Here is a 144,179-nt window from a genome sequence, read left to right as displayed (position 1 = left end):
GGAAAGCTGGAGCCCATCCCCTCCGAGGGGCCCTGGGGAAGACAGCCAGGCATGCGGGCAAGAGACTCTATGCAAATAAACTAACTTAAATCAAAATTTGTTTTGAGGTTTTCTTCTGACAGAAAATAAACTGAGTAAGTCAAACTATTGATCATGCATATATAGGTTTTGGCACTTCCTGCCATTAATCAAAGCAAATTTGAAGTTCACTTGAAAAATGTTCTATTTTGATAATGGTAATAATCACATTTTCATGAGAATTATTTAGTAGTTACTCTGCTTGCAATAGCAACTTGTATCATGGTGGATTTGCACGTGTCATATGAGTGAACATAATGAGTAAATGTTCTACAGAAGAAGTAGAAATCTAAGACTGGAACAATAGTACAGTGGTTAGGACACTTGCCTGGCACACAGCTAACCCAGGTTCCATCCTCAACACTCCATATAGTGCCATGAGCCTTCCAGGAATGATCCCTGAGTATAAAGTCAGGAGTAAGCCCTGAGCACCACCTGGTGGACCCCAAAACAAATAAATTAATGAATAAATAAAACTTTAAAAGAAGTATAAGTATGTTGAATGAGGGAGATATATCCAGGCTTAGCCACTCTGAGTGTCAACATCCAATGTAAAAATGTCCAGTAGACTGATGTATTGTTTCAGAAATCCAAGCTCAGATTCAGTCTGAAGATTTGTCATAATGTCCCGGTTTGCTCAACCTTTTTATCACCACTTTTATGTCTTTGTTTCTTAGTGTATAGATAACAGGATTTAAGGCCGGGGTGATAGCAAAGTCCACAACGAACAAGTACTTATCGATTGATGATGTGGGGAAAGGCCAAATGTAGATTAATAGGCATGGTGTGAAAAAAAGAAACACTACACTGATATGAGCTGATAACGTGGCGAATGCCTTGGATAAATCTGAACAACGTTTCCACGCAGTTACCAAAATGAAGGCATAGGAAAGGATCAGCAGGAAGAAGGTGGCCATAGTCAGGAAGCCACTGTTGGCAGCAATAATAAATTCAAACTTGGTTCCGTCTGTGCATGCAAGTTTTATGATCCTGGGAAAGTCACAGCAAAAGCTGTCTACTTTATTAGGACCACAAAAGGGCAAATTTATTACAAAGGAAAACTGAAGCATAGCATGGATCACCCCAAGTACCCAAGCGGCAATTACTAATGAAATGCATACTTTAGGGCTCATGATCTTCAAGTAGTGGAGAGGCTTGCAGATTGCGGTGTACCTGTCAAAGGCCATGGCTATAAGTAACACCATCTCGGCTCCTCCCACGAGGTGGATGAAGTATGCCTGTGCCATACAGCTTTGGAAAGAAATTACTTTGGAATCATCTAAAAGGTCTGTAATCATTCTGGGCATGGTGGTAGAGGAAATACCCACGTCACTGAGGGACAGGTTGGCCAGCAGGAAGTACATAGGAGAATGTAAGTGGGAATCAAAAATGGCCAAAATCACAATGAAGAGATTTCCCAGAATGATCCCTATATAGAGTAAGGAGAATACCAGCGTGAGGAAAACTTTAGTTTCCCAAGAGCCAGAGAATCCTGTCAACACAAATTCAAACACCACAGAAGTATTTAGTCCATCCATTGACTTAAATGGAAGAGCTGATTTCAGATCACCTGAGGGTAGAAAACGTGAGAAGTTTGAATCAGGTTTTTAAAAATGTATTTCTTAGTTATAGTGAAAATTTTGTTTTGAGCTAATATTTAAGATATATAAATGATTCAATTAGATGAGAAAAATAAAATGGAATTATCTGATCACGTAAGTGAAAAAAGTTTTAAATATCTTATATAGAGGGGAGTGGGACTACTTTTCTTATTCTATTATTAGACTTTAAAAAATTTTTTCGCTTGTCAATTGTACCTAGATGTGTTCTCTGAGCACTTTTCCAGATGTTCTCCCAAGCAAATAACCTCAAATATTTTCTTTTTCCATCACTTGGACAAGATTATTCTCATTCCCTCATTCAAAAACTGAAACTAGTGTCCAGAGGTTTCTTATTATTAGAGAATCTGGTTTAAATAACTCATATAATAGTTACTATAATAGTTATAATAGTTATTACACACACACACACATATATATATATATATATAGCACAGTTATAATAGTTACTACACAAACACAAGGCAAGGTGTTTGCTTTGCATATGGCTGACCCAAGTTTGATTCCTCTGCCCCTCTCGGAGAGCCCGGAAAGCTGTCAAGAGTATCTTGCCGGCATGTCAGAGCGTGGCAAGCTTCCTGTGGTGTACTCGATATGCCAAAAACAGTAATAACAAGTCTGACAATGGAGATGTTACTGGTGCCCGCTCGAGCAAATCATTGAGCAACGGGATGGCAGTGATACAGTGATACAGTGATAATAGTTACTCTATTTATTTATTTATTTATTTATTTATTTATTTGCTTTTTCCCACCAAATATTGCCAACCACTATTATTTTCAGTGATGTGAGCCAAGGCAAAGGGTTTGTCATCTGGGATAACAAACAATTACCTGGGATAAATGATGTTTTAAAGAGTAACTATTGGGGGCTGGAGTGATAGCACAGCGGGTAGGGTGTTTGCCTTGCAAGCGGCCAACCCGGGTTCAAATCCCAGCATCCCATATGATCCCTTGAGCATCGCCAGGAGTAATTCCTGAGTGTATGAGCCAGGAGTTACCCCTGTGCACTGCTGGTTATGACCCCAAAAACAAACAAACAAACAAAAAAGTGAAAAAGTGATCTTTGAGCACTACTGAGTGTGGACTCCAAACAACACCCCGCCATAAACATTAATACTGTTTAAATTACATTGTTCAATGCTATCACTGTATCACTGTCATCCTGTTGTTCATTGATTTCCTCAAGCGGGCATTGCTAACGTCTCCATTCGTCCCAGCCCTGAGATTTTAGCAGCCTCTCCTAACTTTTTTTTTCACAACAATTGGAGGCTTTCTTCAGGGTCAGGGGAATGGGACCTGTTATTTGGTACTGTATTTGGCATATCGAATATGCCACGGGGAGCTCTTGCCAGGATCTTCTGGAATTAAAATGATAAAAATTTAGTTCATAAAATAAGTAAAACCATAATTTATCTTTATATTACTATAAAAATTCATCTATTTATAACATTCTTGTTTCAGCAGCTCTGTCATTGGCTTCTTGACTCCTGTAGAGCCATTTCCCTTCTTTCTTCTTACCAGTTAAAAATTCATCTATTTCAGATAGTGGGATAAGATTCTAAATTTTGTGAGAAAGCTGCATCCCATCTTGAGAAACACATGACTTTTTTTTTTTGCTTTTTGGGTCACACCTGGTGATGCACAGGGGTTACTCCTGGCTTTGCACTCAGGAATTACCCCTGGCCGTGCTCAGGGAACCATATGGGATGCTGGGATTTGAACCCGGGTCGGCCGTGTGCAAGCCAAACGCCCTACCCACTGTGCTATCTCTCCAGCCCAAGAAACACATGACTTTTCTAAGATTATTACTTTATTAATTTTCTTTTGGACCTGGAGTAGCTAAAGATGGTGCAGGTAGTCAAAGATAGTGAAGAGTTTAGTATGATATAAATCAATCTCACTTGTGGTTGCATTTATTTGAAGAAATAAAAGGACAAATATTCATGTATATGTAATTTTTCCTGCTTCATTCTTTTTCCTACATTTAATGCTAATCTTATGCCTAAAGATAAAGGAAACATGGAATCCAAAGCATATATACTAAATAGTTAAATATTAGAAATGTTTTAGTACCTCAAATTTATTGACTAACTTAACCAAACCAAAGTTTACCATCTTGTGGTGTCATCTCGTATTCCAAATACATAAACTACATTTTATTGTAATATATTTCCTCAACAGAATGAGTAGGCTTGTGTTTTCTGTGGGATTGGGAAGCAGGTAATTCAGTTGTGACGTGGTAAGATATTTTGATTATTATACCATACTCATATTAGAATTTTTTTATAATTTTGATCTCTTGGTTGTAATTTTTTGGAAAGGAAATGAGTGAATACATAACATGCATTTCCCTTATACTGCTCTTTACTTATGACATTTTGGATAATAAGATCAAATGAAAACATGTAAGGGGCTTTGGATTAAGGGACTGATTTTATAAGTGAATACAGCTATGTACTGTGGGTTTAAAAAGAAATAATTCTAAAAAATCAGTAGATCTACATGAAACGAGATGAAAATACATAAATAAGTGAAGGAAATCTCTACAAAGATAAAATTCTCTTCTTGGAAGTTGCATGATGATTCATGGGTAAATGTTTTAGGATTTGTCCTTAGTTTATTCAGTTGACAGGATTTTCAGATGTGTGGTTATTTGTTTTTCTTTTATATATTGTTATACTTTCAGAGGTTATATTTATGATTGATGATTTAAAACTAACTATATTAATATTTAGAAATAGGAATGTTATTGAGTCATTTCTAACATATATAATTTATTATATCATATGCACTGTAGCACTGTTGTTCCGTTGTTCATCGATTTGCTTGAGTAGGCACAAGTAAAGTCTCCATTGTGAAACTTGTTACTGTTTTTAGCATATCGAATACACCATGGGTAGTTTGCCAGGCTCTGCTGTGAAAATATTATATGCAATATAATGTATTTGAAAGCACAGGCACAAGGATAAGTCTATTTGCTTTCTCAGATCTTCCTTTTAAATGCGATGTTTCTTGAGTTACTGAACTGCCTGGTGTATCAGTCTCCTTACATCAACCTCAAATATAAGAGGAAATTCCTCATATGATTACATGGAGAGGAAAGGAATTGAAACATGGAAGCATTAAAAAATGCAGTGGTAAATATTAGCATTAAGTAAAAGTTGTAATGTGGTTCTTCAAATGTCTTTTCAGGAAAGAGTTTTAGAAATTTCACATTGCTAAAAATAGTTGAGTAATCTGGCAAAAGGGAAGCTAGCATGGTATTTTAAGTTGTGCCAGTAGAAATAAAATATACAGCAGAAGATGATAATTTAAATCTTGCTTTAAATTTTATGCTGCTTTTAGAGAAATGAAAGATCCAATGTATTAACAACTGACTTTAACAGATATTAGGCAATTGGAAAATAATTTTAATTTTTTCTGTCACATGATATTACTTGAGCATAAAACTGGAAGGATACTGAGCAACATAATTTAAAACCACTCAAATCAATTGAGTTAAGAGAGCAACAGGTTGATAGAGAATTAAATTCTGAATCTAGGAATGAAATAATAATGAAGGATCTAGATGCCAAAGAAGCAAAGATTGTTTTTTACCTACCTGGAGAACAGGTTTCACTCTCAGCAGCTTCAAGAGATTAGAGATCAAGATGTTATATCCTTAAATTTATTTTTGTTATTTAAAACTTATTACAAATAGTTGTTATCATCAGGGATGAAAACAATTAGCAGGCTGGGTATTAGTGACTAATATCTACTTTGTTGCTGACTTTTTATAGAAATTAGGCCCTTTATTAACACTGGCTTTCCCCCAGGGTCATTATTATGGGATATGGAATGACAGGGAAATGAACAATTCAGTGTGATAAGTAGTAATTATATAGCTCTGACCATATTATTTTAAAAGTTGAGATTCTAAATGTTCATAGTTTCACTGGTAGGTATCAGAAACACTGATTTCATCTGTCTGTCATCAATGCCATGTTAAGGACCAAATAGAACTGATTATCTTTAAATGCTAACATTGTTTACAAATTTGGAAAATAATGCATGGGTATTTGAAAAATTGTGAACTTCCAGAACGGAGAAAAAAATTTTTTTCCTTGGATTGTTAAAACTTAAAATCATGCCCTGTGGAATTCTAGAAACAGAAATTTTTATTCTTTAGAAGGCAACCTATATTCATTTATTAAACATGCTAATTGGTGGTTTTCAGGCTTCACAAACCATTTAATATACATTATCCTGTGTAGGCATTATTAAAGGCTTTCTTTAAATTTCATCTGTATGGTTCTTGCTTGGGATCTCTTTTGTGGACATCCCAAGCTAGGTATAAAGTGATAGCTGTCTCCTCTCTGTTCTGTAACATCACTTGTCTTTGAGGTTCTAGTGATCTTATACTTTCTGACCCTGTGCTTTCTAAATGGTAAATCTTATTTTTGGATATTTTGTCATTATTGAACTGGAGCAATAGTACAATAGGTAGGGCATTTGCCTTGCATGCGGCCGACCTGGGTTCGATTCCTCCATCCCTCTCGGAGAGCCTGGCAAGCTAAGGAGAGTATCCTGCCCTCAAGGCAGAGCCTGACAAGCTCCCTGTGGTGTATTCGATATGCCTAAAACAGTAACAACAAGTCTCACAATGGAGACTTTACTGGTGCCCGCTTGAGCAAATCAATGGACAACTGGACGACAGTACTACAGTACAGTGTCATTATTAGTACTGTTAGTACCTCCTGAAGTCTTTCCTCCATAGAGTATGTCGTTATGTTTTCCTTTGTAAGTTTTTAAATTGTTGCATGAAATTATTGTGCTGTTTATTTTTTTCTCCTTGGCATTCTTCTCATCACTCTAAAGTTTCTTTTGCTTTGAAGACAGCATTTTCTTGCATTTCCTTCTATTCACAGCTCCTTTCTAATATTTCTTTAATAAAAGGTAAAACTATAATCACAGTCATATTATCTTCAGAAAGTTAATGTTTTAAGGGATTACAAATACTTATTTTTATGTATTTATGAGAAAATTGTCAAAGGATACTTTACCATAAAATCTTCAATTAAGGGGCTGCAGTGGTAGCACAGTGGGTAGGACGTTTGCTTGACATGCGGCCAACCAGGTTCAATCCCTGGCATCCCATATGGTCCTCTCAGCAGTGCCAGAAGTAATTCCTGAGTGCAGAGCCAGGAGTAACCCCTGAGCATCGCTGGTTGTGATCGAAAAAAGAAAAAAATACAACTAAGATGTGAACATGTGGATTTTTCTGTAAAATATGAAGAGGAAAGTATACGACTTGATTTAATTATTTATTTCAAAAGTTACACAGATAGCCCAAGTATCTATAGCTAAATAAAATTCTTGGTGGATAAATGATGCCATTTCAGAAATTAAAACAATGGTTCCTCCAGCCATCATTTTCCTAGTGATCCCTTCTCTATTCCATCTGCCTTCTCCCCTCCGCTCATAAAGCAGTCTTCCAGCTATGGGGCAATCCCCCTGGCCCTTGTATCTACTGTCCTTGGGTGTCAGCCTTATATGATGTTATTTTATACTCCACAAATGAGTGCAGTCCCTCTATGTCTGTCCCTCTCTGACTCATTTTACTTAGCATGATACTCTCCATGTCTATCTATTTATAAGCAAATTTCATGACTTTATCTCTCCTAACAACTGCATAGTATTCCATTGTATAGATGTACCAAAGTTTCTTTAACCAGTCATCTCTTTTAGGGCACTCAGGTTGCTTCCATATTTTGGCTATTGTGAACAGTGCTGCAATGAATATGTAGGTACAGATGTCATTTCTACCGTGCTCTTTTGCATCCTCGGAATATATTCGCAGAAGTGGTATTGCAGAGTCATATGAAAGCTCAATTTCTAAGTTTTTGAGAATCGTCCATATTGTTTTTCAAAAGGGCTGAACCAGTCGGCATTCTCATCAACAGTGAAGGAGCGTCCCTTTTCCCCCACAGCCACTCCAGCACTGGTTGCTTTTGTTCTTTTGAATGTGTGCCAGTCTCTGTGGTGTGAGATGATATCTCATTGGGATGGAAGATGCATGTCGAAAGTAGATAATGGACCAGACATGATGACCTCTCAGTGTCTGTGTTGCAAGCTATAATGCCCAAAAGTAGAGAGAGAGTATGGGAAATATTGTCTGCCTTAGAGGCAGGGGGAGGGCGGGAAAGTGGGGGTATACCTGGGATATCGGTGGTGGGGAATGTGCACTGGTAGAGGGATGGGTGTTTGATCATTGTAAGATTGTAACCTAAACATGAAAGCTTGTAACTATCTCATGGTTATTCAATAAATTTAAAAAAATTAATAAAATCAAAAAATAAAATTATAGGATGAGATGAAAAAAATGATTGCTGGAGGAATCAGTCTGAATGGGAGATGTGTGCTGAAAGTAGATAATGGACTAAACATGATGAGCTCTCAGTGTCTGTGTTGCAAGCTATAATGCCCAAAAGTAGAGAGAGAGTATGGGGAATATTGTCTGACATGGAAGCAGGGGAGGGTGGGAAAGGGGGAGTATATTGAGGATATAGGTGGCAGGGAGTGTGCACTAGTGGAGGGATGGGTGTTTGATCATTGTGTGATTGTAACCCAAACATAAAAGCTTGAAACTACCTCACGGTGATCCACTAATTTTTTAAAATAAATAAATAAAAATATAAAAAATCATGGTTACTACTTCAAAGTAATTTTGTTAGTGGTACTTAAATTAGGAAAATGTTTAGAACCATACTGTGAACAGAGGTGTGTTTAACAGATGGTAGCTATCTTCTTTATAATGTTTATTATAGTTAATGATATAATATAAATTCTGAACATATGCTAATCAATATTTGTGCAATTATTCTTATCTCTAAGTGCTAACATATTAGATTTTTAAACATCTTTTAATGATGTAATAAGCACAGTAATACATCTGAGAATACTTCTAGCTTACAAATATGAGTTATAAAATTGTAAAGTTATATGAATTTTAAATTTTTCAGTTTTTTGCAAGTCCAAATGTTGTCTGCACTTTTTTTCTGCGTACAATGTACATTTTCTGATTACATTACATTTAGACATAGATGTCTAAAGTTTATCTTTTGAGTGCAGGTGCTGAGCTATCAGTCTCTTTATGGCATTCTTAATCTCTTTATTTCTCAATGTATAAATGGCTGGATTCAGGAGAGGTGTGATTACTGTGTAAAATACAGCCAGAAACTTGTCTACCCAGGTGATGTTAAGTGGCCACAGATAGATGAAGATGCAGGGTCCAAAGAACAGCACCACCACTGTGATGTGAGAAGTACAGGTGGAGAGTGCCTTAGAGGCCCCATCCTTGGAGCGGAGGCGGACGGTGACTAGGATGTAGGTGTAGGAGAGCATCAGGAGGATGAAACAAGTTGTTGCCAAGACCCCACTGTCAGCATTTATTAATGTTCCTATGGTCTGAGTATTCATGCAGGCTAGTTTGATGACCAACGGGATATCACAGAAAAAACTGTCCACTATTCTGGGTCCACAGAAGGGCAGATCTAAAATCATGAGCAGTTGGCTCATGGCATGCACAAAGCCAATGATCCATGATATCAAAACTAGCCAGATACACTTTTGTCTGTCCATGATGCTGGAGTAATGGAGTGGCTTACAGATGGCCACATACCTGTCATATGCCATTGTCACAAGCAGGACCATCTCACCCCCTCCGAAGAAATGCACACAGAGAATCTGTGTCATACATCCCCCAAAGGAAATAGTCTTGTTTTCCTTTAGAAGATCTGTGGTCAATTTAGGGGTAGTTATTGAGGAAAGGCAGCAGTCAACAAATGACAGGTTGGCCAATAGGAAGTACATTGGGGAATGGAGATGTGGGTCAGTGATAATTAAGAACACTACTAGGAGATTTCCCACAACCGTCATCAGGTAAAGTATAGAAAACGGTAGTAGGAGGAAGGTCTGGATTCCTTTTGAATTACAAAGTCCACGAAAAATAAATTCAGACACCACAGACTGATTTGCTTCTTCCATTTGGTTCAGTATGTTCTTGTGTGACCTACAGAAAGAGAAAAAACCAAGAGCTTTTAGAGTAGAAAAGAGAACTTAACATTTGGGTTTCAAATAAGCCTTCACATATATTCTCATTTATCTCATATTGTCATATGTTATTATATAGAAGTATTTTCAAATAAGTCCCAAAGTACTGACATTTCTAAAACCGATATGTCAGAATTGCATAAAAAATTTGAAAATAAATGTTCCTGGTGTTTCTAATTGGGAACAGCCTTATCGCTTAAGGAGAGCTAACTTAATGTAGAAAGGCAAGTCTAAAAGCTTTGGCATCAGAAGTAAATTTCTTATGGTTGAAAAAGTACCTGCTTAGAAAATGTTATAGTAAATGTATTTCATAGTCAATTTCCTCGTGCTCTATAGAACCTGTTTCTTCTGTAGAAAGAATGTGTCACTCAACTACTCCCAGGTTTTTTATTTTAGAGTTACCATCAAATGTTACATTCTGTAGCATTGCAGAATTATGTAATAAAGTCTGTAGCATTACAAGTATGTAACAAAATATTCTTCTCAGATATAAATATATGACTAAGTGGAAATTTATGAGCAGAGTGAGTTGAATCAAAGTCTTACAAACTCTGGGGAAAGTGCTTCATCAAATAAATAATTTTAGAAAATACGTTCATTTTTATTTTCAAAAATAAGCCCAGATGCAACAAACTCATTTCTCGTATCACACATTTTCTTGCATTTTAGATTTCCTGATAAGAAGTCATTTGTAGCACATATATTCCTTCTGAACAATGCCACTTTAAAACATATAGTAACTTGTTCTTGGGTCTTACTGGTAATAGAGATTTCTTTAATTTGAGACAGGGTTTCTCTTTTATCTTAGGCTTTTCTTTAAATAGGATAGAAATATAAATTTTAATTTTGTTTGTGATTAAACTATTTAATTATATTTTTATTGTGTGAAATACATATATTTTTCAGTATTTCACTAATTTCTGCCTCTTTCCCTCTTCCTCTCCCTCTCTCCCACCTTTCCCTCTCTTTCCTTCCTTTGGTCATTTTTTGTTATCATATTCTTTTAGTTTTGAAAATGAAAGATTATAATGTTGACTAACTAGTGCTTGATATCTATAAATATGTATTAGTTCTGTATTAACCACTTTTGAAACATTTTCCTATGTTGTTAAGCATTTTCTTTAGGGTTAAATAATTATTTTGCATTTCCTCCATTAGTGTGTGAATTATCAGCTTCCCACTATTCTATCCAAAAAAATGTTGCAATGTGAAATTAAATCTAAATGCAGTTTTGAGTTCTTATTGTGAGGTTAAGCATTGACTTTCTTTTTTTTGTACTGATTACTTTCTTTTTTGTACAATTTTTCTTTTGTCATTTCCTCTTTATTTCAGTATTTTTTTCTTATAAAAGATAAATTTTGGGGTGTGTTCTCAAGCATTATTTAGAGTTCCAGAGTCGACTTCTGGTGATATTTGATCAACTGGGTGGAAAAGTCACTAGTTGTCCAGTGGTGCCAGAACCACATCTGATGATGTTTTGGTGATTCATACATTGCTGGGGATCAAACTGAGGCCTTTGTACATGTAAGGTATTTACTGTAATCATTTAGCTCTCTCATCAGCTAAGAGTATTGTTTTAAATTAATTGCAATATCTGATATATCCTGATGGCAATGATCTCTGCTTATTTTATTATTTTATATGTTAGTTAGAATGGGCCTGATCAAACTACACATATTTAAAATTTTAATATTCACATCATTTAGTTTTTAAGATAGGGAAGTTTGATTTTTCCAATTCACAAATTAGAAAATAATAGAACTGAAATATAAACTGAGTTCTGTCAGCTCCAAAGCCTTCATGATAATTGATCTACTGAATTGACTTCTGCTAGTTTTCTTGATTTTTGACAAGACTAATAAAAATAAGTTCTTGAAATAAGACATTTTATTCTATTCTGAAGCAATTAAGGGTGACAAGTATAAATAACCATTAACATTATAAGAGATGTGAAGGTTTATATAAAATAATATGCGTTTCATTTTCTATCTTTAAAACGATTGATAGTTTGCTTATTAATTTTTACTGAGTTTTTTCTCCATTTAATTCTTTGAGCAAATGATAGAAAAAGTAAAAACAAATAGAAAACAAGACATACAGGCTAAGTTGGAGAGTCTGTCAGGATCCATATTTCCTATTGGGGATCTGAGATCTTCTAAGGTTGTAAAAGGGCAAGGCTTACTGTGAGTATATGAAACAGCTATTTGGAAACCCAAAGTCCCAGTGACTTGTTGTCAGGGAATACCAAAATCTTTGCTATAAGCACAGTGATAACATATATGGAACCCAAGGCTCTGTGGGTTGATGTGAAGCAAAGCTAGCAGGAAGAAAATTAATTTGGTCTTAAAAGGGGAGAGATAATAGAAGCAAAGCTAGCAGGAAGAAAATTAATTTGGTCTTAAAAGGGGAGAGATAATAGAAGCAAAGCTAGCAGGAAGAAAATTAATTTGGTCTTAAAAGGGGAGAGATAGTAAAAGGAAAAGTTAAAAAATCAGGTTCTTGGGATATACTTACCTTACATGGGTCACCTCTGAGGCCAGATTCCTCTTTCTTCCCTGAGTGGATTAACTCGAGGTTTTACCTATGGTCAGAAAAGATGTATAATTAATTTTCTATCTTGATCGGTGTTATCGGAGAAGGTATTTCTTCTGTGTAGTGTGTATTAACTGTAAAATAACTTGTGGGATTGAAAACTTTCCATCAGTATGCTTTAAATAGAGCCGAGTATTTGGAAACATTTTTTTCTGTCATGCTCCTGTGGGACTCTTAGCTTCTTATTTTCTCTCAGGAAGAGTTCAGCATTGAGGGTAATGATGTACGCCTTTCCAAGGTGATTTCAAGTTAGGTCAGTTTAAACTAAAGATCACATACAAATAAAAATATAAAATAAGGTCATTTAAAATATGTTATTATTTTTCTTGTTAAGAAGGATGTAAATTGCTTTTACTTAGTATCTTCCATGTCCCAAACTGAATGACGGTGTTAGTACTAGCATCATAAGTTTTTAGATGAATTATTAGAAGGGTATCTGACAGACCACATTGTTCTTTCCCAACTATCTCCTGATTAAAAAAAAATTTATTAGTGAATCACCATGAGATAAAGTTACAGACTTACAGGTTTTCATGCTTATGTTTCAGTCATACAATGATCAAGTGTTCATCCCTCCACCACCCCCACCCTGTCCCCTTCACCCCACCCTGCCTCTGTGGCAGGGCATTCCCATTTGCTCACTCTCTTTTTGGGTGTTGTGGTTTGCTACAGAGGTATTAAATAGGCATCTTGTTCTGTCTATAGTCTATTTTCAGTCTGTATATCCCATACCTAGTGGGCCGACCTAGCACCCTTTGCTTGGTAATCCCTTCTCTATCAGAGCTGCTTCCTCACCTAGCATGCGAGGTCAGCTTCCAAGCTGTGGAGTACTCCTCTTGATACTTATCTCTACTATTCTTGGGTGTTAGTCTCCCATTCTGTTACTTTATATTCCACAAATGAGTGCAATCTTTCTATGTCTGTCCCTCTCTTTCTGACTCATTCCACTTAACATGATACTTTCCATGTTGATCCACCTATATGCAAATTTCATGACTTCATCTTTTCTAACAGCGGAATAGTATTCCATTGTGTAGATGTACCAAAGTTTCTTTAGCCAGTCATCTGTTCTCGGGCACTCGGGTTTTTTCCAGATTCTGGCTATTGTGAACAGTGCTGCAATGAACATATAGGTGCAGATGTCACTTTTACTGTACTTTTTTGCATCTCTGGGATATAATACACCCAGAAGTGGTATTTCTGGGTCAAATGGGAGCTCAATTTATAATTTTTTGAGGAGCCTCCATGCTGTTTTCCAAAGGGGCTGAACCAGTTGGCATTCCCACCAGCAGTGAAGGAGAGTCCCTTTCTCTCCACATCTGCACCAATACTGGCCACTTTTGTTCTTTTGGATGTGGGCCAGTCTCTATGGTGTGAGATGGTATCTCATTGTTGTTTTGATCTGCATATCGCTGATGATTAATGATGAGGAGCATTTTTTCATGTGTCTCTTAGCCATTTGGATTTCTTCCTTGAGAAATTTTCTGTTCATTTCATCTCCCCATTTTCTGATGGGGTTGAGTGTATTCTTCTTGTGAAGTTTAACCAGTGCCTTGTAAATCTTTGATATCAACATCTTACCTGATGGGTATTGGGTGAATATCCTTTCCCATTCTGTACACTGTCTTTGTATTTTGGTCGCTGTATCTTTTGAGGTACAGAAGCTTCTCAGTTTAAGATAGTCCCATTTGTTTATCTCTGTTCCCATTTGGTTGATCAGTTGCGTGTCATCTTTGAAGATACCATTAGCTTCAATATCGTGGAGGGTTTTGCCGAATTTGTCTTCAATGTACTTTATGGATTCTGGTCCAATGTTGAGGTCTTTAATCCATTTTGATCTGACTTTTGTGCATGGTGTTAGGCATAAGTCTAGCCCATTTTTTTGCATATAGCTGTCCAGTGTTGCCAACACCATTTGTTAAAGAGGCTTTCTTTGCTTCACTTTACATTTCTTGATCCCTTATCAAAAATTAGATGATCATATATTTGAGGTTCTGTGTAAGGGTATTCTAACCTGTTCCATTGGTCTAGTGCTCTGCCTTTGTTCCAGTACCATGCAGTTTTAATTATTACCGCTTTGTAGTAGAGCTTGAGGTTGGGGAAGGTGATGCCTCCCATCTTCATTTTTCCCAAAATTGCTTTAGCTATTCATGGGGGTTTGTTGTTCCATATGAATTTTAGGAGTGTTTGGTCCACTTCCTTGAAAAATGTCATGGGTATCCTTACTCTGTAAGGATACACATTTACTCTGTATAATGCTTTGGGAAGTATTGCCATTTTGACAATGTTAATTCTCCCAATCCATGAACAGGGGATGTGCTTCCATTTCCTCGTGTCCTCTTTTATTTCGTGAAGTAATGTTTTGTAATTTTCTCTGTACAGGTCTTTCACCTCCTTAGTTAAGCTGACTCCGAGGTACTTGATTTTCTGAGGCATGATTGTGAACAGGGTTGCTTTTTTCATATCTCTTTCTTCTCGCTCATTAGTTGCATATAGGAAAGCCATGGACTTTTGGGTATTTATTTTACAGCCTGCAACTTTACTATACGAGTGTATTGTTTCAAGGAGTTTCTTGGTAGAGGCTTTGGGGTTCTCTAAATATAATATCATATCATCTTCGAATAGTGAGAACTCGATTTCTTCCTTTCCTATCTGGATGCCCTTAATGTCTTTTTCTTGCCTAATAGCTATTACAAGTACTTCCAGTACTATATGAACAGAAGTGGTGAGATTGGGCATCCTTGTCTTGTCCCTGATCTTAGAGGGAAGGCCCTTAGTTTTATTCCAGTGAGGATAATGCTTGCTTAGGCTTGTGGTAGATGGCTTTGACTATATTAGGAAGTTCCCTTCTATGCCCTTTTTGGTGAGGGTTTTCATCATTAATGGGTGATGGATCTTGTCAAATGCTTTCTCTGTATCTATTGCTATGACCATATAGTTTTTATATTTTCTTTTGTTGATATGGTGGGTTATGTTGATTGACTTCCAAATGTTGAACCATCCTTGCATCCCCGGGATGAATCCCACTTGGTTGTGGTATATGATTTTTTTTTGTAATTTATTTATTTTTAATTAGTGAATCACCGTGAGGGTACAGTTACAGATTTATGCATTTTTGTGCTCATGTTTCCCTCATACAAAGTTCGAGAACCCATCCCTTCACCAGTGCCCATTCTCCACCACCAGTAAACCCAGCATCCCTCAAACCCTCCCCAATCCCATCTCCCCCCACCCCACCCCGCCACCATGGCAGGGTATTCCCATTTGTTCTCTCTCTCTAATTAGGTGTTGTGGTTCGCAATAGAGGTGTTGAGTGGCCACTGTGTTCAGTCTCTAGTCTACATTCAGCCCACATCACCCTTCCCCCGCATGGCCTCCGACCGCATTATACTTAGTGATCCCTTCTCTGAGTTGCCCTCTCCCCAGAATGTGAGGTCACCCTCCAAACCATGGAGTCAAACTCCTGGTACTTATTTCTACTACTCTTCTATTCTTGGGTGTTAGTATCCACTCTGTTATTCTATATTCCACAGATGAGTGTAATCTTTCTATGTCTGTCTTTCTCTTTCTGACTCATTTCACTTAGCATGATACTTTCCATGCCAATCCACTTATATGCAAAATTCATGACCTCCTTTTTTCTAACAGCTACATAGTATCCCATTGTATAGATGTACCAAAGTTTCTTCAACCAGTCATCTGTTCTAGGGCACTTGGTTTTTTTCCAGATTCTGGCTATTGTAAACAGTGCTGCAATGAATATATAAGTGCAGATGTCATTTCAACTATACTTTTTTGCTTCTCTGGGATATATTCCCAGCAGTGGTATTGCTGGGTCAAATGGGAACTCAATATCTAATATTTTGAGATCGTCCATATTGTTTTCCAAAAGGGCTGAACCAATCGGCATTCCCACCAGCAGTGTAGAAGGGTCCCTTTCTCCCCACATCCTCTCCAACAACGGTTGCTTTTGTTCTTTTGGATGTGTGCTAGTCTCTTTGGCGTGAGGTGGTATCTCGTGGTTGTTTTGATCTGCATCTCCCTGATGACTAGTGATGTAGAGCTCTTTTTGATGTGCCTTTTGGCCATTCATACCTCTTCCTTGGGAAAGTTTCTGTTCATATCTTCGCCCCATTTTCTGATGGGATTGGATGTTTTCTTTTTGTAGAGTTCAACCAGTGCTTTATATACCATTGATATCAACACCTTATCTGATGGGTATTGTGTAAATATCCTTTCCCATTCTGTAGATAGTCTTTGTATTCAGGTCACTGTATCTTTTGTGGTGCAGAAGCTTTTTAGTTTAATGTAGTCCCATTTGTTGATCTCCGTTTCTACTAGATTGCTTAGTTCCGTGTCATCTTTGAAGATACCTTTATCTTTAATATCGTGGAGGGTTTTGCCGGCCTGTCTTCAATGTACCTTATGGTTTGTGGTCTGATGTTGAGGTCTTTAATCCATTTTGATCTGACTTTTGTGCATGGTGTCAGGTCGAGGTCTAAGCCCATTCTTTTGCATGTGGTTGTCCAGTTGTGCCAGCACCATTTGTAAAAGAGGCTCTCCTTGCTCCACTTCACATCTCTTGCTCCCTTATTAAAGATTACATGATCATACATTTGAGGCTGTGTGTAGGGATATTCCACCCTGTTCCATTGGTCTGCGGCTCTGCCTTTGTTCCAGTACCATGCTGTTTTAATTGTTACTGCTTTGTAATAAAGTTTGAGGTTGGGGAGGGTGCTGCCTGCCATCGTCTTTTTCCCAAGAATTATTTTAGCTATTCGTGTGTGTTTGTTGTTCCATATGAATTTTAGGATTGCTTGATCCGTTTCTTTGAAGAATGTCATGGGTATCCTTATAGGGATCACATTGAATCTGTATAATGTTTTGGGGAGTATTGCCATTTTGAAACATTGATTCTTCCTATCAACGAGCAGAATATATGTTTCCATTTCCTCATGTCCTCTTTTATTTCATGGAGTAGCGTTTTATAATTTTCTTTGTAGAGGTCTTTTACTTCCTTGGTTAAGCTAATTCTGAGGTACTTGATTTTCTGGGGTACAATTGTGAATGGGATTGCTTTTTTCATGTCCCTTTCCTCTGCCTCATTGTTTGTATATAGGAAGGCCATGCATTTTTGGGTATTGATTTTGTAGCCTGCAACTTTACTGTATAAGTCTATTGTTTCTAAGAGTTTCTTAGTAGAGGCTTTGGGCTTCTCTAGATATAGTATCATATCATCTGCAAATAGTGAGAGTTTGATTTCTTCCTTCCCTATCTGGATAGCCTTAATCTCTTTTTCTTGTCTAACAGCTATCGCAAGTACTTCCAGTACTATATTGAAGAGAAGTGGTGAGAGTGGGCATCCTTGTCTTGTGCCTGATCTTAGAGGAAAGGCCCTTAGTTTTTCTCCATTGTGGATAATGCTTGCCGTAGGTTGTGGTAGATGGCTTCGACTATCTTGAGGAAAGTTCCTCCAAAACTCATTTTGGTGAGGATTTTCATCATGAAAGGATGTTGGATCTTGTCAAATGCTTTCTCTGCATCTATTGATATCATCATATGGTTTTTATCTTTACTTTTGTTGATATGATGGATTATGTTGATTGATTTCCGAATGTTAAACCATTCTTGCATCCCCGGGATGAATCCCACTTGGTCATGGTGTATGATCTTCTTGATGAGTTGTTGGATCCTATTTGCTAATATTTTGTTGAGGATCTTCGCATTGGTGTTCATCAGGGATATTGGTCTATAATTTTCTTTCTTAGTGGTGTCTCTGTTTTCTTTTGGTATTAGGGAGATGTGTGCTTCATAGAAACTGTTTGGGAGAGTTCTGTTTTTTCAATTTCCTGGAAAAGCTTGAGGAGAACTGGCAACACTTCTTCTTTGAATGTTTGGAAGAATTTGCCATTGAGTCCATCTGGGCCTGGGCTTTTGTTTTTGGGGAGATTTTTGATTACAGTTTCAATTTCCTTAACATTAATGGGTCTATTTAGATATTCCAAGTCTTCTTTGTTCAGTCTTGGGAGATTGTAGGAATCAAGGAATTCATCGATTTCTTTTAGATTCTCTTGTTTTGTGGCGTATAGACCTTCCAAGTAGTCTCTAATGACCTTTTGAATTTCACTGGTTTCTGTTGTGATGTCCCCCTTTTCATTTCTGATTTGATTTATTAGGGTTCTCTCTCTCTCTTTCTTTGTGAGTCTTGCTAGCGGTTTATCAATCTTATTTATTTTCTCGAAGAACCAGCTCTCTATTTCATTGATCTTTCGGATTGTTTTTTGGTTTCTATGTCATTAATTTCTGCTCTAATTTTTATTATTTCTTTCCTTTGGTCTGGTTTGGGTTCCTTTTTCTGGTCCTTTTCTAAGGTCTTAAGCTGTGAAGTCAAGTTCTCTATGTGGGCCCTTTCTTCCTTCCTGAGGAATGCTTGGAGAGCTATAAATTTTCCCCTTAACACAGCTTTTGCTGCGTCCCATATGTTTTCGTAGCTCGTGTCCTCATTTTCATTTGTTTCTAAGTATTTTTTGATTTCTTCTTTGATTTCCTTCCTGACCCACTCATTGTTCAACATTGAGTTGTTTAATTTCCAGGTGTTTGATTTGGTTCTCCGTGTCGGTGTGTGGTTAGCTTCTATCTTCAGCGCATCGTGGTCTGAAAAGATGGTTGATACAATTTCTATTTTTCCGATTCTGTTGAGGTATATTCTCGGGCCCAGTACATGGTCTATTTTGGAAAATGTTCCATGTGCACTGGAAAAGAATGTGTATTCTTTGTTTTGGGGGTGTAAAGCCCTGTATAGGACTATTAGGCCTCTCTCTTCCATTTCTTCTTTCAGAGTCAGTGTTTCCTTGCTGAGTTTTGTTCTTGTTGATCTCTCCAGTGGTGATAAGGGGGCATTGAAGTCTCGACTACTACTGTGCTGTTAGTGATGTCCTCTTTGATGTCTGTTAGGAGTTGTTTTAAGTATTTAGCCTGTCGTTCATTGGGTGCATATGCGTTTAAGAGTGTGATTTCCTCCTGTTCTACATATTTCTTGATGAATAGAAAGTGGCCTTCACTGTCCCTTCTAATCTTTTTTTAACCTGAAATCTATGTTTTCGGATAGTAGGATGGCCACTCCAGCTCTTTTTTAAGGGAGTTGTTTGCTTGCAGGACTGTTTTCCATCTTTTGACTTTGAGTCTGTGTTTACTCTGTTTGTTCAGGTGTGTTTCTTGCAAACAGCTGAATGTTGGGTTTAATTTCCGGATCCATTTGTGTCTCTTGATAGGTGCATTTAGGCCGTTGTCATTGAGAGAGATTATTGTGTTGGGGTTTTGTGTCATCTTTCTGTGGGGTTTGTTGTTCTTATGGGGTTCCTCCTTGTCTTACAGTAGCCCTTTAGACCATCTTTTAAGTTTGGTTTTGAGTCTATGAAGTTCCTGACAGCTCAGGATTCTTGAGGGTATACCGTTCTAAATACTCATATGGTGATGAACTTAATCCCTGGTGTTGCCATGTGTGCTGAGGGCATTTCCGACAGCATTGTTTGACTTGGTCTCTCTGCTGTCTGTGATCTTCAGCACAACAAGTGATTTCTGGATGCATCATAGCCAACTGTGTGTCTAAATACCTCAAAAGGGTGCAACACCCTGGGAAGAAACTGCAAGTGAAAGGTTGGGTGAGGGCCAAAATCACAGAGAAAGGTGCCCTGTGAATTGTACCAGGTTGAAAAAAACAGAAAAAAATAGAAATAACCTCGGATTATACGAGTTGTTCCCTGGATGTACTGCAGCAGTGAACAGCAAACAGCTCTGAGAGAGTATTTGGGTAAAGGGTGGCAAGGAGGAAGCAAACTATGGGGCACAACTCTGGGAGCTGGGTGAGGGGCAGAGAGATCAAACTAATCAACGCCATGTCAGACAAAAATTTCTGGCTGTGAATTCACTCAGTGACTTGGAGTCTTCATCCCCAGAAGACCTGATGAGAGGGGAAGTAGAATCTGTGGTGGAAAGATGCTGACTCTTTGTAATGGGTGTGGTCTAGCACCACTGCATGCCTGAAACGTTATATTAACAGAATTCATATTAACAGAATTATAAATTAGGGTGCCTGAAAGTAAAAATGTGTAAGATCCATATCCAGGCCTGTGTGACTCCCTTAATAGGCAATGGCTATTATCAACAAAAGGGCCCCCCGAGACCCTCCAGCCGCCCCAGCCCGTGTCCTCCACGCCCCGGCTCCTGACCTGGCCCCCTAACTGCGGCCCGCCCTCGCAGGAAGACACTGGGGGCATGTCCCGTATCTTAGTGGGCGTGGTCTAAAAGTGGGCGTAGCTTCCTCTCAGAGCAGAGGCCGCTAACGCGGCTATAGTTATTCTTTGTTACCTCAGCTCAATCGGTACTTGTATTTCTTTGAAAATTCACTTTTGCGATCTCAAACACGCAAAATAGCCATTAGCTTAGTCTGACACTATAAAAGCTGTCAGTTAATAAGGGAAGTTTAGCACGATCAGAGCCCCTTCTTTCCATAAGAAGAAAAAGGAATAAATAACTACAAAGTTCCAACTCTATACTTCCGTAACAATATGAGGGAAGCAGCGAAAATCCCCTCCACCAAGAGAGGGAGAAGAAAAAATTCCAGAAACATCAATGGGGGCTACTCACATCTACGACCTCTCAGACATCCAATAAACTAAGGGAGGAGATGAATGAAGCACTGGAACGGTCCACCAAGAAAATACAGGAAGAAATGAGAACAGAAATCTCAAACCTGCGAACGGAAGTCACACAAATAAAGGAATCGGTAGACGAATTAAAAATCTCACTAGATGCCCTCAACAGTAGAATGACTGCAGCTGAAGACAGAATCAGCGACCTGGAAGATGAGCTGCAGAAATCTTATAGACAACAACAAATCATGGCCAAAGACCTCAAAATGGCTATAGAGAGAATCAGAGCCCTGGGGGATGACTTCAAGAGGAACAACATAAGAATCATTGGAGTACCAGAACCACAGGGAAGTAACCCCAATGAAAAAAACACAGTCAAAGACATCATTGCTAAGAAATTCCCAGAGCTGGAGAAGGCAGGCATCCAGATACAAGGAGTCCGAAGAGTACCAGCAAAAAGAGACCCGAATAAAAAGACTCCAAGGCATATCATAGTCAGAATGACGGATGCTATGGATAGAGACACAATTCTGCAAGCAGCAAGGTCAAAGAAGGAAATCACATACAAAGGAGCACCCCTCAGATTTACAGCAGACCTGTCAGAGGAAACCCTCCGAGCCCGAAGACAATGGTGGGACATAGTGAAAAGACTCAACAAAATGAATGCCTCACCAAGAATACTTTATCCGGCTAAACTCTCACTCAAACTCGAAGGAACCATACACTACTTCTCGGATAAACAACAGCTCAGGTACTTCATAGACTCAAAACCAAACTTACAAGAAGGTCTAAAGGGGCTACTGTAAGACAAGGTGGAGCCACATAAAAACAACAAATACCACAGAAATATGACACAAAATTCTATCACAATAATCTCTCTCAATGTCAACGGCCTAAATGCACCCATCAAGAGACACAGAGTGGCAAAATCGATCCAGAAATTAAACCCAACATTCTGCTGCCTGCAAGAAACACACCTGAACAAACAGAGTAAACATAGACTCAAAGTCAAAGGATGGAAAACAATCCTGCAAGCAAACAATCCCCGTAAAAAAGCTGGAGTGGTCATCCTAATATCCGACAACATAGATTTCAGGTTGAAAAAGATTAAAAGGGACAGCGAAGGTCATTTTCTATTTATCAAGGGATATGTACAACAGGAAGAAATCACACTCTTAAACATATATGCACCCAATGAGCGACCAGCTAAATATTTAAAACAACTCCGAGCAGACTTCAAAGAGGACATCACTAACAGCCCAATAGTAGTCGGAGACTTCAATATGGCCTTATCACCTCTAGATAGATCGACAAGAACAAAACTCAACAAGGAAACACTGACTCTGAAAGAAGAAATTGAAGAGAGAGGCCTAATAGACCTATACAGGGCCTTACACCCCCAAAAGAAAGAATACACATTCTTTTCCAGTGCACACGGAACATTTTCCAAAATAGACCATGTACTGGGCCCCAGAACATACCTCAATAGAATCGGAAAAATAGAAATTGTATCAACCATCTTTTCAGACCACGATGCGCTGAAGATAGAAGCTAACCACTCACTGACACGGAGAATCAAGTCAAACACTTGGAAATTAAACAATTCAATGTTGAACAATGAGTGGGTCAGGAAGGAAATCAAGGAAGAAATCAAAAAATACTTAGAAACAAATGAGAATGAAGACACGAGCTGCCAAAACCTATGGGACGCAGCTAAAGCCGTGCTAAGGGGAAAATTTATAGCTCTCCAAGCATTCCTCAGGAAGGAAGAAAGGGCCCACATAGACAGCCTGACTTCACGACTCAAGACCTTAGAAAAGGACCAGAAAAAGGAACCCAAACCAGATCGAAGGAAAGAAATAATAAAAATTAGAGCAGAAATTAATGACATGGAAACCAAAAATACAATCCGAAAGATCAATGAAGCAAAGAGCTGGTTCTTCGAGAAAATAAACAAGATTGATAAACCGCTAGCAAGACTCACAAAGAAAGAAAGAGAAAGAACCCTAATAAATCAAATCAGAAATGAAAAGGGGGGCATCATAACAGAAACCAGTGAGATTCAAAAGATCATTAGAGACTACTTCGAAAGTCTATATGCCACAAAACAGGAGAACCTAAAAGAAATGGATGGATTCCTTGATTCCTACAATCTCCCAAGACTGAACAAAGAAGACTTGGAATACCTGAATAGACCCATAAATGTTAAGGAAATTGAAACTGTGATCAAAAACCTCCCCAAAAACAAAAGCCCAGGCCCAGATGGTTTCACTGGCGAATTCTTGCAAACATTTAAAGAAGACCTGCTGCCTGTTTTCCTCAAACTTTTCCAGGAAATTGAAAAAACAGGAACTCTCCCAAACAGTTTCTATGAAGCACACATCTCCCTAATACCAAAAGCAAACAAAGACACCACTAAGAAAGAAAATTACAGACCAATATCCTTGATGAACACCGATGCTAAGATCCTCAACAAAATACTGGCAAATAGGATCCAACAACTCATCAAAAAGATCATACATCACGACCAAGTGGGATTCATCCCGGGGATGCAAGAATGGTTTAACATTTGGAAATCAATCAACATAATCCACCATATCAATAAAAGCAAAGATAAAAACCATATGATCATATCAATAGATGCAGAGAAAGCATTTGACAAGATCCAACATCCTTTCATGATGAAAACCCTCGCCAAAATGGGGTTTGGAGGAACTTTCCTCAAGATAGTCGAAGCCATCTATCACAAGCCTATGGCAAGCATTATCCTCAACGGGGAAAAATTAAGGGCCTTTCCTCTGAGATCAGGCACAAGACAAGGATGCCCACTCTCACCACTCCTCTTCAATATAGTACTGGAAGTACTACATCACGAATCATCAGGGAGATGCAGATCAAAACAACCATGAGATACCACCTCACACCACAGAGACTAGCGCACATCCAAAAGAACAAAAGCAACCGCTGTTGGAGAGGATGTGGGGAGAAAGGGACCCTTCTACACTGCTGGTGGGAATGCCGACTGGTTCAGCCCTTCTGGAAAACAATATGGACGATTCTCAAAAAATTAGAAATTGAGCTCCCATTTGACCCAGCAATACCACTGCTGGAAATATATCCCAGAGAGGCAAAAAAGTATAATTGAAATGGCATCTGCACATGTATGTTCATCGCAGCACTGTTTACAATAGCCAGAATCTGGAAAAAACCCGAATGCCCTAGAACAGATGACTGGTTGAGGAAACTTTGGTACATCTATACAATGGAATACTATGCAGCTGTTAGAAAAAAAGAGGTCACAAATTTTTTATTTAAGTGGATCGGCATGAAAAGTTTCATGCTAAGTGAAATGAGTCAGAAAGAGAGAGACAGACATAGAAATATTGCACTCATCTATGGCATATAGAATAACAGAGTGGGAGACTAATACCCAAGAATTGTAGAAACAACTACCAGGAGGTTGACTCCATGGCTTGGAGGCTGGCCTCACATTCTGGGGAGAGGGCAACTCAGAGAAGGGATCACCAACTATAATGTAGTCGAAGGCCATGTGGGAGAAGGGAGTTGCGGGCTGAATGAGGGCTAGAGACTGAGCACAGTGGCCACTCAACACCTTTATTGCAAACCACAACAGCTAATTAGAGGGAGAGAACAGAAGGGCATGCCCTGCCACAGTGACAGGTGGGGTGGGGGGAGATGGCATTGGGGAGGATGGGAGGGATGCTGGGTTTACTGGTGGTGGAGTATGGGCACTGGTGAAGGGATGGGTTCCCGAACTTTGTATGAGGGAAGCATAAGCACAATAGTGTATAAATCCGTAACTGTACCCTCATGGTGATTCATTAATTAAAAATAAATAAATTAAAAAAAACAAAAAACAAAAGGGGGAGGGGTATGGGAAGGGAAAAAAGAAAACAGTAAACTATAGATGAAAATATCGGAAGATCTACCTAGAAATAACACTTCTAGCCATTAGAATCTTAATTTGAGAGATCATAAGCACCCATATGTTTAGAGCACCATTTTTTTTCACAGTAAATAAAACTAAAAAATGTGCACTCGCTGAGGCCAGGAGTGTGACCCTGGTGAGCACAGCTGTGAATCCTACCACGCTGACTGCCAGTGAGCTGTAAAACCAGAATGTGTGTGAACTCCACAACCAGATGAGCAACCCCTGGTGAGAATGACCAAATGTGTGTGATCCCAGTCTTTGCAACCTGCCCAATGAAGAGGAAGGTGATGGGGGTAAATCTGTAGTTTCATACACACAAACATGCTCCTAGTCTCCCCTTCTTCTACCTCTCAAATGACCCATTACTAGATTTTCCCTTTGGTTGCTTGGCCAAATTTTTATGGTCTAGGAAACAATTCCCTTGGCTCATTGTATTCAAGATGGTAATCCCAGGTCCCTACAGTGTTATAGTAACTTTCTAGTGTTTCTAATGAGCAGTTCCCCCTCCCCCGCTACAAATGGACTACATATAACTATTCACAAGGATCCATTAACATTTGAAAGGTAAGAGCTCTGCATTTTGCAGTTCTTTGATACCAAGCTAATTTCAGCATTGTAGGTAGATCAGATGGATAGAAATGGTCTTTGGTGGAAGTGGGAAGCTCAAAGTGAATGCACAGAGCAGTGATTGAGGGTATATGAACAACCAGAAGGAACAAACCATTTGTTATTCAACAGGGAAATTGCACCAGGTAAATTTAACAACCAAAGTAAGAGCAGGAGAAAGTCAAATCGTAACTTCATGTTCTATATTGGAGAAGTTATGCAAGTGATATTTGCACAGATCTCTTGAGTGCTAGTCTTCAGGTGAAGAGTAAAGCAGGAGTAGCAGTTTTCCATGTAGTCTGAATAAACTGAGAATAATTTTGGGCTACGTTGAAGGAGCTGTGTTATGACATTCTGGGCATCTAACTGGGTGCAAAGTTGGAACTACTGCAGCAAAAGAAGCAGGTAGAGCGGAACTAAATTGATTGTTGGAAAGCTGTGGTCAGATAGAATAATCATGGTTTGACACCTAGCTGTTTCTTAGCTTCAGCACAGCGATTGTCCCTGTATCTTTTTTTTTTTTTTTGGTTTTTGGGTCACACCCGGCGATGCACAGGGGTTATTCCTGGCTCTTCACTCAGGAATTACCCCTGGCGGTGCTCAGGGGACCATATGGGATGCTGGGATTAGAACACGGGTTGGCCGCGTGCAAGGCAAACGCCCTACCCGCTGTGCTATCGCTCCTGTCCCTGTATCTTGGCTTACCATTCTTCGGGGAGAAGCTAACCCATTGGTGCCCAGAGTCACTCTCAAGGGCACCTGCAGGCAAGTCATGCACTCCAGTTCTCTGAGCTACCTCCCTGGTTCTCTTGTTTTCCCTCATGTAGAAGAAAAGGATTTTACAGTTACTAGCAAATTCCAGTCAGGTCCTAGTAACAATCACCTTCTATAAGGCTTGCTGTGCTGATAGGAGTAAAAATCTTTTTGGGAGTGCCTGGCTCCAGGTTCCAGTACATTTGTCCAAAGGTAGTAATGACTACTCTTTCCTAAGCTCTTTATATCTCAGGAAGAGCAAGATAGTAAGGAAAACTTGAGGTTGGTTAGATTGAGGTGTGTCTGTGAATTTTATCATTTGCCCATCAATTTTAAATTAAATGCAAACCTGTCAGTCAGTTGAGACCTAGAAAATATTGAATTATAATTTTTTATCAGAAAGCCTCCAAACTATAATCTTAGTTTTTAAAAGTGAACCTTGATTGGATTGGAGAAAAACCAAATTATATATCATGTGTTTCCGTTTTTTTTCATCTTTACAAGGCGTAAAGATTTGAGGAGCCAAGAGATTCAACTGGTCATAAGATCATCTCTGAGGTATTTATCACTTTTTGTATTTTATGCTTATTGGTGGATGTGAGGGCAGAAGTCACTGAGATGCTACTTAAAATCACTGGATTTCTGGGACATGCAATAGTACTGTGGGTAGGGCACTTGCCCTGCATGTGGCTGACTCGGGTTCTAATATGGCGTTCCATATGGTCAAGAGACACCCTTATGTACAGTGCCAGTAATAAACCCTGAATTTCACTGGATGCGGTCCCCAAACAAACAAAAATTGGATATCAGGGGCTGGAGTGATAGCACAGCAGGCAGGGTGTTTGCCTTGCACGAGGCTGATCCAGGTTCGATTCCCAGCATCCCATATGGTCCCCCAAGCACCACCAGGAGTAATTCCTGAGTGCAGAGCCAGGAGTAACCCCTCAGCATTGCCAGGAGTGACCCAAAAAGCAAAAAAAAAAAACATTGAATATCTTATTGTAATTCAACTTCTGATTAGGGATCTGGTGAGATAGTGCAGGAGATAGGGCCTTGAATGTGGCTGCTTTGCTAAAACCTAGCTTAATGCCAGGCACTACTTATGGTCTCCTGATCCTGGTCAGGAGTTGTCCCTCCTGAGCACAGAGACAGAAATTTCCCCTGAGCATGAATACGTATGATCTTTCCCTGTGGCCTGACATTCCTCCTCCCTCCCCCAAACAAAACAAAACAAAGGAAAACTATTAAGTGGAAATGGAAAAAAAGGTATGGCATGTAGAGACCTCAGGTGTTCCAGTGTAGAGACAAAATGAAAACTGAATACCAGCGGTGCCACCAATAAATGAGTGCAAAATTCTGTTTTCTAATATTTTACCTATAGTAGAAACTGTACACTTTTAATTTTATTTAACATTTGTTTTGGGGCCACATCCTATTGTGCTAAGGCTTACTCCTGGTTCTGTGCTCAAGGATTATTCCTGGCAGTGCTTGAGGTGGGGATTATGGGATTCTGGGGATCAAACCCAGTTTGGCAGCATGCAAGGCAAGTGCCTTACCTTCTGTACTATCTTTCTGGTCTATTGTACAATTTTAAAATCTTTGCTAAATTGATATATAAAAAAATTCTCCACTTTAGGGAAGATAAAATGAGGTCCTGTGGAAAAAGTGAAGAGAGTTGGGTGTATGTCCAGATATTTCCCTAGTAGTATAATAGCTGATTCAAAGTGTATGAGCATTGTTACTATATCAACAATGTTATTATCTCTCCCACTATAGTTTCATTTTGTGTGGGGAGGTCACATCTGGCAATACTCAGGGCTTAATTCTGGTGAGCTTGGAGGACCATATAAGGTGCTGGGGGTCAAATCCAGGCCGCCTTCATACAAGACAAGTGCCTTGCCTGCTGTACTATAGCTAACTTAAAAATAGAAATCCCATATGATCAGTGAGCCCATTCTGCTTATCTAGCTAAAGAGTACAAAGACACTAATTACAGGAGACAATTGTACTTTGATATTTATTAAAGCATTATTTACAATAGCCAAGAATTGGAAACAACCTAAGTATCCATTGAGTGAAGAATAGGTTAAGAATATGTAGTACATAATTTGATATATATTTGATATATTTGATATATATTTGATAGCATCAAATACACAATTTGATACTATCTGGCCATAAAAATATGAAATGCTGCCATTTAAAATGACATGTGAAATACATCCTTGGTAAAATAAGCACTGTAACACTGTCGTCCCCTTCATCGATTTGCTTGAGCGGGCACCAGTAACATCTCCATTTGAGACTTGTTACTGTTTTTGGCATATCGAATACGCCACGGGTAGCGGATACTCTTGGAAGCTTGCCAGGATCTCTGAGAGGGACGGAAGAATCGAAGCTGGGTCAGCCGCATGCAAGGCAAATGCCCTACATACCGCGCTATTGCTCCAGTCTGTAGTGAAATAAGTAGTTCGAGAAAAACTGTGTTATTTGACTCAAATGTCTATAGAGAAAACAAACACATGAGCTAAATAAAGCAAAGATACAGCTCAATGGGACTGGAGTCCATGCTTTACATTTAGAACCTGGGCTTTGAGCATGGGCCGTAGTACTTCTGGAGTGACCCTGAGCACAGAGCCAGGAGTTGCATCTGAGCACTGCCAGGTGTGGCCTAAAAACAACAGAAGCATCAATACCATTTCTCCTAAGTCAGAGTAATTGTTCTGTACTGTCTTCTTTCAGGTAGCATGAGTATTGGCACTACTGACAGACAATGGATAAAGTCAATAACTCTGTGGTGTCTGAGTTTGTGTTCCTGGGGCTTTCCAATTCCTGGGAGATACAGCTGCTCCTCTTTTTCTTTTCCTCTGTCTTCTATGTGGCGAGCCTGATGGGGAATCTCCTCATTGTGCTAGCAGTGACCTCGGATTCTCATTTACAGACTCCCATGTACTTCCTGCTGGCAAATCTTTCCATCATTGACTTGATATTTTGCTCTTCTACAGCTCCCAAGATGATTTATGATCTTTTAAGAAAGCACAAAGTTATTTCTTTTGGGGGGTGTCTAGTCCAAATCTTCTTTATTCATGCAATTGGGGGCACTGAAATGGTGTTACTCATTGCCATGGCATTTGACAGATATGTTGCCATCTGCAAACCTCTCCACTATCTGACCATCATGAACCCCCGAAGATGCATTTTATTTTTAATCACTTCCTGGATTATTGGACTTATTCATTCAGTGACCCAGTTGGCTTTTGTTATAGACTTGCCTTTCTGTGGCCCTAATGAATTAGACAGCTTCTTTTGTGATCTTCCTCGATTTATCAAACTTGCTTGCACAGACACTTACAAATTGGGATTCATGGTTACTACCAATAGTGGCTTTATTTCTGTGTTCGGCTTTTTAATTCTGATGATCTCTTATATTTTTATTTTGGTCACTGTACAGAAAAAATCTTCTGGTAGCATATCTAAGGCTCTTTCTACTCTGTCAGCTCACGTCACAGTGGTGGTTTTGTTCTTTGGGCCATTAATCTTTTTCTACATCTGGCCATTTCCCATATCACATCTGGATAAATTTCTTGGCATCTTTGATGCTGTTATCACTCCTTCTCTAAATCCAGTTATTTACACTTTTAGAAATAAGGAGATGAAGGGAGCAATAAAGAGATTATGCACTCAATTTATGAATTACAGTAAATTTTAAATAAACTAAAGCCACGGTCTGGGGAAAAAAACTCAAGTGGTAGAACACATACCTATATGTGTGAGGTCCTGAGCTGGATCCTGGGTTCACATAGACCCCTGCGCACTGCTAGACGTAGCTTATTACTGGATCAGAGCATCTTCAGAAGGGACCTCCTGAGCACTGTTTGGGTGGTCCCCCTTTAAGGTATGTACTAGTTATATGTGAAAAAAGAAAAGTTTACTAAAATTTGAATATGACCAATTCAATTAGAATCACTATCTGCTACTTAGTTTTGTGTTCCGTCTTTTGTTAATTCTGTCTTTTGTTAACAAATTGAATTGGGCTCTGTTTAGGGAAAAGAATTGAAGTCTAAAAGTCATGGCTCTTATCACCAATGGTCTTACCTCTGTATAGTGCCAAATAGAATCCATCTAAATGTTTAATAAACCGTTTTGATAGTTAACATGCAGCTTATTATTCATTTTCTATTTTTACATGAGTAAAGTGTCACATTTGAAAGATAAGTATTAATTTAAAATTTCTCTAATTTTTCTTTCTCTACAGCTAATCTGTTTTTAATCTTTCCACCTCTTATCTGCTAGCTTTGATTATCGTTTTGTTGCTAATGTGGCTTTTTTCAGTTTAATAAGGAGATAAGCCATGCCATTTGTTGTTGTTGTTGTTTGTGTGTTTTTGGGCCAGTGGTTCTCAGGGCTTATTCTTGGAGCTGTGCTCAGGGATCACTACTGATGGGATCTGGGGGACAATATGTATGGGGTTCTGGGTTGACTGCATGTCAGGTAAGTGTCCTGTCCTCTCGCTATTTCTCCAGCCCCATACCAGGTTTTTTTGAATTGAAAATGTTTGTGACAGAGAATTGTTAACTTTGTGAACTAATTACTAAAAAAGAGTGAACTCTTAAGATATTGCAAATGGAACATTTTTAGGAAGCATTTATTTATTTATTTATTTATTTATTTATTTTTTTACAAGTGATAGATATATTTATTTTAGTCCTAGCAGTTTGATGTTTCTTTTCACATATTAAGTGACGCTCACTCATATTTTTGTTTAAGTCCTTGACCCTACTTAAAATAGCTATTCTAAACATCTTTATGTATAAATATATTTAAAAATTATTTCCTGTTATAAATGCATGTTTTTTTGGGTATACTAGATATTTATCACTGGATATATACTATATATATGATATATGTTGAGGGATTATAATATGTTTTCCATTTAGAGGATGTTGAATCTTGTTATAGGGAAGCAGATAATGTGTAGTTTAGCTTAATGTAGTTTTTTTTTTAATTTAAATTTTATTGAATCACCATGTGGAGGGTTACAAAGTTCTCATGATTATGTCAGTTATACAGTACTCAAACACCCTTCCCTTCACCCGTGCCCATATTTCATCACCAACCACCCCATTATACCTCCCGCCCCCTCCCACCCCCCCAGTCCCCGCCCTTATAAGTGATAAGTTTCACTTCGTTTACGCTTTATCTTGGTTACAGTCCATGTTTCAACACATAATTCACTATTGTTGCTAGCATTTTTTTAAATGGGATAAGAAATAATGGAAGAGGTTAAATTATTAAACATTAAAAATAAACAAAAAATACTTAAAACCTTGCAGAAGGGTGTGCGAGGTTAAAACTCAGGCACCTGAGGAGGGAATTCCTTATGACTGATGTGTCTTATGCCTGGAGAAGAGTCCACTAGCAGGGACTAAACCTTCTGGGGAAGGGCTTCTGTTGGCTAGTATAGTCACTGTTGATAAGACAGGAAAACAGCTGGTACTTTGGAAAACAGCCTAGGTTGATGCAGAGAAGAGTGTATTTGGCAGATGGTCAGAGGTATATAGCAGGCAGCAAATTTGAAGAAATTTTCTTTTCTATCCTCACAACCTCCTAGTATCTTCGAAAAGCAAAGTTAGCAAAGAAAGAAAGAAAGAAAGAAAAAAAGAAAGAAAGACAGAAAGAAAGAGAGAAAGAAAGAAAGAAAGAAAGGAAGGAAGGAAGGAAGGAAGGAAGGAAGGAAGGAAGGAAGGAAGGGAGAGAGAAAGAAAGAGAGGAAGGAAGGAAGGGAGAGAGAAAGAAAGAGAGGAAGGAAGGAAGGAAGAAAGAAAGAAAGGAAAGAAGGAAGGAAGGAAGGAAGAAAGAAATGCAAATTTGCTCCTGCAAGCCCGCATTCTCACTTGAACAAATATCTCACTTGTTTCACTGTCTCTTTTCTTGTTCACTCTCAAGTTTGTGTTATCACTTGAACATGTATTCCTTCCTTTTCCTCACCCACATCTTTCTATGTAAGTTTTGTTTAACAAAAACTATCTTGTTTCAAACTAATAGAATCTTAAAACCTATTGTATTGTGAAATATTAATTGTATCAGCTGTCAGTTTTCCAATGCTGCTCTCATATAAAAAGAATTTTGAATTTTATTGGATCTGTGTATGTGTATACTATATTTTTAAGATTAACTTGTGAATATCACTATTGCTATCCCAGTTAGAGTTCTATGTGGTGTTTAGTCCAAATTGCAAATTAACCCAATGAAAACTTTTAATTAAATAGATTAAAAAATAGAAAAAAAAACTATCTTGTTTCACACACAAAAAAGAAAAAAAAACAGAAATGTGACTACAAAAATATGAATGAGTATCTCAGCTCCTACATTTTATAGAGTGTAGATAGGTATCTTAGAACCCCAAACAATAGCTTATATGGCACATACAGAAATTTATAAAAGTTAAGCTTCAATTAGTATATAGTGTTTTTTAAATTTAAAATTAAAATTAATGTCGCTTTGAATGACCTCATTTTAGAAAGCTAACTATTTATGAGACAAAGGTCATAAAAGAAATCTACGAAAGGCCAGAGAGATAGTATGAAGGGTTGGGTGCTTGCCTTGCACAGAGCTGACTTGGGTTGGATTCCAGTAATACATATAGTCCTTTAAACTCAGATAGCTGTGATCCCTGAGACCACGAGGGTGGTACAAAATAGCAAAGCAAAACAAGGAATGCCTAGAAAAATCTAAATATGAAATGTATTCTTTGTTGTCTTCTGTTATTTTAGATCTAGTTTCATTGGTAGTGAGTTATCATGTCTCTATAGGACTGTTCATTAATTGTTCACTGATATGCACCATCATCATATTTGGAACATCTATCTATCAAAAAGAGTTTCAACACTGGAGCATTACTATCAAGGCAATACAGCACTGGACTTTATTCAGATTCTACAAGTATTCCCATTAATGTTCTTTTTCTAGTGCTAAGGACAATACAGGTCATGACATTACATTGAGTTATCTTGTCTTGGCATTTCTTCTGGCTTGCAAGTTTTTGAGTCTTGTGTATCATGGTTGCAACAGTGCTGACAGTATTATACATTTATAGATTTGTAGATTGTTTCTCAGTGTGGCTTGGTAGGAAAATATTTCTCCTAATAAGGCTGAATTTCTGGGATTTTGTATATATTATAGCAGTAAAGTAACTTAAAAATATTACATTATATTCGGGGATATGGTTCTGCCAGCTAGTCAAACTCTACCAGTGCGGCGAGTGCATCAGCAGCCTGATGGTGCCTTCAGACTTCCAGATACCCCAAAATTGCTGCTATGCCTTTGGCCAGACCCCAACAACTTGGGGCCAAGTTTATCAAGAGCCAGAGACTATAAACTAAAGCTCCTGGAAGAGAGCCCCACAGACTGCCCTGCCCCCGTGCCAGGCTATCTTCACCAGGGCACCTCGGAGGGGGGTGGGTTGAATGTCCCTCCCTGCCCCAAGCAGAACCCCAGCAGCCAAAACCCTCCAGAACCCAACCACTTCCATGTGCAAGGCCACTCTTTGTATGCTTGAACGATCCTCACTCAAGAGAGGAAGAGCCTCACCCAAGACGGGGATGAATCTCACCAGAGAGCAGACTGGCAGGAAAACCCAGGTATGCAGGAACCTATGATTGAGATCTCCAATCCCACTTGGATCAGGACTGGGCCTCCTCCCCCCATGTCCCCAGGTTTCCAGAAGCTTGGCAGTCACACTCACAAACTTCCCCTGGCACCATGTAATCTCATCGATGGACAAGACTGAGAGACTATAAACTAAAGCTCCCGGAAGAGAATGACACAGAATTTTCTGGACACTGTATTCTATCCATAACAAGCAACACAAAACAAATCATCTATTGTGTAGTCACAAAAAAAGAAAGAAATGATCCTCTGGTGGCTGCTGCTGGACAGGTGTGTCCTTTCGGTATCCCTGAGCCACCTCCCCACCTCCCCACCTCCCCAGGGCCCCCCAACATAGACACAGAGAGACAGGGAGATGGGGAGGCTGGGCACCACAGTCTGACGGTGAAAATGGCTTTTTAAATGCAGAGTTGCCAGCATACTTATAGAACATCTGAAGTGGGGTTGAGGTAAGGGCAGGTGTGCTGGTCATTTACATAGATAAACATTTGGCAGAGGGAATTCTTTTAGGGAGATCAACCCAAGGAGACACTCTGGGTCCCAGGGACAACTACATTGTTTTTATGTTTCCCTCTAATTATATAAGTTACCAATACCTGCAGTTTTTTTGATAAACACAGTAAGAGACAAAGATTCCAACACTGAGTTCTCTGGGCTGAGAGTAAACAAGGCTTTAAGCACTTGGTTGTCTGGGCTCTGAGGGCAAGCAAGATTTTTTACCGTAAATCCCAGACTAAGTCCTCAGGCCAATTCAGCTAGTCCTTCCCCAGGCTGGTCCTGTCTCTAAAGTTGTAAGAGTTTGCATGAAAACCATGCAGTTATGCTTTCTAGAATGCCCCATTTCAATGCCGGGTAGTTTTGCCACTCGCCCTGGGTCCATCCCAGTCCCTTTGCGGGACCTTCCCTTTGGAGTGTCAGGAACTACAGAAACTGAAGCCTGAGTCAAATAGTTATGATCAAGTAATTATGTCCAGGAGCAGATATATTTCAGAGCCAATCAACTCTTAAATATTATTAGCATAGCATTTATGGTCTTTCTGTGTTTAACCAAAGAACACTGCTCTATGGTAACATATAAAAAGGCTATAGGGGAAACAGGAAAGCAAGTACAAATATACAGCACTTCAAATACAAAGCAGTATCAATACAAGTTCAGGATTACCAGAAATTTTTGTTTTACAAGCAATCTAGATTGACATGGGGGACTGTGACAATGAGAGGTAAAATACAAGGGAAAGGTTACAGATAAGCTTTACTAAGTTAGGGATGCTAGCAAGGGTAATATAAATTCCTCAAGGAGGAGGAAAAGAGACAATACACTGATAAAGCCTAAAGCACTTAGGGTTGATATCCAACAATCTATCATTTCCTTTTCAGCAGATTTGAGTAGTGGTGAGACTAGTGTCAAAATATTGAATGTAACCAAACTAGAGTATTGGGGAAATTGTCTGCCACACATTCCAAGGGGTGGAATGGGGGTGGGATGGGGGCTGTGGGAATTTTGGTGGTGGAAAATGGGCACTGGTGAAGGGATAGGTGTTTGATGATTGTATGACCAAAGCTCAAACATGAACACTTTGTGACTGTATCTCACGGTGAATCAAAAAAAAAAGTGGGGGTGGAATAATAATAAAATAATAAAATAAAATTAACATTCAGAATAGAATTAAAAAGTAATGTGGAGTTTATGCCGAATTCAATCAGCTTAATCAATGGCTGAATAAATAGCAGTACTCTTACATTATTTTAAAAAATTACATTACATTTAGGGCTATGTAGGATAACATTGGTTTTGTCCTTTCAGCCTTGCCAGCAGGGAACTTAGGTTTATCAGCTTACACTCATCACAGTGCTCCCCAGTCACTCTCATTCCTTTGTTTATCTGTAAACTCTTCTCTGTGCCCTCCTACCCAACCAGTTAATCACCTTTTTCCCTAATCAGATTCTGTTAACTTGTAAGATCAGATCCTTCTAAGGACACTGAACTTTTATTGTAAGTTATGTCTTTTGCAAAGTTTACCTTAAAACAATGTCCTTTCTGTACGACACAGGAAGATAGTTAATAACATATTTTCTCCTGGGCATCTGCTTTCTTGACTCAGCTGCCCTTAGTTCCTAGCACCCCAAAAGCAGGGTCCTGAAGAGGGACTGAATGGACTTAGGACAATCTGTGAGCTACCCTGACATCGAAATAGGCCAGGCCAAAGTGCCACAATACTCAACTATAAGTTGAGAGCATGTTCATGAACAAATGCTGTCATGATCCAAAAGTAACGATGACAAGATTAGGACCCTGCTGGGGTTAGGAAGACTAACCTGGCCTGAGGACTGTGGTCTGGAATATATAGTGAGATGTCCTCAGGAAAAACCAAACTTTAAGTTTGATATATCTCTTACTGTGCTCATACAGAATGACATTGCTAGAAGTATTAGAAGTAGATTTACTTAAATAGGTCCACTATTTAAGTGGATTTCTAACTGAGGAAAGAAGAGACACACTCTGGATGGGATCCTGCCCTTAAGTGGATCTCCTCGTAATCTGGAGTAATCTCCTTAGATGAGATTTTATCCTTGAGTTAATGTCCTGGAGGAGTGGCCTTACCTCTCTTTGTTGATTCGTTAATGTTCAACCCCACCTTTGTATCACCACCCTACAGTGATTGCGATATAAACTAAGACTGTAAGGGGGTGAGGGGCAGAGTCAGGTCAGAATCCAGAAAGTCATATTCAGAATTCGGGGATCTAGGATCTAGGAATGAGGGGTTAGGAAGGAAGAGTGTGTGAGGTGGGAGATATGAGAGATTGAATAAATGGCAACTAATCAGCAACTTTCTTGGTTTTTCCTTCACCTGCCCATCACCAACAATCGACCAGACCTGGTCCATACACAGTGGCTGGAGAACACTGAACGTGGGTGGCGAGAGTGAGCCACCCGGAAAGCCTGTGAACACACACCCTTCCACGCGTGTGTATATTTTTTACAGGGGTACATAATAATTACTTACATATCATTGCTAGTGACTCTAAACTGGCTTAGTTGTTTTGTTATCTGGTCCCAATTAAAAACAAGTGATTTATTAGAGCTGATTGCTATTTGTGTTCTTTTACTGAGTAGTCATTTCCTAACCTCAAGTTTTCTATGGACTTGATGATGATAAATTTTATTTTATGTAATATATTTCTTGGGAGTGTAAATAGGAATTTCTTTCAACTTTATTTCTTTAGGCTAGATTACAAAATAGTCTGTACATGATTGCTTATGACCTGCTTACCTTGCTCTTTAGATTCAGTTTGTCTGTCTTTTTTTCAGGCATCAAAAATCAGATGGGCTGGTCATGTAATGCGATTCAGAGATGACCGCTGGACAAGAGCTGTTACCGAGTGGATTACGCGGGATGTCAGAAGACCTCACAGCCCTCCACCAACTAGATGGTCAGATTTCTTCATCAAATCACTGACTGAACAATTTGAGGCTCTTTCTGTTCCTAAAGCATCAGATATCATTGGGCTGCACTAGCTTGCAACAGGGATAAATGGAGACATTACTGGTGCCCTTTCGAGCAAATCAAAGATCAAGGGGACGACAAGTGATACAACAGATACAAGTGAACACAGCTTTAGCTCTATCCCACAGGTTCTGGTAGCTCGTTGTGGAGTTTTGTGCCATCTTTCTGTAGGAGTTTGTTGTACTTGTAGGTATTTTTCTTTTCTTACAGGAGCCCCTTTAGTCCTTCTTTTAAGTTTTGTTTTGGGTCTATGAAGTTCCTTAGTTGTTGTTTATCCATGAAATTGTGTATGGTTCCTTCGAGTTTGAGTGAGAGCTTAGCTGGATAAAGTATTCATGGTGAGGCATTCATTTCATTGAGTTTTTTCACTATCTCCCACCATTGTCTTCTGGCTTGAAGGGTTTCCTCTAATAAGTCTGCTTTGAATCTAAGGGGTTCTCCTTTGTATGTGATTTCTTTTTTTGACCTTGCTGCTTGCAGGATTGTGTTCCTATCCGTGACATCCATCATTCTGACTATGATATGTCTTGGGGTCTTTTTATTAGGGTCTCTTCTAGCTGGCACCCTTCGGGCTTCTAGGATCTGAACATCTGCATTGTCCCGCTCTGGGAAATTTTCAGCAATGATTTCTTTAACTGTGGCTTTTTCATTAGGGTTGCCTCCCTGTCCTTGTGGAACTCCAATGATTCTTATGTTATTTTTCTTGGCATCATTCCCTAGGTCTCTGATTTGCCCTAGAGCTATTTTAAGTTCTTTTCTAATTGTTTGCTGTATCCTGTGGGATTTCTGTTGCTCATCTTCAAGTTCACTAATTCTATCTTCAGCTGTAGTCATTCTACTGTTGAGGGTTCCCACTGTGTTTTTTATTTTGTCTACAGTGTCTTTTATTCGTGACATTTCTGAATGTAGCTTTCCTATTTCTGCTCTCATTTCTTCCCATAACTTCTTCACCGACTTCTCCACTGTTTCTTTAAGTTCGATGCACATTTTCAGAATTTCTTCTCTGAATTCTTTATCAGAGAGATCATATTTGTGGGAAAGCCCTGCTGTGGCTTCTGGACTCTTTTCTTCGTCCTCTCTGTGCTGTGTGGATTTGCGCTGTTTTTTCATGCTGTCATAGTTGTATGGAGGTAGAACCTTCCAGTTTACTAGAGCTAATCTCTCTTTTTGTGAGTTTTCAATATTTTGGTGAAATTGGAGTAGGCTAGTGGTTAATTTACCCTTGTGTGTTTGAGGTAGCTGGGGAGATCTCCAAAAAATTAGTTAATGGGGATTGAGATGTCTGTCGAGTATACTAGAACAGGGGAAAATAACTGCAGCTGTGTAAGGGCCCGCAGCCTCCCGAGACCATGCCCACTGAAGCGGGGCCACGCCCACTACCAAAGAGGCCACACCCCTTCTGGCCTGGCGTACTTGGATGAGAAAGCAGGAAGTGCAGGGTCAGCAGCAGCGAGGTGAGGGGGTTCCTGCCCATTGGACGCTGGCTGGAGTTTGGGACCGGGGGCTGGTATACTCAGTGAGGGGCCTATCTGCTGATTTAAGGACTGAGTGGAACTGTTCTTCCTTGAAATTCTTTTTTTTTTATTATTATCATTTTTTTTGCTTTTATTTATTTTTTATCTTTTATTTTTAAAAATTTTTTAAATTTTATTGAATAACCGTGAGTTAGTTACAAGCTTTCATGTTTGGGTTACAATCTCAAAATGATCAAACACCCATCCCTCCACCAGTGCACATTCCCCACCACTGATATCCCGGGTATACCCCCCCTTTACCACCCTCCCCCTGCCTCTATAGCAGACAATATTCCCCATACTCTGTCTCTATTTTTGGACATTATGGCTTGCAACATAGACACTGAGAGGTCATCATGTTTGGTCGATTATCTACTTTCGGCATGCATCTTCCATCCCAACTGATTCCTCCAGCCATCATTTTCTTAGTGATCCCTTCTCTATTCGATTTGCCTCCTCCCCTCCACTTATGAAGCAGTCTTCCAGCTATGGGGCAATCCCCCTGGCTCTGTATTTGCTGTCCTTGGGTGTCAGCCTCATGTGATGTTATTTTATACTCGACAAATGAGTGCAGTCCCTCTATGTCTGTCCCTCTCTTTCTGACTCATTTCACTTAGCGTGATACTCTTTCTATCTATCCATTTATAAGCAAATTTCATGACTTTATCTCTCCTAACAGCTGCATAGTATTCCATTGTGTAGATGTACCAAAGTTTTTTTAACCAGTCATCCCTTTTAGGGCTCTTGGGTTGTTTCCATATTTTGGCTATTGTGAACAGTGCTGCAATGAATATATAGGTACAGACGTCATTTCTACTGTGCTTTTTTGCATCCTCAAGATATATTCCCAGAAGTGGTATTGCGGGGTCATACGGAAGCTCAATTTCTAGGTTTTGAAGAACTGTCCATATTGTTTTCCAGAAAGACTGGACCAGTCGGCATTCCCACCAACAGTGAAGGAGCATCCCTTTTTCCCCACGTCCATGCCAGCACTGGTTGTTTTTCTTCTTTTGAATGTGTGCCAGTCTCTGTGGTGTGAGATGATATCTCATTGTTGTTTAGATTTGCATCTCCCTGATGATTAGCAATGTGGAGCATTTTTTTCATGTGCCTTTCGGCTATTTGTATTTCTTTTTTGAGAAAACTTCTGTTCATTTCTTCTCCCCATTTTTTGATGGGGTTGGAGGTTTTTTCATTATAAAATTCTACTCATGTCTTGTATATCCTTGATATTAATCCCTTATCAGATGGGTATTGGGTAAATAATCTTTTCCATTCTGTGGGCTCTTTCTGTATTTTCGTCACTGTTTCTTTTGAAGTGCAGAAGCTTCTTAGTTTGATGTAGTCTCATTTGTTTATGTTTGCTTCCACTTGCATGGTCAGTGCTGTTTCGTTCGTAAAGATGCTTTTAGCTTCAATGTCACTGAGAGTTCTGCCTACATTTCTTCTATGAACCTTATAGATTCATGTCTGATATTGAGGTCTTTATTCCACTTTGATCTGACTTTTGTGCCTGGCATTAGACAGAGGTCAGAGAATATAGTTGATACAATCTCTATCTTCTTAATTTTATGGAGGTATGTTTTGTGGCTCAGCATTGGTCTATCTTGGAGAATGTTCCATGCACACTTGAGAAGAATGTATATTCAGCTTTTTAAGGATGAAGTGTCCTGTATATATCTGCTAAATCCCTTTCTTCCATTTCTTCCTTCAAATGCTGCATGTCCTTGCTAAGCTTGAGTCTGGTTGATCTATCAAGAGGTGATAAATCTCCCACTAGTATTGTGTTGCTATCAATGTCTTTCTTCAAGACAATGAGTAGTTCTTTTAAGTATTTTGCTGGTACTTCATTAGGTGCATATATATTTGGTATTGTTAGTTCTTCCTATTGTACAGATCCCTTTATCAATAAGAAATGACCTTCACTGTCTCTTGTGACCTTCTTCAGTCTGAAATCAATGTGGTCTGATACTAAGATGGCTACCCCAGCTTTTTTTATGGGAGTTGTTCACCTTTAGGATTGTTTTCCAGCCTTTGACTTTGCTATGACTGTTGAGATGTGTTTCTTGCAGGCAGCAGAATGTTGGGTTCAATTTTCTAATCCATCCTACCACTCTGTGTTTTTTAATTGGTACGTTTAACCCATTGACGTTGAGAGAGATTATTGATATGGGGTTTTGTCCCATTTTTCTGCTGAAGTTTGGTGTATTTGAGGGTCCTGACTTGTTTTAAAGTAGGCCATTCAGTTGTTCTTGTAACCATGGTTTTGAGTCTATGAAGTTCCTGAGCTGTTGTTTATCTGTGAAGCTGTGTGCTGTTACTTCTGTGTAAAGTATTTTACACAGCTGGGTAAAATATTTTTGGTGAGGCATTTATTTCATTGAGTTTTTTCACTATATCCCACCACTGTCTTCAGGCCATGAGGGTTTCATCAGACATGTCGGCTGTAAATCTTAAGGATGCTTTTTATAGGCAATTTCTTTCTTTGATCTTGCTGCTTTTAGGATTTTGTCTCTATCTAGGTTTTGGTCATTTTATCTTCCTTGAAATTCTGATTGTTGCAGACCTGGCATGCTTGATGTTTCCTTGAACAAAGTCCCCACATTCAATTTAGTATCAGTCAAATTAGAGATATTTTTCTAATTAATGAAAACTGAAGTCTTCTTTTCAATGTGTTTTATTTCATTAAGGAAATTTCATAAAGAAATAAGATGGAGTTATAGTCAAATTTAAGTTAAGCAATTCATTACATGTATTTGGATAAATATTGAAAACATTTCTTTATTATATTTTTCTCAATTATCCAAACTTGAAGGTAACAGCTCTCATTTGTATAGGATATTTTGGAGCATTTCTTTGATCTTCCAAATATTTTCTGCCATGAAGACTAGATTCAATGGCCCATCCTAGTCTGTTGAAACTCTATACAGTTTTAAGGCATGTTCAATAAAACTTTCATGACACTTAGATTCATTTACACTGGAGATAGCAGGTTAAAAATAGAGATAGAGTGACTTTTATATGTTATAATTCTTTTTTTGCCTTTGTAAAGTAAGTTTTATGTTTTTCACTTTTCAGAGTTTATTTTACTAAAGTACCATGATTTACAAAATTATTCACAGTTGGGTTTGACATACAATGTTCCATCACCAATCCTGCCATGAGTGTCAGCTTCCCTCTAGCAGTGTTCCCAGATTCCCTCTCCCACACCTACTCTGCCTGCCCTCAACATACAGACACACACACACACACACACACACACACACCAACCTCAGCCTGGCATCTTAATAGGTGCTTTTTAAGTTTGGTTATTAAATTTTCTGTCTCATGATTGCAGTATTGTTGACTCTGTGGTTTGGATAGTTAGCTCTATCATTTCTTAACACCCCCAATGCACCTGGATCCCCTTGATCCCTACACCTGTTGCTTTTCATCTATCTCTTTTCCTTTTCCTCCTATTTCTTTCCCTCTTCTCTCTATATTCTGGGGCTGAGAGTGACCTAGACATTCCCACTTAAACCATTGCATTTCCTCATCCAACTACTCTAAATACCACATATAAGGGATATCATCCTGTGTTTGTCCTCCTTCTGGCTCACTTCATTTAACATGATATCTTCTGGTTCTATCCATGTTGCAGCAAATTGCATGCTTTCATCTTTCTTAATAGCTGTGTAGTATTCCATTGTGTATGTACATCATATTTTCAGGATCCACTGATCTGTAGTTGAACATCTAGATTGATTCCAAATCTTAGCTATTGTACTGAGTGCTGCAATTAGTAATGGTGTGAAGATAACTTTTTGAATGAATATTTTTCTGTCTTGGGGGTAAATACCCAAAAGTGGAATTGCTCGGTTAAAGGATAGTTCAATTTTAAGTTTACTGAGACCTCTTCTTACTGTTTCTTTTCCACGGTGGTTGAATTGGATTACATTCCCACCAGCAGTGGATGAGAGCTCCTTTTCACCACAACTTTGCCAGTATAGATGGTTTCCATTATTTTTGATATGTGCCATTCTCACGGTGTGAGATAGTATTTCATTGTAATCTTGATTTAGATTTCCATAATAATAAGTGATGGTGATCATTTTTTCATGAACTTGTTAGCCATCTACTTGTTTTCCTCAGAGAAGTCCCTGTTCATTTTCTCTTCCCATTTTGAATGTAGTTTTATTTGTTTTCTTTGCACTCTCTATATCCTGGATATCAACCCTATATCTTTTGTATTGATTGCGAATATTTTCTCCCACTCAGATAGTTTTAGTCTTTGATTATGTTGTCAGGCAGAAATTCTTTAATTTTATGTAGTCCAATTTTTTTTGATTCTGTTACCTTTGCCAGTGGTATTGTATCACTGAAGATACCTCTGGGATCTTGATAGTGGATCATTCTGTGTATAGTTTCCTTGATGCATTTTATAGATTCTAACCTGGTCTCAAGGTCTTTGTTCCATTTTGAATAGACTTTAGTGTAAAGTGTGAGATACAGATCTAGTTTTAATTTTTTGCATGCAGTTATCTCATTTTGCCAGCATCACTTGTTGAAGAGACTGTCTTTATTCCATTTCATGCTCTCAGAACCTTTGTCAAAAGGGCATTTGCCTTGCACGTGGCCGACCCGGGTTCAATTCCCAGCATCCCATATGGTCCCCTGAGCTCTGCCAGGAGTAATTCCTGAGTGCAAAGCCAGCAGTAACCCCTGTGCATTGCTGGGTGTTATGCAAAGAGCCAAAAAAATAAAAGAATAATTTAAAAATTAGCTGACCATAATATGATTCCTCCAGCTATCTTTTTCTTAGTGATCCCTTCTCTATTTCATCTGACTTTTCCTCTCTGCTCATGAAGCAGGCTTCCAGCTATGGGTCAATCCTCCTGGCCTTTGTATCTACTGTCCTTGGGTGTTAGCCTCATGTTATGTTATTCTATACTCCACAAATGAGTGCAGTCCTTCTATGTCTGTCCCTCTCTTTCTGACTCATTTTACTTAGCATGATACTCTCCATGTCTATCCATTTATAAGCAAATTTCATGACTTTATCTCTCCTAACAGCTGCATAGTATTCCATTGTGTAGATGACCAAAGTTTCTTTAACCAGTCATCTGTTCTAGGGCACTTGGGTTGTTTCCAGATTTTGGCTATTGTGAACAGTGCTGCAATGAACATATAGGTACAGATGTCCTGAGGATGCAAAAAAGCAGAGTGGAGTTAATTTTTTAACTGAATAGTAACTTTGTGGTCCAGAGGCATCTCTGCAGCTTGTTGCTCTCTTCAGAGTTTATTTGTGAATCTCTAAATTATGGCCATTAATGCGCTTCTATGGTGCCAGAGGCAGTTCTTGGGCATGACTACCAGGGTCTCCAAGGAGCTGGGGGAGGTTGTCCATTCCAGACACTGTGGGATTCTGGAGATTTTGGTCACCAAACTCACATACCTGATTTTTTTCAGCAAATTCACTTATGGATGAAGCTCGTCTGAGTCTGTGGAGTTTGGCCACGAAGAGGTGATGATTGAGATCTGGAGGTTTTCAGCTGCCAGGGCTCTATTGGGGTGGGTGGAGAGAGTCAACTGCCCTCTGCTTCCAAGTTTCCCCAGATAAGATAGCCTGGTGTTGGGTCCGGAGGCATCTCTCAAAGGAGAATAATACTTCTTGCAAAGTTGGTGTTCATGGCTGTGAACGTCTTGGTTGTCCATCAAGTTTTGTCATACTTTTCCATAAAGCTTTGTCATTTCTTTATGTTTGAATGACAACCTAACTGAATAAAGTACTCTTGTTGGATGTTTATTTCCTTCATATTTTTCATAATATACAAGCAAGTCTTTTCTGACCTGTTAGAATTTCATTTGACAGAACTGCTGTGAGATTTGTTTTTGCTTTTTTTTGGGGGGGTCACACCCGGAGATGCTCAGGGGTTACTCCTGGCTTCCTGGCTTTGCACTCAGGAATTACTCCGGGTGGTGCTCTGGGGACCATATGGGATGCTAGGAATCGAAACTGGGTCGGCTGTGTGCAGCCCTACCCCTGTACTATAGCTCCAGCCCCTCCTGTGAGTTTTATGGGGGATCCTTTGTATATTAGTTTTATTTTTGTTCTTATTGAATCCAGGATTATATTTCTGTCTTTGGTGTTTGTCATTTTACTTTCAGTGGGGCTTGGGGTTTTTCTCATTGGGTTTATTTTAACAGGAACTCTTAGAGCTTGAATCTGGTTTCATGGCTCCATCTTCAGCTCTGGGAACATTCTCTTGAACTTATTACTTTCTCCTTCCCTTGTCACAGTTCTCATATGAAACTATTTTAGCACTGTAGCACTGTTGTCCTGTTGTTCATTAATTTACTTGAGCGGGCAGCAGTAATGTCTCCATTGTGAGACTTGTTGTTACTATTTTTGGCGTATTGAATATGCCATGGGGAGCTCTGCTGTGCTGTGTGGGCATGATACTCTCGGTAGCTTGCCAGGCTCTCCAAGAGGGATGGAGGAATCAAACCCGGGTCAGCCACGTGCAAGGCAAATGCCCTACCTGCTCTGCTATTGCTCCAGTCTATTTTGATAAATTAGTTGAAGCAATAATGACCACGAGCTGTCTGAAAATATACCAAATAACACTAGGGTTAGTGTAGGGCCCAGAAAATTTCAAGACTTGTAAAGATCCTCTTCTTCCACAATTGTAGGCATATGAAATACAAACTATAGAAATAAAAATGACCCAAAAGACCATTTTGAAAGAAACCAAATGCAAAGGGAGGAGGGTGAGTAATTGCACCTGTGGAAGAACAGATTAAGAATAGCAGTGGGCTTCTTGTTAGATTACCGGTCCAAGAGCAGGAAAATAAAATATTCAAGTAATAAAAGAAATACAATTTCATCAACCTGTCACTGTATCTTTGTATCACTGTCATCCCATTGCTCATCGATTTACTTGAGCGAGCACCAGTAACGTCTCCATTGTGAGACTTGTTGTTACTGTTTTTGGCATATCAAGTATGCCATGGGTAGCTTGCCAGGCTCTGCTGTATGGGTGAGATACTCTCGGTAGCTTGCCGGGCTCTCTGAGAGGGCTGAAGGAATCAAACCCGGGTCAGTCTTGTACAAGGCAAATGCCTACCCTCTGTGCTATCACTCTAGCATCAACCTCGAAGTCTATATTTAGAGATATTATAATTCAAAAGTGAAGAAAAAATAAGCTTTCTTTTTTGCCTTTTGGGTCACACCTGGCGATGCACAGGGGTTACTCCTGGCTCTGCACTCAGGAATTACCCCTGACTATATGGGATGCTGGGAATCAAACCTGGGTCAGCTGCATCCAAGAGAAATGCCCTACCTGCTGTGCTATCGTTCCAGTCCAAGAAATAAGCTTTACAGACAAAAACTGGAGAAATTAATGGCTAGGAGAATGATCCTTTTGCGATAAAAATGTTTAAGTTCCTCAAGTAGCAAGATATAGTTATAGTCAAGAAATTTGGATCTACATAAACAAATTTAAGGCACAGAGAAATAGTAAGTGATGGAATTTATTTTGCTTGCAGCTGTGGAGTATCTTTGGTAGTTGAGTTCATGTCTAGCATGTGTGAGACATTATTTTAATCACAAGTAGCCCAGGTTATAACTATTTTATTCTCGGTGTGGCCCTTATAAATTATGCTCCCCTTCCCCCTTTTCTGAATTTGGAGACATAGTCAATAGGTTGAGCACATAATTTGCATGCAGGCAACCTTGGTCAATTTCCAGAGCCAGGGAGTAACCTCTAGCAGAGAGCCAGTTGTGACCGAGCCCACTCCAAACAAAAAACATAAGATAAAAATCATATGATCACCCTCAAAACAAACAAAAAAACCCTTTAACTCACATAAACATATATACATCATTACTTATTGTAGCACTTAATAAATAGCTGAGATATGGAATTAACCTGTGTGTCCAACTACAGATGAATGGATTATGAAGATGTGGTATATATACATAATGAAATACTATACAGTTGTAAGGAATGGTGAAGTCACTAATTTGCTGCAACCTGGTTGGAACCATATCATGTGTAGTGAAGTAAGCCAGAAGAGGAAAGACAAACACATAATGATCTCACTTACTTTGGTATATAGAATAACTACATGAGAAAATGTAATGTAGTAAAGGAGGGGATACTTAGATCACCCTTGATTCCAGAGTATAGGGAGAACAGAGGAGGAAGGAAATTGAGCGGGGGAGGAAAAAGATGAGGAAGGAAACTAATGGGGGAACAGGAGTCAGGAGCCTTGGGTATAGCTGTGATGTGGGAGAGTGATATAGCTATATAATCACTCTCCCACAGACTCCACAACACTGAAAACATGAGATCTAAATTGCAACCACCATACTTTGAAATGTGGCAGGCAAGGGGAAGGGTGGATAGGATGAAGCATGGAAATACTGGTTGAGGGAAGTTAACAATGGTGGTGTAATTAGTGTTGGAATATTGATAGTCTCATCTATCAATAACTTTGTAAATCACTGCTCTTTAAATAAAAATTATGTGACCATATAAATAGATATAGAAAAATCTCCTGACAAGTTCGAATACACATATGTAATAAAAACTCTCAACAAAATGGGGATAGAAGGGCCAAACCTGAATATGGTAAAGTCTGTGAAAAACAAATTCATAGCTAACATCATACTGATTAGTATTTGGGAAGGGACCTATTATCACACGGTGTCTAAAACCTGTTTTAGTCACTGTGTGATAATACACTGTTCACAGGAGCATAAAATTAACACCAATATGAATGAAGTTTCTTGAATATGATTAAAAGTTAAACGAGTTAAATTTGTACAGCTCAATAAGGGGAAAAAAACTAGGCTGGGGATTTGAATAGAAATTCTTCAAGTAACTACAGATAGGTAACAGGTATGTGAAAAGAAATTTACTATCACTTTTTATGAGAGAAATTCAAGTCATAACTACAATGAGATATCACATCATGCCTATTTGAATGTCTCTCAAAATGGCCAGAAAGAGTAGTGTCAAAGTAGTGTGTCAAGAGTAGTGTCAAAAAGAGTAGTGTCAAAGTAGTAGTGTCAAGAGTAGTGTCAAAAAGGGAGCCCTTATATACTGTTGGTGCATCTACTGAGATAAGCTACCTGGAAGTTCCTTAAAAATTAGGAATGGAAATACCAGATGATGCAGCTGTTCTACTTCTGGGTATCTTCCCAAGTATTTGAAAACAGAAATTAAAAAATATATATATACTTTTGAAGCCAGAGCAAATGTACAATTAGTAGAGTGCTTGCCTTCCATGTGGCTAATCCAGATTTCACCCCATATGGCCCCCTGAATCTGCTAGGAGTAAGTGCTGAGAACTGCCAGTTGTGGCCCCCAAACAAAACAAAATAAACCCTTATGTTTATTGCAGCATTATTTATATTATTTAATATGTGGAAGGAATACAAATGTTCATAAATGGATAGCTGGATAAGGAAGAAATGGCATATATAAAATAGAATATTATTAAAATATGAAATTTTGCAACTTAAAACGATACGGATATAATGAGAGTATTCTCAGTAAGTCAGATACAACTAAACACTGATTTTACTCATCACTTGTCACTTGTCATGTCATTGCTCATCGATTTGCTTGAGTGGACGCCAGTAACATCTCCACTTGTCCCTGTGGTGTGCTAGTGTAGCCCAATGGCATCTGCTTGCTCCAGGAACACGAAGAGACTCAAACTGTTCATTCAAGATCTTTGTATGTTAGTGCAGGAAGAATGGTAGAGTCGAAAAGATGTGCCCAGAGCCGGAGGTTCTTCGTCCTCTTAACCACTTCTCTGATCCTCTTAAAGGCGTTCCACGCTGCTCTCTTCCTCCTGCACGTTCAGGTGCCAGGTTGTTTGTCATGTTGAGTTCTCGACCTTGGTACACATAACTGCTGCATTCAGAGATGTTAGCTCTGTTGAGAGCAAATGGAACATCAGGATTTAGTCCAATTCTCATGAACATTGTCTTTGTGAGATTCAGCTGCAGTCCAACCTTTCCACATTTACAGTCGAATTCGGCCAGCATTTGTATTGCTTGCAAATGTCTGGTGTTATTAGAACGATGTCATCAGCAAAGCAGAGGTGGTGTAGTTGCCGCCTATCTATTTTCACTCCCATTCCTTCCCATTCCAGTTGTCCATGACGTTCTCGAGGGTGGCACTGAAGAGTTCTGGTGAAATGGTATCGCCCTGCTGAGCCCCTCTCTTTATGTCGATGATTACTTCCTTGTAGAATGGTGAGATTCTGGTGGTGAATCCGTAATACAGCTCTCGGAGGATTCTGATGCTCTGAGTTTGAATTGGCTAGGGCTTCGATGACTATGTGTGTATGTGTGTGTTTGTGTGTGTGTGTGTGTGTGTGTGTGCATGTGTGTGTGTAATTCCCTTACCTCCTTCAAATCTTTTGTGCAAATTTTGCCTTCTAAGTATCATCCTATGCTAATCATTCCATTTAGTACTACACTTAGCCTAATGATACATGTTATTCTTAACATGATCTGCTTTCCTTTCCCCTCATTACACTGATCAGTTTCTAATATAAGAAAATCCATAATGCTGGATTTACTCATATGTGGAATAATAAATTAAATGAAGAAACACTACAAAAAAGCAGATTCTTAGAGAATACTGGTTGCCAGAGGGGACATGAATGGGCAGTAATGAAATGATTTAAAGGGACTAATTTTATGGTAACACTGTAGCACTGTCATCACATTGTTCAATTTGCTCAAGCAGGCACTAGTAATGTCTCCATTGTGATACTTATTATTACTGTTTTTGGCATATCGAATACGCCACGGGGAGCCTGCCAGGTTCTGCCGTGTAAGCGAGATACTCTTGGTAACTTTCTGGGCTGTCCTAGAGGGACAGAGGAATCGAACCCGGGTTGGCCACGTGCAAGGTAAATGCCTTACCAGCTGTGCTGATAATTGTGACATAGTGCATATAGAAGTTGAATGATGAATGTCTGAAAGTTATGTAATGCAACATACCAATGCTAGATCAATGAAATTTATTTTTAAAAATGAGATTCCTTGTGTTAGATTTCTGTTGTTTTCAATTTTTACACTTTTGAATAGTATCTAGTTGAAGTAGCTGAGATCAATGTATAAAATACATGATTAGTAAAATCATGAAAATACTGTACCATATTTCATTTACACCAAATCTTTGCTAACTTTCTAGCTAGAGTATTATGACAATGACTTTCTGTGCTTCTGCTGCACTTCCAAGGACTCAGGATCATTAGTTCTGTAGGTCTTTCATATTCCTCTAAGACTTAGTATGACATTGTTTTATGTTCTGAAAAAAATTTTACTTCAGACATTCCACTACTGAGCTTAGATTTTCTTTGTCCAAGGCATATCCTTTATCTTTGATGTTATTTTATTAAATATGGAGGAAAAATTTGTAGATAAAAAAGGTGGAACAAAGATTACGTTGGACTGTAGTAGGAGAGTCATTGACATTTGGGTTTTTTTTTCTTTAGCCAATTTTCCACTATATTATACTCTTTTTATTTTATATGTTTTAATTCTTTGCTGTTTCTAGGACATGCTAGTTACACCTTTACCTCTGGTATTGGCTGTAAATTTTAAATCAGTTGGCATATAATTATTTTAGGTGTAATGTGTGTGTGTGTATGTGTGTGTGTGTGTGTGTGTGTGTGTGTGTAATTCCTTTACCTCCTTCAAATCTTTGTGTAAATTTTGCCTTCTAATTATCAACCTATGCTAATCATTCCATTTAGTACTACTGTCAACCTAATGATACATTTTATTATTAATATGATCTGCCTTTCCTTTCTCCTCATTGTACTGATCAGTTTCTAATATAAGAATGTTTGGACTGGAGGTATATTACAGTAGAACAAGTAGAACACTTGCCTTGCATGCAGCTGACCTGGATTTGACACTCAGCACCCATATAGCTTTCAGGGCCCCAGTAAGAGCACAGCTGGGTTGGCTAAAAGCCCCTAAAACAAACTACAAGAATGTGCTTTTACCTCGGCCCTGTGCCCGCCCAGGAGGGGAAAGGTATCTCTCATCTCTCTCTCTCTCTCTCTCTCTCTCTCTCTCGCCTCTTTCTCTCCGGGGATGAAGGGCGCGGTGTCCGCCATATTAAGACGACCACAGATTGGGTTTTCAAGCCTGCAATGATCCAATATCTGGAAGAAATCTCCCTGGACTTTGTGTTAAAGTACAGAAATTCAAAACCTTATTTGTCTTCACAGTAGGTCTGAATCTAGTGGGGTACTCCTAACAACAATAGTGAGGTTTGTGTTGAAATATTGAATGTAACCAAAGTAAACAGAATGTAAAATGAAACTTATCAGTTACAAGGTAGGGGGTGGGGGGGCGGGATGGGAGGTGTACTGTGTGGGTTTTTTTTGGTGGTGGTATATGGGCACTGGTGAAGGGATGGTTGTTTCAGCATTGTAATCTTCCACACCGTGATTTAATAAAATAAAATTTTTATTTAAAAAAATAAAATAAAATTATAAGATATTTTAAAAAAAGAATGTGCTTTTATTTTATTTTATTATTGTATATTGAATATTTTATTTCTTTCTGAACCCCCAGCATTTTTGCTAATTTGTCTGTAGTAATATGAACAGTGAAAGTTTGTATGCAAAGTATAATAAGAATTTGTTGGAAGAAAAGTCAGTGTGAGGATTAAATCTAGGGACTTCAAAATACTGTACCATATTTCATTTACACCAAATATCCATTATACTGTCATCCCGTTGCTTATTGATTTGCTCGAGCAGGCACCAGTAACGTCTCCATTGTAAGACTTGTTACTGTTTTTGGCATATCGAATGCACCACAGGTAGCTTGCCAGGCTCAGCCCTGTGGGCGAGATACTCTTGGCAGCTTGCCAGGCTCTCCGAGAGGAAGGGAGGAATCGAACCCGGGTCAGCAGCGTGCAAGGCAAACGCTCTACCCGCTGTGCTTATCGGTCCAGCCCCAAAATTCAAAAATAAATTTAAACACTAGATTTAAATAAATTTAAATAAATTTAAATTTTAAATACATTTAATTACTATTTAAATGTATTTAAATACTAGATATGATTCTAGTAAATTTTGCCAACATATTAAGTTTCCATAAATAAGGTAACAAGTTAGAGCAGGTAATATTTCCAAGAATATTCCATGAAAACGCTTCCAACAGAATTTAAATAATTCTTAATAGTTAACTTGCTAGTAGCTGATCCTTTGGCATTTATCTAAGTGTTATTTAATTTGTAAATAGGCATTAGAATGTTAGGAAATGCTGATTGTTCTCAGATATATTTTGCAGAAATGTTTTATTAGACACTTCCTTGCTTTCCCTTAACTTTTGAAACTAAACTTTTAACATCTTTTTCTTATCTTAACGCATTGGGAATTTAAGTAGAACTCCCATGATGAATGACCTGGGGACTCAAGTCACTGAGTCACCAAATGGTCACTAAAAGCTGACAACAAAGCTGGAACAGCTTTAAGAGAAACTACCCACAGAAATTAGGTGAGAAATATATTTTTTAAAAGAAGATTCAGTAATAGTGAAAATATTTATTTCCTAGGACCTTGTTTACCTGAGGTAAGTGGATATGATATTACATCAACACCTTACGAACTCTACTGGTAATGAATACCACCTATGGAATAACAGTAAATACAAAATCCTCCCTTCTCATTTTACTCTTCTTTGTTTTTTCTTCACTTGGCTCCACTTTTATTTTTCAGTGGCATTTGGTGACCACCAGGCTGTGCCTGTATTTACAAGGTTAAATTAGAATTTCCATTTCAGCTTCTATATTTTAATTCATATGCCTAGATTGTTATTGATTTAGAGTGAAATTTCTGGGTCTAGATTAGAAAAATCCAGAATCTAAAGAAACTTTGAACATCGGTTAAGTGTATACAACCTGCCTTGTGAGAGGTTTTTTTTAAAAAAATTCATCAGTTTTGATTGTAAAACTATGCCAGATGGAAGGTTTTTTTTTATCAAGAATTATTTTTACCAGTTTTCCATGACTTCATAAGTTTATGCATGCCCATACCGACTCAACAATTACCCTCACCCCCCAATTCACACAATTTTTTTTGGGGGGTCAGAATTTTTGATGAAATCCTTGCTCTCAAGAATTTTATTGACTTTGCAGGGGAGACAGATAAATGCATCAATTGAAAAATATTATGAGAAGCTTTAAAGTCATTGTGAGCATAGAGAGGAGGGGTATCTCACACAGACCTGAGAACTAGGTAGTTATCATTTAGTTATTGCTGCATAAGTAGAATGTTTTAGGACAAAATGAATTGGTCAAATAAAAAAAGTCAGGTAATTTCGTGAAGAACAAAATTGTGAGCAAACCTGAGTATCATGAAAGAACAAGGAGTGTCATTTCAGGTCTTGGTTTTCGTGATGTGAAGCTAAGAAAAGAGGCTGGAGAGATGAGCTTCCATCAGATGTGAAGAGACTTATGTGGCATGTTGAGTTGCCGGGAAGGTAGATGTTATTAAGAGATTTAAAGCAGTAGGTAGGCAACAGAAGATTCAGATTCAACTCTTTGGTTATGCTATCCTAAGTACCTGTGAACATTTATAGAATTCTTTCTTGCTTCTTTTTCTTTGTTTTCTTTATTTACCTTGCCTCTTTTCTATTCTCCTTTTTCCTGTTATTTTTCTCTTTATTAGTAAATAAATACAATTTTCACTAGTTTATCAGTAATCTAGTTTCTTAGAAACTAAACAACACACATATTTAAGAAACTGACAATAGACTGCCAGGGAATATGCAATATTTATCATAGTGATAAATTTTAGAAAATATTTTTTAAGGGACTATTGTGTTATTTTACAATTCCATAGTATATACACGCTGTAAAATCTTGAAAAAATATTTGTTTGGTTAACATCATTGAAATATGAATTTGAAGAGTTGTACATCTTGAATCTCATATCTGTTTCAAAGTCATAACTCTTAAGTGAAATTGTTACTGGGTAACAATTTTCTTAGTGCATTTAGATAATAATAAATACAGATATTATGAAAATAAAGGAAAATATGTAATATATCATATAATTATTATGTGTAGCAGAAATAAAATCTCATGCAGTCTTTTCTCAATAACCACAGTAATATTTGACGTGCCTTCTAAGAGAAATTTTGTTATTTGAACATAAAAGATCAGCTTTTAATAAAAAACTTTATGTACATTTTATTTGAATTTAAAATTGAAATATTTCCCAAACTCTATGTGTAGAAATACCAGTTGTTTTAAGGTTTTTTTTCTGATAGCCTATTTTACACACACACACACACACACACACACACGTGTGCGTGCATTCCAGTTAGATTTGTATTTTGTTGATTAACATATATCAATCACCTTAATCAGTTTAAACTGATTGAACGATAGCACAGCGGTTGGGCGTTCGCCTTTCGCGCCTCGACCCGAGTTCAATTCCTCCGCCCCTCTCGGAGAGCCTGGCAAGCTACTGAGAGTATCGAGCCCTCGCGTCAGAGCCTGGCAAGCTACCCGTGCGTATTGGATATGCCAAAAACAGTAACAATACGTCTCTCAATGAGAGACGTTACTGGTGCCTGCTTAAACAAATCGATGAGCAATGGGATGACAGTGACAGTGAACATATGTCAATATTCTAGGTATTTGCATTTTATTTTGGGTGCCATGTTTGGGCCATAACAGGATGTGCTCAGGACTTACTTTTGACTTTGTGGTCAGGGATCACGTTTGGTGCAAAGGATTGAACTGGTGTCAAGTGCATGCAAGACAATCACCTTAACCTCTGTACTCTCTCCCCAGCCCAGTTATATGTGTTTAGATATGTGTGACTATATATGTTGTATTTACACATGTTCACAAAAAACATGTTATAAGCATGTTTTATCACACATTTTTTTCTTTTGGGTTAGCATGTCTAGAAATATATTTGTACAGAGCAATATCACAGTGGGTGGGGCATTTGTCTTGCATGTGGCCAACCTGGATTCTATTCCTCCATCCCTCTCGGAGAGCCCGGCATGCTACCGAGAGTATCCTGCCCACATGGTAGAGCCTGGCAAGCTACTCGTGGGGTATTTGATATGCCAAAAACAGTAACAAGTCTCACAATGGAGACGTTACTGGTGCCGGCTCGAGCAAATCAATGAACAATGGATGACAGTGCTGCTTAATTTTTTTAAGTTGCTATTTTGGGTCTCCCAGGTGCTTGAACAGGTGTTGGAGATAGAACCTTGTGGAGCTAGAGATAGGAACTTGAACCCGATGGATGCTAAGCATCCACCCCAGAACTTAAAACTATTTCCCCTACCCTATTTGTATATTTGAAATGATAATAAATATTCTGATTTGTAATCCCTTCTGTAAGGGATTGTATAAGAATATATAAGGATATAATTTTAATTCAAATCTAAAAATACTGGATATTCTCTTTTATTTGTCTTCTCTGTATCATTCTTTGTTGATTAATAAAACACAATACAATGAAAGTCCCCAACACTGATTACAATAAGACTAGAATCAATAAATTTCTTTTTGCTATCTGCACTTGTGATTATTGTTATTACTCTAGCATTTCTATTTTTAAAAACTGGACTTTAAAAAATAATTTACTCATGAAATTATTATCTAACTACAGCTTTCTGTCAGATATAATAACTTGATGACAGTATTTCCCCTTTTTATTGCATTCTCAAGTGAAGACAGTTTGTGTTAATGGAGGAAATGTTAGTATATAAAAACAAAATTAACTTTCTATTTTCCTATTAATCTAAAACCTATACCTTTAATTTTCTGTACCTGAATTTTCTTTAAAATATTTTGAAATTCTGCATACATTGGTGCTTATCTAGGTAATTGTTCTATTCATGGTTGGTCCTGCTTTATCCCCACTCCAGTTATTAACTATTCAGTTCATCCAGTTTTTCTTATGAAGGACCTCCTGATAATTCCTTGTAGTGTTTTCTTTAGGCTACAATGCCCAGTTCATATTGTTCACTCTTGACTAATATAGATGACTTTAAGTCTTGGTTCCCAGTGTCAATGGAGCTTTTATCTCTTATGCTACTCTCTCTCTGAGTTGGTATAAAGTTGTGCCTACATGGCAGCCCAAACATGCTGTGGAGTAACATGGGGAGAAGTGATCATGTGAGAAAGCATATGGAGTTAGGCTTTTATCAGTGAGATTAAAGAAGCCCTGGTTTTATTCAAATTAATTATTGAATTAATGCTAGGTTGAAGTGCATAATATTGAAACAGTCATCTTTGATTCCATAAAAATAATAATTTTATATGCCAAGGTATTAATAATTGTGTTAAATAGAATAATCCAATTTTTAATTTTTTCCCATTTTAATTTTTTAAAATTTATTTTTTTTATTTTAATGAATCACCATGAGATACAGTTACAGAAATACAAACTTTCGTGATTACGTTTCGGTCACACAATGTTCAAGTACCCATCCCCCCAATAATCCTATTTTTATCAGAAAAGTAAGTTTAAAAATGGGCATCCTATAAATGTTAATCTCATAACTATCTCTTTTTGTTCAAGCACATTATTCATACCTTCTTGTGGTCCAATTTTATTTTTATATTGAAGCTGAATCATACTACTCAGGTGAAATTCTCTCATGGATACTTAAATTCTCTGATTTGAACATAGATAAATTCTTACATATAAATTTCAAATATTGTTGGAGTAGGTAAACTCTAAGTTTTAGATCCTCTATTGGTCATTAAAGTAAGCACTTTTTTTTTACAGTATCTCAGTTGAAGCTAATAAGAAAAATTTAAGCTTTTGGTACCTTTATTGAATGTGATTTCTGGAATTTTATCATTTTATATGATCACTATCACTGTATGGAATGTCTTATTTCTCAGTCTCACTTATAGTAAATTTTCATTAAGTAAAATGACCTGAATCATTAGAAAGGACTAGCATCCAGTGCAACCATATATGCATTTAATAATAAATGTGGTATGTTTTTCTTACATATGATTGACTGTTAATATATATTTTAAACTATTCATTTATTTTGGCTGGAGTGATAGCACAGCGGTAGGGTATTTGCCTTGCATGCAGCCGACCTGGGTTCGATTCCTTCGCCTTTCTCTGAGAGCCTGGCAAGCTACCGAGAGTATCTTGCCCACACAGCAGAGCTTGGCAAACTTCCCGTGGCGTATTGGATATGCCAAAAATACTGAAAACAAGTCTCAAAATAGAGACATTACTGGTGCCCGCTCAAGCAAATCAATGAGCAATGGGATGACAGTGGACAGTGGACTTATTTATGTTTTGCTATTTGGGTTACACCTGTCGATGCACACAGGTTACTCCTGTCTTATGCACTCAGGAGTTACTCATGGCAGTGCTCAGGGGACCATATAGGATGCTGGGAATGGAATTCATAGGCCCAGTGCAAGGCAAAGGCCCTACCCAATGTGCTATAGCTCCAGCCCCCTTGACTGTTAATATTGATCTTTGCAGTAGGTGGGTGCCCTTGTTGCTGTTGCTGCTGTTGCTGCACCCAGCTGTGTCTCACATTGTTGCATTTGGCAAGCAGGGGGCTGAATCTAGGGCCTCACACTCCCATGTGCTGCACCACGGAGCCACACCATTGACTCATGTAGTTTTTATATATTCTGCTATTAAATAGTAAATCAAATGTCATCTTCTTTATTTATAATTAATTTTATCTTTAAAAATTAGACCCCCATTATGAACAATTTTGTAACTGCGTATCTCATGCTTATTCAATCAAAAAAATTAGCCCTCTGTATGTATGTTGCAACTATTTTTCCATAGTATTTATTTACTTCTGTTTTTCTGATTATAGCTACATAAAAGTACTTATATGTATATGCATTATCTCTTTATATCTATACCTATATAGATATAGAGTATATATACTTATGCACATATTTGTATAAATTTGGCATAATAATTCACTTTTTATACTTTAAAAGCTACCACTTCCTGCCTTATTTATTAATGAATGGTATGATAAATTAAATTTTTTACTTCTTATTTTTAAAACATTACTACAGTTTTTAAGGTTTACTCATTTCTACTGTTTAAATATTCAGTTGACTCCATTAACTCGATGTTGAGAAGCAAAAGATGGCATTATTCATTTTATCTCTGGTTCAGCACTGTTAGGTGAATAATTCACCAGCCCACACTGATGTGACATAAGTTTTCAGTATTCTCATGGAAGATCATGCTAAGTTTGCTCTATTGCTTTCATTCCATTCTTTTCTTGGAAGAATTTTTTGTTTGTTTGTTTTTTTGTTTTTGGTCCACACATAGTGCTCAGGGCTTGCTCCTGGCTTTGTGCTTGGTGATAATTCTTGGTGATGCTCAGGGGACCATATGGAATGCTGGAGATTATTACCCTGTTTGGCCACACACAAGGCAAGCACCCGCCCATTGTACTATTGCTCCAGCCTCAACTTGAGAGATATTTTGACTGGAAGCAGAAATATAATAAAACAACTTCTTAAGCTTCCAAAGTCTTTCCATAGCTTGTTGAACAAAGGCAACTCTCTTACTGCAATTTTAGATGCTACTGGACTTGCTGGTCCAGCCTGATATCAATCCTCATTTGTCATTTCAGGGTTTAGATGCATAGCATTTACACACTCTGAGCTAACACATTTACTCTTCAGAAGAAATTTCTTATTTAACATAATATGAGTAATCATAACTGTGATTAACATTTTTCTTGTAGTGCTACTTTAATTTAAATCAATTGTCAAAGATTTGTCAGATTTTAAAGTTATTTAATGTCTATATCCACCACTATTCTATCAATATCACTATCATTGTCATCCTGTTGTGTAGGATAACATAGCCTCAGTAGTTTAGGTTTATTGGGTTACTCCTGTTACAGTGCTCCTATTCCTCTTTGTTTATTTGTAGCTTCTTTCTTAGTGTTTTGTTGACTTGTAAATAATGTTTTTCTCTTCTCCTTGAGTCCTTTGCATAGTTTATTCAGAGCAAGTCCTTTTTGTATGGACACAGGAAGACTTAACAAATGTTATGCTTTTGTAACCTGGGAGGCATTTGACTCTACATGATATTTTCCTCCAGGGCATCTGTTCTCTTGACCTAAGCCTCAGCTGCCCTTACTTCCTAGCATCCCCAAAGCAGGGTTCCGACGACGACATGGGACCAGAAGGACCCAGGGCAAGCGGTGAGTTGTGTGCTACCCTGGCATCGAGATGGGCCTGGCCAAAGTGCCTAATGCTTAACTATAAGTTAAGAGCTTGATCATGGACAAATGCTGTCATGATCCAAACAGTGATACTAGATTTGGACCCTGCTAGGGTGAGGAATGATTAATCTGGCCTGAGTGCTGTGGTCTGAGCCTGTGGCAAGATGTTGCCAGGTGAGCTGCCTTGCAAGCCTCAATGTATCCCTTACTATGTCCATACAAAAATAACTAGTATTAAGATGTTAATGAGTTCCTGGACTAAGGAAAAGAAAAAAAACCTTAAGAGTGAGGAAGGGCTTTGGAGTGCCCTGCCCTCAGGAAGGGCCTTCTTATGTTAATTTGGCTACCTGGCTGGTTGTAGCCTAGAGGGCAAGGTGGGAGAGACAAAGAGGAGGAGAGGGAGAAGCCAGAGAGAGTTGAGCAGAGTGGATCCAGAGAGAGGCCGGAGCTGGGAGTGCGGGAGATGAGAAAGTTTGAAGATTGAATAAACGGTAACTAATCAGCAACCAGTTTGTTCCTCGTTCTTCTTTCGCCTGTCCTTGACCACCGGCCGTCCCGATCCAGTCCACACACTGCGGTTCCAGAGCACCGAACGCGGGTGGTGAGACAGAGCTGCCCGGAGAGCCCGCGAGTACACTCGCCCCTCGGCGAGCTTTAGTTTTTTACACTGTTGCTCATAGATTTGCTCGAGTGGGCACCAGTAACATCTCCATTGTGAGACTTGTCACTGTTTTGGGTATATAGAATACACCACAGGTAGCTTGCCAGGCTCTGTCTTGTGGGTGAGATACTCTCGGTAACTTGCCAGGTTCTCCAAGAGGGGCGAGGAATCAAACCCGGGTTGGCCACGTGCAAAGCAAACGCCCTACCTGCTGTGCTATCACTCCAGACCATTCTATCAACATATGCATCAAAAGTAATGTTTTAACTCAGAACTTGACAAATGGCATATGGTAATTCTCAAAAAGAATATTAGTTATGCTCATTACTGATGTTAGATGATGGATAAATGAATAAATGCAATTTTAAAGGTACCTTATGTTTTTACTAGTTATTTTACACACTTAAATGCCAAATTAAATAGGAATTTCTATCTTTATTATAATATTAATTAAAATACTTTAGTTATTATTTTTGTCTCCTAGGTATCACCAGACAAAACCTAATGTATGAAACAAACATTTTTTTGTGTGTTTGAATTTATATTCCTTTGGCTTTCTAACTCTATACCAGTGCAACATTTTCTCCTTGCTTTTGCTATAGTGATTTATGTAACACTAGTTTTATGTAACCTCCTTGTAATAGTGACTTTTGGTTTTCACTTACATTTACCCATATACCTCCTTCAAGCCAATCTCTCTTTCATTGATTTGTCTCTTTCTAGTCTAACAGTTCCTTAGATGATTTTTTTTTTTTTTTTTGCATCACACCTGGCTATGCACAGGGATTACTCCTGGCTCTGCACTCAGGAATTACACCTGGCAGTGCTTGAAGAAACATATGGGATGCTGGGAATCAAACCATGGTCGGCCGTGTATAAGGCAAATGCCCTATCCACTGTGCTATTGCTCCAGTCCCCCTAAGATGATTTCTAACATGTTCTCTGGGCATAAAACCATTTCTTTCCATGGATACGCGATTCAGGTAGTTTCTCTTCACAGGCCAGGTGGACTTGAGATGGTGTTGCTCATCTCTGTGGCTTAGACAACTTTGTAGACATTTGTAAGTCATTACTTGACAATCATGCGCCCACAGATGTGTGCTTTGCTTGTCTCTGATGCTTGGGTTGTAGGCCTCATTCACTCTGTGGCTCAGTGACCATTTGCTGCCCATTTGCCATTTTGTGGTTTGAATGAAATAGATAACTTACCTTGGTTTATCAAATTTTCCCTGTGTAGACACGTATAGTTTAGAATTGATGGTTACTGCCAACAGTGGGTTCATTACTGCAGGTACCTTCATTTTATTGATTACCTCCTACGTATACATCATGGTCACAATAAGAAAATGCTTTTCAGGTGATTTATCTAAGTTTTTTCTATTATTTTACCTCAATCACTGTAGTGATTTTATTCTTTGGATCATGTATGTTTACATATATGTGCCCATTTCTCACAGTGTCAGTGAATAAATTTCTTGCAATTTTGGACTTTCAATTGAAAAATATGTAAAATGAAAGCCATTGATATTGTAAATTTGAAATACTTTTGTTTTGCAGCCACATCTGATGGTGCTATGCACTCAGGAGTCACTTATGGTGGAGCTCTGAGGGTATGGAGTGCCGTATGGAGTGCCAGGGGGATTGAACTGGGGCCAGCTGCAAGCAAGGTAAGTACCCTGCCACTGTAGTATCTTTCTGGTCCCTAAACCTTGAAATATTTTAAATTCTCTTCCTCTCATCAATTTCTTATCTTTTAATATTCTCTATTGAACAACAAAACAAATATGCTTAAGTGAGCATCAATAAATATGTTTTTTTTGGACAGTTTTACATGCTACTGTTATTTCTGATTTTTCATTCCCCATGCATGCATACCCATTATTTATTTATTTATTTATTCATTTATTCATTTATTTATTGTGTGTGTGTGTATGTGTGCGTGTGTGTGTGTGTGTGTGCTTTGCAGTGTTGATGGGGCTCTGAGCTCCCTCAGGTGATTTTGGCCTACTAGGCAGTGGTTCAGCCCTAGAACAGAAGGATGTGGTGCTATTTCAACTCTGTCCTCATGATACTCATTCTTGACTGACTCATTCTTGTAACTATTCTTAGTTACAAGGCTCATGGAGTTCCCATTAATGTATGTTAAATGGAACTTAAGCATTTACTTTCTTGCTGATTCAGTGTTGGGTTGTGTTCATACAAGAGTCTAGAAATGCTGTGGAATGATGTAGGGAGAAGTAATCACATAAAAAAAGTAAGCCTGGAAGAAGGCTTGTTATTATCAGTGAAAAATAAAGAAGCGACAATATTATTCAGGTATGAAACTAGCATTCAAATATGGTTTGTTTCAATATATTTTAGACAATTATAATTATATGTGCAGAGATTTATGTTAGGTTGAAATGTATAATATTTAAATAGTTGTCTGTATTTAAGATAAAGAACAATTTCATATAGTTAGATACTAAGAGATTACTGATGTGTTAAATATTATTGTACTCCTATTTTTCTTGAACATTAGTTTTAATAAATGGGCATCCTATAAATTTTATCTCAGAAACATCTGTCCATAGTTTTGGAGGTTGGATAGCACATAGGTGGTGTTAGGGGCTGTTCCTGGCTCTGTCAGGGAACCATTAGTGGTACCAAGGACTGAATTGGGGTGAGCAGCATACAAGGCAAGTACCTATCTACCTTATCTCTGCAGGCTCATAACCATCTCTTTTTACTAAAATGTAACTACTTATATCTTTCCCTAATATAATTCTAATTTTAATTTATGAATCTGAACGATTTTCTCAGTTGCAGTTTTCTCATGAATATTTTAATTTTCTAGTTATGAACATTAAATTATTTCTCATAACATGTTTGAAAATGTTGTAATAGCACTACAGCTTATTTTTATTTATTTCTCACAATGGAGACATTACTGGTGCCCACTCGAGCAAATTGATGAACAATGAAATGACAGTGCTACAGTGCTTATTTATTTATTATTTTTTATTATTGGGTCACACCCAGCGATGAACAGAGGCTACTCCTGGCTCATGCACTCAGGAATTATTCCTGGCAGTGCTCAGGGAATCACATGGGATGCTAGGAATCGAACCCAGGTTGGCTGCATGCAAGGCAAATGCCCTACCCACTCCAGACCCCATAGAGCTTAATTTTAATTTCTCTGTTGCAACTACAATAAGCAATTTTTTTAATTAAAATTTTTAAAAAATTTTTTTTTGTAGTGAGTCACAGTGAGGGTACAATTACAGATTCACACATTTTTGTGCTTGTTTTACCCTCATGCAATGTTTGAGAGCCCGTCCCTCCACCAGTGTCCATTCTCCACCACCAATGAACCCAGTATCCCTCCCACCCCCTGATCCCATCCCCCTCGCCGCACCCCGCTAAAGATACCTTTAGCTTCAATATCGTGGAGGGTTTTGCCAACCTCGTCTTCGATGTACCTTATGGATTGTGGTCTGATGTTGAGGTCTTTAATACATTTTGATCTGATTTTTGTGCATGGTGTCAGGTCGAGCTCTAAGCCCATTCTTTTGCATGTGGTTGTCCAGTTATGCCAGCACCATTTGTTGAAGAGAATTTCTTTGCTCCACTTCACATTTCTTGCTCCCTTATCAAAGATTAGATGATAGTACATTTGAGATTGTGTGTTCGGATATTCCACTCTGTTCCATTGGTCTGTGGCTCTGCCTTTGTTCCAGTACTATGCTGTTTTAATTGTTACCACTTTGTAGTAAAGTTTAAGGTTGGGGTGGGTGATGACTCCCATCATCTTTTTTTCCAAGAATTTTTTTAGCTATCCGTGGGCGTCTATTATTCCATATGAATTTCAAGATTGCATGATCCATTTCTTTGAAGAATGTCATGGGTATCCTTATAGGGACCGCGTTGAATCTGTATAGTGCTTTGGGGAGTATTGCCATTTTGACAATGTTGATTCTCCCTATCCATGAGCAGGGGATATGTTTCCATTTCCTCATGTCCCCTTTTATTTCATGGAGTAGCGTTTTATAGTTATCTTTGTAGAGGTTCTTTACTTCCTTGGTTAAGCTGATTCTGAGGTATTTGATTTTCTGGGGCACGATTGTGAACGGGATTGCTTTTTTCATGTCCCTTTCCTCTGTCTCATTGTTTGCATATAGGAAGGCCATGGTTTTTTGGGTATTGATTTTGTAGCCTGCGACCTTACTGTGAAGGTCAATTGTTTCTAAGAGTTTCTTAGTAGAGCTTTTAGGCTTCTCTAGATATATTATCATATCGTCTGCAAATAGTGAGAGTTTGATTTCTTCCTTTCCTATCTGAATGCCCTTAATATCTTTTTCTTGCCTAATGGCTATGACAATAAGCAATTTTTCTTAAAGTGAGTTTTTTGGTTATAACATAAAAAAGTTATAATTAACTTTTGGTATTAACTTTATTAACTTTTGGTATCATGAATGTGATTTGTAGATATTTGTATATTATCACCACTACTGTGTTCATTGACTGTCAATTTCATTGACAGTAAATTATGATGGAAAAAAATCCTGAAAATATTAGAAAAGATTCAGATACAATCTTGTATGCAGTGCAATATTTCTTTTCAGTGTTTCCAGTGTAGTCTTTTGTGCATTTAATTTTAATGAGTACTTTGCTTTTCCTGTGATTATTGATTATTGGGATTTCTTTTTTGTTACTAGGTTGGCTGTTGCTGTCCTCTGCTGTTGCATCCAAAGGTGTCAGTGATCACACTTGGTACCAGTACTGGGCATCGAACAGGGTCTCACACATGCAAGGCATATGCTCTTCCATTGAGCCACATCCATGGCTTATCAATTATTTGTTCTAAGTTCTACTATTTTAAGATGGATATATAGCACATACCTTCTTTTTTTTATTCTTTGTTAAACTCTTTATTAATCTAAAACCATTTTTTCAAGTCTTACATTGCACATTTCCATTATTATTGTGAAAATTTTTTTAAATGGCATTTCAGGGGCTGGAAAGATAGTAGAGCAGACAGGGCACTTACTATGTACATGGCAGACCCAGGTTCAAATCCAAGAACTTCAAATGGTCAACCATCACCAGGAGTGATCCTTGAGCACAGAGCCAAGAGTAGCTCTGAGCAGGACTGGATGTGTTCCAAAAGGAAAAAAAAATCTGAGTGAAGATTACATTGAGTCTTTAGATTGTCTGCCTTTGATTCCTTGGTGTGTTGGGTTTTTATTTTTTATTTATTTTATTTTTTTGTTGTGAGTCACAGTGAGGGTACAGTTACAGATTCACACCTTTTCGTGCTTGTTTTTCCCTCATGCAATGTTCGAGAGCCCATCCCTCCACCAATGTCCATTCTCCATGACCAATGAACTCAGTATCCCTCCCACCCCCCCGATCCCATCCCCCCCGGCCCCACCCCGGCTCTGTGGAGGGGCATTCCAATTTGTTCTCTCTCTCTCTCTCTCTCTCTCTCTCTCTCTCTCTCTCTCTCTCTCTCCTTTTTGGGTGTTGTGATTTTCAGTAGGGGCACTGAGTGGCCATCATGTTCAGTCTCTAGTCTACTTTCAACACGCATCTCCCTCCCCGCGCAGGATCTCCAATCACATTTTACTTGGTGTTCCCTTCTCTATCTGGAATGACTTTCCCCCAGCGTGTGAGGCCAGCCAGCTTCCAAGCTATGGAGCCAACCTCCTGGTATTATATACTACTATTCTTGGGTATTAGTCTCCTACTCTGTTGTTTTATATTCCACAGATGAGTGCAATCTTTCTATGCATGTCCCTCTCTTTCTGGTTCATTTCACTTAGCATGATAATTTCCATGTTAATCCTCTTATATGCAAAGTTCATGACTTCATCTTTTCTAACAGCTGCATAGTATTCCATTGTATAGATGTACCAAAGTTTCTTTAACCAGTCATCTGTTCTTGGGCACTCGGATTTTTTCCAGATTCTGGCTATTGTAAACAGTGCCACAATGAACATATAAAGTAGCACATACCTTCTTTGTCTATTTAGAACCAACTTTATTTTAAAGATGCTAATCTCTTATCTGCTATTATTTGCTATCCTAAAACCATTTTCCACAGTACTGTATTTACTTTTATTTTTATACTGAATTTATCTCCAAACAAGGGTATTTATCTGTGAATTAATATATAGAACTTTTGAAGTCTATATATAAACAACTTGATAAACTTGCATGTATAACAATGTATGATTTTTACTTTAATAGTTTGGATATTATCAATAATTTTCTTGTTTGTTAATGAAGGGCTTGGTTATTAAGCTTTCACTTAATTTAAAAAATATTCTTGCACTGTTTTTGCATTTTTCTCTTTTTCATGTTTAAATATTCAGTTGACTTCACTGAGTTTATGTTGAAAGGCAGAGTTCTGCATCATTCCAAATTTTTTCTGTGTCAAGCATCATTGACAATGACAATTCAATGACATCATTGACAATTACTCAAGCATGATTGAATAATTCATCAGTCAACACTGGTGTTCATAGTTCTATAGTAGTTTCCTGGGAAGGCATACTAAATTTACTTGGTTATTTTCATTCCATTCTTCAATTGGATGATATCTTGACTGAAAGCATAAATATGACCCAAACTACTGCTTAAATTGCCAGCAACTATCTTATAAGCAACTATCTTATATCTTATAGGACAAAGACAAATTTCTTATTCTGGATGCCAGTTTGGATGCTGTCTGATCTGAAATTCCAACATGATTAGAATCACTCATCTTGACCTGTTTTCTTCCTGTCTCAAGATCTTTGCAAATGGCCCTAATAAAATCTGGACTACTCCATTTAATCTTCACTAGAAACTTATTGGCATAATCTAGATAATCATTACTATTTAGATGATGTCTTTCTTGTAATAATCTTTTCCCCTAATACCATTATGAGAGTTGTGTTAGTATTTAAAGTCATTTACTGTCTAAATCCATCAATATGTTGTCAATTTCCAGGTTGAAATCAATATTTTAATCCAGAAATATATATAGCACTTGGTATATGGTAGGTGCTCAAGAGAATATTAATTATGCTCATTAGTGATATTAGTTGAGAGGATAAATGTCTGTTTAAAACAGCTATGGCTTTTAATGATGGTATGGCCTACGCAAATATAAAAGTTAATGAGTTTCTGTTTTTTAAATATTAATTGAAATCAAAAATTTATTAGTTATTATTTTGTTTTTGGTCTTTTAGGTTATCACCAGACAAAATCTAATGTATGAAACAAATGACTCTGAAGTGTCTGAATTTATATTCGTGGGACTTTCTAACTCTAGACCAATGCAGCATTTTCTTCTTGTCTTTGCTACAGTGTTTTATGTAACAATAGTTTTGGGAAACCTTTTTGTTGTGCTTACGGTGATTTTTGATCCTCATTTACATTCTCCCATGTATTTCCTTCTAGCCAATCTCTCTTTCATTGATATGTCTCTTTCCACTGTAGCAGTTCCTCAGATGATCTCTAACGTGTCCTCTGGGCGTAAAACTATTTCCTTCTATGGATGTATTATCCAGATATTTTTCCTTCACATTTTAGGTGGAGTTGAGATGGTGTTACTCATCTCCATGGCCTTAGACAGATATATAGCCATTTGTAAGCCTCTCCATTACTTGACAATCATGAACCCACGGATGTGTGCTTTGCTTGCCTCTGCTGCTTGGATTATAGGTCTCATTCACTCTGTGGTCCAGTTAGCATTTGTTGTTCATTTGCCTTTTTGTGGTCCGAATGAAATAGATAGCTTTTACTGTGACCTTCCTTGGTTTATCAAACTTGCCTGTGCAGACACCTATGGATTAGAATTGATGGTTACTGCCAACAGTGGGTTCATTTCTATTGGGACCTTCATTTTATTGATTGCCTCCTATATATACATCTTGGTCACAGTAAGGAAACGCTCTTCGGTGATTTGTCCAAGGCCTTTTCTACTCTTTCAGCTCATATCACTGTGGTGCTTTTATTCTTTGGGCCATGTATTTTTATCTACATGTGGCCATTTCCCACGGTACCGGTGGATAAATTTCTTGCCATTTTAGACTTTCTTATAACGCCCATTCTGAATCCAGCTATTTACACTTTGAGGAATAAAGATATGAAAATGGCAATGAGGAGACTAAGTAGTCAAATCCTAAACTTGAAAATGACCCTCTAAATACCAGAAAAAAGCACAAGTGGTCATTTTGGTTAAACTAGTGTTCACAAAAATGTTAATACCATTATGAGATAACTTATTCTTTTTGCTTGTTTGGTTTTATTTTTTTGGGCCACATCTGGCAGTGCTCAGGGCTTCCTCCTGGCTCTGTGCTCAGGGATCACTCATGGTGGGGCACTTGGGAGCATATGAGGTGCCAGGTTAGCAGGTTCAATTGGCACATGCTAACTGTACTATCTTTCTGGCCCAGCTTAATTTTTAATTCACTAGCCTAAAACATCGTGGACAGTTTATTCTACATAATGACAATAAAGTCATTATACACTTTGGTATAAAGTTGTTTTATATAATTAAAAAAAAGAAAATACATTCTGTGTGGCTAATGTTTTGGTGGCTCAATAGAATTTTGATAGTTTATTAGTTTCAAGTAGCAGTGCTATGTTCACAGAGCAACTGATACATGCTGATCACTGTTCCTTACCACTAAATTGAAAAGTATTCATATGTAAAGAGAGTGATTGATTCTTGTAACCACTTAAAAAACCTAGAAAACTTGCTTTAGGGTGGTTTTTATTTCTTGTTGCTTCTTTTCCACCTGTTTCTTGTATCCTGACTATGCTTGGGGTTTACTCCTGGCTCTGTGTTCAAGGATCACACCTAGTACTGCTTGGGAGACAGTATGTGGTGCCAGGGATCCAACTAGGGTTGGCTTTGTGCAAGGCAAGCACCTTCCCTTCTGTACTCATTCAGGCCCACAGTCATTAGTATTTTGAATCACATTTTAGAATCTTGTCACCAGGATGGCAAAAGTATATCTTTGTTCTTTCACCGTTGCTATTACTTAAAGTAGGGAATAGGTAAATATACAACAATTAAACGTGTTAGCTAGCTAAAGAGAGAACAACGTTGGTGAAAAAATATAAAAATAAAGAAGGATCTCCTTTGTACATAATTGGTTTCTAATGTAGATGTAATTAATATCCATGCGATCAATATAGGTACACTTAGCATGCTGGGCTAGGGCATTTGCCTTCCATGCAGTTGATCATGGGTTTGATCCCCAGCATCCTGTGTGATCCCCTGAGCCTGCCAGGAGTGATTCCTGAGTACAGAGCCAGGAGTAATCACTAAGCACCACTGGGTGTGGCCCCAAAACTAATATACATAAATACATGTATATATACATATTGCATTCTTTTTTTTTTGTTTCGCCAGCTAATACTAATTTAATTTTCATCATTTCCAAGGGCAGAATAAAAGTGCTCAAATCATGTATGTTCCAAAGCTTTATTGCACTTGATACACAAATTTTTATTTATATTTATTTATTTATTTATTTTAAAAAAATTTTATTGAATCACCATGTAGAGGGTTACATAGTTCTCAGGATTATGTCAGTTATACAATACTCAAACACCCTTCTCTTCACCAGTGCCCATCTTCCATCACCAACCCCCCCAGTATACCTGCCGCCCCCTCCCACCTCCCCAGTCCCCACCCTTGTAAGTGATAAGTTTCACTTCGTTTACGCCTTATCTCGATTACATTCCATGTTTCAACACACAACTCACTACCGTTGTTGGGGTTTCCCCCAAAAAAGAAAAGCAGTCCTATTGCCAAGGAGGCATTTGATAGTTCTCCACTGCTAAGAATATAGAGATATTAAGTCCCGCTGTTTGTTACATAACTTTTCTTTTTCCCCCTTGCCCCGCGCCACCGAGTTCCCGCCTGTTTAGTAATCGCCACGCTGCCTGACAAGGGAAAAAAAACCGAAAACCGAAAAGGATGGTTATTTCCCGTCATCAGCAGGCGTGGGGCTCTGGCTTAGTTGATAGACTAGTAGAGTGTCTGCAAGCAGTTTCTGGAACTGAAGGTCTTGTGCTGGTATCGGCTCCGGCTCAAGATTCCACCAGCATCCCACTGTTCCATGTACCTAATTTTTCCCCTTATATCCCATTCCCACGCCACCAGTTCTGTTTGCTTAATGGACATCACACTATAGTTGACTCCACGCCGCGTTTCTTCCCGAGAAAGAAGAAAATTTCTTCTCAGCCGGAGTGGGGATATAGCTTAGTTCAGTCTAGAGAGATGGCTACCACTTTGATTGCCTTCAATATTTCAGCAAAAGACTTACTATTCTTGTTAGGATCTCCCACGAAAGTCCGACCCATTAAGAAGGAACCATTACATATTGCTGATACTAAGATGACATTAGGTTTTAGGTTTTGGGTTTCTGTATAAAGTCCAGGGAAAGTACAACCAGAAATAACATCACTACAAACTTTTACCCTTTTATGGTGCTCATAAGATGGAGAAACCTAGTGAGAGGCTCGGCGTCTCCATTTTGCGCTCAGCAAGCCGCGGCCCCTGCGCTGTGCTCGGGAGGAAGGAGTTGAGAGAGAGAGGTTAAAAGAATTGGGGGATGCCCGGTTCCCACTGTTTCAGCCCGCCGTGGGGTCTCCGATTGCGTGCCGGAATTAGTTCAGTGGGCTGCTTGGAGTCCAAGGGCGCGTCCTTGGGTTCTTCCATCATGCTCTCTCCGCGACAGGGTCCAAAGGGCACATATTGCATTCTAATTAGCAAACATAAAGTAAAATTTAGCAGTAACAATACAGGAAGTAAGATAAAGCAGTAACAATAATACCAGAAATCTCAACAAACCTTTTCCATCAATGGATAGATTATCTTGGCATATAGTTAAAAAGAAAATAATACCTTAAAATGAAAAATATTGGCTAAATTGACTTAATAAACATTGATAGAAATTTTCATCCCCAAATAAAAGAATATGCATCCTCTCAAGTGCATACAGAATGCTCTTGGGATTGAACATAAAATAAGTCTTAACAATGTTGAAAAGCATTGTCAATTTTCTTTTCTGAACATAATATGGAACTAGAAATCAACCAAAACATAGAATCAGAATAACAAAGCCTCAAATGTGGAGACTAACTGGCACACTTATAATAAAAAAATTCTCAGGATAAATGAAAAATTTAAAGAGATATAAAAACTACCTGGAGACTAATGCAAGGCAAAAATATCTATCAGATCCTATAGGACACAGAAAATGTGCTATTAAGAGATAAATAAGGATTATTCACCTCTATTAATTCTATGTTTTGCATTAGAGGATCACATCAAAGAAAAAGTCTCAAATCATTATTCTAACATCACATCTAAAGGAAATAGAAAACAAACTAAAATAAATTTAACCAAAAATTGGAGGAGGAGGAAAATAATGAATTATGAAATCAATAAATGAGATAAAACCATAAACAATTGAAAGATCAACAAAACCACCAACTATTTTGCAAGAATAAATAAAATTGGCAAATCATTGGCATGGATCATAAAGATAAGAAGAGAGGAAACACTAATTTAAAAAATAAAAAATGAAAGAAGCCAAATTACATCTCACTATAGAAATACAAGAGACTTTTAAGATCTGTATGAATAGCTGTATGACAAAAAAGGGGTAACCTAGAAGAAATATAGTCTTGTAAAACCAAGTCATAAATAGCTTGAATGTCACTGTCACTGTCATACCGTTGTTTGTCAATTTACTCGAGTAGGCACAAGTAATGTCTCTATTACCTGAGATTTTAAGCCCTGAGATTTTAGCAGCCTCTCCTTACTTGTCTTTCCCAATGACTGGAGGCTTTTACAGGGTCAGGGGAATGAGACCTATTGTTACTGTTTTTGGCCTATCAAATACACAACGGGTAGCTTGCCAGGCTCTGCCATGTGGGCGGGATATTCTCGGTAGCTTGCCAGGCTTTTGAGAGGTATGTATATATCTGTTACTGTATTTTGGATATGAATACGCCACAGGGAGCTTGCCACGCTCTCCCAAGTGGGAAATAGACTCTTGATAGCTTTTCAGGTCCTCTAAGAGGGAGAACTAGGTTATTAGATGTCTTGAGGCTGCATTCCGTGCACTTCTGGGAGTTTGGTTTTATAGTCTCTGGATGATGGGATTACACGGTGCTGGGGGAAGTCTCTGCGTGTGACTGTCTAGCTACTGGAAAATGGGGGATCTGGGTGGAAAAGGCCCAGTCCCAGTCTGAGCAGCCTTGGAGATTTCGGCCCTGGGTCCCGCACACCTGGATTCATCTGCCAGCTTCCCCATGCTCGTCCGAATGTGTGGAGAGTGGCCTGAGCATGAATAGCTTGAATTAAATTGAATTGAATTGAATTCAAATAGCTTGAGTAGACCTATCAAAAGTTCAGTATAAAAACAGTAATGAAAATCTCAAGAACGTAGGCCTGAATATATAAAAATGCATTTTGAAAATATAGGCAACCCCTCCTTGTTATTGGTTTCATAATGTACCTGGAAATTTAACTCCAGTGATAAGAGAAATAAAAGAAAAAGTGAACAAGTGGAACTACATCAAACAACAATGTTTCTGTATTGCAAAAGAAAAGTAATTATCATTGAAACAAAGAGATGTTCACCTAATGGGAGTAAATGTTGACATAGCATACATTAGTCAAGGTATAAACTTGCAAAACTAAAAAGATTAGAAAACAAGCAGTCCTAGTCCCCAAAGGATGAAAATAGCTGAGTAGAAACTTACATGAAGGCATCCAGGTGATCAATATGCACATACAAAATTAAATAGCTCATTGTTACTATATCTGGTAAATGCAAGCCAAAACAACAATAAGATATCACCAGTACTATGAGAATTGTTTATATTACAAAGGTCAGAAACAGAACTGCTGGTCAAGTGAGAGTGACACACATCAAGAAAACAGGAAAAAAAGTGTTGGTGGAGGTGTGGCAAAAAAGGAACCCTCATTCACTGTTGGCTGGAGTGTCATCTGGTCCAGCCCATCAGTATTGAGAAAACAATGTTGAGAGTTCTTAAAACAGTAAGTATAGAGTTTTAATTTGATCTTCAATTGATTTTTCCAATTTCTTGACATCTAGCCTCCAGACACAGAAACAAAATTAAAAAATATTTATGCATTCCTATGCTCACTGCAAGTCTTAGCACAACAGCAAGGATATGTAAGCAACCCAAATGCCTAACATGAATGAATAAAGAAGTTGTTATATATATAGACAGTGGAATACTGTGCAGCCACAAGAAAATACAGTCCAAGGAAATCTGGAAGGATTTGAAAGGTATCATGCTGAGTGAACTAAACCAGGCAGAAGGACAAATACAGAATATTAGACATGGGGTTAGGCTGAATGGAAGTAACACTGGTGCATAGATGGAGACTTGTAACACACGGGTGGTGACTAAGGTAGGTGATAGTATGCAGTAAACATTTTCCTGATATAAGTGCTGATGAACTAACAAAGACTCCTTAATTTGAGAAAATCTCTGACTCTTTGGAATATTTTTAGGGTGCCTGCTTATAAGAAATCTATTGGTCTAACAATGTCTATGCCTTTAAGATGTTACTTCACTGGTAAAGCAATTCAATGTCTAACATGTCCATTTGCATAAATATGATGCACAGAAATGATACATAGACATATTGGAGGAAAGACCCAAGATCCTTTGAAGTTGATGGGAATGAAAAGATGGTGTTGTCCAATGGTATTGGGTTCCAGAGGGCTATGAAAGGAGCTTTCTTGGTCTCCAGAAACAGAAGAAGGGGTCTCAAATGGTGTAGAAATTGTAAGGCAGGCTGAGGGCTGATGACTTTGATACACCTAAATTTTTTGATACCCCTAATTTGAATGATTTTTACTTGATTTTAATTTTACCGTGGATGATCATGTTTCATCTTTACCATGCTCAAAGATATTAAGCGTTTATACGTGAGTGAATGACAGTCTTTACATTTGTTAAGAATAATTTGACTCTCAATAGATAGGATAGATTTTCATACTATTTCAGAAATCTTTATATTGCTATGTTAATGAAGGGCAGAAAACCAAGGAAGAAAACAAGTTTTCAAACCTTATAAACTGGGGAAAAACTAACATTTCCTAGATGGAGAAACAAAAGAATGGAGCTGGCCAGACACATATTTAGGTCTCTTTCAGTTTAAAGTTTTTATTCACTGTATCACTGTATCATTGTCATCCTGTTGTTCATTGATTTGCTCGAGTGGACCCAGTAATGTCTCTATTCATCCTAGCCCTGAGATTTTAGCAGCCTCTCTTTACTCGTCCTTCCCAATGATGCCACATTGGAGGCTCTTTCAGGATCAGGGGAATGATACACATCATTGTTACTGTTTTTGGCATATCGAATACGCCATGGGGAGCTTGCCAGGCTCTGCCGTGTGGGCAGGATACTCTTGGTAGCTTACCGGGTTCTCTGAGAGGAAGAACTGGACTATAAGAGGTTGCACAGCCTCGAATGTGGCTGTACGCTTTTGGGAGCTTTGTTTTATAGTCTCTGGTTCTTAGCCATTGATGGGATTACATGGTGCTGGGGCAGTTTGTGGGTGTGACTGCTAAGCTCCTGGAAAAAGGGGGATCTGGGTGGAGGAGGCCCAGTTCCTATGAGAGCAGGATTGGAGATCTCAGCCCTGGATCCCGCACATCTGGGTTCCTCTGCCAATTCCTTCATGTGTGAGGCTTGTCCGAGCATGCAGAGTGGTCTTGAGCAAGGATGTAGCTGGGTCCTGGAGGTCTTGCACTGCCAGGGCTCTGTTCAGGGTGGGAAGGGAATCTCGACCCGCCACTCTCTGAGGAGCCCTGGTGAAGAGTTTTTATTAATTGGAAAAATTGAACATCTCTCTTTTTTTTTCTCCCAAGTTTGAAATGCAAAATTACCAGAAATCAGTTCTAAGAAATGTTGTAGAATCTGGAAAGGTCATGTATCCTAATCTGAATAAATGATGGCATAATTCATGTCATTGCAATTCTTGAGAAGAGAAGTTCTACTAGAGCTAGATAACTCACAGTGGAGTATCTTTTCAGGCAATGAAGTTAGACATGCATGCACTCTTTTCATGTAGAGTCTGGGATTAACTCAGAGTGACCAAGTACCCAGAACCTAGTGTTCCTCTCTAGAAACCATTCAGAGGCTACAAATCAGAGCCAAAAGATACATACTCAAGAAATTTGAATATTTGAAGACAAGAACTGGGTAAGTTTCCAGATATCCTGATATTTGCTTTTTAGAATAATTTTCTCTTTTTTTCTCTGTAAGGGATTGTAGAGATATTTTGTCATTAACACTTTGTCTCATTTGTTAACAGCTTCAGCTCACATTTTTTTGGGTCTGTTCCATTCCTGCTTCACTCATTTGTTGTCTACAGCAGACTATCCTACACAATTCTTTTAGATAATAAAAAGCTACTTTGAACACACACTTCTTGTCCAGAGTGATCAATTTCCAACTAACATGAATCAAATATTTCTTCCTTGTTCAAGTTCTCATTTCTTGCATGCATAAGATCTCAGTAAGGAAAGCCATCTGATAACTGAGATATTTGTAATAGCTTAATGTGTGATAGATTAATGGAGCATCCTTCCCTTAGGAACATGAGTAAAACTAGGGAAGGCTATATATTAACTTGCAAGAAAGCTCTCTCTTAAAAAATTTTTAAAAATTTTATTGAATTACTGTGAGATTACAAAGCTGTTCACAATTGAGTTTCAGTCATGCAATGTTCCAACACCCATTGCTCCACCAGTGTAATTTCTCAGCACCAGTGTCCCCAGTTACCCTCTCACTACCCCCCCACCTGCCCCCACCAAAACCACCATCCACTCCTGTCTGCCTCTATGTCAGGTACCTCTCTTCTCTTTCTTTTTCTCGTTTTCATTTTAGACATTATGGATCACAATACAGATCCTGAAAGGTTATCATGCATATCCCTTTACCTTACCAGAGAGTCTCTTCCCCGGGGCACCTTGGAGGGGATGGGCTCCAGCTTCCCTCCCCACCCCGAGCAGAGCTCCCACAGGCTGAAGACCGCTGGAACCTAGCTACAGCCATGCTGGAGGCCCCTCTCCACATGTTCGGACGGGCCTCATGCATGAAGGTACCGGCAGAGGAACCCAGGTGTGTGTAATCCCATCAGATGGCCAACATCCAGAGACTTAAAAGTGAGCTTCTAGAAGCGATATCTTATAGTCTACTTCTCCCTCTGGGAGAAACTGGCAAGCTTCTGAGAGTTTCCTGCCTACATGGGACAGCCTTGCAAGCTTCCCATGGTGTATTCATATGCTAAATCCAGTAATAAGCTAGATCCCATTCCCCTGACCCTGAAAGAGCCTCCAGTGTGACATCCTTGTGAGGGCCAAGTAGAGACTTCTAAGATCTCAGGGAAAGGGTGGATGGAGAGGTTACTGAGCCCGCTCGAGAAATTGATGATTAATGGGATTTCGTGGTTCGTCATTCGTGATCCCTTTACCGACTTTGAACACACAATTCTAGTCCAGAGTGATCATTTCCAACTAATATTGTCATAATTGACCCTCCTAAATTTTAACTAGCCTCCACAGCCTTGTGGTAATTTCCAACCATTGAGAAAAACCTCTCTCAAGCTAGGTGATAGAAGGAAATAATTTGGGATTTTGGGACATTTAGATTGCATAGCTAATTAAGCTCTCACTCTGTCATTTTATCATAATTTCCCATCAAATTGATCATCTTAATCTCTTGCTGCATTCACTTTTTTCTTTATTATCTATTTTCTTTTTGATCTAAAAAGTGTATTTAACTTACTATTTAAAAATACCTCTTGCAGGTGCTAAAAAAGACAGTAGAAATGGCATCTGTGCCTGTATGTTCATTGCAGTGCTGTTCACAATACTCAGAATCTGGAAACAACCTGAGTGCCTAAGAACAGATGACTACTTAAAGAAACTTTGGTATATCTATGTGTGTTCACAAAAGAGGGCAGTGGGGCTCTATCTCTCCTGCCGCCCTTGTTCGGTAGTATAATGCTGCTTCTCCCAACCCCGGGAAGGCTGATGGAGATGGGCATGTGAAGGAAGGAACGAGTGCCAGGCTGGTCGTATCAATTGCGGTTTATTCCAATCTCCGTTCCCCTTCTGCTTCTGTCTCTTCATCCCTCTGCTTCTCTATCTCCCAAGCCCCTCTTGCTCTCACTTCTTTCACCTTGTGCTCTACTTCTGTGTCTTCCCTGCTTCTGTGTCTTCTCCCGTGCTTCTGTGTGTTCTTTCCTACAGTCTTAGTTTATATAGCCATCACATAGAATGGTAACATAAAGGTCGGTCGGAACATTAACACATCAACAAAGAGAGGTAAGACCACTCCTCAAGGACAAAATCTCATCTAAGGAGATTACTCCAGGTTACTAGGAAATCTGCTCAAGGGTGGGATCCAAACAAGGGTCTGTCACTTTCTTCTTTCCTCAACTAGTAATCCACTTAAATAGTTGTAGTAAATATACTTCTAATATTTCTAGCAATGTCATTCTGTATAAGCACAGTAAGAGATATAAACTAAAAGTTTGGTTCTTCCTGAAGACATTCACTATATATTCTAGACCACAGTCCTCAGGCCAGGTTAATCTTCCTAATCCCAGCAGGGTTCTAGTCTCGTCATTACCTTTGGATCATGACAGCATTTGCCCGTGATCATGCCCTTAACTTATAGTTTAGTATTGTGGCGCTTTGGTCTGGCCCATTTCTATGCCAGGGTAGCTCACAGCTTGCTCTGGGTCCATTCCGTCCCTTGTGGGGACCCTGCTTTTGGGGTGCTAGGAACTAAGGGCAATTGAGTCGAGAAAGCAGATGCCCAGGAGTAAACATTATTGGAATCAATCAACTCCCAAGTTACAAAGCATAATATTAACTGTCTTCCTGTGTCATACAGAAAGGACATTGCTTTAAGGTAAACTATGCAAAAGACACTAATTTACAATATAAGTTCAGAGTCCTTAGAAGGATCTGATCTTACAAGATAACAGAATCTGATTAGGGAAAAGGTGATGAACTGATTGGGGAGGAGAACACAGAGAAGAGTTTACAGATAAACAGAGGAATGGGAGCGTCTCCATCTCGGGAGCCCTGTGATGGGTGTAACCTGATAAACCTAAGTTCTCTGCAGCAAGGCTGAAAGGACAAACCCAGTGTTCTCCTACAATCTACACAGTGGAATACTATGAAGCTGTTAGGAGAGATGAAGTCATGAAATTTGCTTATAAGTGGAAGGTCATGGAGAGTATCATGCTAAGTGAAATGAGTCAGAAAGAGAGGAACAGACTTAGAAGGATGCACTCATTTGTGGAATATAAAATAACATAATATGAGACTGACACCCAAGGACAGTAGACACAAGGGCAAGGAATATTGTTTCATAGTTGGAAGCCTGTCTCATGAGCTGGGGGAGAAGGCAGCTGGAACAGAAAGGGGATCTCTATGTCAATGATGGTTGGAGGGATCATTTGGGTTGGGAGATGTGCACTAATGTAGATAAAGGACCAAACGTGATAGCCTCTCAGTATCTATATTGCAAACCATAATGCTTCAAAGTAGAGAGAGAGTATGGTGGAAATTGCCATAGCGGTAGGGGGAGGGTTGGAAAGTGGGGGGGGGATATACTGGGGACATTGGTGGTGGAGAATGTGCACTGGTGGACGGATGGATGTTCTAGTTGTTCTATCATTGTATGACTGAAACTCAAGCATGAAAGTTTTGTAACTGTGTCTAAAAGTGATTCAATAAAAGAGAAAATTCCTCTTGCTTTTTAGCTAGTCTCTTTGTAAACATTTTGCAGAACATCATATTTCCTCCAATAAGCGTCATCTTTTTAAAATCTTCTTTTCCAGTTAATTAATTGTCATCTTTACCATTATTTTTGTTCTTCTTATTTGTTGTTACTCAAATTTCAGTCTGGTGGAATACTACTCATATTTTTGCTTTGTAGTATATTTCCATTGTTATTCCTATTTTATGGACATCCTAAAAAATTTGGTCAGACCCAATTTTTTCCTTTAGAAACATTTAGAAAGGAATTTAATCAGAAAAATTTCTTTGCTTTTATTTCCTGCCTATAATTAAGGAATCTTCAATAGTGAGGTTATAGTTCATGACATAAGAGTTTTGTTATAAGTCATAAATTTATTCACACATTTCTTCTTTAAAATTTTTCCTGTATCCTGAGTTCTACTTATTATATGTTTAATTTCTTTTTAAAAAATTAATAGTTTATTTTTAATTAGTGAGTCAACGTGAGTGTACAGTTACAGATTTATACATTTTTGTGCTCATGTTTCTCCCTTACAAAGTTTGATAACCCATCCCTTCACCAGTGCCCATTCTCCACCACCAGTAAACCCAACATCCCTCCCCCACTCCCCAGTCCCGTCTCCCCCCACCCCACACTGCCACTATGGCAGGGTATTCGCTTTTGTTCTCTCTCTCTGATTAGGTGTTGTGGTTTGAAATAAAGGTGTTGAGTGGCCATTGTGTTCAGTCTCTAGTCTATATTTGGCCCGCATCTTCTTTCCCCCACATGACCTCCAACAACATTTTACTTGGTGTTCCCTTCTCTGAGTTGCCCAGAATGAGAGACCAGCCTCCAAGCCATGGAGACAACCTCCTTGTACTTATTTCTACTATTCTTGGGTGTTAGTCTTATAGTCTATTATTCTATATTCCACAGATGAGTGCAATCTTTCTATGTCTGTCTCTCTCTTTCTGACTCATTTCACTTAGCATGATACTTTCCATGCTGATCCACTTATATGCAAACTTTCTTATTTTATTATATTACTTTATTGATACATATATTTTAGTGGGTATTTTTTTAATTTTGGGGTTACATATAGCAATTCTCAGGGGATACTCCTGGCTCTTCTCTCAGGAGTTACTCCTGGCAGTGCTTGGGGGAACATATGGGATGCTGGGGATCAAACCTGGCTTGGTCATGTGCAAGCAAATACCTTACCTGCTGTACTACTTCTCTGGCCCTGATATATATATATACATATATATATATATTTTGCATGTTTATATCAAAGCATTATCTAAGTATTTAAAAAATATTATCTAAATATTTGACAAATGATTAAATAAAAAAGATAAAAATAATCTTGCTCCAGCACCATATAGAGCTGCTTTTCAGTAAGTAAATAAAAACAACCATGATATATGAAAACTTTCTCAAGTATTTTATATGTGGGTAGAGATAAAAGTGGTGAATACTTATTAGAGAATCACTAAAAAATTAAATAGTATGATAAAAATAAAATATGTAAAAATTCAGATAAAGGAAGAAGTAAGAACATCGAGAGATTTCTGAAAGATGAAAACTGAGTAAGCAAGTAGAGTGTTTGAGACTCTCTAGGTGTTTGATGATTCAGAGCATTTCTTCTATACTTTTATCCTTTTATATCTGAAAGTAACCTAAATTCTATTTTCAGTCATGAATTTATATTCTACAAAGAAAGGAAATCTTGTCAATGCCTGGAATTGTGACTTAAAATATTTATTTAATTAGTGAACAAAAATTTATTGGGAGTGCCACTCAGGAGTAAACTATAAAGCTAATTCAGGAGTATATTATATATCTGCTTGTATAAGAAGATACTTTTTAAAAAGATGATGCTAATATTTTTATTTATTTATTATTGAAGCACAGTGAGGTACACAGTTACAAAGTTCTTTATGATTGGGTTTCAGTCATATAATGTCCTGACACCCGTGTGCATTTCCCACCATCATTGTCCCCAGTTTCCCTCATAAACCCCCACTATTTTTCTCTTTAGAAGATACTTTTGACTGTTTATTTTAAGTTTCTTATCATTGGTTTACATTACTTGTTCAGACATGGTCCCGGTAATATCATTTAAAAACCCAAATAATTTATAAACCAGAATCCCATATATTCCTCTGATCACTGCCAAGATTTTAATTTAAAAATAATCAAGGGCCCTTTATTGACTATTTCAAATTAATAATTGGGACTGTCAAATAATTAAATAATTTCTTTTGATGACAATTTCTTTTGCAAATATTGTGTAGCTTGTAGTTTAACTTTGTGTTAAGCAATTAGTATGAAAAATAAGGTCCTATGATAACTACTGATTGATGGGCGAATGACAACATTATTAATACGAGCCTACCTACATGATGATATATTCTCATTATTATATATTTATTCTCTAGTCCCAAAAATTTCTTCATTCAACAAATGTGAAGCAAGTAGTGATTAATATTAATCACTAATGTGACTATAATGAAGGTGGGTGCTGTTCATAGAACTGAGGCATGAGTTACCCAGGCACTTACATTTAATTTGAAGAGATGACATTTTTATTAAAAATTAAAAAATAATTTTTAGCATTAATTTCACTTTATTTACTTAAAAATGTATTTTATAGATTCTTTCATGATTTATTACATTCAATATTCCAACACCAATCCCACCACCAGTGCACCTTCCCACCTCAATTATTTCCAATTTTCCCAACTACCCATCAAGCCTGCCCTTATAGGAGGCCTTGAATAATTTATCTTATATTACTTTTTATAATTCACTAAAAGTGATCAAAAAATGTTTCCCTAGAAGAAGTTGTGTGAATGTTGTTGTATCTCATGATGGAGCCATTCAGGAGATGGAAGTTTTTATAACCATGACAGGCATAGTGACAATGCTCATAACAAAGGCAGATAGTCCTGCATTTCACAAATGAGGGAATGTTTGAACTGAAACTTTGAAAATTGGATGTTGTGTGTTAGAAAAGAGAATGAGGAAAGAAAGTGAAAGTTGAACGAAAGAATACCTTAAAAGCTTATTGAACAATCACTGTATCACTGTCATCCCGTTTCACGATTTGCTCGAGCAGGCACCAGTAATATCTCCATTGTGAGACTTGTTACTGTTTTTGGCATATCGAATACGCCACGGATAGCTTGCCAGGCTCTGCCATGTGGGCGAGATACTCTCAGTAGCTTGCCGGGCTCTCCGAAAGGGGTGGAGGAATTGAACTTGTAAAGTTGTTTACTTTTTTTTTAAAAGAAAGGGGAAAGGGGAATTCAATTCAATTCCTCTTTCTTTAAAAAAAGTAAAAAACTTTAAGACATGCACGAGGTGGGAAAGTGAGAAACAGAAGAAGGGGGGAAAGAGAGTGACGGAAAGAAAGATGGGGAAAAGGGAAAGAAAAAGGGAAGAGAGAGAGGGGAAAGTATAACAACCAAAATGCAGTTATGCAACAAGTTAACCTTTGTGCCTCAATTCCTCATCTATAAAATAGGGATAATATTCTAAACATTAGAGAGCTGCTGAAACGATGAAATGAGTTTCTAATATGAGTAACATAAAATAGATAAAAATGTGAGAAACTATATCCGGTGATACTTGGGGTTACTCCTAGTTTGGTGATTGAGGTCATCACTCCCAGAGGTTCTTGGGGGGCCTTGTGGTGCAAGGGATTGAAACTAGAACTTCCATATGCAAAGCATGTTGTTACAGTCATTTTATCTACATTCCTAAACCCTAGAAAGAGATTCTGAAAGTGATATGCTGGTATTAAGAGGTGACTCTACTGAATCCATTCACAAGATATCATAGTCAAAGATATTTGAAGATGATCTTGTAATTATTATTATAGCAAAATTATGTTATTGAAGTAAAACAATCCAGGTATAAGGAAATAGGAGCCATTTGTGTCATACTGAAATTAAGAGGGAAATAATTTCAGAAATGAAATTATTTGGTAGCATTAATTTTGAAAGCTGACACCTCTGACTAACTGTCCAGTAGGCACATGATGCAGATGTTTTAGCTCCATGAGATGTTACTATGTCACTATTTCATGGACTGAAACTTTTTTTGTGGGCATATAATTGAGTGGAAAGTTTTTTTTTCCTTCTTATAGGTAACATGAAAACTAACCTTGATATCTAAGGCAAAGGATAGAACCAATCATTCCAGGGTGTCAGAGGTTGTATTCTTGAGGCTTATGAATTCTTTTTTTTTTTTAATTTATTTTTTTTTTAGTTTTTAAGTGAGTCATCGTGAGAACAGTTACAGGGCTTTTATGATCGAGTCTCAGTCATACTATGCTCAAACACCCATTCCTTCACCAGTGCACATGTTCCACCACCAATAACCCCAGCATACCCCCCTCTTACTCCCCCTCTGCCTGTGTGGCAGATGATTTTCACTTTACTCTTTGCTTACTTTGATTACGTTCAATTTTCGATGAGATGGTGCTGCTCATCGCAATGGCTTTTGACAGATATGTGGCTATTTGTATGCCTCTCCATTACCTGACTATCATGAGCCCACGAATGGGTCTATACTTTCTAGTTACCTCCTGGATCATTGGCTGTTGGAATATTTCCTCTTTTCTAGCTGCTTTCTGGAGTTTTGTCACAGAAACCTAGCTGATCTTTGACCCGCAGATCTAAGGTGCTAGCCTAGTCTTTGGGATGTAAATTTCAGGTGCTGTCTAGTTTGTAATTGACATGTAGATTTCTTGCTGCAGCCCAGCCTGGTCTTTGGGATGTAAATCCGAGTGCTTTCAGCCCAAAGAAGGCTTTGGTTTTGGTTTGGTATCTTGTTTCGGGGGCAGATCCACAGGGCCAGATCCACCGAGAGAGATCGGGGAGAGACAGGTAGGAGGAGGGAGAGAAGCCAGAGAGAAGCAGAGTTGAGCAGTAGATCCAGAGAGAGGCCGGAGCTGGGAGTGCGGGAGATGAGAAAGTTTGAAGATTGAATAAACGGTAACTAATCAGCAACCAGCTTGGTCCTCGTTCTTCCTTCGCCTGTCCTTGACCACCGGCCGTCCCGATCCAGTCCACACACTGCGGTTCCAGAGCACCGAACGCGGGTGGTGAGACAGAGCCGCCTGGAGAGCCCGCGAGTACACTCGCCCCTCGGCACTCTTTAGTTTTTTACAATTGGCCTCATCCATTCATTTGTTAAATTAATTTTTGTAGTAGATTTGCCTTTTTGTGGCCCTAATATATTAGACAGTTTTTATTGTGACCTTCCTTGGCTCCTCAGATTGTCTGCACAGATACCCACAAACTGCAGTTTTTGGTCACTATCAATAGGGGGTTCATTTCTGTGGGTTGTTTAGTTCTGTTGGTCATTTCCTATATTTTTAGTCTGCTCACTGGAAATGTTCTTTTGGTGGTTTATCCAAGACCCTCCCCACTTTGTCAGCTAGTTTTAATGTGGTTTTGTTCTTTGGGCCATTATGTTTATCTACACATGGCCTTCTCTCACATCACACCTGGGTAAATATCTTGCAATTTGTGATGCGTTTATTACTCCTTTTCTGAATCCAGTCATCTGCACATTCAGGAACAGAGAGATGAAAGTGGCAATAAGCAGTCTGTACAGTCATTTTATGCATTACAGGAAGATTTCCTAAATGGATTATCTATGAAGCTATGCAGTTATAGCTTGTTCCTAGAAAAGACACAGCAATGTTTCAGAGAAATACTTAATGTTTATATACCTAGATGGAGTGGCGTCGGAGGGGCACGGAGGGACCACAGCTGGGCCAAGTTTCAGCGCTGTTGGGCATGGAGCCATGGCTGTGGTGCATGCAGTGGCTCATCCACTACAAGGTGATGCCCGCAGGCCATTGGGTGACCTGGGTCTCAGAGTGGGTGTTCGACCTGGCACCGACCCTCTGTGACAGGTTCTTGCTCTTTCAGCTGCTCACCAACCTCTGGGTGCATTCCATCAATCTCAAGGAGATCAACCTAAGGCTGCAGATGTCCCAGGTGCTGCCCAGAGATGCAGGTAGTACATGTTTGTCAGCGAGGGGATTGTTACAACATGCTAGCCAACCAACTGGGAACATCCATAAGGATGATAAGAGGCCGCCCCAAAGGCCTCTGTCCCTCTCGAAGAGCCTGGCAAACTACCAACGATTTCCTGCCCGCATGGCAGAGCCTGGCAAGCAACCCATGATGTATTTGATATGCCAAAAACTGTAACAGTAACAACAATAATGTGCTTTTAATGTTCCTGGAGCGAGCAGATGCTGTTAGGTTACACTAGCACCCGATAGGGACAAATGGAAACGTTACTGGTGCCCGCTTGAGCAATCGATGAACAAAGGGATGATAGTGATACCTAGAAATTAACTGTAGCACTAAATAGTTAAATATCTCACCAGAAAATTAGAAATGATGATGTTCTTTGACCCTCAGCACATTAAAAAGTTAAAGCCCAAATTATATGGCAATAATAATATAATCAGCATGTAGTAGGCCATGTAAGTGATCAGAAATGCTTAGTCATTTCTTTCTTTGGACATATTATTTATTGAATAAACAATTCATGCATTCATATCTTACTCCTATTTACTACCTATCTTGATTTTTAATTCTTTTGTTATAATTTTTGTTTCTTATTTTCTCAGTTGGTACATATTTTGCTTCTTTATTTGGCCCCACAACTTCACATTTTAGTAAATTGTTAATCCAATGTTAAATTTTAGAAATTAAAGGTTGAATTAGTCACTAAGTCCAATCATTATTTCCAGTTCTCACAGTTAGCAAAATTGAGGGACTGCAGTTTGCACAGGGGCATACAGTTAGAAACTGTCAGGGAAAACATGGCATCAGAAACTATCATTGGTCACCATTCCAGTGCCCTTTTACTTTCAAATCAATTTTGTATTTGACCTCATTATCATATTCTATTTTTTCAGTTTATTCTTGGAGACTTCTTTTCCCTCAACTTTTAAAATTAATTGTATACTGATTTATTGATTTATCATTGATTATATCAATATTATAAAATTTCAGGAGTGCAGCATCACATAGCCTTCTCCAGAGGGGGGAAAAATTAGCATTTATCATTTCTTAATATCATAGATATTCTTGTTAAGATTCTACCAAATTTGAACTTTAAATCATTACTTAATTATGAAAATATTTTTAAAAATCAATATTAAATAATATATATTTCTATCTATGGGGGTTTTTAGAGAGACCTTTAATTAAATTATATTTTATCTTGAAGTCCCTTTAAATACATGCAATGAAATGATATTGCCTTTTCTTTGAGAAAAAAGAAATTGGTAAATTGTCTACTCTTTTTCAGAAGAAGTTTTTTTTTTTTTTGAGTCACACCTGGCACAGGGGTTACTCCTGGCTCATGCACTCAGGAATCACTCCTGGCGGTGTTCAGGGGACAATATGGGATGCTGGGAATTGAACCCGGGTCAGCTGTGTGTAAGGCAAACGCCCTACCCGCTGTGCTATCCCTCCAGCCCCTCAGAAGGAGAAGTTTTAAATATTTCAGCAAATAAAATAAATAAAGTATTTATAAAATATGTGTGACTTTCCTCTTTTTTTTGGGAAACTGTGCAGTTGTGACTTAACAGGATTAGTAAGAAATAGAAAGAAACCTAATAATTAAGATAATTCATAAGACAGTAGAACTATGATGGTCATTTCCCAGGTCCCAGGAAGATAAAAACTGATTCAACATATGCTGTGATTTTATACTGTTGGTATTATATTACATTCTCCACCCTGAATATTACAAAGTGGACAAAATCTATAAAAATAATTCTCACTTTATAGAGAAAAAAGTCTGACTGAGACACAAAATCATTAAATATGTTAAGGATATATTATGAATAAACTTGGAGTCCAACTCTTTTAATATGGGTCCATGGTTCCTTTCCTACTTAATTCTTGCACTATAATGCACTTACAATGAAGGTACCACAATTGTAGATAAATAGTAGTCCCCATCATCACTTGTATCACTTGTCATCCCGTTGATCTTCGATTTGCTTGAGCAGGCACCAGTATATAGGAATTTACACGAATCATTTGTCCCTGTTGCATGCTAGTGTAGCCCAATGGTATCTGCTCGCTTCAGTAACAGAAAGAGCCTCAAACCATTCATTCAGGGTTTTGACGAAGGAGTCTGACCATCTCATTGGTGGGCAGCCACGTGGTCATTGAAAACCCCTTGGAATCCAGTCGATAACAGCTCTAGTCCAGCGGTTGTCTCTGAATCGCATTATGTGTCCGACCCATCTGATTTTTGACACCTTGGCAAACGAAACAGCGTCTCTGATTCTTGACCTTCGATGAAGGTCAGAACTCCTGATTCCTTCTCTCACTTGAGTGAAACGTGATACTCCAAGCATAGCTCTTTCCATTCCTCTTTGGGATACCCGAATAGTGTTCTCATCCTGTTTTCATAAGGCCCAAGTCTTTGTGGCATATGTTAGTGCAGGAAGAACACTGGAGTCGAAAAGATGCCCCCGGAATCAGAGGTTCTTTGTCCTCTTAACCACTTCTTCGATGCTCTTGAAAACATTCCACGCTGCTCTCTTCCTTCTGCGCAGTCCCCATCATAGCTTCATCACCATTGTGGCTCCTTCAAAAACCAGACATATGCGAGAGTATTAGAATGTACTATTGCAAATTCAGTCTAGTGGTAGCCTTAATTGCAGATGCAATATCAAATGTGGTATCTTTGATAGAATTTTTAATGTAACAGGTATATCATTGTGACTGTGGCCTCCCAAGAGGTCCTCAGGGGAACTAGGGCCTACTTCCAGTCATTCTCAGCCAATCAAGCAAGTTACTCAACGCAAGGGTCTGAGAATGCCTTGCTATTTGGTCTCTGTTGTGCTCTGGTTATGCACAGGCACCTCTAACGCTGTCTCTGTCAATGCTTAGGGACTACACTGTGCCAGGAATAAAACTGGAGTAAGCTACATGCAAGCAGACACCTTGTACTCTACTATATTTCTGACACTATGTCTAATTTCTTTCTAAGTGGACATACTCATTGGTATTCAAAGTTACTCCTAGTTCTGCCTAGGAATTAGTACTGGTGGTGCTTGGGAGACCAATGGGATGCTGGGAAATGAACTTAGGTCTGCTGTGCGCAAGGCAAATTCCCTGTACTATCATTCCAGCCCTGACACAGTGACTATTTTGAAAACATTTTCTTATTTTTATTGTTGTAGGCACTACACCAATGGTACTTGGGGCAGTGGTGCATGTGATGACTGGGGAACAAACCCAAGGCCTTGAACTTACCTTGGTGCCCTACCATTTAACTATCATCCCTGGTGGATATGTTGATTTGGTAAATTTTCTTTTTGTTCTCTTTTAAAACTAAGAATTTGATATAGCTTCGTCATAAAATGTACAAAAGAATACATTTATAAATTTATGCTTTATATTAATTTGATAATAAATGCAGAAATACTATAGCCAAGACCAGCAAATAGGAATTTACACTGTAAACTGTAATTGGTGTCTGGATGACGAAGGCTTAGGTCATCTTATGGGCAGAGCCATCTAACCAGAAGAGTTGCCAAATAAAGATTCTAGACTGTAAAGGAGGAGGAATCTAAGAACCACTGATAGGGTCAAGAACTCACACTGGGACCAGGTGTTGTAAATCTTTTTATTAGCTCTTTTCTTATGGAGAAAACATTCAGCCAAATCTTAAAAGAACTGTTTCTAGAATTCAAGTGAAGCAAGATATATGTGACTTCTGGGTCAATATTATGTACAATGTTATGTATTCTGCCACCCAGATGCCCTCTTACAGAAGTCTTTGGGACAGATATTTTTCCTCTCCCCAGCATTTGGCAATGATATTTTTCATCTAGGAAGAAAATTATATTTTTCATCTTGTGAGAAAACTTTCAATCTGCCATCTTTGAAGAGTCATTGACTAAAAGAAATAACATAACCAACCCCATGCTTACTTTTGCTAACTTACTGTCAGTGGCTGGTGAACAGTTTGCTTGCCACCATTCTGAAAGTTTATCCAAATTCTCTCCACTTTTGACTGAAGACTTGGTGAATGTTTACTTTATCTAATTTCTTTTTCCACAACTTGCTTAATTCCCTAGAGTCAAATAGAATCAATTTTTTTCACTTTTTTCAAAAAAAATTTTTTTTAAAATTTTATTGAATCACCGTGAGATAGGTTACAATCTCACAATGTTCAAACACACATCCCTCCACCAGTGCACATTCCCCACTACCAATATCCCAGGTATACCCCCCCCTTTCCAATCCTCCCCCTGCCTCCATGGCAGACAATATTCCCCATACTCTCTTTCTACTTTTGGGCATTATGGCTTGCAACACAGACACTGAGAGATCATCATGTTTGGTCCATTGTCTGCTTTCGGCATGCATCTCCCATCCCAACTGGTTCCTCCAGCCATCATTTTCTTAGTGATCCTTTATCCATTCCATCTGCCTTCTCCCCTGTGCTCATGAAGCAATCTTCCAGCTATGGGCAATCACCCTGGCCCTTGTATCTACTGTCCTTGGGTGTCAGCCTCATGTGATGTTATTCTATACTCCACAAATGAGTGCAGTCCTAAATAGAATCAATTCTAACAGTGAATGCTCTTTAACATGCTTTATCCGATCTCTAGCTCAGAATTTCTAAGAATAATTTCCTTGATACTTTGTTGTAGGGATGTGATCAAAAGACCAGATCAAAAAATAAAAGAATAGAACTGAGAGGAGTTTAGTGACACCAACTAACAGGCTGTCCTGCTAGGCAAAAGCAGAAACCTCACAGCAGAAGCACTGGCCTTTGTAAGAAAAACCTCATCCTGATGCTCTGAGCACTTTTATAAACACCTGCAAAATTTGTTTAGCTCACTGGGCCTACATCCTGGTGCCCAGTACACTCATGCAAACGAATCAAAGTAAGCATTGTTACAGAAGCGAGAGAAAGTGGGTATAGCAGGAGTACATGAAGCAGTCATATTAATTAGCTATATTCCTTTAAGACCCTAGGCCACTCTTTCTGTTTGCAATTTGTAATGGGCTTTTGGGCTTTTTCAGAAGGTTGTGAATCTATGGAATGATACAGTTACATCAGCTAAAAAATAGGCCTCTAAAACAATAAACTTCTTGTTCTTCCTTTAAGTCTTCCCTTTACACTTCTACCATAATCAAAGGAGTGCTTGAAGTTTTGTTTTGTGCAACGTTTACATTGGTCATTACTATAATGACATCTTGCTATACTGACATCATTACTATACTGTCATAATTAGACTGTGAGAGCTAGAAGTAGTTTGTATTCTTAGATGTTTTAGTAAGACATATATACCCAATGATGAAATAAATAAAAATTTCAGAACTCTTCCATATTAGTATCATCTTTAAGTGCTTTGGAGGCATACTAGGGCATCTCTTTGATGACTTTTGTACTTTGCAATGTCCATCAGAGAAAGAGGCTCAGGTTTTGGCGAATTTCTTTGTAATTTGGAGATAGCATTACCATATTGCAATTATTGATTAAATTTTTCTTTTGATAGTTTATAAGACTGCCAGTTTGAAATTTTGGCTGAAATTAAGAAAACACTCAGTAGACTAGTCTGGAAGGCATAAATAACCTACCCAGTTCTTCTGACAATGGCACCTTGGACCTTATTTCTCTCCTGTGACCCCAAACCTATTGGTTGGCCCCAAATGTTTTCCCATGCTCACATTTCCACATATGACCCTTTCTGAATATTCTGGAGCCCACAGGAAGTCACATGACTCTTTCCTGGCTTACATGATTGTATGAGTAGGCTTTATAATGGAGTTCTATATGACTTGTAGGTTCAGACTGTGGTCTTCTGTTCTTTCACTACAAATGTTTTCTCAGACACTGGAAGCTCTATATGATCAATTCTCTAGGCAGGAGAAAGCACAACCTGGTTTACAAATAATTGTTCACATATGCATATTATGCTGGTGAAAGCCAGTAAATGACCACTGACTCATACTGGATTCAAAGGTTGCCTGGGTAATCCTGCAACTCACAGTGATTTAAAAAAATGAAATAAAACAAACATTGCATGAAGAAAAATACTGAAGAAAAATCTGTGTTAATGGAGGAGCCTCAGGATAATTTTAGGTTCTCCTAGAAGAAAAATGCCAACAGTATAGATTATACTGATGTGTGCAGAGGACTCATGATTTGTTCAGTCCTAAGAATATCTTGATAAAATTTTTGGCATGGAATTCTGGGGGGTAGCATGTGGTTGGAGTTCTCAGAAAATCACAATGAATGACAGTATACATGATAAAAACCTATTGAGTTATTTTTTATTTTTTAAAAATTTATTTATTATTATTTTTTTAATGAATCACCATGAGGTACAGTTACAGACTTACAAATTTTCATGCTTATGTTTCTGTCATACAATGATTGAGTTCCCATCCCTCCACCAGTGTCCATTCTCCACCACCAATGTTCCCAATATCTCCCCTGCCCCCATGTGGCAGGCACATTTCTTTTAACTCTCTCTCTCTCTCATTTTGGGTAAACCTATTAGATTATTTATTGTATAGGAACAGATGGCCTGGCTCTTTGGATGTCAGCTTCTTTCCCCTAGTTGTCCTAGGAGTGCTGAATAGATACTGAAAGATCCTAATGCTGCCAAGCTGAGTTCTCTGCTTACAATTTAGCATGAATTTCCTCTCTCTAAGGTCTATCTGTTTACTACCCCTGCCCAGTGCCCAAACTTCTAACGCAAAGTAATAAACACTCAGGACTCTGAATAGTCTTGTACCTCATTGGCTTCTGAGAGAACTAGTTTGCTAATTATAGAGGCTGACCACAGTAAACCCTTTCCTTTATAAAATGAGCATATTTTTTGGCCAACATTACCCTGACACTTAATTACCTGGTCCCTTGGATTGTGGAACTAAGGATATGAAAGGAAAGAAACTGAAGTGGGGGAAGTAAAAAGAGGAGGGTGGAAGGTAACAGGGGCTGGGGGCAGGGACCTTGGGCACAATGGCAGTGTAAAGGCATTGCACAACTATATCTGAACCACAGATCCAGCAAATCTGAAAGAATGAGATCTAAACTGAAGCATGTAAGTAATTAATTATACACTCCAAGTTTGGATGTGTGAATGACTCTATGATGGAGTATGCAAAGTATGCAAAGATAAGAACTATGCACCCCAACTTGAAAGGTGGATTACTTCAAAATGGTGACCCCAAATGCCTGGTTTTTGCTTTTGCAAAGCAGATTTTATGGGACTTTTCCTAGTTTTTCTCACCAGAATCTGTCTGTGCAGATAAGAGTATGTTGCTAGGGTGTTGTTAAGGAAGAGCTTTGACTTCAGATGGTCTCCATTTAGTCTTATCAGGAACTTTGTTCCTGATTATGGTCCCTAAAAGAATTTTGATGGACTCTGACTTTAGGATTTGATTTGGCTTGTTGGTCTGGAGCTAGGAGTTGGAGGCAGGAATTCCCTTCCAGAACATATCTTAGTTCTATAGTAATTCACAATATATGGTTGTATTTAAATGAAGTACTGTATATATTTGTTCTACTGTCTGAACTGTATAAACATTGAGCATGTTACAGTTTTTAGAGATGATCAAGACAATTTATTTTTAGAGATAAAATTTCTAGTGGATAATTATAGTATTTACAAAAGGTCCAATAAAATAGCTCTGAGCTATTTTATCTTTGAGATATAAAGCAAAATTCTTTGCTTGTTTCCTTCTTTCTGCTTAATGTCTTATTATGAACTTTCAAGTCCTTCAGTTGCTCTGGTCAAGATAAATAGCTCCCTAGAGGCAAAGACCCTTATCAACAAATTTCTAAACTATCATCTTTTGACTGTATAACTTGGTCACTGTCCTCTTGAGCTGTAATTAACTTTATTTTTTTGTTATGGAAAGATTTTATATAGTACTTTGTGCTGGAGAACATAGAAAATTCTGATTCCTTGAAGATACTATTCTCTTTTAACAGGTAAAATGGAAGGATGAATATATATATATATATTTTTGCTTTTTGGGTCACACCCGGTGATTCACAGGGGTTACTCTTTGCTTATGCACTCGGAAATTACTCCTGGTGGTGCTTGAGGGACCATATGGGATGCTGGGAATCGAACCCGGGTTGGCCGAGTGCAAAGCAAACGCCCTACCCACTGTGCTATTGCTCCAGCCCAAAAATAAATTTAACAATGCAAAATAACTTTTGCTTCTGACATGATTTTGTTTCAGGCATTGCTACAAATGAGTCTGATCCTCAAATGATTCAATGCTATCCTAAATCAAAGTAGGCAATGTCTGGGATAAGGTATTGGAATAATATTAAAATAATTGTGACTTTTTTTGCCACCTTGGATTAAGTTTCTGACCTTGCCTTTTGGCTAGAAACACACTGAGTCTAGAATAATGTAAAAGACATATAGCATCAAACAATTTTATAATATTTTAGATTCAACATAGGTTGCAATTAATCACTATTCTAGATGCTAAAAAGAAATTTTCACTCTCACTTGGTAAATAGGCAATAAAAATGGATGTCTCATGAAAAAATATTAAAAGGGTAATTATATTTTTAATCCTCATTAGTTTTTTTAAAGGTGGGCATAAACTGATCATTTTCTATGAAAAGGCAAGTAAATTTATTAGAAAATTACCCAGCTTACTTCAAGTATTTCAAGTGGCAAAGAGACAACTAAGTAGAAATATAAAAAGCAATTCTCAATGTAATGTTATTAAAATATATATTGCACGTGGTATAAAAACAAAATAATACACAAAACTACGTGGACATTAGAGTAGTTTTCCTAGTCTCTTGTATGGATTAGTTACTAGATTTAGTTTTTAAATTTAATATCAATTTCATAAGCTATGAGAAGAATAAACAAAGACTCAGGGAAGGTTGACAAATGGACAAAAGAAAATAAGTGAGAACTAGAAGCTAAGAGGAGATACAAAATGTTAAATTATAAACATAAAGAGTGACTTTCTTGGTTGCATTTAATATCTAAAAGGTCATTTGAAGAGAACATAGAATATTATTTATGTCGTCCACAGTTACACAAAGTTAAAACTGAATCTTAAATTGGAGAAAGAAGAATTTTACTTCCAGTAAAAGGTTTGTAGCAATTTGAAAAGTTGAATACAAAGAATTTGGGTTGAGGGAGAGGTAAATTTAATGCTTTTTGATTGAGGAGGAAATTTATATGGATCAAGGTTTAGATTAGTTGTCTGTAGGATCATTTCCACTTGATCACCATTATTTGAAACTCATTATTTGAAGAGTATTTTCTTCACCTATAAAGGATTAAATATTTGGGAACATGTTTGGAGAATTAGCCTATTCTATATGGGTAAAGGAAAAGGGATAATCATAACAGAAGGTCGAATTGGAACTTGTGTTTATGGTTACATGTGGAGAGCCTCCATGGGACCGTGCTTCGTGGATACCTGTTTCTTGTTAATTGCACCGTGCTTCGTAGATAACACCTGATAAGGAATCAGGATGTCTTGTCACGCCACGAGCTGTAACTAGTCTATCAGCTGCAGACACTCGGGCATAAGCAAGCAGCGAGGGGTATATAAGGAGGGAAGCTGCCTAGCTAGGGGGTTCCTCCGGGTTCCTCCAGGCTCCTCCTCGTTCTTCCTCCTCGTTTCTCGTACCTCGTTCTTCCTCCTCGTTTCTCCTTTTTCCTGTTTCCAATGATGAGAAGGTCTCTGAATAAATCGCTGCAAGAAGAATCTCCGGGTTGCGTGTTTTTTTACAGTTACAGATACTTAAATAGCTAAAAAAATTCTGTGTAAAATTAATATGTTCAGAAAAAATTATTTCAAATCATAGTTAATCTAAAAGATGCTTTCAGAACACCATCATTATGAAGTTTTTCCTTTGAGAAGACTTCTAAGTGAGTAGACTTGATATTCTTGTGCCTTGATCTAGAAACATCTCTGTGACGCTTGTTCTGGATTGAGATTTGGAATTAGACCCTGTCTCAGGTGAGTTGGCTCCAAATTTTTCAATCCCTATATTCTCTATATCTAAATGAATAAACTGATGCCTTTTAATTACATTTAAGCTCCATATTTATATTTATTTATGCTTTAATCTCACTTTTCTTAAAATTCACAATTCTCAGGTAGATGCTTGTGATTGTAGTGCCAGTAAACTCAGATACATCTGCATAACCAAGAAGGGCTAATTGGGAAATATTCCCAAAGTCTTAAAAACTATTTGAAAATATGATATCACAATTTATAGTTATAGAATTTCTGAAGAATGGGTACTTAAAGTAATTGAAATAAAACCTTGTAAGTAACCTTTTATTTAAAGTGAATTTTATCCTTCTGTGTTTTGTCATCATATACATACTTCAAGCCTAATCATCCAATTCGGGTTGTTAGGCATTCGAATGAATCAATGCTCATGGCCAAGTTTGTGTTGACAAGGACACCGATGCCACCGACGCCTCTGTTGTCGAATGTTCTTCTCCAGTGTTGAAAATGGTGTGATGTGATTGATGGCTTCTCATTTCGGTCAGACCAATGATGTCTTACCTGATCTTCTGTGCTTGCACTATCAGGGCCTCAATGAATGCCTCCGATGCCAGTGTACCTGCATTGAAAGTACAGACAGTCATTTTAGTCTTCGTTTTGGCAGTCTAGTTTGTCACTGAGATTTTTATCAGCCTCTCCTTGCTCATCCTTAATGCTGCCATATTGGGGGCTCTTTTGGTGTCAGGCAAATGAGGCCCATTGAATATGCCACGGGTAGCTTGCCAGGCTCTACCGTGCAGGTGGAGTACTCTCAGTATCTTGCCAGGCAATCAGAGAGGAATGGAGGCTTTTAGGGCAGCCTCTAATCGCCCTTACAGGTGTTCCCATGGTTCACACCATATACGCCTGTCTTCGGAAACTCTCGAGCTCATTCACCAACATGGTTTGGTGTGAGCCTCAGGCAAACACAAGCTAACGTCCGAGCTCACAAAGCTGTGCAGAGAAGCAATAAAGGAAGACCTCAAAGAGAAGAGCAGCAGTGTTAGCGGATGTGGAAGAAGCCGGGAAAAACATTCGCAAGGCTCACCTGTCCTTCGTCAACTACAAGACAAAGATGACTGCCCTCCGACGTCCTGATGGATCTATCACATCTTCTAGAAGGGTAATGGAGAGGATTATTCACGACTTCTATTAGTATCTCTTCGACAGCCATGTCCACCTGCCCACATACCAAATTCCGCAGGATGGATATGTCGTTCCCAATGTCCTCCCTTCTGAAATCCTACATGCCATTTCGTTGGCAAAGACGCATACAGCACCCGGTCCAGACAAGGTCAGAGCCGAACACCTGAAGAATCTGCCACCAGTACTCGTCAATACACTGGCTTGGCTCTTCACAGGCTTCCTGTCCGAATGCAAGGTTCCATCCCAGTGGAAAACCAGCAGGACCGTTCTGTTGTACTAGAAGGGAGACATCCACAACATCGGCAACTATCACCCGATCTGCCTGTTGTCTGTTCTTTACAAGTTGTTCACTCGAGTTATCCTGAATAGAATAAGCAGAACACTAGACGAAGGACAACCATGCAAGCAAGCCGGGTTCTGAAAGGATTCAGCCTGAATGACCATATCCACACAGTGACCAAACTCATTGAAGTTTCACGAGAGTCCAAGATGCTGCTCTGTCTAACGTTCATCGATTTAAAGAAGGCCTTCGATTCTGTTAAGACTGAAGCAGTCATCAGAGCCCTGGTCAAACAGAGTATTCAAACTCAGTACATCAAGATCCTCCATGAGCTATATTACAGATTCACCACCAGGATCTCACCATTCTACAAGGAAGTGATCATTGACATAAAGAGAGGGGTTCGGCAGGGTGGTACTATTTCATCGAAACTCTTCAGTGCCACCCTTGAGAACATCCAGCGATTGGAATGGGAAATAATGGGAGTGAAGATAGACGGTCGGCAACTACACCACCTCTGCTTTGCTGATGACATCGTTCTCATAACGCCAAACATTAGCCAAGTGGCACAAATGCTGGCCAACTTTGACAGCAAATGTGGAAAGTTTGGACTGCAGCTGAAGCTCAGCAAAACAATGTTCGTGAAAAATGAACTAGTTTCTGACGTTCCATTTGCTCTCAATGGAACGAACATCTCTGAAAGCAGCAGCTATGTGTACCTGGGTCGAGAACTCAACATGAGGAATGACTTGGCACCAGAACTGCACAGGAGGAAGAGAGCAGCATGGAACGTCTTCAAGAGCGTTGAAGAAGTTGTTAAGAGGATGAAGAACCTCTGGCTCCGGGCACATCTTTTTGACTCCACCATTCTTCCTGCACTAAAATATGCCTCAGAAACTTGGGCCCTACAGAAATAGGAAGAGAATGCTATTCGAGTATCCCAAAAAGGAATCGAAAGAGCTATGCTTATAATATCACGTTTCACTCAAGTGAGAGAAGGAATCCGGAGTTCCAACCTCCGTCAACAGTCAAGAATCAGGGACACTGTCTCATTTGCCAAGGCGTCAAAAATCAGATGGGCTGGACATGTAATGTGATTCAGAGATGACCACTGGACTAGAGCTGTTACGGATTAGATTCCATGGGACGTCAAAAGACCGCGTGTTCACCCATCAATGAGATGGTCATACTTCTTCAAGACCCTGAGTAAACAGTTTGAGGCTCTGCCTGTTCCTGGAGCGAGCAGATATCATTGTGCTACACTGGCACGAGACAGGGACAAATGGAGACATTACTGGTGCCCATTCAAGCAAATCAAAGATCAACAGGATGACAAGTGATACAAGTGACACATTATTTCTTTGTCTCTTTTAGACTTCCTTATTTTTTTAAATCTTAAAGTTCCTCATTTCCTAATTTTCTCCATTATGTAGAAAGCATCTGAGCTTTATCAAATTTCCTTTATACAATTTATATATTTCTAGTCATTTATAGATCATTCAAATAAATCCTCTTTTCTCAGGAAATATTAATTTCCTTGGAATATTTGTATATCTCTATTATATAACTGGTCTGATTCTAAGTTTTGGGATACATTGGATAACAAGATGGTGTTTATTTTTTATTTCAGTTTTAAGTAAGTTACAAATCCCTTCAGACAGAAAAGCATTAGAAAGTAATAAATTCCATCTTAATAAGTAATACAAAGAAATAATAATTTGTTTCTGTTTAGTAAATAGTTTTTTAAAATTATATTTATTTATTTATTTTTTGGCTACACACACAGGAACACTCGGATTATTCCTGTCTCTGCACTTAGGAATTATTGGTGGTGTCTGGAGGACCATATGGGGTTTAGGGGAATAAATGCGGGTCAGCTGCATGCAAAGGCAAGTGCCCTACCCACTATACTATCTCAATGCACTAAATAACTTTCTTATTGCAAAGTTGAATTAGTAAAGCAAGATCAGGGAAAAGATGTTTTTTCTTTCATTAAAAAAATTATAAATCAGCCTGAAATGACCAGCAAATGATTTTTTGAGCATGTAAATTTGAATTTGCCTGTAGTAATGCTTCTGAACTAGTAGTTCTATACCTTTTCCCTGAAAAAGTGAGTACATATAAAATAGTACTTTTAAAATAGAAGATTAGTTAAACTTTTTGGAATATGAGATATATAATGTTCATGACAGCACTTATTAATATTGATGAAACAATTCTTATGGAAACATATTTAGAGATCTTATAAAAACATAATAACTTTTATTTTCTCTTTTTTGGCCACACCTGACAGTGCTCAGGTCTTGCTCATGTCTCTGTGCTCAGGAATCACTCTTGACTGGTCTTGGGAGATCATGTGTAGTGTCTGGGTCAAACAACTTGCTTGTGAGCAAGGCAAGAACCATATCAGCTGTTCTATAACTCAAACAATAAAAACACCATTAATTAAGCTATTCCTAGGCAAAAAATATATTTTTCATTCATACAATGAGAGTAAAGCTCTATCAATTACAGAAACACAATCACCCATCATTTTTTTTTTTTTTTTGCTTTTTGGGTCACACCCGGCGATGCTCAGAGGTTACTCCTGGCTCTGCACTCAGGAATTACTCCTGGTGGTGCTCAGGGGACCAAATGGGATGCTGGGAATTGAACCCGGGTTGGTCGCATGCAAGGCAAATACCCTACCTGCTGTGCTATCGCTCCAGCCCCACCCATCAGTCTCTTTTTTTAAATTATTTTTATTAATTAGTCGAGTCACCATGAGGGTACAGTAACAGATTTATACATTTTCATACTTGTGTTTCCCTCATACAATGTTCGAGCACCCCTTCCTCTACCAATGTCCATTCTCCATCACCAGTGAACCCAGTATCCCTCCCATCTCCAAATCCCATCTCCCCACCCCCCCCACCTGCCTCTGTGGCAGGGCATACCCTTTTGTTCTCTCTTTCTCTCCTTTTGGGTGTTGTGGTCTGCAACAGGGCAATAGTGGTATTGAGTGGCCATTGTGTTCAATCTATAGTCTACTTTCAGCACTCCCGAGCGGGTCCCCAAACCAGAGCTTACTTTATGTTCTCTTCTCTTTCTGAAATGCCTTTTCCCCCAGCATGTGAGGCCAGCTTCCAAGCCATGGAGCCAACCTCCTGGTACTTATTTCTACTACTCTTAGGTGTTAGTCTCCTACTCTGTTATTCTATATTCCACAGATGAGTGCAATCTTTCTATGTCTGTCTCTCTCTTTCTGACTCATTTCGGTTAGCATGATACTTTCCATGTTGATCCACTTATATGCAAAATTCATGACTTCATCTTTTCTAACAGCTGCATAGTATTCATATGTGTAGATGTACCAAAGTTTCTTTAACCAGTCATCTGTTCTTGGGCACTCGGGTTTTTTCCAGGTTCTGGCTATTGTAAACAGTGCTGCGATGAACATATAAGAGCAAATGTCATTTCGACTATACTTTTTTGCTTCTCTGGGATATATTCCCAGAAGTGGTATTGCTGGGTCGAATGGGAGCTCAATTTCTAATTTTTTGAGAAGCGTCCATATTGTTTTCCAGAAGGGCTGAACAAGTCGGCATTACCCACCAACAGTGTAGAAGGGTCCCTTTCTCCCCACATCCCTTTCAACAGCGGTTGCTTTTGTTCTTTTGGATGTGTGCCATTCTCTGTGGCGTGAGGTGGTATCATAGTTTTTTTGATCTGCATATCCCTGATAATTAGTGATGCAGAGCATTTTTTCATGTGCCTTTTGGCCATTCGTATCTCTTCTTTGGAAAAATTTCTGTTCATTTCTTTGCCACATTTCCTGATGGGGTTGGATGTTTTCTTCTCATAGAGTTCAATCAGTGCTTTATACACCCTTGATATCAACCCCTTATCGGACGGGTATTGAGTGAATATCCTTTCCCATTCTGTAGACTGTCTTTGTATTCTGGTCACTGTATCTTTTGTGGTGCAGAAACTTCTTAGTTTAATATAGTCCCATTTGTTTATCTCTGTTCCCATTTGGTTGATCAGTTGTGTATCATCTTTGAAGATACCGTTAGCTTCAATATCGTGGAGGGTTTTGCCGACTTTGTCTTCAATTTACCTTATGGATTGTGGTCTGATGTTGAGGTCTTTAATCCATTTTGATCTGACTTTTGTGCATGGTGTCAGGTCGAGATCTAAGCCCATTCTTTTGCATGTGGTTGCCCAGTTGTGCCAGCACCATTAGTTGAAGAGGCTTTCCTTGCTCCATTTCACATTTCTTGCTCCCTTATCAAAGATTAGATGATAGTACATTTGGGGTTGTGTGTAGGGATATTCCACCCTGTTCCATTGGTCTGCATCTCTGCCTTTATTCCAGTACCATGCTGTTTTAATTGTTACCACTTTGTAGTAAAGTTTAACGTTGGGGAGGGTGATGCCTCCCATCATCTTTTTCCCGAGAATTGTTTTAGCTATCCGTGGGCGTTTGTTGTTCCATATGAATTTCAGGTAGCTTGATCCATTTCTTTGAAAAATTTCATGGGTATCTTTATAGAGATGGCATTGAATCTGTATAGTTCTTTGGGGAGTATTGCCATTTTGACAATGTTCATTCTCCCTATCCATGAGCAGGGGATATGTTTCCATTTCCTCATGTCCTCTTTTATTTCATGGAATAGAGTTTTATAGTTTTCTTTGAAGAGGTCCTTTACTTCCTTGGTTAAGCTGATTCTGAGGTACTTGATTTTCTGGGGCACAATTGTGAATAGGATTGCTTTTTTTCATGTCCCTTTCCTCTGACTCATTGTTTGCATATAGGAAAGCCATGGATTTTTGGGTACTGATTTTATAGCCTGCGACTTTACTGTACAAGCCTATTGTTTCTAAGAGTTTCTTAGTAGAGGTTTTAGGCTTCTCAAGATACATTATCATATCATCTGCAAATAGTGAGAGTTTGATTTCTTCCTTTCCTATCTGGATTCCCTTAATGTCTTTTTCTTGCCTAACAGCTATTGCAAGTACTTCTAGTACTATGTTGAATAGAAGTGGTGAGAGTGGGCATCCTTGTCTTGTCCCTGATCTTAGAGGAAAGGCCCGTTGAGGATAACTCTTGTCGTGGGTTTGTGGTAGATGGCTTTTACTATCTTGAGGAAAGTTCCTCCAAAACCCATTTTCCCATTCATCAATCTTTAAGGTTCAGTCTCACAACTTTATCTATAGAGGAAAACCAGAATTATATTTACCAAAAAGTCAGAAGTAGAGTTGCATACAAACTTTTGATCTTAAAGATTCTATTCTTTTTTTGGGGACTACACCTAGTGTTGCTCAGGATTTATTCCTGGCTCTAAGCTTTGGGATCATTCATGATCAGCCTCTTTTGAGGCATCATATAGGGTGCCATTGATCCAATTCAGTTTGCCACGTGCAAGGTAAGTCCTCTATCCACTGTATTATTACTCTGGTCACTGAAGACTCTATTTCCAGTAGAAACAAGACATATTCTTTTACACAAACAAGTGAAAACAAAACCAACAACAAAACAAAACCAACAAACCAAATTATCTGTTTTACCTGTGAGAGCAGGTCTTGTTCTAGTTTGGGAGGAATGGTATCATGAAGTACCACGACATGGATGGCTTAAAACACAGAAATGATGCCACAGTTCTGGAGGCAAGACACTCAAAATCAAGGTGTGAATAGGTATGATTTCTTCTTTGGGACTTTAAGTTATGATTGGCTTCAGGTCTTTCTTTTTTGTTAATTTTTTTCCTTTTGTCTTTGTGCAACACTCGTCGGATCTTGTTGCTTACTTCTGGCTGTTCACTCAGAGATCATTCCTGACAAGGCTTATGGAATCATTTGGAGTGTTAGGGATTGAACCTGAGTCAGTTACATGCAAGGCAAATGCCCTCGTGCTGTACTATCATTTTGGACCCCGAGCTCATCTTTCAAAAACTTATTAGTTTAGGTAGGTAGCATGATTACAATAGTATTAAAGTTTGTGGTACTGATGTATAAAGTTACTTCACTCTGCCACCACCCAAGTACCTGAGACCCTCCATAATCTATGTCTCTGTGTAGCCTATAGTCCAACTTTTATTTCCCTGTACCATTCCCTCACTCTTTTTTTTTATTTAAATTTTTTTTTTATTGAATCACCATGTTGAAAGTTACAAAGCTTTCAGGCTTAAGTCTCAGTTACATAATGCTCGAAGACCCATCCCTTCACTAGTTCATATATTCCACCACCAAGAGCCACAGTAAACCTCCCCCAACCCACCCCCCCACTCCCCAGGCCCCCACCCCCCGCCTGTGTAGAAAGTAAAGTGAAAGTAAAATTTCACTTTACTTTCTCTTTACTTTGATTACATACAAACAAAAAAACTCACTATTATTGTTTGGAGTTTCCCCCCAAGAGTTGGACCTGCTGGAAAAGAAGCATTTGATAATTTGTTTTCCATTGCTGAGAATGAGGAGATATGAGGTCGTGTGGCCACAGTAGTGGCCATGAGGTTCTAGATTTCTGTATTTTAGTATTTTAGTGACTAAGTCCAGAAGGCTTTCTGCCAGAGGTTGCATCATTGCTAGCTTGTACCTCTCTGCTACTTTATATTCCACATATGAATGCAATCTTTCTGAGTCTGTCTCTTTCTTTCTGACTCATTTCACTCAACATGATACTTTCCATGCTGATCCACGTTTATATGCAAATTTCATGACTTTATGCTTTCTAACAGCTGCATAGTATTCCATTGTGTAGATGTACCAAAGTATTTTTAGCCAGTCATCTGTTCTCGGGCATTCGTTTTTTTTCCAGATTCTGGCTACTGTAAACTGTGCTGCGATAAACATACAGGTGCAGATGTCATTTTGACTATACTTTTTTGCTTCTCTGGGCTATATTCCCAGGAGTGGTATTGCTGGTCAAATGGAAGCTCAATTTCTAGGTTTTTGAGAATTGACCATATTGTTTTCCAAAAGGGCTGAACCAATCGACATTCCCACCAGCAGTATAGGAGGGTTCTTTCTCCCCTCATTCACGCCAATAACGGTTGTTTTTGTTCTTTGGATGTGAGCCGGTCTCTGTGGTGTGAGGTGGTATCTCTTTTTTTTTTTTAATGTAGGAGTACTGCTATTTGGTCAACCATTGATTAAGCTGATTGAATTGGGCATGAACTCCACATTAATTTTATTTTGTATTCAGAATCTTAATTTTATTTTATTCTGTTTATTGTGATTATTATTTTTTAATCACCATGAGATACAGTTGTAAAGTTTTTGTGTTTGTGTTTTAGTCACAGTTACTGCTGACACTAGAAAAGGAACTGGAGTAGGTATCAGAATCTAAGGGTATGCGTATGGAAGGTATACATTCAAAATCCTCAGAGCACGAGAACAAAGGTGTAGAAGAATATCAGGGAAAACTCAGCATTTTTCTTATGATTTCTCATCTTCCTGCCAGGTTTCCCATTCTTTTGGTTTCCTTTTTTTTTTTTTAAAAAAAAAACCCTTTATTTATTTATTTATTTATTTATTTATTTATTTATTTTTAGTTTCATGTCCGTTTTTTCATGTCTGGTTTTTCGGTCAGTCTGGCATCTGGTTGGTCTATCTAAAGCACATATACCACTGATGTCTTTTAATATTCTGTCTTACCTACCATTTGTAAGTGTTTTTTTTTCTTTTGGGTCACACTCAGTGATGCACAGGGATTATTCCTGGCTCATGCACTCAGGAATTACTCCTGGTGGTGCTCTGTGGACTATATGGGATGCTGGGAATTGAACCCGGGTTGGCTGCATGCAAGACAAATGCCCTACCTGCTGTGCTATGGCTCCAGCCCGTGGTTTGATATTGCAATCACTGTCATCCCATTGCTCATCGATTTGTTCGAGTGGGCACCAGTAATGTCTCTCATTGAGAGACTTATTGTTACTGTTTTTGGCATATCCAATATGCACGTGTAACTTGCCAGGCTCTGCTGAGTGGGTTCCGTACTCTCAGTAGCTTGCAGGGCTCTTTGAGGGGGGCGGAGGAATCGAACATGGGCTGGCTGCATGAAAGGCGAACGCCCAACTGCTGTGCTATCTCTCCAGTCATTAATCCACCAGAAAGAAATCCTGACATTTATGACAAGAGGAATGAACTTCGAGGTTATTATGTTAAGTTAAATGAATCAGAAGAAGAAAATTACTACTTGATTTCACCTAATGAAGGAATCTGAAAATACTCTATGCTAGGAGAATAGTTTAGTGATTGTCAGAAATTAGATTGGATGTGGGTGTGTGTAATGGGTGAAGGTAATAAAAATCAGTAGAAGATGAATAAGTTCTGATAATTTAATGACTATAGTTAACAATATTATTAGAAAATTGCTAATCAATAAATATTAGAATTTTTCATCACAAGAAAAATAATATGTGGCAACTGATGTTAGTTAAATTAATGTTTAATTTGGGGCTGGGAGGGTTATTACAGGGATTAAGCTAATTTCCTTGTACATGGCAGGCCCTTGTTTGATCTTGGGCACTGCATATGGTCTCCTGCAGAAATGATCCCTGAGTACAGAGCCAGGCGAAAGCCTTGAAGTATAGTCAGGTGTAGTCAAGCCTACCCAATACAAAAGAGATTACAGACATCTGCTGGATTTTAATTTTAAACTTTATAACTATTGCTATTATTATTTAGTTTTTGGATCACACTTCAATGTGCTCAGAGCTTACTCCTGGCTCTGCTCTCAGGGATCATTTCTGGTCGGGTTTGAGGGACCATATGGAATGCTGGGGAATGAACCCAGGTCTGCCATGTGCAAAGCAAGTGCCCTATTGTATAATAAATCTCTCTTGTCCTGTCTCTTGAATTTTAATAAAAGTTATTTGTATCAAACATTTTGAGGATATACTCTGTGTTAAAAATTATTTTATATGTGCTGATGGAGACCTTTTTGAAGATGATTACAAGGAATCATTCTTTTACAAAGTATATAATTCAATGATCATATTTTCTATACATTTTCTTGTTGGGTTTGCTTAGACTTGTACTTGTCAGTGCTGAAAATAGGTTTGGAGGTACTGAGCATTAGCTTTGGAAGCATCAGGATAAAGAGAGCTTTGAGTAGATTTTTATAGATGAAAGAGGCCTGACTTTCTCCTGTTTTAGATTCTATGTGATTGTTCCCCTGCTGGCCACTTTGTTCCTCATGATGCTTACTCCTAATCATTTATATCTTTAGGTGTCTTGGTCACCCAACATAAAGGAAAGCACATCATATTATTATCTCGTAAGCCATCTTTGAATGTAAAACAGATTCAAGAATTTTGACCTCAACAAGACAATTTTAGCCATGCCTGAGCTACTAGAAATTTATAGTGCAATTTAAGATTTTTGACTTAATGTATTCACTCTCCTTAGGGATTCTGCCGTATTTTAAACTACCGATGATTAAATCAGAATTGACAGATAAAATTGTCAAACGTTGAAATTTGGTTTCCTCTCCAGTGACTCATTATAAGGCTTTCCTTCCATTTGTTCTTACCAAACCAATTAGGTTCTCTGGACTATTCCCCTGACCACAACAGCCAGTTAGGATATCCAAGGCCTCTGCAGAAACACCAGGTAAATGTGTTCCAGTGCTGTTAATCGTCTCCCCCTTAGATTCATCTCCCAGAGCTTCATATACAACAACAACAACAACAACAACAACAACAATACAAGCAAAAACTTAATAACTAAGGTACTCAAGTTCCTTAAACATGTTGTGTTCTGAGAACAGGTAGGTGTAAAGATGGAAATTCAGAATAACAGGGGGAAAATGAACTGATCCACTGCTTCATAAAAGCAGTATTAGTGGCAGGTTCTCCATTTGCAGGTACCAAATGCATTTTTGGTTGTGGCTAAAAAGGTTACAATGCAGGGAAGAAGTAACTGATGATATTGGGGAGTATACACGGAGAAAAAGATTGTGGAGAAAAGCATGTAACTGGCTTTGAATTTTATGTGATGTTAAAGATGTGTCTTATGTGTTCCAGGCTGAAGTCTAGGTTAGCACAATGGCAAAGGAAAAGGACTTGGGGGATTAAATGATGACTTGGAAAAGGATTTATTTTTATCCTCATAGTCTTTTTAGTAAGCACGAGGTTATAATGAATACAATTTAGGGTGAATGTTCACTTAATCTGTTTTATTTCTATATTTACAGAAAAGTTATAAAAGGAAGACATCCACGAGAGAGCAATTCTTCACAAAATTTTTTGGGATCAAAACCAAATAATGCACAAAGAATTTTCAGAAGGATTGATTGGTAAACTGTCTTTCTGAGAACACTCCTGACACCATCTGCTTGTCTACTTATACCTTGACTCTCATTTTGACTGTGATATAGAGAAACTGCACTAATAGTACTAAAGGAGGATTAAACCTCCTATGACCTATTTGCTGGACACTCAGTTATTTCCTCTTTCTCTCTCTAGTTTTGGCTATCACAATGTCAGATTTAAGTAAGTAAGGTCCAAAAGAGAAAAATGTTAGGCATTTCAATGTACATAAATTAGTATTAAGAAGGAATTTCAAATGCAGAGATAACTTATTTTAAATACAGAAAGTAATTTAGTGATTCTCGATAACATCTGTATTTTATTTTTGCAGAACACTAGACAAGTGAACATTGGTCTAAAATAACTAGGTTACGTTGAAAGCAGAGAATTTTGGATTTTCAGTTGATTAACTATAGAAATGGCAAAATAGAGACTGTTTTTGACTAGTATGTCTTAGATGATGTAGCTATATCATGGATATATTGCATATGTAGGAAGGACCAGTAATTTACTTTCTATACATAGTGATGTATTTCTATGGATTTCCAGTTATACTCATTCTATTATATTCAGCTATACATTTTTTTGAGTCACACCTGACGATGCACAGGGGTTACTCCTGGCTCATGCACTCAGGGAACACTCCTCGTGGTGCTCAGGGGACCTTATGGGATGCTGGGAATTGAACCCGGGTCGGCCGCATGCAAGGCAAATGTCCTACCTGCCGTGCTACCGCTCCAACCCCCTATTTTTTCTTTTTGGGTCACACCTGGCAATGCACAGGGGTTACTCCTGGTTCTGCACTCAGGAATCACCCCTCGCAGTGCTCAGAAGACTATATGGGATGCTGGGAATCAAACCCAGGTCAGCCCGTGCAAGGCAATCACCCTACCACTGTGCTATTGCTCCAGCCCCTCAGTTATACATTTTTAATTGGCTGGAAATATTTTGTGGGTGAATAAACAAATTCATGTTGGTGTTTCGAGAGTAAATGTAACTCTAATTTGAGAAGTGCAATGGAGAGGAAAGTCCTGGAGAACAAATAACTCAAAGTTCTCTTTTAAAACTAGTTTAGTTTATTGAGAATTAAAAAAATGATTAAAAAATCATCCTTATAGGGACATTCAAATGCCCCTAAATTTGTGTATTTAACTGAGAACCACTTTGTGATTAAAACTGGAGTTACAAACCATGTAAGTGCTAATACATGTGAATGTCTTGTGATTTTCTTGTATTTTCCCTTTGTTTCTTTTCCCTTTTTAGTTGATTTATTCCCAGACTCCCTATTTTTATGTTTCCTTATTGAATTCTTCTATCAGTATATCTGATTTGGGCTCACTATATCAGATATCAGATATTCCAAATTTATTTGCTTATTTTATGCTATCAAAACTCTCAGTTGCTGGAATATCTACACTTGCATTAGGTGTTGCTGCCAAGTGATAAGAAAAATAATTCACATAAACATTTGAAAGTATTGTCATTTCTTTTCTTACTATTTTTGGTTGGTATATAATATTTTAGATACCTGTTCAAATGTATGCTTCCACACTTTGCCTGTCATCAAAATACCAATAAATCTAAATGACAATCTATAGGATTTCCCCCTAGATCCTTAAGATATGATATTTCTTGTCTAGCCCTTCGGGACATTACTATATTAATAACTAGGTTTATTGTTTAATAACCTAGGAAAACATTAATTCTACTAAATTGGGGAATAATTAGATATGTGACCACATTTTTGTGTATGTAGTGATTTCTTCTATGATATTTACATTTTTATGGAGTATGACCATGAGAGGTTCCCACTATATTTAAAAATTATAGCTTAACATTGTGTACAGGATCAGAGTTATAGTACAGTGGGTAGTTTGCTTGTCTATATGCAACCAACTAGAGTTCAATCCCTGACATCCTAAATAGTCTCAAGAGCCCTTCCAGGAATGAGCATGACATAGAGCCAGTAGTAAGGCCTGAGCACTTCCATGTGTGGCCACACCCCACCAACACCAAACTCCCCACTCAAACCCAAAAGAGGTATTTAGTGTCTTTTTTCCTTTGTGCCTCTTCCATCTATTTATTCTTTTATGTATTGTTCCCTCCATCCATCAACCATCTATCCATGTGAATTTTGAAAGTATAAAATGTCAAATAGATTAGGAATATGTGATATATGCCGTCCGTCCGTCCATCCATCCATCCATCCATCCATCCATCCATCCATCCATCCATCCATCCATCCATCCACCTATCCATCCACATATGCATTCACTCCTTTGAAATCACTACATTTGACACACATGGTCAATTAATTTTAATTTTAATTACCATATGATTAGAACACCTTGAACAATAAAAAAAAATTGAGTTTCTCCAGAGAAATTCAAAGTTTAATACAGGATTTCTCAATCTTGATGTTTTGACATTTGGGAAATTATAATGTAAACTTGTGCATTTATGGAGTTTATTACTATTTCTGCCTTCTACTAGCTAGAGGTTAGTAAAAATCCTACTGTCCCCTCATGGTACTTCACTCTGCTTCCCCATTAACCCCAGTTGTGACAACCTAGAATATTTCTGGTCATTGTCAAATGTACCCTGTGGGTACATTGTGTACTTCCATTACCTAGGATGTGGGGGTAAGACATCCTAGGTAATGAACACTGGTTTAATGAAAAAACACTTCAAAAGTATAATTTCCCTGAACTAAAGGTATACACATTGTGGTTGTATTTTAGATGTATTCTGTCTGCTTCTTATTACTAAAGTCATTACTAAAATGTTCCTGCAAAGTAGTTAGCTCAATACAATAAGAGGTCTTGCAGTTGGGGAAATTATTCAATATAATTCATGGTTGACTTTTGTATTACAGTGATTTTTGTTATTCCATGTAAATTATTTAGCCAAGGAGTTAATTGAACTTTATCATTTCTTTCCCCAACTCGCAGTTTTTGTTTTAATGACTTTCAGGAATAATACAATAAAAAATAATAAAACCATCATTAAAATAATTGAAATATCACACCTTAAAAATACAGTGTATAATCAGAATCAGAGGAAATAAAATTTATTATCAACTCAGTAAGCTGGATTTGTTTTTGACCCATGTTTGTTTTCTTAAGTAAAAAAAAAATTTAGATGATTTTTAACTGAGGTTAATATTACTTTTACATTACAAAATTTCCATGCACATTTGGGGTTTATGTTAAAAACAAAGGCTGGCAATAATTAAATAACATTTCATTCAATCCAATCAGGCAGGTGGCATTTGTAGTGATTTATTCATGTAGCAGATGTTTTTCTATATTCATACATTGCCTTTGCTTACATGATTTTAGTTATTTACTTCCTAGAGCTGCTCAGTAGAATAAGCTTCTTAGAGGCTTAAGAAGTCTTAACTGACACTTGGTATGCAATTTCAATGGTTGTATTTGGGGTCTCTGAGTACACACAAACTTCCATCATAGTTCTGGTCTTTACAGGGTAAATGAACATAGCAAAGAAAAAGAAGGATTTCCTGTATTTTTTGTACTATGTCTAAAATATTTTTATGATCTATTGCTGAGTATTTATTTAAATAAATTGATTTCCTTTTGTAAAATCCCAATATTGCAATCATATCACAGTATGGAGACATTTTTCATACTACAAAGAATAATAGTAAAGATGCATTTCATAATCATAACAAAGAGATATTTTCATCATTTGGATACCTATCGGGCTGATAATAACACATTTGGGAATTTTCTGGCAAGAGGAGAAACCAATCTTTCTACTGCTCTACTATTTTACTCATTATTCACAGTTTTTGATTATTTCATTTTATTGTATAGAGAGGTCAGACTTAGCTTTTGAGAACTTTCTTTTCTTTTTTCTATTTTTGCTTTTTGGATCACACCTGGCGATGCACAGAGTTACTCCTGGCTTTGCACTAGGAATTACTCCTGGCAGTGCTTGGGGGACCATATGGGATGCTGGGAATTGAACCCAGGTTGGCAATGTGCAAGGCAAACTCCCTACCCACTGTACTATGGTTCCAGCCCCAAGAGAACATTTTCTTTTTAGGTTAAAAAATTCTTAATGGATAAAATTTTCCTATTTTATCACTATTTGTGCTTTTGAATTTTCTTTATAGACTTGCAATATAAGAGAATGCTTCACTTTATTTTTATTACACTCTCTTTTAACTTTAATATTTGATTGATTTGTCATTGTTTTATAAAACTAGAACTTTAGGAATTTAGCACCATGTATATGGAAAAGACTAAACCATGCCTCTGGTCAGAATTCTGATGTGATCTCACTGTTTAAAATATTTTTTCTCTCACTTAAAATTTCTTTTTTATTCAATCAACATGAGATAGACCCTTACAAAGCTGTTTATAATTTGTATCAGTCATACAGTGTTCTGAGACCCGTCTGCCATCTCACTATTAAAATAACCCTTCAACCTACTGCTCTTACTTCCCTTATTTCTCTCTAGTAACTACCAAAGTTTTATGGTATTTTTTTCCTGCCAGGTCATCAGCCAGCCATTCCTTCTTATTGTTTCAGATGTCTGCTTATTTAGAATTCCCGGTAAAAATTGTGACTAAATGTGTATTAATTCTATTACTATCTTTTATAAATGTGTAGATTTGGGATCTTGTTGCTTATTTTTCTTTAAAATCTCTCCAAAGAGATACACTGTATACTATGTCTGAAGGGCTTGGGTACTTAGAAGCCCTGGTAATTTCATGATGTGTTATTTCAAAATATCTATAATACAATCATCTTTCTCTACCTCTAACTTTATCACCTTGATCTAAGTATCATTTTCATCTTTTGTTTGAATTATAGTAATAGCCTCTAAATCTCTGTTTATCTTCTTGAGAGTGAAATGTATTCACAATTGCAGTACTGCAATCATTGTGAGAATGATTCCTTAATAATCTAAGCCATATTTTGTCATTCCCTGTTTAAAATACAGTTGCTTCTTAGTGAATTCAGAATAATAACCAAATTTTTTCAGAAGCTTCATGGCTAATGAAGCCCTATATAATCTGTGTCCCTGCTACTTCTCAGACCTTATTACTCTCACCAATCTGTTTTATAGATCCTATAAACCTGACCTGTTACTGAGCTTAGTTTCCTTTAACTATAGCTGTTTGAACACGGCAAGCAAGATCATACCTTTGAGTATTTATTGTTACCTACGCCTGGGATAGATAACTGTCATCACTGTCATCACTGTCATCCCATTGCTCATCGATTTGCTTGATCGGGCACCAGTAACATCTCCATGTAAGACTTGTTGTTACTGTTTTTGGCATATTGGATATGCCATGGGGAGCTTGCCAGGCTCTGCCGTGCAGGCGAGATACTCTCAGTAGCTTGCCAGGCTCTCCAAGAACTGAACGCAGGTTGGCTGGGTGCAAGGCAAACGCCCTACCCGTTGTGCTATCGTTCCAGCCCATCTTTCACCCAAAAACTTTCATTGTTTACCCAGGAACCTTCAGTCAAATAATCAATTTTATAATTGTATTTTGCATTCACTATATTTTTCTTCTTACATTAGTTTCTCTTCTTAGTGAAATCCTCATCTTATATCATATATATCTTTTTAGATATTTGATTTTTTGCATCTTGTTCTCTTCCAAAATCTATATATGTGATTAGTTTTACTCCTCCACGGAGACAATGGTTAACATTGATCTTACTGAAATTTAACACCAAGTGCCCTTTGTTTGTGGTTTCATCAGGTGCACCCATGGGTCTCAGTTCATGTTAACAAGACCAACTGGCAACTCAGTTACTGTCATATGTAACTACAGCGTTAGTGGCCAAAAAGATGTTGTTGGATTTTTGTGAGAGGATTAGGTAATATTTGATTTCTGAAATTTACATATCTTCCCATAGAGGGCAATACTATAATAGTGTTAATTTGACGGTCTCATTTTCTTTCTTTAGGTAACAGGACAGTGGACCTACCAGATGAACAAAGGAATGAAGTCAACTACTCAGTGGTGTCTGAGTTTGTGTTGCTGGGACTCTCTAATTCCTGGGAGATCCAACTTCTTCTATTTTTATTTTCTTGTCTTTTCTATGTATCTAGCATGATGGGAAACGTCCTCATAGTTATCACTGTGACCTTTGACCCTTATTTACATTCCCCAATGTATTTTCTGTTAGCCAATCTCTCTATCATTGACCTGATATTTTGCTCCATTGCAGCACCCAAGATGATTTGTGATCTTTTCAGAAAGCATAAGGTCATCTCCTTTGGGGGCTGCATAGCTCAGATCTTTTTCAGCCATGCCGTTGGAGGCAGTGAGATGGTATTACTTATAGCCATGGCTTTTGACAGATACGTGGCCATATGTAAACCTCTCCACTATTTGACCATCATGAGACCACGTGTGTGCACTTTGATTTTAGTGGTTGCCTGGACCATTGGTGTTATTCACTCATTGGCTCAACTGGCTTTTGTGGTAAACTTGCCTTTCTGCGGCCCTAATGTGTTGGACAGTTTTTACTGTGACATACCACGGCTAATCAAACTTGCTTGCACAGACACCTATAAACTGGAACTCATGGTCACTGCTAATAGTGGCTTTATTTCCTTGGCTGCTTTCTTCATGCTCATTCTTTCTTACATCTTTATTTTGGTGACTGTTCAGAAACATTCGTCAGGTAGTTCATCCAAGGCTCTTTCAACTCTGTCAACTCATATTGTTGTTGTGTTTTTATTTTTTGGCCCACTGATTTTTTTCTATGTATGCCCCTCTCCTTCAACACATCTGGATAAATTTCTAGCGATATTTGATGCAGTTTTAACTCCATTCCTCAATCCACTCATCTATACACTCAGGAACAGAGACATGAAGACAGCGATAAGGAGAGTGTTCAGAAAACTTATGGGGTTTGGAAAAAAAGGGCTTTACTGAAGCATGAAGTTTTCTTTTTTTTTTTTTTTTTTTTTTTGCTTTTTGGGTCACACCTGGTGATGCTCAGGGGTTACTCCTGGCTCATGAACTCGGGAATAACTCCTGGCGGTGCTCGGAAGACCATATGGGATGCTGGGAATTGAACCCGGGTCGGCCGCGTGCAAGGCAAACGCCCTATCCACTGTGCTATCGCTCCAGCCCTGAAGTTTTCTGATAATGATAAGTTTTCTGTCCTTAGCACTTGATCCACATGAAGAAGGGAACTATATTTTTGAGGTTCTATTTTGGTCCCCTGCTTTATTCCTTCCTTTTAATTGATTCTGTGTGTTGGTTATTATGAATTAGATAAAACAATCAGCTTTCTTAAGCTTGAAGGAGTGGCCTCAGGTAGAACTTTATTGTTCCACCTTGTTTCAGTTCTTGGTTGTTTCTCAAACCCTTGATTGTCCAGGTGGTTTATTTCATTTTTATTTTTTTGTGAAAAAAAATGCACAGGGGTTACTCCTGGCTCATGCACTCAGGAATTACTCCTGGCAGTGCTCAGGGGACCATATGGGATGCTGGAAGTTGAACCTGGGTGGGCCATGTGCAAAGCAAATGCCCCTACCCGCTGTGCTATCACTCCAGCCCCGGTTTATTTCATTTTTAATGGCTCCTAGTTCCAGGACCTGTTGGTGTCTCAAAGGGAAAATCACTCATTGAGCATCTACAACCAGGAGGACTGGGAGTGTTAGGAGTCAACCCCCCGCCCCTCCCAGCAGCCTTTAAAGTATGCAACTATGTATTGTGGGGTCACAAGCATAAACCCTTCTGTTTTCTAGCTTTTTGGTCTAGCTTCTTTGCCTGTGGCTTGTTACCCATACAGGAATTGTCGATTTGGGGGGAGTGAACATTTTGACAAGAGTAAAAAGGTTCTGAACAAGCAACCACCAGAAAAATCAATTCAAAACCAACCGAAAAATTTATTTGGGTGTTTATGGCAGGAGCCCTTGGCCCGGAAAACTTTAGAAGTTCTGATGGAGGGGCAAAAATTGGGGCCCCAGACAAGCTTATAAGCTTCAGTCCAGAGGTGTTGGTGCACTGTACCGAGGCCAGGACTAGCACAGCGGGAGATGGAATGCTCTGGTCAATGCTCCAGGGAGCAAGTCCCACCATGTACCCACACACACGAAGACCAAACGTGAAGCTTGTCTCTCAGCTAAGGTTCCACGCAAGCGAATAGGAGTCAGAGTATTCTGCACTCTGCTGCCTGGGCGGTGACTGGGGCTGGTAGTCTGCTAGGAAAGTCCCTGTCTGATGTTGCAGTCCGGTAACTCAGGAGCACAGCGCCCTTGGCCCGCAGAGCCAGGAATTGAAGGGCAATCTCCAAGGCAGCTGCAGGGCAGAAGGGCGGCCATGGGGGCGGATCACACCCCCAGCTGCGAGATTCAGTGGGGGAGGAAAGGCCATGGTCGGGGGTGGGCGCCACGGAATCTGGGCCTGTCTCCCGAGAGTCTCAGAATGCGGGGACAGCAGAAAACTGTCGCGAAGGCAACCCCTGGGACAAGCAGAGGGCAACTGAGCATCTCCTACGTGAGTGAGAGCCGGTGCCTGGCAGTTTGTCCAATCACTCTGGGCCTGGTAACAGGTGTGTCCCAACCTCAGGCCTCCAGGACATGGTGGTGTCTACGCGCGAGCTGCATTGGTTTTTCCAAGTTACAGGTTTAGGAAGCTGTTGTTGGATGCAGGACTTTAAAGCTGGGGCACTGCAGGGAGACCTTGCGAGGTTTAAGTTCCCCGCGGAGTGTACGTGACGGCTGTGCAAAGCTGCGGGTGCGGTGGAGCTCAAGGCGCACTTGTGTTGTGGCTTCCCCGACCGGCTTCCTCATGTCCTCGTGTCCTCGTGTCCTCTGTTGAGCAGTTGCGCCCGGCTCCCCCAGTCCTCACTGCCCACCCGAGTCGTTCCATTCATAGTTGCAGATTGACTGTGTTATGGGAAGGGTGAACCTAGGATTCTCTAACAGTAACGACTCTAACAGGCTCTAAACTTCCTTTTTCTGTTGAGCTGGGGATTCTAGCAACTTAGTATTCATTGACCTTTACCACCCACTGGTTGGTCTGATTTGTTCTCCCTGACTGGGATGGCGTTCTTCCTTGTAAAGAAAACATCATTCTTGTATTACAGATGTAGCAATCCGATTATATTACTTCTATATTTGTAGTTCCTAAATAACAGTGCCAAGCACATTTTCCAGGGATAGAAATAATGATGTAATAGGGTTTCCCCCACCCCTTAGGAAAACTACTTTTATTGTTTTCAAGCCGACTCACTATATTTAGTACACGGAAATCATGCTTAATCACAGCCAGCTGTGCGGGCTCAAGACCAGTTGTGGTGTCTGGGAGTGAACCTGGGTAGCCACGAGCAAGGCAAACGCTCTACCTACTGTGCCGGCTCTGACTTGTTATTGTAGCTCTTTGGTTATGGAAGAAAGTAGCAGTAGTCTTTAGGATTTGTGATTATGTAATTAAATTTCCTTAGTTCTGTTTGTTGAAGAATGTTCTCTACTTGATTTTCTGTCAAGTATACCAAGTGTCGGCAAACTCTCTATAAAAAGGAAGATTGTATTTAGCTTCAGATTTGTGACTGTAGGTCCATCTGCACTATTCCGGCTGTCGTAATAATGAAATAGCCTTAGACAACAGGAACAAGCAGTCATTATTAAATTACAGTAAAAATTTATTTATAGAAACAGGAAGCAGGTCAGATGTGGGGTGTGCATCATGGACTTTTGCCCCTATTGTCCCACACATCACCATTTGTCTTGAAATGATTCCAAAGTGAAAGCCAATGTGACACTGCACAGGGTTTTTGACTGAAATTCAGATTTGCATCCCACCACGAGCAGCAGTTCACTAATTATTAATACCTCCTTCTGTCACATGATACCGCTAAATTTTAGTTTCTTTTAAGGTTGCAAACTCATATCAGCTTATAGTTGTAACGGAGATGTTAATTGAAACAGCTTGACCAATTTCTTTATTTTTGGAATGTGCAGTCACACTCAGTGATGCTCAGGGGTTATTATTCCTGGCTCTGCAATCAGAAATCACTGCTGGCTGTGCTCAGGGCAACCTTTTGCGATGCCGGTGAGCAAACCCTGATGGGCCGAATGTAAGGCAAGCTCCCTATCCACTGTACTATCACTCTGACTCCATATCAATTAAAATATTAGCTGCTTTCTTTCTTGAACTTTAGTCATTTGTTTGAAATCTATAAGTTTTAAAATAAAATTTGTTTTATTTTCTAACACACAATAAATATGCCTTCTCTGTTGTTCTGTAACATGTAGCATGTATTGTTAGGCTAGGCATGTATTGTTAGAAGCCTGACCAGACTCCTCTTGTGTGTTAGAAAAGCTTTAGTGAAAAGATAAGGCTGCCCACAGACACCCTCAGAGTAAAGGGACTCTCCTATGGGAAGCTGGGTGAACTCTTCATATAGATTTTAAGTTGCAAGGAAGAGGCAAGGGAGGGGCATCTTGCCTCAAACCACACCAGCAGCTCAACTGTTTACACCTAACTGGGACTTAATGAAAGGTTTGAGAACTGAGAACATTCTGGTTTCTCTTGTCTCAGAAAAACTTGTGAGCTACATTTTTTTCCCACCACAGGTTGTGATCAATTTCTGCAGCCATCTGGTGTCCCCGCCTTACAGATATATTCTGATATAACTTTATTACCTTGTGTCTTTATAGTTATTATAATTATGTACTTTGTTGTTTTGTGTCACTTTCAAAATTGAAGATTTTTGAAAAAAGTTTTCGAAATTTTTTTCAATTTTTTTAAAAAAAGTAGTTTACTTTGTTTTTCAGTTCACTGGTTAAAAAATAATGGCAGATATTTACAGAGGACATACACTGCTGTTAGTTTTCTTGTATAAATTAATTTAATCATCATCTCAATCTTTCTTTTATTTTTTTTGGGGGGGTCACACCCGGTGATGCACAGGGGTCACCACTCGTGGCTCTGCACTCAGGAATTACCCCTGGCGGTGCTCAGGAGACCATATGGGATGCTGGGAATCGAACCTGGGTCAGCCGCATACAAGACAAATGCCCTACCCGCTGTGCTATCACTCCAGCCCCATCATCTCAATCTTTGGCTAGATGCTCTCATCACGGTTTTAGAGCCTGGGAGATGGAGGCAGAGAGATTCAATAAGCTATTATTAGTAAATGGTAGATTTGAGTTTAAATCAAGGTAATCTGATTATAGAGGCTAGAGTGTTAATTATCATATTTTTTAAATAAAGTTTGTTTTCTAATGTTGGCTTGTTTGTTTTTGGGTCACACCTGGCTATGCTCTGGGACTGCCTGGCTTCTTGCTTGGGAATTGCCTCAGTAGTGCTGGGAGAACCATGCAGTCCCAGTGTTTCGTCCTAGACCTCTTGCATGCAAGCGTGTACTGCAGCACACTGTTTTCTCTCTGATCCCGATTTCCTAATGTTATAAGATCTCTGGAGAGCTTTAGTTTACCTTTCTTTGTTTTGGCCCAGTTTGTTTATATTTCCCCCTGGCCTTATATATATACATATATATATATATTCCTTATTGACAGTGCTACAGTGCAGTGCTATTTACAGTAAAACAATTCTGAATATTTTATGAGCACAGCGGAATTTTGTTATGTGCAGATAAGCTAGTGTTTAATGTAGAGCTAATGACAAAGTTGCTGAAGATAGTAAATGAAAGAGGTAATAAGACAAGGTCTAAAAATCGATCTTTTAATTAATTTTTCTCCCACTCTCTCACCTTAGCGGGATGACTACCTGGGCCTCATGTGACATGGGATGTTCCCACCAGGTGACCCGAGAAAAGCGCCTTACTATGTTTCTTTATATCCCTCATATGAGAATTTTAAAATTATTTTATTGTGGAGATAGTGACACCTACACTAATGTAAATGTATAAAGTAAAATAGGAATTTCACAAAGTTGTAAATCAATGAAAATGTAATTTTTCTTCAAAATTGCAGAACTTTCTTTTTTGAACACATATATAAATTAAAAATTAATAGTTTATTTAAAACTTCACACGAAGAAGATAATCCTCCAACTGTAAAATTTAGCAAGAGTGAGGAAAAGAAAATTAAGATTTTTAAAAATTTATTTTTATTAGTGAACCACCATTAAGTACAGTTACATACTTATAAATTTTCTTTTTTGCCTTTTAGTCATACAGTGATTGAGTACCCATCCCTCTACCCGTGCCCATTCTCCACCACCAATGATCCTAGGAGCCCTCCCACCACCCATATCCCATCCCACCCTACCTCTGTGGCAGGATATTCCCTGTTGTTCTCTCTCTCCTTTTGAGTGTTGTGGTTTATGATAGAGGTATTGAGTGGCCATCATGTTTGGTCTATAGTCTACTTTTGGCTCGTGTCTCCAAGCCCGAGTGGGTCCTCCCAACACCCTTTACTTGGTGTTCCCTTCTCTCTCTGAGCTGCCTTTCCCCCCAGCATGTGAGGCCAGCTTCCAAGATGGGGCAAGCCTCCTGGACCTTATCTTTACCATTCTTGGGTGTTAGTCTTCTATTCTACTACTTCATATTCCACAGATGAGTGCATCTTTCTATGTCTGTCTCTCTCCTTCTGACTCATTTCACTTAATATGATGCTTTCCATGTTGATCCACTTAAATGCAAATTTTATGACTTCATTTTTTTAAACTTCTGTATAAGTTTAAAAAAAAATTGTGTAGATGTACCAAAGCTTCTTTAACCAGGCATCTTGGGCACTTGGGCTTATTACAGATTTTGGCTATTGTAAACAGTGCAGCAATAAACACACAAGTGCAGATGTCATTTTTACTATACTTTTTTGACTCTTCAGAATGTATTCCTAGAATATATTGAGCTCCAAATGAGAACTAATTTCTAATTTTTTTGAGAATTGTCCATACTGTTTTCCAAAAGGGCTGAATCAGTCGGCATTCCCATCAGCAGTGAAGGAAGGCTGTGCTATTGCTCCTGTCCACTTCTGGATTCTATTTAATAAAATGTCTTCATCTAGCACTATTTTAAGTTTCTTAATTTTAATTTTATCATACAAGCAGAATGGAGATCGAGACCAGTTAGATATGAAGGCAAACACTTTGTCAAAACTACTGTAGTAGTGACTCTGAAGAAATATTAGCTGAGCTTTTTCTTTTAAAAGAATTATTTCCCCTCAAGTTTTATTTTATTAAAGCACCATGAATAACAAAGTTATTAATAGTTGAGTTTTTGATATACAATATTCCATCACCAATCCCACCACCAGTGTCAATTTCCCTCCACCACCAGTGTTCCCAGATTCTGTCCTATCTACCGACCACAAGCCCCTATCTTGAAAGGTACTTTTTAGATTTGGTTATTAAAGTTTGGGTATTATTTATTCAGTTTTACTGACTTTGTGATTTGGATATTTAGCTCTATCATTCCAGTGTACCTGAATCCCCCTGACTCCTACCCCATTGCTTCTCATCTATCTCTTCTCTTTCCGTTCACCGAGCTTTTTCTTTGTGAATAACATAGAGAATGTTTATTTTAATTGAATAGTGATTTAACTAATCTATTTTCAACATTCTTTTGATTTTTTTATTCCAACCAATTACGCATACAGTCATTACTTATTATTTGGTTTTGTTTCTCAAAATTTCTTGCTTCTATTTCCTTTCTCAATTCCAAACACTGTGTTTAGATACAGAAACTCTGATTAAAGTATTTGAGTGGAAAAAGACAGCTTTTTATAGCATCAGATAACCTTGGATTCTTACCCAGTAATTTCTTGAATTTCCTTTTCTTTATCTCACAATGATTCTAGCAAGTTTACATTAAAAAATCCTGAAACAGAACAGAACAAAATAATGACTCTTTCCCACAATAAAGATCTGATGTAACTGTTTCTGAAGATTCTCAGCTGTTTTAAATTTATGATGTACCCTGATTCAGTCTGTTATTAACTTGTATAAAAAGTTGCTGTCAGATTTACAAATACTGTATTACAAAAAAGTGACTTTTTGATGTTTGAATTAAGTTATTTGTAGTGTTTTAGACTGCAAAAAAATAGTAGACATGGGGCAGAGTATTCTGGCAAAAAAAGATAAAATTTTATGGTGATAGATTTGTTATAAATATCATCTGTGTTGTAAACAGCATCTCCAAGTTTAAGATATTAAATGGTTATTACTTCTTTTCAATAATTTTCAGCAAAGATAGAGTCCTAAAAAATTATATGTGTGCTCTATTGTATAAAGTTGTACATATGTACTTACTGAGATATTTTTGATACATATGTAAGTATAGGCTTACAAAAAAGGATGATTTCATACTGGAATGTAAATTAACAAATAAATATAACACACTAATATTAAGGTTAAGCACGATTATTTCAATAGATACAGAAAAATTGAGGGCAAAATCTTCTGACATTTTATTATGACTCCCAAGTACAAGCAATCAAAATAGAAATAGGTAAGTGGGACTACATCAAACTAAAAGGCTTATGCTCAGCAAAAGAAAAAATAAACAAAGTGATAGGACAACTTATGGAATGTGTGAAAACATTAAAAAAATTAATTTTTATGAAAAACACTTTGACTTACAAAGCTGTTCATTTTGTTGTTGTTTCAAGCATTTAGTGTTCTAACACCACCACTGTAACCTTCCCTCAACCAATATCCCCAGTTTCCTTTACAATCCCAAACTGCACCCTCAGGCACATAACAAATTTACTTAATATTTCTTATTCCAACAACACTTTAAGAAATGGCAGATAAAATGATCAGAAAATAAATCAGTAAGATCCAATTAGTGATTACTATATGATTTTGACCTATGTAAGTAAGAAAATTAAAACCACTTAATATAATAAGTGTCTATTCTCATTTACATGTATAAATTTTCAACTCTGGAACCTAGAATATATTATATTAAATTCTATTTTATACTTGGGTCTCATTATGGTAGTCATCACATCTCACCTGTTATTAATAAGACTTTTAGGCAAGTCTATCTTAATATATTTTGGAATTTACATGGAATAGGTAAAACCTCCCTTTGTAAATTTTTCCCTTACACTTTATATAAACATTATGATTAAAAAAGTTGTTCATAATGATTTGGTACAGGCATTCAGTATTCCAACACAAATCCTACCACCATTTCCTCCGTTATTGTCTTTAATTTTCCCAACTGCTCCTTAAACCTGCTTCCATGACAGGTCCTCAATAATTTATTTTGTATTGCTTGTTATCAATAATTTTGTGAACACAATGATCGAAAAATGCTTCCTTAGAGGAAAATGTTGTTACAGAGTAAGCCTTCTGTGTTTATGTTTTGTTAATTGAGATTGGTTATCTTCTATGTTATATACTATCCGATATAATATGCTACTACTGGTTTATTAGTGTTGTAGAGATAGAGATGTCATGTGGCTGTGAATGCAGTGTTACATTCCAGCAAGTCCAGGATTTTTAAGCGGGTGTTACATCCGTTGTTAAATTTATAACTAGGTGGTGACTTTGGAGTATGGGCATGATTGCCAGGGTATCCAGAAATACTGGGAAGTGGGGCAAGGTAGCCTATCTTGACTTTGAGAGAAGCCTGGAGATTTCAGTCACAAAACTGAGTTTTTTCAGCAGATTAATTTCTGGATGAGGCTCAGCCCCCAGACAGTGGAGTCTGACCGGGTTATGGTGGCAATTTTGGAATGTGGGAGCAAACAGCTGCCTGGGCTCTGTTTGGGTGAGCACTAGGCTGACCTGTCCCCCCTTCTGGATGCCCCCGGGCAACTCAGACATTTGCAGGTGTCCGGAAAATTTTTCTCTTATGAAAACATTTTAAGATCACACATGTAAAAATGAATTACACCTAAAATAAATAAAAAGATCTGAATGATTATGGAAATCATATTCTAAAGAAATTCTTTGTACAACTTGAAAATAAGAGCATGATTTATACGCCTGTTAGAAAATAAATTGAAGAAGAGGCCAGAGTGATAGTATAGTTGCTTCATTTACACATTTGAATATTTTTTCCTTTGAATGTTGCTTCATGGAATTACATGGGTTTGCATATTGTGTGGTGTGCATTCCATTTTTGCTTGTGGAGAGCCATTAGGACTATAGCACTGTAATACTATTGTCCCATTGTTCATCTATTCACTTGAGCGGGTACTGGTATCGTCTCCATTGTGAAACTTGTTACTGTTTTTGGCACATTGAATACGCCATGGGGAGCTTGCCAGGATCTACCGTGTGGGCGGGATACTCTCTGTAGCTTGCCAGGCTCTCCGAGATGGATGGAGGAATCGAACCCAGGTCGGCCGCGTGCAAGACAAACGCCCTACCTGCTGTGCTATCGCTCCAGTCCTGTGGAAAGCCATAGAAACTCTTCTATGTTACTTTTATTTATTTTTTCTCTTTATTTCTTTTTCTTTTATTTATTTATTTATTTATTTATTTATTTTTTATTTTAAATTCTTTTATTGATTCACCATGTGGAAAGTTACAAAGCTTTCAGGTTAAAGTCTCAGTTATACAATGCTCAAACCCATCCCTTCACCAGTGCACATATTCCACCACCAAGAATCACGATATACCTCCCCCCTTCCCCCCCACCTCCCCAGCCCCCACCCCACATGTGTAACTGGTAAATTTCACTTTACTTTGATTGCATTCAATATTTAAACAAAAAAATTCACTATTATTGATTTGGAGTTTCTCCCCCCTAAAGTCGATCTGCTGAAAAGAAAGCATTTGGTAATTTGTTTTCCATTGCTGAGAATGAAGAGATATGAGGTCAGGAGGCCGCACTAGCAGCAGCATAGCTTTGGATTTCTGTATTTTAGTATTTTAGTAACTAAGTCCAGAGAAATGTCTGCCAGGAATCACAACATTGTAAGCTTGTACCTCTCAGCTACTTTATATTCCACATATGAGTGTGATCTTTCTATGTCTGTCTCTTTCTTTCTGACTCATTTCACTCAGCATGATACTTTCCATGTTGATCCACTTATATGCACATTTCATGACTTCATGTTTTCTGACAGCTACGTAGTATTCCATTGTGTAAATATACCAGAGTTTCTTTAGCTAATCATCTGTTTTCAGGCACTTTGGTTTTTTCCATATTGTGGCTATAGTAAACAGAGCGGCAATGAACATGAAAATGCAGATGTCATCTCTACTATACCTTTTTGCCTCTCCGGGATATATTCCCAGGAGTGGTATTGCTGGGTCAAATGGGAGCTCAATTTCTAACTTTTTGAGAATCGTCCATATTGTTTTCCAAAAGGGCTGAACCAGTCAGCATTCCCACCAGCAGTGAAGGAGAGTCCCTTTCTCCCCACATCCACGCCAACACTGGTTGCTTTTTTTTGGGGGGGGGATGTGGGCCAGTCACTGGACGGCTACATGCAAAAAATTGGGCTTAGACCTCCATCTATCACCATGTACAAAAATCAGATCAAAATGGATTAAAGACCTCAACATCAGACCAGAATCCCTAAGGTACATTGAAGATAAGGTCGGCAAAACCCTCCACGACATTGAAGCCAAAGGTATCTTCAAAGCTGACACGCCACTGGCCAAGCAAAGAATGCAAAGAAAAATAAATGGGACTATCTCAAACTAAGAAGCTTCTGCAACTCAAAAGAAACAGTGACCAAAATACAAAGACAATCTACAGAATGGGAAAGGATATTTATGCAGTACCCATCCGATAAAGGGTTGATAACAAGGATATACAATGCACTGGTTGAACTCCACAAGAAGAAAACTGCCAACCCAATCAAAAAATGGGGTGATGAAATGAACAGAAACTTTTCCAAAGAAGAAATCTGAATGGCTGAGAGGCACATGAGAAAATGTTCAACATCACTAATCATCGGGGAGATGCAGATCATAACAACAATGAGATACTTTTAAAATAATAATATTGATAAAATGATAATTCTCATAAGTCACAAAAAGAAATCATACAATGGAGTATCAGAACAATCCAATGAAAACTAAATAAGTAATTTAAACATTTCTTTAAATAAGACATGCAAATGGCCAATAGGTAGATCATGAACTTGATAAAAAACAGGTCAAAGCCACATGAGGTATCACTTTACACCTATGAGAAAGAAATGAGGTAATAAATGTTGGTAATGATTTACTTAATAGGGAAATCTTATGCACTGTTTGGAGGGAATAGAAAATGCTGTCAACACTGTGAAAAAGAGCCTGAAAATACTTCAAAGGATTAAAAATTGAGCTATCATTTGATTCAACAATACCACAACTGCAAGTATATCAGAAGGAAATTGCATCACTCTTGAAGTATTATTCAGAATAGAATAAGAAATAAGAAATGGATCCAATTGTAGATGAAGGGAAAAAGTGGTGTGTATACACAATAGAGCATGATTAAGTCATAAAAAAGTAAATAATGCCTTTCACATACTATGGATGGACCTTGGATATATTATGCTGTCTTTCAGAGAAAGATACATATTATATATTTTCTATTCCATACGGAATCTGAGAAAGTTGAACTTATCCAGTGAGTATAATGGTGGTTGTTTGGGTTGAGGGTGGGGTAATGTGATGTTAATTAATGTGCATAAACTTCTAGCTATAAGATGTATAAGTCCTGGGGGACTATGTACTGTATTGTGACAATGTCAATGTCAATGACAATGACAATATCAATATAAAAGTCGTTAAGAGAGTAGGTCTTAAATCTTAGTACACACAAAGATGGCAATTAGAGAGATAATGAAGGTGTGAACTAGCCTCATTGTGGTAATTATGTTACAGAATATTTGTGTATCAAATCACCAGTTTGCTCTTTATATAATATTGTATTAATTATATTTTAACAAAGCTCTTAAAAAGTTTAAGGTTTTAATAGATATTGTTGCAAAGAAATTTTAGCATGGTTGCTGAGTGTAATGTAAAATTAGTTATAGTCAATAGGCCAGCAGGACTTGAAATTATTTGTCCTACTGGACAGAAATTATGTTAGAAATCTTTGAGTTAGACAAGAAAATTTCACTCTGTAGTTAATCAATACTTCATAGTAGTGAAATGAATTATATTCTCTGAGGTAATCTTTTCTTGGACTTTACCCTTTTGTAATGTTGAAGGAATATACCCAAACATTTTGCCCTCAAGTTTTGTACTTTTGTTCTGCTTGGTTCTTGTCCCATACCCAGCTGTGCTCAACGCATACTGATGGCTCTGCACTCAAGGATCACTCTTTGTGGTGCTTAGAAGACCCTAGTTGGTGCTGGGGATTTTACCTGGGTCAGGTTTATGAAAGATAAACTTTGGAGTGGAATGATAGTACTGTAGTTAGGGCATTTACCTTGCATGTGGTCAACCTTGGTTCAATCCCAGATATCCCATAGGCTCCTCCCAATGGAATAATAGCAAGGGAAATTATATGGGTTATTAATATATTTAATAATAAAACATTTAATAATAACATATCTTTATGTTCTATGCAACATGTTTTCATACTAAAATATTCATGTCATAATGATTAGAAAAATAGCATCTTTAGGCCAGGCCACACTTTTGACTGGACAGTGCTTGCAAGTCATCACAAAGTTTAACTTTTGAGTCTTATAGTATTTCCCAGGCTGAATAACTTTTTTTTTTTTTGCTTTTTGGGTCACGCCTGGTGATGCTTAGGGGTTACTCCTGGCTCTGCACTTAGGAATTACTCCTGGCAGTGCTCAGGGGACCACATAGGATGCTAGGAATCTAACCCGAGTTGGCATACAGTGCCAACTCTTATGTTCTTGAAGTTGCATTTTTATTTCCTTTTGTATCTATTCACTTATTTTCTGTTCTGCTGACACAGACTATTTCTATTTAATTTGCATAGTCTTATTGCATGCTACATTTCTACTGGGGAGGTGTTTTATATATGATGTGATTCCTTTCTATAGAAATTAGAGACAGAAATTTTGATTTATGCCCATTTCAACAAAGGGCAATTAACATTTCTTCTTAGAGAGAGATACAATATAAATGGTTCTCAACCTTATATAGTCTTTCATCATGCATTTTAATTGCTTATCTATATTTCTGTTATCTTATGCATGGTCTTTATATACTTACCTCTCATAATTATACCACTCTTAAAAAACTTTCGATTGCCTTTTTTCATTAATATTTTTATTATTAATTTTTAATCCTTTGTTGGGCACTTGAAAAACCGACACACATATATCAGTATAATAGAATTTACAGTTAGTCTCCCTAGAATTTGTTCAACTATATTTTAAAATGAGATATCATTTGTTTACAAGGAAATATATGTTTTAGTATCATTTCATACCTCTACAAAAGTACATTGCCATATCACTCCACCACCAAGTTATTACTAAATCTCTACCACTGAACTCTGTTTCATCATCCTACTCTCTTTCTCTTTCAAAACCTTAGTTCTACAATTAAAATGCAAGAATTTGCTTTACTCTGTTTTTGCCTGTTATCTATCTTTGCTTCTTTATATTCCATATGTTACAATTCTATCTGCTATTTGTATTTCTCCTTCTGGGTTATTTCACATAGTATAACCCCTTCCTGGATTTACCCATGTTGTAGCTGTTACATTTCATTTCTTACATTACATTTCATTTCATAGCTGAGTAATACTCCATCATGTATACCACATCACACCAAAGCTGCCACCGTTAAAAACTTAACTCCAGATGCCACCCCATTAAAAATTCTGGATGTCTTGGAGCCACACCTTAAACACTGCAACACAGATTAACTAAATTACACTAACATTAGTGCAATTTGGTTTGAAAACATTTGTCTCAGATTATATGACTATAACAAACTTGCTTCACAGACTGTTTTAAGTATTCAATATATAAATGTCACTGTCACTGTCATCCCGTTGTTCATCGATTTGTTTGAGTGGGCACCAGTAATGTCTCTCAATGTGAGACTTATTGTTACTGTTTTTGGCATATCCAATATGCATGGGTAGCTTGCCAGGCTCTGCCATGCGGGCTCGATACTCTCGGTAGCTTGCCGGGCTCTCCGAGAGGGGCGGAGGAATCGAACACAGGTCAGCTGCATGAAAGGCGAATGCCCTACTGCTGTGCTATCGCTCCAGCCCTATAAATGTAAATTTTTAAATTGCACTGTCGCACTGTCCTGTTGTTCAGCGATTTGCTTGAGCGGGCACCAGCAATGTCTCCATTGTGAGACTTGTTATTACTGTTTTTGGCATATCAAATATGCCACGGTAGCTTGCCAGGCTCTGCCGTACAGGTGGGATAATATTTGCTTATGTAGTCTACTTTTTCATTAAATATCATACAATGTTACCATCATACTTTTAAATGTTTTTTATGTTTATATTAAATATTTTTGTGACAAATATTAAAATAAAATATCTTATATTTTTGTTAAATATAAAAATAATTAAACGATTGAAAAATCTTGAATTATAATTTTTTAGAAATCATTTGAAGTAGCTCTTAAAATCAGTTTTTTTTACCACAAAAAAATGAAATCTTTTTTATTTCTCACTATCAACTTCACTGATTTGCTACATTGGGAATACTAGAAGGATTAAAAGAAAAGTACAAATACAGACTGTACTATAATAGGAATGCAAAAACCACTTACAACTATTCTGTAAAAGTTAAAAGACAAAATAGTTTCTTTGGAATTTTCACCTGGAATTACTCAGGGCTTATTCCCTGTTGGTGGGAATGCCGACTGGTCCAGCCATTTTGTAAAATATTATGGACATTCCTTCAAAAACTAGAAGTTGAGCTTCCATATGACCCCACAATACCATATCTGGGAATATATCCCGAAGGTGCAAAAAAGCACAGTAGAAATGACATCTGCACCTGTATGTTCATTGCAGCACTGTTCACAATAGCCAGTATCTGGAAACAACCTGAGTGTCTGAGAACAGAAGACTGGTTAAAGAAACATTGGTACATCTATACAATGGAATAATATGCAACTCTTAGAAAAAGTGAAGTTATGAAATTTGGTTATAAGTGGATGGTCATGAAAAGTATCATGCTAAGTGAAATGAGTCAGAAAGAAAGGGACAGACATAAACTGATTACTCTCATTTGTGGAATGTAAAATGACATAATATGAGACTGACACCCAAGGACAGTAGACACAAGGGCCAGAAATATTGGTGCATAGTTGGAAGCCTGTCTCATGAGTTGGGGGAGAAGGCAGCTGGAATAGAGAGGGGATCACTAAGTCAAAGATGGTTGGAGGAATCGTTCAAGATGGTAGATCTGTGCTTAAAGTAGGTAAAGGACTAAATATAATAGCCTTTCAGTATCTATATTGGAAACCATAATGCCTAAAAGTAGAGAGAGTTTATGGGGGAGATTGTCTGCCATAGAAGCAGGGGGACGGTTGGAAAAGGGGGGACATACTGGGGACATTGGTGGTGGAGAATATGCACTGGTGGAGGGATGGGTGTTCTAGGTGTTCTATCATCGTACGATTGAAACTCAAACATGAAAGTTTTGTAACTGTATCTCATGGTGATTAAAAAAAAAAAACTTGTGCTTGGGGTATCATACACAGTGCCAGGATGGAAGCTGTTTCACTATATACAAGGCAAGTGCGCTACTTGTAGTACCAGCTCTCCAGCTCTTTTTCTTTCTTTCTTTCTTTCTTTCTTTCTTTCTTTCTTTCTTTCTTTCTTTCTTTCTTTCTTTCTTTCTTTCTTTCTTTCTTTCTTTCTTTCTTTCTTTCTTTCTTTCTTTCTTTCTTTCTTTCTTTCTTTCTTTCTTTCTTTCTTTCTTTCTTTCTTTCTTTCTTTTCGCTTTTTGTGTCACACCTGGTGATACTCAGGGGTTCCTCCTGGCTCTGCACTCAGAAATCACTCCTGGAGGTGCTCAGGGAACCATATGGGATGCTGGGAATTGAAACTGGGTTGGATGCATGTAAGGCAGACACCCTATTTGCTGTGCTATTGTTCCAGCCCCTCCAGTACAATTTTTTTAAAGTTTTTATTTTATTGAATCACCGTGAAAAAAATTACAAAGCTTTTAGGTTTAAGTCTCAGTCATATACTGATTAAACCCCCATCCCTTCACCAGTGCACATGTTCCACCACCAAAAACCCCAATATAACCCCCTCCCACCCCCCACCTAAGTAGTTAATGATCTTCACTTTATTCTCTCTATACTTTGAATACATTCAATATTTCAATAGAGAACTCACTATTGTTTGGAATTTTCCCCAAACAATCAGGCCTGCTGAAAAGGCATCATTTAATAATTTCTTTTCATTGCTGAGAGTACTTGTGGAAATGTCTGGTTCAGTTTTTATGGAAAACATAAAAGACTAGCACTTCTCTATGACCCAGGAATTCTATTTTTTGTATCTTGTTAGTAAAAAAAAATCCATTCAGAAAGACATATGCACACCATTATTCATTGCAGCACTCAGCACAATAGCTAGGATACAGAATCTATCTACTGTCCAACAGATGAGTGAATGATGAAAGAATGGTATATATTCACAATGGAATATTATGAAGCTTTAAAGAATGATAAAATGATGTAATTTGTCACAACTTGGATGGAACTGAAGGATATCATCTTAAATGAAGTGATTCAGAAGGAGGATAAATCTGGAAAATTTCACTTTTCTGTGGTATATAGGAGAATATCAGTGGGAGGGAATGCAAAGTATTAGAGGGGGAATCCTAGATTATACATGACCCTAGATCATAGAAATGAGAAAGAAAGGGAAGAAAAGAAACTGAGGGGGAGAGAGTGACAGGCGGTATCAAAGCTAGTGGTCAGGGCCTCAGGCATGTTGGTGGTGCAGAAGTGTGGTATATGTATAAGGTCTAAACTACGTATTGTAAGCATAAGATAAAAACTACAACAAATAAACCTAAAAATGTGCTTGTGAAAGAAGTAGGCTGGGGCCTGGAGAGAACCTGGGGACATTGGTGGAGGGAAGTAAACACTGGCGATGAGAACATTGTAAAACTAAAACTCAACCATGAATAAGTATGTAAATCGTGATGTGTTAGTACTTAAAACCTTTCTGAATATAAAAAAAAATTACATAAGTCTGAAAGAACACTTTCAGAGAGGAGAGAAATTGTTCTCACTCATTGTTTTTGGAGGGGGTATTAGGACCATACCTGGTGGTACTCATGGTTTACTTTGCCTCTGTGCTTAGGGGTCACTCCTAGCATTGCCTTGGAACCATATTTGGTTCTGGGAACCAAATCTTATTCACTGTACTATGCTGTCTTTTTCTTATCTATCTTAAAATTGTTTTCCTTTTTGTTTCTATGCTTTTGGCTTTTTTAAATATTCCACATATTAGTGATATTACGCGTTGTCTTCTGTATTTGACTTAGTTGGCATATGTTTTCCAACATTCATATTGTCAAAATGGGATGATTTCCTTGTTTTAATGTATAAATATTATTTCATGTATGTGTCTATATTTCACATTTTCTTTGTTGAGTCATCAATTGGCAGGTTTTTAAATTGTTACCTTTCTTGGCTATTATAAGCAGTGACAAGGGACTGCAAGTATTTTAAGGCATGTTTTTCATCCTTGTATTTTCAGCTCTTAGAAGAGTTCCTGTGTCTCTCTAGGTAATAAATATTTGTTCAGCAACTTGAAAGCACTTTAAATTAAATAAAAGTGGGCACAGTTTTTTGAAAATTTTAATCCATGCATTTTTATGATTATTAAGAAATATGTATCTGATTACTCTGCTTGAATAACAGTAATCTATTTCCTCTTAACTTATGTTCACTCTTAATTTATGCTTTCCTAAATCATTTTGTACTCACAATTCCATTTAGATTTACTCAGGATTAAATTGCTGGTGTTTACACTTTGCATCGTTTTATATTAAAAATTATTATTTTTTCAAATTAAGGTACTGTCATTTCCAATGTTGTTTATAAAAGAATCTTAGGTTTATAATGTTCCAACACCAATCCCACTACCAGTGTCATCTTCCCTCTACCAATGTCCCCAGGTTATCTCCCTCTCAGATCCCCAGCCTGTCCCTTTAACAGGCACATTTTTTAAGTTTAAATATTGTAGTTTGAGTTTCACACTTAGATTGTTGTTATCTCTGTGGCTTAGACATATGCCTATTCCTTACCTCTGCACCACTGATGTGCATGCATCATTATTAACATTTTTTTTGGTGGACAATCACAAATGTTTCTCAATGTCTAAGATTTTTTGTTAGATATTCTTTTTATTTCATTTATCCCCTCCTCCCATTTTTCAGGAATTTGTTAGATTGTTAAACAAAAGTTAGCCTTAAGTCTTTCTTGGTAGCTTGGATTTATGTAAATGCTCTTGATAAAGCTATTGCTTGTATTCCTAGTGTAGAACTAGTTTTAAAAGCATAAAATTGTTGATGCAAACTTTCCCTTCCTGTTGTTTTATTGAATAATTTTATTTTGCTTTCTTTGTTATTCAAGGGCTGTATTTTGACTTCATGACACAAAACAATCTTAGTAGCAGAAGGAAATGATAATTCACGAAAGAGACGTCACCCCCAAGTGACCCATTAATCACTTTTGCACTTAGTTACCCTGGGAAAATCAACATGATTCTAAGAGAACAATTCCCATAATAGACTTATTTTTGGCTGGCAATATCAAATCTCTGAACTTCCACTTGGTCACTACCCAAGCACAATTAATGTTGTTAATTAACTGCCTCTATGATAGCAACTCTTTGTGTAACTCTTCGCACAGGGGAGAATTACGCAATAGGCAGAAACTTTCTGAACTGTTCTGACTCCCAGAAGACACAGTTGCTTTATACCCTGAGGCAGAGGAACACATTTCCCCCTGCTCATTGTGTTTGGATGTTGAAAATATGGACTGCAATGATAGGATTTGCTTCTGTCAGTAGTAGTTGAATACAGTATTTTTTGAGAAGGTTGGGTATAGATTGGAGGTCTTGTGCTGCTAATTGTTCACCATGCTGTGAGTTTACATATGCTAATGGCACAAAAATTTATAGTTTAATTAAATTTTATAAAATAATATCACCTAATCAAATATAGAACTATACCACCTATTCTACCCTTGCAAGCTTTCAAATGACTTATCCAAATCAAAATCCTCTTTCTTCTCACAGTAATTATAATTCTGTTATAGTTAAGGTTTACTTATAATTTTATAATTTAATTTTACCATTGTGTATCAAAGAATAATATATTTCATCTGTTCATTTTTCCATTTGACGTATTTTCACATTTATTTTAGTATAGCGATTTTCCTGTAACTCTTTTCTTTTCTTGTAGTCCATTTGTTGAAAAAAAGCAGACATTCTGATACTTGATTTCCTGCACTGATCATTTTCCTGATTGCAAACACTCAGTGTATTTCAATCTTTCCTCTGATCTTTATAATTTACCTATGGCAGATGGATCTAGAAGGTTGACCAAACATGTTTGATATAATTTTCAGCAAGATTTGAAATGATGTTATGTTTGTTTATCAGACATCATATTTTTTACTTTCTCCTCACTATTTGAAGCTGATAGTGCTCATTGTATACACACATGAATGTGCATATGTTCATATTGAGAGGAACACAAGCTGTGTTACTAATAATTTCATACCACCCAATGGTTTCTTCTATTTTTTCCAACTCCATAACGTATTTTTTATATGCTTTTTGGGTCACACCTGGCAGTGCACAGGGGTTACTCCTGGCTCTGCACTCAGGAGTCACCCCGGTGGTGCTCAGAGGACCATATGGGATGCTGGGAATCGAACCCGGGTCGGCCATGTGCAAGGCAAATGCCCTCCCCACTGTGTTATTGCTCCAGCCCCCATAATGTATTTTTTAACAGAAAAAGAAGCTTATTTTGAAATTATTTTAATTTAGAAATAGAAAACACCTTGGAAGCAAAACAGAAAAAACACAAAATATATAGGACAAATTTTTACACCAGGAACTTCTCAAAGTCCACTTTTTCACCAATCCCAAGATGAAAAACATAATTCTGTAAATATATACAGCCACCAACTATGATGTTACTAATGGGGGATATAGATCAATTTCACACACACAAAAAGCCAATAAATTCCATTTTGGCAAATCTTATATTGCTGTTGCCATGGTAATCTTCTAAAATTCTTTTTTTTTCTTCTTGGGTCACACCCAGCAATGCACAGGGCTTACTCCTGGCTCTGCACTCAGGAATTACCCCTGGCGGTGTTCAGGGAACCATATGGGATGTTGGAAATCGTACCCAGGTTGGCTGCGTGCAAGGCAAATGCCCTACCCACTATGCTATTGCTCCAACCCCAGGTTTGGTGTAACTTTTAACCAGGCGAACTGAGTCCTTTACAAACTACTGACTTGGCTCACCAAACTGCTTTACTTGATCCATGATGTCTGTCACTGAACAGAGTGGAGGGACATGTTGCACTACTGGACTGTCCATAAATATATTTTTATCCTTTGATTTTCCGAGTGAGAATCTGGGTCCTAACAACATAACTAAATTTAGTTAGGCTGGAGCACTGCCACCAAGACTGACACTGAGAACTGCTACCTCCTCCTGCCTGTCAGAACTACCCTCGCTCCAGAGACAGCAGCTTCAGGACAAAAGAAGGGAGTATGTTTGACTGGAGTGCTGTCACCAGGTTCCAAAGCCAGGATCTGAGCGGGTGACCCGAGTAAGCCCCCGCACATGTTTATGTGGCTTAAGCTCCCCATCTCACCTCAGTATGGAGGCAGAGGGCTGTGACTTGGAATGCCAAAAGGAGGATCCTGACTGAGACAGCAAAACCTCAGCACCAGCAATTTTCCTAGGATAAACTAGCAAATGAGACCCACAGACACCAGTCAGGCTAGCATAAAGCACCACTGTTATCTGTGCAGCACCAGACACAATGAAGAAGTGCAGGAACTCTTTATTTTATTTATTTAAAAAATTTTGTATTTAGTCACAGTGAAATTACAAAGTTTTCAACACTGGATTTCAGGCATGTAATGTTTCAACACCCATCTCTTCGCCAATGTCTACTTCCCTCCACCAGCCCCAGCCCTCAACCTTTTCTTCTTTTTATGAGAGACACTTCTTAAAGATATATATTTACATTGTGATTTATAGTACTATTGCTGATAAGTAGCACATTATCATCTTTCAGCACTACTCCCTTCTCCCATCTCTCCACCATAGATGTCGCCCCCTCCCTATTCTGTCTCCAGGCCCCTTAAATGGCATATTTCCTACCGAATTACTAGTTATCATGTTCTTTGATTCCATTCCTTTGGGTATTGATATTACACCATTACGTTTCTTTATGCTCCACATATGAGAGAAATCATTCTGTGTCAGTCTCTCAACCTCTGAGTAACTTCACTCAGCATGATACTCTCCAGATCCCTTCCAGTACCAGCAAATTTTATGACTTCATCTTATGGCTAAGTAATATTCCTTGTGTATATGTACCATAGATATTTTTTTCTTTTTGGGTCACACCTGGCGATGCACAGGGTTACTCCTAGCTCTGCACTCAGGAATTACCCCTGGCAGTGCTCAGGAGACCATATGGGATGCTCGGGATCGAACCTGGGTTGGCTGCGTGCAAGGCAAACGCCCTACCCGTGGTGCGTGGTGCGTGGTGCTCCAGCCCCCTGTACCACAGATTTTTTTATCCAGTCATCTATTCTTGGACACTTGGGATGTTTCCATATTTTGGTTATTATAGATAGTGCTGCAAGGAACATAAAGGCGCAAATATCTTTTAACCATTTTGTTTTTGGACCCTTGGGTTATATTCCAAGAAGGGGGGTTGCTGGCTCAAATGGAAGCTCAACTCCTAGACATTTTTTTGAATACCATATTGTTTTCCAGAAAGGCTGGATGAGTCAACATTCCCATCAGCAGTAAATCAGCATTCTCTCAGCATCCACACCAGCACTGGTTGTTCTTCTCTCTGATATATGCCATTTTGTGTGGTGTCAGATGGTACCTTGTTGTTTTGATTTGCATCTCCCTGATGATTAGTGATATAGAGCACTTTTTATGTGCCATTTGGCTATTTGTATTTCATCTTTGAGGAAATTTCTATTCATCTTTTCTTTGTATTTTTTGATGGGGTCTAATGTTTTTCTTGAAAAATTCTACCAGTGCTTTACATATTTTGTATATTAACCCCTTACCAGATGATTGTTGGGTAAATAACTTATTTATTTATTTATTTATTTATTTATTTTATTAGTGAATCACCATGAGGTAGTTATAGGCTTACAAACTTTCGTGCTGCGTTTTAGTCATACAATGACCAAATACCCATCCCTTTACCAGTGCCCATTTTCCACCACCAATGGACCCAAGCATCCCTCCCACCACCCCCACCCCATCCCTTTCACCCTGCCCTGCCTCTGTGGTGGGGCATTCCCTTTTGCTCCCTCTCTCCTTTTGGGTGTTGTGGTTTGCAATAGAGGTATTGAGCGGCCATCATGTTCAGTCTATAGTCTACTTTTGGTACACATCTTTCAACCCGAAAGGGTCCTCCCAACATCCTTTACTTGGTGTTCCATTCTCTATCTGAGCTATGTTTTCACCCAGCGTGTGAGGCTGGTTTCCAAGCTGTGGAGCAGAACTCCTGATCCTTATCTCTACTATTCTTGGGTGTTAGTCTCCCATTCTGTTACTTTATATTCCACAGATGAGTGCAATCTTTCTATGTATGTCCCTCTCTTTCTGACTCATTTCACTTAACATGATACTTTTCATGTTGATCCACTTATATCCAAATTTAAGGACTTCATCTTTTCTAACAGCTGCCATAGTATTCCATAGTGGAGATATGGCAAAGTTTCTTTAATCAGTCATCTGTTCTCGGGCACTCGAGGTTTTTTCCCAGATTTTGGCTATTGTAAATAGTGCAGCAATGGACATACAAGTGCAGATGTCATTTCAACTATACTTTTTTGTCTCTCTGGAATATATTCCCAGGAGTGGTATTGCTGGGTCAAATGGGAGCTCAATTTCTAATTTTTTGAGAATCGTCTATACTGTTTTCCAAAGGGGCGGAACCAGTCGGCATTCCCACAAGCAGTGAAGGAGAGTCCCTTTCTACCCACATCTGTGCCAACACTGGTTGCTTTTGTTCTTTTGGACATGGGCCAGTCTCTTTGGTGTGAAATGATATCTCATTGCTGTCTTGATATGTATCTCCCCGATGATTCATGATGTAGACCATTTTCTCATATGCCTTTTAGCCGTTCGGATTTATTCTTTGAGAAAGTTTCTGTTCATTTCATCACCCCATTATTTGATGGGGTTGGATGTTTTTTCTTGCAGATTCCAATCAGTGCCTTGTATATCCTTGATATCAACCCCTTATCAGATGGGTATTGAGTGAATATCCTTTCCCATTCTGTAGACTGTCTTTATGTTTTTGGTCACTGTATCTTTTGAGGTACAGAAGCTTCTTAGTTTAAGATAGTCCCATCTGTTTATCTCTGTTTTCACTCGCTTGACCAGTGGCATGCCATCTTTGAAGAGAGTGTTAGCTTCAATGTGGTGGAGGGTTTTGCCGACCTTGTCTTCAATGTACCTTACGGATTCTGGTCTGATGTTGAGGTCTTTAATCCATTTTGACCTGACTTTTGTGCATGGTGTTAGGTAGAGATCTGAGCCCATTTTTTTGCATGTAGCTGTTCAGTTCTGCAAGCACCATTTGTTATAGAGGCTTTCCTTGCCCCACTTCGAATTTCTTGCTCCCTTACCAAAGATCAGATGATCATATATTTGTGTGTGGGGGGGTGTGTGTCAAAATATTCAACCCTGTTCCATTGTCTGAGACTCTGCTTTTGTTCCAATACCATGCTGTTTTAATTATTCGATTAAATAATTTTTTCCCATTCCAAATGGTTGTCATTGTATCCTTTGGTGTGAAAAAAGGTTCTTAGTTTAATATAATTCTATTTGTTTGCTTCCACTTGCTTGGTTTAATGTAGTCCCATTTGTTTATCTTTGCTTCCACTTGCTTGTTCAGTATAGTTTCATTCTTGAAGATGTCTTTAGCTTCAATGTCATAGAGTATTCTGCCTACCTTTTCCTCTATGTACATTATGGATTCAGGTTTGATGTTGAAGTCTTTAATCCATTTCAATTTGATTTTGCGCATGGTGTTAGAAAGAGGTCTAAGTTATTTTTGGGTACATTTCTGATCAGTGTTCCCAGCACCACTTGTTGAAGAGGTTTTCCTTGCTCCATTCATATTTTTTGCTCCATTATCAAAGATTAGCTGATCACATCCCTGAGGGCTAGTCTTGAGATATTCAAGTCTGTTCCACTTCCAGAGGGTCTATGTTTATTCCAATACCATGCTGTTTTAATTACTAGTGCTTTGTAATACAGTTTGAGTTTGGGTAAGATGATGCCCCCAATATTATTTTCCCCAAGTATTTCTTTGGCTATTCACAGTGTGTGTGTGTGTGTGTGTGTGTGTGGGGAGAATGTTATTGTTACATATGTATTTTAGGAATGTTTGATCTATTTGAAAATTGTCATGGGTATCCTTATAGGGGCAGCATTAAATCTGTACAATGCTTTGGGGAATATTGTCATTTTAATTATATTAATCCTCTTAATCCATGAATGGGAAATATTTTTTCATCTTTTTGTGTCCTCTTTTATTTCTTAAAGTATTGTTTTGTATTTTTCTTTGTATAAATATTTTACCTCTTTAATTAAGCTGATTCTGAGATACTTGATTTTCTGTCGCACAATTATGAATGAGATTTAAAAAACCCTCGCTATTCTCTTTCATTATTTGCATACAAGGAAGACCATAAACTTTTGCATATTAATTTTATAGCCTGACATTCTGCTATACATATCTGTTGTTCCAAGGAGTTTTTTTGTAGTCTTTAGGATAGTCTTCTAAATATTGTATCATGTCATCTGCAAGCAGTGACAGCTTGATTTTTTCATTTCCTGTATGGATGTCTTTGATATCTTTGCTTTGCCTATTACCTGTGGCAATTACTTATAGTACTACATTAAATAGAAGTGGCAAGATTCCCTTGATCTTAGAGGGAAGTTTTTAGTTTTTTGCATTGAGTATAATGTTTGTTGTGGGCTTGAATTCACTTGCATTAATGGATGATGTCAAAAGCCTGGGGATTCACTTTTGTCAAAGCTCACAGAGATCTCAACTCTCTTTGATGAGGAATTTAAAGTGACATTAGGTAGTTTTTCACTGAATTGAAGAAATCAGTGTGGAGAACAAAGAACAAATGAGAAAGAATAAGAAAGTTTTAGACAGCCAGAGTGATAGTACAGCAATCAGAATCCTTACCTTATATGCTGCTGACCCAGGTTTGATTCTCCAGCATACCATATGGTCCCTCGATTCCAGAACACGCCATCAGGAATTAGTCCTGAATACTGTTGAGTGTGGGCCTCTTCCCTATGAGAAAGCTTTAATCAAAGGTCACCAAACTGAAGAACATATTAGGAGAACTAAAGAATATAAGAAGGGAATATCACTGTATCACTGTCATCTCGTTGCTCATCGATTTGCTTGAGTGGGCACCAGTAATGTCTCCATGGTGAGACTTGTTACTGTTTTTGGCATATTGAATGCACCACTGGGTAGCTTGCCAGGCTCTGCCGGGTGGGCGAGATACTCTTGGTAGCTTGCCGGGCTCTCTGAGAGGGGCAGAGGAATTAAACCCCGGTCGGTCAAGTGCAAGGCAAATGCCCTACAGCTGTGCTATCGCTCCAACCCAAGAAGGGAGTAAGCAGCAGATTTACAGAAGAAGTGTGCTCAAGGATAAGATATAAGAAATCATAAAGAACAGAGAAGAAAAACTTAAAGCAATAAAGAAAACATTAGAAATCTATGAGTCAACCTTTAAGAGAAACAATATAAGAATGATAGGGTGTTGGGGTTCTCCCTGGCCTTTGACCATCAAAGGTCACTGGACCTTTAGGTAGTGTCCCAGGTCCTGATTTCTCTGGGGACTGGGCTGTTGCCAGGGAAACCTGACATTTTCACAGAATAACATAAATTAATTGGCCTCCATTGTGGGAGGTGAATGGCATGATGGGATGGCATTAGCCCTTTATGACTCAGGGTCATTAAAGGGAAAACCTTTTACCCTGAACAAAAAGATTGATAAAAGATGGCTGTTACTGTAAGTCTGCTGGCATTTGGATGGGAAATATCTCTAGTGACAACTATAACAAACTTGTTTATAACATTCACCTAATAATTCATTTTGTGTTCAATCTTGTGTAAAAATAGGGTTCTTGGTGGAATGGAAGAAAATAATGGGAAAGTTTTAATGGAGGAAATTTTAACCAAATGATAGACATATAGTTTTTAAAATAAATCAGAACTTTAATACTATAATTTAGGTAATATGGCTTCAATAGTGTTATTTTTTGTGGTATTGACATACAGTCTTACTGTCTTCCCTAAACCAAAGTATCTAAGACTCACCATTGCTGTCCTTGTTTCCCCTCTAACCCACTTCTTCATTTCCCTTCACTATTTCCCCCACTTCTCAGTAATCTGAGTTTTATAATGAAGGCCAAGGGTTTGTTACTGTTTGATACTGTCTGTTCCCTTGATTTGTCATATGAATGTATTTTTTGAAGCATTTATTTATTTATTTAATGAATCACCATGAGGCACAGTTACAGACTTAAACAAACTTTTATGCTTATGTTTCAGTCATATAATGATTGAGTACCTATACCTCCGTCAATGCTTATTCTCCACCAACAATAATCCCAGTATCCTTCCCACACCCCCCATCCCATCCCCCCCCACACCTCTGTGGCAGTACATTCTATTTTGTCCCTCTCTCTCCTTTCGGGTGTTGTGGTTTTCAGTAGAGGTATTGAGTGACCATCATTCGGTCTATAGTCTACTTTCAGCACGAATCTCCTATCTCAAGCGGGCCCTCCAAGCACCCTTTATTTGGTGGTCCCTTATATATCTGAACTGCCTTTTCCCCTAGCATGTGAGGCCGGCTTCCAAGCCGTGGAGCAATCCTCCTGGTGCACGTCTCTACTATTCTTGGCTGTAAGTCTCCCATTCTGTACTTTATATTCTATGAATGAGTACAATCTTTCTATGTCTGTCCCTCTCTTTCTGACTCACTTCACTTAACATGGTACTCTACATGTTGATACACTTATATGCAAATTTTATGACTTCATCCGTTGTAACAGCTGCATAGTATTCCATTGTGTAGATGTACCAAAGTTTTTTTTAACCAGTTTTCTGTTCTTGGGCACTCAGGTTTTTTCCAGATTTTGGCTTTTGTAAACAGTGCAGCAATAAACATACAAGTGCAGATGTCATTTCTACTATACTTTTTTGCATCTCCAGGATATATTTCCAGAAGTGGTATTGCTGGGTCAAGTAGGAGCTCAATTTCTAATTTTTTGAGAAGCGTTCATACTGTTTTCCAAAAGGGCTGAACCAGTCGGCATTCCCACCAGCAGTGAAGGAGAGTCCCTTTCTCTCCACATCTGTGCCAACACCGGTTGCTTTTGTTCTTTTGGATGTGTGCCAGTCTCTGTGATGTGAGATGATATATCATTGTTGTTTTGATCTGCATCTCCCTGATGATTAGTGATGAAGAGCATTTTTTGAGGTGCCTTTTGGCCATTCAGATTTCTTCTTTGAGAAAGTTTCTGTTCATTTCTTTGCTCCATTTTCTGATGAGGTTGGGTGTTTTCTTCTTATAGAGTTCAACCAGTGCCTTGTATATCCTTGATATCAACCCCTTATCAGATAGGTATTGGGTGAATATCTTTTCGCATTCTGTATACTGTCTTTGTATTCTGGTCACTGTATCTTTTGAGGTACAGAAGCTTCTTAGTTTAAGATAGTCCCATTTGTTTATCTCTGTTTCCATGTGTTTGACCAGTGGTGTGTCATCTTTGAAGATAGCGTTAGCTTCAGTGTGGTGGAGGGTTTTGCCGACCTTGTCTTCAATGTACCTAATGGATTGTGGTCTGATGTTGAGGTCTTTAATCCATTTTGATCTGACTTTTGTGCATGGTATTAGGTAGAAGTCTGAGCCCTTTATTTATTTATTTTTTTTGCATGTAGCTGTCCAGTTCTGCCAGCATCATTTGTTAGAGGCTTTCCTTGCTCCACTTCACATTTCTTGCTCCCATGAATTTATTTTTAATAGCAGGAAGTAGAAAGCAAAAAGTGGTTTGTTTTTCTTATAAAGGAGGGTACATAAAATCAGAGCAGGTCTCTCCATGGAACCTCTTAAAGGCAAGAAGGCAATGGTTCAATGTAGTTAATATCCAGTCAGATTAGATCTTCCATAATACCCAGAGATTCTGCTCCTGGGCAGATACCCCTAAAACTCTAAAATATTAACACACAAGGATATACATATACCATGTTCACAGGTGCATTATTTACAATAGTCAAGGTCTAAAAACAGCTTATGTGCCCCCAAATAGATAAATAGATAACAAAATTCTAGGACATAGACTCAATGAGATACTGCTCTGCTAGGAGAAAAGATGAAATCATGTTGTTTGCTGTCCTTAAAGTGAAGTCAATCTGAAGGGAAAAGACAATTACTATATAATCTTCTTTATATGTGGAGTATAACAAAACAATGAGATTAGACAGTTCCCACTAGAAACAAACCCTAAGCTCTTGCCAACAGTGAGTAGCCAAGTGGCTAAAGGAGGATTAGGATAATGTGTCTTGGACAGTGTGGTGGGTTACTGGCAACTTTGGTGGTTGTGTAAAAAACTAGCATTGCAACCTTAATAATGCAGAAACTGTTGTAAATTATAAAATTCAAAAATTCATTATTATCTTTATAGTTGATAGTGAGGAGAAAAGAGAGACCAGCTATAGTAGATAAGTGAGGACTAAGGAGGGGGCCACCCACACAGCAGAGCCAGCAAGCTACCAGTGGCGTATTCGATATGCCAAAAACAGAAACAAAAATGGGCCTCATTCCCCTGACCCAGAAAGAGCCCCCAATATGGCAGCATTGAGAAGGACAAGCAAAGAGAGGCTGCTAAAATCTTGGGTCGAACTAGGCTGCCAAAACGAAGGACTAAAATGACTGTCTTCACTATTAACACATGTATGCTGGCATTGGAAGCATCCATCGAGGACTTGATGGTACAAATGCAGAAGATCAAGTATGATGTCACTGGATTGATTGAGATGAGAAGGCATCAATCACATCACACCATTTTCGACACCGGAGAACTGTTCCTTGGAACATGTGACAGTAGAGGCATCGGTGGTGTCAGTGTCCTCGTCAACATGAACTTGGTCATGAGCATTGATTTGTTCGAATTCCTAACAACCCGAATCAGATGCTTATGTTTGCATAGATGTGGTTCATTGCCAGTAGTTTTTATCTTTGTCATCTACTCACCAACATCCAACTACAATGAAGAGGAAAGTGAGAAGTTCTACGTGGAGCTGAAGAAGTTCTATGAAGAAGACCACACCTTCTACAAGGTGATTGTTGGTGATTTTAAACCCAAGATAGTACCGAGAAGGTTGCCTGAAGAACTCCACATCGGGACCCACGGCCTAGAATGAACAAACAGGGTGAGAGACTGTCTAGTTCATCATGTTGACCATGGTAACTTGCAGTTCCAGAATGCCAAATCTAAACATTGGAAATAAGAGTCTCCTGGTGGACAGTTCCACAACAAAATCACCACATCATATTCAATCGACAGTTTTGCCTAACCAATGTCTCTGCTGTCCCAATATTCCAAATTGGATCAGACCACCATATCCGTGTAAAATTCTAATTCATGGAGCAGAGAGAAAAGGCTGCAAAGGTTTAGAAGAGAATTCCCAGAACAACCACCAACTGGGAGCTCTTTGGCACTATTGCAGCAATATGGGAAGATGCAATTGTTGACAACATCTACGAGAAATACCATTGATTTGTTCAGCACCTCCATGATTATACTAGGAATGCTGAGAGAGAGAAAGCCACAAAAAGTCGCCTGTCTTTGGAAACTCTTGAGCTTATCCACCAATGTGGTCTGGCGCGAGTGTCAGGCAATCACAAGCTACTGTCTGAGTTCGCAAAGCTGGACAGAGAATCGATAAAGGAAGACCTCAAATAGAGAAGAACAGCAGTGTTGGCCAATGTGGCAGAAACCAGGAAAAGTATTCGCAACATCCTCCTGTTCTTCGCCAACTATAAGACCAAGATGACTGCCCTCTGACGTGCTGATGGATCTATCACATCTTCTAGAAGGGCAATGGAAAAGGTTATCCATGACTTTACTCGTATCTCTTCGATAGCCAGGTCCACCTGCCCACATACCTAATTCCGCAGGATGGATATGTCATTCCAAGCATTCTCCCTTCCGAAATCCAACAGGCCATTTCATCGGTAAAGTAGGGTACAGCACCTGGTCCAGACAAGGTCAGACCCGAACACCTGAAGAATGTGCTGCCAGTACTTGTCAATACACTGGCTCGGCTCTTCACATGCTACCTGTCTGAATGCAAGGTTCTGTTCCAATGGAAAACCAGCAGGACTGTTCTGTTGTACAAGAAGGGAGACATCCATGACATTGGCAAGTATCACCCAATCTGACTGTTTTCCATCATATACAAGTTATTCATTCGCATCATCCTGAATAGGATTGACAGAACACTAGATGAAGG

General features: G+C 38.3%; 4 protein-coding genes and 2 pseudogenes across 4 annotated transcripts; 4 read left to right on the top strand and 2 right to left on the bottom strand.

The window, feature by feature from the left end:
• Positions 1 to 680: 680 nt before the first annotated feature.
• LOC101544880 (olfactory receptor 4F21-like) lies at positions 681 to 1,616 on the bottom strand. Its single transcript, XM_004609749.3, has one exon. The coding sequence runs from the start codon at positions 1,614 to 1,616 to the stop codon at positions 681 to 683; it is 936 nt and encodes a 311-aa protein (XP_004609806.3).
• Positions 1,617 to 8,785: 7,169 nt separating this feature from the next.
• Positions 8,786 to 9,724, bottom strand: LOC101544613 (olfactory receptor 4K3-like). The gene has a single exon (XM_004609748.2). It carries the CDS (start codon positions 9,722 to 9,724, stop codon positions 8,786 to 8,788), a length of 939 nt encoding a protein of 312 aa, XP_004609805.1.
• A 19,393-nt stretch (positions 9,725 to 29,117) lies between these two features.
• On the top strand, positions 29,118 to 30,053 carry LOC129403604 (olfactory receptor 4F6-like). Its single transcript, XM_055132918.1, has one exon. The coding sequence runs from the start codon at positions 29,118 to 29,120 to the stop codon at positions 30,051 to 30,053; it is 936 nt and encodes a 311-aa protein (XP_054988893.1).
• A 37,126-nt stretch (positions 30,054 to 67,179) lies between these two features.
• On the top strand, positions 67,180 to 68,117 carry LOC101544349 (olfactory receptor 4F6-like; annotated as a pseudogene).
• A 15,109-nt stretch (positions 68,118 to 83,226) lies between these two features.
• LOC101544086 (olfactory receptor 4F15-like) lies at positions 83,227 to 84,401 on the top strand (annotated as a pseudogene).
• A 162-nt stretch (positions 84,402 to 84,563) lies between these two features.
• Positions 84,564 to 113,462, top strand: LOC101543827 (olfactory receptor 4F6-like). Its single transcript, XM_012932964.2, has 2 exons — positions 84,564 to 84,600; positions 112,486 to 113,462. Exons 1-2 carry the CDS (start codon positions 84,564 to 84,566, stop codon positions 113,460 to 113,462), a joined length of 1,014 nt encoding a protein of 337 aa, XP_012788418.2.
• Positions 113,463 to 144,179: the final 30,717 nt, after the last annotated feature.

This window comes from Sorex araneus, chromosome 3 (genome assembly GCF_027595985.1).
Source record: "Sorex araneus isolate mSorAra2 chromosome 3, mSorAra2.pri, whole genome shotgun sequence".
NCBI classification, from domain to species: domain Eukaryota; kingdom Metazoa; phylum Chordata; class Mammalia; order Eulipotyphla; family Soricidae; genus Sorex; species Sorex araneus.
The sequence above is the reverse complement of the archived record's forward strand: the minus strand, read 5'-3'. Positions and strand labels throughout refer to the sequence as shown.

Excerpts from the sequence above, each read along its gene's own strand:
- LOC101544613 (XM_004609748.2), bottom strand. The coding sequence starts at position 9,724 with ATGGAAGAAGCAAATCAGTCTGTGGTGTCTGAATTTATTTTTCGTGGA.
- LOC129403604 (XM_055132918.1), top strand. The coding sequence starts at position 29,118 with ATGGATAAAGTCAATAACTCTGTGGTGTCTGAGTTTGTGTTCCTGGGG.
- LOC101543827 (XM_012932964.2), top strand. The coding sequence starts at position 84,564 with ATGGCTGTGGTGCATGCAGTGGCTCATCCACTACAAG. Across the intron at positions 84,601-112,485 it reads AGTGGCTCATCCACTACAAG|GTAACAGGACAGTGGACCTA; the intron begins GTGATGCCCGCA and ends TTCTTTCTTTAG.
- LOC101544880 (XM_004609749.3), bottom strand. The coding sequence starts at position 1,616 with ATGGATGGACTAAATACTTCTGTGGTGTTTGAATTTGTGTTGACAGGA.